The following is a 144,179-nucleotide window of genomic DNA, read 5'->3' as shown; positions in this document are numbered from 1 at the left end:
CATGCATTTCGTGATGTGGCCACATGCATGCATTTTGTGACGTGGCCACAGGCAGCATTTCATGACATGGCCACGGGCATGAATTTCGTGAGATGACCACAGGCATGCAATTTTGTAACATGACCACAGGCAGCATTCAGAATCATGACCACGGGCATGCATTTCGTGACGTGGCCACTGGCATGCATTTCATGAGGTGGCCACGGGCATCCAATTCGAGACATGGCCATGGCCATGCATTTCGTGACGTTGCCACGGGCATGCATTTCATGATGTGGCCACGGGCATGCATTTCGTGACATGGCCGCAGGACATGGACTCGGGCATAAATATCGTGACGTGGCCAAGGGCTTGCATTTCGTGATGTGGCCATGGGCATGCATTTCCTGACATTGCCACGGACATGCATTTCATGACATGGCCACGGGTATGCTTTTTGTAATGTTTCCACTTGCATGCATTTCATGACATGGCAACAGGACATAACCACGGGCATGCATTTCGTGACATGGCAACGGGCCGCATTTCGTGACATGGCCACAGGCATGCATTTCGTGACGTGGCCACTGGCATGCATTTCATGAGGTGGCCACATGCATCCATTTCGAGACATGGCCATGGCCATGCATTTCGTGACATTGCCATGGGCATGCATTTCATGATGTGGCCACGAGCATTCATTTCGTGATGTCGCAACGGGCATGCATTTCATGATGTGGCCACGGGCATGCATTTTGTGAGATGGCCGCAGGACAGGGACTCAGGCATAAATATCGTGACGTGGCCAAGGGCATGCATTTTGTGATGTGGCCACGGGCATGCTTTTTGAACGAGGCCATGGGCATGCATTTTGTATCATTGCCACAGGAATACATTTTATGACGTGGCCACGGGCATACATTTCATATTGTGGACATGAGCATCCATTTCGTGAAGTGGCCACGTGCATCCATTTCATGATGTGGCCACGGGCAGCTTTCGTGACATGGCCACGGGCATGCATTTCTTGATGTGGCCACGGGCATGCATTTCGTGACATGGCCGCAGGACATGGCCACGGGCATGCATTTCATGACGTGGCCACGGGCATGCATTTTGAACGTGGCCACGGGAATGCATTTTGTGACATTGCAAAGGCATGCATTTCGTGATGTGGCCACATGCATGCATTTTGTGACGTGGCCACAGGCAGCATTTCATGACATGGCCACGGGCATGAATTTCGTGAGATGACCACAGGCATGCAATTTTGTAACATGACCACAGGCAGCATTCAGAATCATGACCACGGGCATGCATTTCGTGACGTGGCCACTGGCATGCATTTCATGAGGTGGCCACGGGCATCCAATTCGAGACATGGCCATGGCCATGCATTTCGTGACGTTGCCACGGGCATGCATTTCATGATGTGGCCACGGGCATGCATTTCGTGACATGGCCGCAGGACATGGACTCGGGCATAAATATCGTGACGTGGCCAAGGGCTTGCATTTCGTGATGTGGCCATGGGCATGCATTTCCTGACATTGCCACGGACATGCATTTCATGACATGGCCACGGGTATGCTTTTTGTAATGTTTCCACTTGCATGCATTTCATGACATGGCAACAGGAGATAACCACGGGCATGCATTTCGTGACATGGCAACAGGCCGCATTTCGTGACATGGCCACAGGCATGCATTTCGTGACGTGGCCATGGGCATGCATTTTGTGACATGGCCACGGGGATGCATTTCGTGATGTGGCCACGTGCATGGATTTTGTGACGTGACCATGGGCAGCATTTCATGACATGGCCAAGGGCATGATTTTCATGACATGGCCCCGGTACATGCATTTCGTGACATGGACATGGGACATGGCCACGGGCATGCATTTTGTGACATGGCCACGGGCATGCATTTCGTGACGTGGCCACGGGCATGCATTTTGTGACTTGGCCACGGGAATTCATTTCGTTACGTAGCCACGGTCATGCATTTCGTGACGTGGCCACGGGCATGCATTTTGTGACATGACCACGGTCATGCATTTTGTGATATGGCCACGGGCAGCATTTCGTGACATTGCCACAGGCATGCATTTTGTGACGTGGCCACGGGGATGCATTTCGTGACGTGGCCACTTGCATGCATTTTATGACGTGGCCATGAGCATGCATTTTGTGACATGGCCACCGGCATGCATTTTGTGACATGGCCACGGGCTTGCATTTCGTGATGAGGCTTATGGCATGCATTTTGAACTTGTCCATGGGACATTGCCATGGGCATGCATTTCGTGATGTGGCTACGGGCATGCATTTTGAACATGTCCACGGGCACGCATTTTGTGTCATTGCCACGGGAATCCATTTCGTGATGTGGCCACGGGCATGCATTTTGTGACGTGGCCACGGGACATGGCCACGGGCATGCATTTCATGAGGTTGCCACGGGCATCCATATCGAGATGTGGCCATGGCCATGCATTTCGTGATGTGGCCACGTGCATGCATTTCATGATGTGGCCACGAGCATTCATTTCCTGAAATTGCCATGGGCATGCATTTCGTGATGTGGCCACGGGACATGGCCACGGGCATGCATTTCGTGATGTGGCCACGGTCATGCATTTTGAACTTGGCCACGGGCATGCATTTTGTGACATTGCCAAGGGAATTCATTTCGTGATGTGGTCACAGGGATGCATTTGATGACCTGGCCAAGGGCATGCAAACTGTGACATGACCACGGGCATGCATTTCATAACTTGGCAACTGGCATACATTTCGGGACATGACCACGGGCATGCATTTCATGACGTGGCCACGGGCATGCATTTCATGATATGACCATGAGCATGCATTTTGTGATGTGGCCATGTCCATGCATTTCATGACATGGCCACGGGCATGCATTTCATGATGTGTCCACGAGCATTCATTTCGTGACATTGCCACGGGCATGCTTTTCATGAAGTGGCAACGGGCAGCATTTGTGACATGGCCACAAGCATGCATTTCGTGATTTGGCCACGGGCATGCATTTCGTGACATGGCTGCAGGACATGGCCTCGGGCATTAATTTCATGACGTGGCCAAGGGCATGCATTTTGTGACATGGCCGCAGGACATGGCCACGGGCATGCATTTCATGACGTGGCCACGGGCATGCATTTTGAACGTGGCCACGGGTATGCATTTTGTGACATTGCACGGGTATGCATTTCGTGATGTGGCCACATGCATGCATTTTGTGACGTGGCCACAGGCAGCATTTCATGACATGGCCACGGGCATGAATTTCATGAGATGACCACAGGCATGCAAATTCGTAACATGACCACAGGCAGCATTCAGAATCATGACCACGGGCATGCATTTCGTGACGTGGCCACGAGCATTCATTTCGTGACGTCGCCACGGGCATGCATTTCATGATGTGGCCACGGGCATGCATTTTGTGAGATGGCTGCAGGACAGGGACACGGGCATGCATTTCATGACGTGGCCACGGGCATGCATTTCGTGATGTGGCCACGGGCATTTATTTTGTGACGTGGCCAAGGGACATGGCCACGGGCATGCATTTGGTGACATTGCACAGGCATGCATTTCGTGATGTGGCCACATGCATGCATTTTGTGACGTGGCCACAGGCAGCATTTCATGACATGGCCACGGGCATGAATTTCGTGAGATGACCACAGGCATGCAATTTCGTAATATGACCACAGGCAGCATTCAGAATCATGACCACGGGCATGCATTTCGTGACATGGCCACTGGCATGCATTTCATAAGGTGGCCACGGGCATCCATTTCGAGACATGGCCATGGCCATGCATTTCGTGACGTTGCCACGGGCATGCATTTCATGATGTGGCCACGGGCATGCATTTCGTGACATGGCCGCAGGACATGGCCACGGGCATGCATTTCATGACGTGGCCACGGGCATGCATTTTGAACGTGGCCACGGGTATGCATTTTGTGACATTGCACGGGTATGCATTTCGTGATGTGGCCACATGCATGCATTTTGTGACGTGGCCACAGGCAGCATTTCATGACATGGCCACGGGCATGAATTTCATGAGATGACCACAGGCATGCAAATTCGTAACATGACCACAGGCAGCATTCAGAATCATGACCACGGGCATGCATTTCGTGACGTGGCCACGAGCATTCATTTCGTGACGTCGCCACGGGCATGCATTTCATGATGTGGCCACGGGCATGCATTTTGTGAGATGGCTGCAGGACAGGGACACGGGCATGCATTTCATGACGTGGCCACGGGCATGCATTTCGTGATGTGGCCACGGGCATTTATTTTGTGACGTGGCCAAGGGACATGGCCACGGGCATGCATTTGGTGACATTGCACAGGCATGCATTTCGTGATGTGGCCACATGCATGCATTTTGTGACGTGGCCACAGGCAGCATTTCATGACATGGCCACGGGCATGAATTTCGTGAGATGACCACAGGCATGCAATTTCGTAATATGACCACAGGCAGCATTCAGAATCATGACCACGGGCATGCATTTCGTGACATGGCCACTGGCATGCATTTCATAAGGTGCCCACGGGCATCCATTTCGAGACATGGCCATGGCCATGCATTTCGTGACGTTGCCACGGGCATGCATTTCATGATGTGGCCACGGGCATGCATTTCGTGACATGGCCGCAGGACATGGACTCGGGCATAAATATCGTGACATGGCCACAGGCATGCATTTCGTGACGTGGCCATGGGCATTCATTTTGTGACATGGCCACGGGGATGCATTTCGTGATGTGGCCACGTGCATGGATTTTGTGACGTGACCATGGGCAGCATTTCATGACATGGCCAAGGACATGGTTTTCATGACATGGCCCCGGTACATGCATTTCGTGACATGGCCATGGGACATGGCCACGGGCATGCATTTTGTGACATGGCCACGGGCATGCATTTTGTGACGTGGCCACGGGCATGCATTTTGTGACTTGGCCACGGGAATTCATTTCGTTACGTAGCCACGGTCATGCATTTCGTGACGTGGCCACGGGCATGCATTTTGTGACATGACCACGGGCATGCATTTCGTGATATGGCCACGGGCAGCATTTCGTGATGAGGCTTATGGCATGCATTTGGAACTTGTCCATGGGACATGGCCATGGGCATGCATTTCGTGATGTGGCTACGGGCATGCATTTCGTGATGAGGCTTATGGCATGCATTTTGAACTTGTCCATGGGACATGGCCACGGGCATGCATTTCGTGACATGGCCACAGGCATGCATTTTGTGACGTGGCCACGGGCATGCATTTCGTGACGTGGACACTTGCATGCATTTTATGACGTGGCCATGAGCATGCATTTTGTGACATGGCCACCGGCATGCATTTTGTGACATGGCCACGGGCTTGCATTTCGTGATGAGGCTTATGGCATGCATTTTGAACTTGTCCATGGGACATGGCCATGGGCATGCATTTCGTGATGTGGCTACGGGCATGCATTTTGAACGTGTCCACGGGCATGCATTTTGTGTCATTGCCACGGGAATTCATTTCGTGATGTGACCACGGGCTTGCATTTCATATTATGGACACGAGTAGCCATTTCGTGACGTAGTCACGCGCATCCATTTCGTGATTTGGCCACGGGCATGCATTTCATGAGGTGGCCACGGGCATCCATATCGAGATGTGGCCATGGCCATGCATTTCGTGATGTGGCCACGTGCATGCATTTCATGATGTGGCCACGAGCATTCATTTCCTGACATTGCCATGGGCATGCATTTCATGATGTGGCCACGGGACATGGCCATGGGCATGCATTTCGTGACGTGGCCACGGTCATGCATTTTGAACTTGGCCACGGGCATGCATTTTGTGACATTGCCAAGGGAATTCATTTCGTGATGTGGTCACAGGGATGCATTTGATGACCTGGCCACGGGCATGCAAACTGTGACATGACCACGGGCATGCATTTCATAACTTGGCAACTGGCATACATTTCGGGACATGACCACGGGCATGCATTTCATGATGTGGCCACGGGCATGCATTTCATGATATGACCATGAGCATGCATTTTGTGATGTGGCCATGTCCATGCATTTCATGACATGGCCACGGGCATGCATTTCATGATGTGTCCACGAGCATTCATTTCGTGACATTGCCACGGGCATGCATTTCATGAAGTGGCAACGGGCAGCATTTGTGACATGGCCACAAGCATGCATTTCGTGATTTGGCCACGGGCATGCATTTCGTGACATGGCTGCAGGACATGGCCTCGGGCATTAATTTCATGACGTGGCCAAGGGCATGCATTTTGTGACATGGCCGCAGGAGGTGGCCACGGGCATGTATTTTGAACGTGGCCACCGGCATGCATTTTGTGACATTGCACGGGTATGCATTTCTTGATGTGGCCACATGCATGCATTTTGTGACGTGGCCACAGGCAGCATTTCATGACATGGCCACGGGCATGAATTTCATGAGATGACCACAGGCATGCAAATTCGTAACATGACCACAGGCAGCATTCAGAATCATGACCACGGGCATGCATTTCGTGACGTGGCCATGAGCATTCATTTCGTGACGTCGCCACGGGCATACATTTCATGATGTGGCCACGGGCATGCATTTTGTGAGATGGCTGCAGGACAGAGACTCGGGCATAAATATCGTGACGTGGCCAAGGGCATGCATTTTGTGATGTGGCCACGGGCATGCATTTCATGACATGGCCACGGGCATGCATTTCGTGATGTGGCCACGGGCATTTATTTTGTGACGTGGCCAAGGGACATGGCCACGGGCATGCATTTGGTGACATTGCACAGGCATGCATTTCGTAATGTGGCCACATGCATGCATTTTGTGACGTGGCCACAGGCAGCATTTCATGACATGGCCACGGGCATGAATTTCGTGAGATGACCACAGGCATGCAATTTCGTAATATGACCACAGGCAGCATTCAGAATCATGACCACGGGCATGCATTTCGTGACGTGGCCACTGGCATGCATTTCATAAGGTGGCCACGGGCATCCATTTCGAGACATGGCCATGGCCATGCATTTCGTGACGTTGCCACGGGCATGCATTTCATGATGTGGCCACGGGCATGCATTTCGTGACATGGCCGCAGGACATGGACTCGGGCATAAATATCGTGATGTGGCCAAGGGCATGCATTTCATGATGTGGCCACGGGCATGCATTTTGTGAGATGGCTGCAGGACAGAGACTCGGGCATAAATATCGTGACGTGGCCAAGGGCATGCATTTTGTGATGTGGCGACGGGCATGCATTTCATGACATGGCCACGGGCATGCATTTCGTGATGTGGCCAAGGGCATTTATTTTGTGACGTGGCCAAGGGACATGGCCACGGGCATGCATTTGGTGACATTGCACAGGCATGCATTTCGTAATGTGGCCACATGCATGCATTTTGTGACGTGGCCACAGGCAGCATTTCATGACATGGCCACGGGCATGAATTTCGTGAGATGACCACAGGCATGCAATTTCGTAATATGACCACAGGCAGCATTCAGAATCATGACCACGGGCATGCATTTCGTGACGTGGCCGCAGGACATGGACTCGGGCATAAATATCGTGATGTTGCCAAGGGCATGCATTTCGTGATGTGGCCATGGGCATGCATTTCGTGACATTGCCACGGGCATGCATTTCATGACATGACCACGGGTATGCTTTTTGTAATGTTTCCACTTGCATGCATTTCATGACATGGCAACAGGACATAACCATGGGCATGCATTTCGTGACATGGCAAAGGGCCGCATTTTGTGACATGGCCACGGGGATGCATTTCGTGATGTGGCCACGTGCATGGATTTTGTGACGTGGCCATGGGCAGCATTTCATGACATGGCCAAGGGCATGAATTTCGTGACATGGCCCCGGTACATGCATTTCGTGACATGGCCATGGGACATGGCCACGGGCATGCATTTTGTGACATTTCCACGGGCATGCATTTCGTGACGTGGCCACGGGCATGCATTTTGTGACTTGGCCACGGGAATTCATTTCGTTACGTAGCCACGGTCATGCATTTCGTTACGTGGCCACGGGCATGCATATTGTGACATGACCACGGGCATGCATTTCATGACATGGCCACGGGCAGCATTTCGTGACATGGCCACAGGCATGCATTTTGTGACGTGGCCACGGGCATGCATTTCGTGACGTGGCCACTTGCATGCATTTTATGACGTGGCCATGAGCATGCATTTTGTGACATGGCCACCGGCATGCATTTCGTGACATGGCCACGGGCTTGCATTTCGTGATGAGGCTTATGGCATGCATTTTGAACGTGTCCATGGGACATGGCCACGGGCATGCATTTCGTGATTGTGGCTACGGGCATGCATTTTGAACGTGTCCACGGGCATGCATTTTGTGTCATTGCCACGGGAATTCATTTCGTGATGTGGCCACTGGCTTGCATTTCATATTATGGACACAAGTAGCCATTTCGTGACGTAGTCACGCGCATCCATTTCGTGAAGTGGCAACGGGCATGCATTTTGTGACGTGGCCACGAGACATGGCCACGGGAATGCATTTCATGAGGTGGCCACGGGCTTCCATATCGAGATGTGGCCATGGCCATGCATTTCGTGATGTGGCCACGTGCATGCATTTCATGACATGGCCACGGGCATGCATTTCATGATGTGTCCACGAGCATTCATTTCGTGACATTGCCACGGGCATGCATTTCATGAAGTGGCAACGGGCAGCATTTGTGACATGGCCACAAGCATGCATTTCGTGATTTGGCCACGGGCATGCATTTTGTGACATGGCTGCAGGACATGGCCTCGGGCATTAATTTCATGACGTGGCCAAGGGCATGCATTTTGTGACATGGCCGCAGGACGTGGCCACGGGCATGTATTTTGAACGTGGCCACGGGCATGCATTTTGTGACATTGCACGGGTATGCATTTCGTGATGTGGCCACATGCATGCATTTTGTGACGTGGCCACAGGCAGCATTTCATGACATGGCCACGGGCATGAATTTCATGAGATGACCACAGGCATGCAAATTCGTAACATGACCACAGGCAGCATTCAGAATCATGACCACGGGCATGCATTTCGTGACGTGGCCATGAGCATTCATTTCGTGACGTCGCCACGGGCATACATTTCATGATGTGGCCACGTGCATGCATTTTGTGAGATGGCTGCAGGACAGGGACTCGGGCATAAATATCGTGACGTGGCCAAGGGCATGCATTTTGTGATGTGGCCACGGGCATGCATTTCATGACATGGCCACGGGCATGCATTTCGTGATGTGGCCACAGGCATTTATTTTGTGACGTGGCCAAGGGACATGGCCATGGGCATGCATTTGGTGACATTGCACAGGCATGCATTTCGTAATGTGGCCACATGCATGCATTTTGTGACGTGGCCACAGGCAGCATTTCATGACATGGCCACGGGCATGAATTTCGTGAGATGACCACAGGCATGCAATTTCGTAATATGACCACAGGCAGCATTCAGAATCATGACCACGGGCATGCATTTCGTGACGTGGCCACTGGCATGCATTTCATAAGGTGGCCACGGGCATCCATTTCGAGACATGGCCATGGCCATGCATTTCGTGACGTTGACACGGGCATGCATTTCGTGACATGGCCGCAGGACATGGACTCGGGCATAAATATCGTGATGTGGCCAAGGGCATGCATTTCGTGATGTGGCCATGGGCATGCATTTCGTGACATTGCCACGGGCATGCATTTCATGACATGACCACGGGTATGCATTTTGTAATGTTTCCACTTGCATGCATTTCATGACATGGCAACAGGACATAACCATGGGCATGCATTTCGTGACATGGCAAATGGCCGCATTTCGTGACATGGCCACAGGCATGCATTTCATGACGTGGCCACGGGCATGCATTTTGTGACATGGCCACGGGGATGCATTTCGTGATGTGGCCACGTGCATGGATTTTGTGACGTGGCCATGGGCAGCATTTCATGACATGGCCAAGGGCATGAATTTCGTGACATGGCCCCGGTACATGCATTTCGTGACATGGCCATGGGACATGGCCACGGGCATGCATTTTGTGACATTTCCACGGGCATGCATTTCGTGACGTGGCCACGGGCATGCATTTTGTGACTTGGCCACGGGAATTCATTTCGTTATGTAGCCACGGTCATGCATTTCGTTACGTGGCCACGGGCATGCATATTGTGACATGACCACGGGCATGCATTTCATGACATGGCCACGGGCAGCATTTCGTGACATGGCCACAGGCATGCATTTTGTGACGTGGCCACGGGCATGCATTTCGTGACGTGGCCACTTGCATGCATTTTATGACGTGGCCATGAGCATGCATTTTGTGACATGGCCACCGGCATGCATTTCGTGACATGGCCACGGGCTTGCATTTCATGATGAGGCTTATGGCATGCATTTTGAACGTGTCCATGGGACATGGCCACGGGCATGCATTTCGTGATGTGGCTACGGGCATGCATCTTGAACGTGTCCACGGGCATGCATTTTGTGTCATTGCCACGGGAATTCATTTCGTGATGTGGCCACTGGCTTGCATTTCATATTATGGACACAAGTAGCCATTTCGTGACGTAGTCAGGCGCATCCATTTCGTGAAGTGGCAACGGGCATGCATTTTGTGACGTGGCCACGGGACATGGCCACGGGAATGCATTTCATGAGGTGGCCACGGGATTCCATATCGAGATGTGGCCATGGCCATGCATTTCGTGATGTGGCCACGTGCATGCATTTCATGATGTGGCCACGAGCATTCATTTCCTGACATTGCCATGGGCATGCATTTCGTGATGTGGCCACGGGACATGGCCACGGGCATGCATTTCGTGACCTGGCCACAGTCATGCATTTTGAACTTGGCCACGGGCATGCATTTTGTGACATTGCCAAGGGAATTCATTTTGTGATGTGGCCACTGTGATGCATTTGATGACCTGGCCACGGGCATGCAAACTGTGACATGACCACGGGCATGCATTTCATAACTTGGCAACTGGCATACATTTCGGGACATGACCACGGGCATGCATTAAGTGACATGGCCACGGGCATGCATTTCATGATGTGTCCACGAGCATTCATTTCGTGACATTGCCACGGGCATGCATTTCATGAAGTGGCAACGGGCAGCATTTGTGACATGGCCACAAGCATGCATTTCGTGATTTGGCCACGGGCATGCATTTCGTGACATGGCTGCAGGACATGGCCTCGGGCATTAATTTCATGACGTGGCCAAGGGCATGCATTTTGTGACATGGCCGCAGGACGTGGCCACGGGCATGCATTTTGAACGTGGCCACGGGAATGCATTTTGTGACATTGCACGGGTATGCATTTCGTGATGTGGCCACATGCATGCATTTTGTGACGTGGCCACAGGCAGCATTTCATGACATGGCCACGGGCATGAATTTCATGAGATGACCACAGGCATGCAAATTCGTAACATGACCACAGGCAGCATTTAGAATCATGACCACGGGCATGCATTTCGTGACGTGGCCACGAGCATTCATTTCGTGACGTCGCCACGGGCATGCATTTTATGATGTGGCCACGGGCATGCATTTTGTGAGATGGCTGCAGGACAGGGACTCGGGCATAAATATCGTGTCGTGGCCAAGGGCATGCATTTTGTGATGTGGCCACGGGCATGCATTTCGTGATGTGGCCACGGGCATTTATTTTGTGACATGGCCACGGGCATGCATTTGGTGACATTGCACAGGCATGCATTTCGTAATGTGGCCACATGCATGCATTTTGTGACGTGGCCACAGGCAGCATTTCATGACATGGCCACGGGCATGAATTTCGTGAGATGACCACAGGCATGCAATTTCGTAATATGACCACAGGCAGCATTCAGAATCATGAGCACGGGCATGCATTTCGTGACGTGGCCACTGGCATGCATTTCATAAGGTGGCCACAGGCATCCATTTCAAGACATGGCCATGGCCATGCATTTCGTGATGTGGCCACGGGCATGCATTTCGTGACATGGCCGCAGGACATGGACTCGGGCATAAATATCGTGACGTGGCCAAGGGCATGCATTTCGTGATGTGGCCATGGGCATGCATTTCGTGACATTGCCACGGGCATGCATTTCATGACATGACCACGGGTATTCTTTTTGTAATGTTTCCACTTGCATGCATTTCATGACATGGCAACAGGACATAACCACGGGCATGCATTTCGTGACATGGCAAAGGGCCGCATTTCGTGACATGGCCACAGGCATGCATTTCGTGATGTGGCCACGTGCATGGATTTTGTGACGTGGCCATGGGCAGCATTTCATAACATGGCCAAGGGCATGAATTTCGTGACATGGCCCCGGTACATGCATTTCGTGACATGGCCATGGGACATGGCCACGGGCATGCATTTTGTGACATTTCCACGGGCATGCATTTCGTGACGTGGCCACGGGCATGCATTTTGTGACTTGGCCATGGGAATTCATTTCGTTACGTAGCCACGGTCATGCATTTCGTTACGTGGCCATGGGCATGCATTTTGTGACATGACCACGGGCATGCATTTCATGACATGGCCACGGGTAGCATTTCATGACATGGCCACAGGCATGCATTTTGTGACGTGGCCACGGGCATGCATTTCGTGACGTGGCCACTTGCATGCATTTTATGACGTGGCCATGAGCATGCATTTTGTGACATGGCCACCGGCATGCATTTCGTGACATGGCCACGGGCTTGCATTTCGTGATGAGGCTTATGGCATGCATTTTGAACGTGTCCATGGGACATGGCCATGGGCATGCATTTCGTGATGTGGCTACGGGCATGCATTTTGAACGTGTCCACGGGCATGCATTTTGTGTCATTGCCACGGGAATTAATTTCTTGATGTGGCCACTGGCTTGCATTTCATATTATGGACACAAGTAGCCATTTCGTGACGTAGTCACGCGCATCCATTTCGTGATGTGGCAACGGGCATGCATTTTGTGACGTGGCCACGGGACATGGCCACGGGAATGCATTTCATGAGGTGGCCACGGGCTTCCATATCGAGATGTGGCCATGGCCATGCATTTCGTGATGTGGCCACGTGCATGCATTTCATGATGTGGCCACGAGCATTCATTTCCTGACATTGCCATGGGCATGCATTTCGTGATGTGGCCACGGGACATGGCCACGGGCATGCATTTCGTGACCTGGCCACAGTCATGCATTTTGAACTTGGCCACGGGCATGCATTTTGTGACATTGCCAAGGGAATTCATTTTGTGATGTGGCCACTGTGATGCATTTGATGACCTGGCCACGGGCATGCAAACTGTGACATGACCACGGGCATGCATTTCATAACTTGGCAACTGGCATACATTTCGGGACATGACCACGGGCATGCATTTCGTGACATGGCCACGGGCATGCATTTCATGATGTGTCCACGAGCATTCATTTCGTGACATTGCCACGGGAATGCATTTCATGAAGTGGCAACGGGCAGCATTTGTGACATGGCCACAAGCATGCATTTCGTGATGTGGCCACGGGCATCCATTTCGTGACAAGGCAGCAGGACATGGCCTCGGGCATTAATTTCATGACGTGGCCAAGGGCATGCATTTCGTGACATGGCCGCAGGACATGGCCACGGGCATGCATTTCATGATGTGGCCACATGCATGCATTTTGTGACGTGGCCACAGGCAGCATTTCATGACATGGCCACGGGCATGAATTTCATGAGATGACCACAGGCATGCAAATTCGTAACATGACCACAGGCAGCATTCAGAATCATGACCACGGGCATGCATTTCGTGACGTGGCCACTGGCATGCATTTCATGAGGTGGCCACGGGCATCCATTTCGAGACATGGCCATGGCCATGCATTTCGTGACATTGCCATGGGCATGAATTTCATGATGTGGCCACGAGCATTCATTTCGTGACGTCGCCACGGGCATGCATTTCATGATGTGGCCACGGGCATGCATTTGGTGAGATGGCTGCAGGACAGCGACTTGGGCATAAATATTGTGACGTGGCCAAGGGCATGCATTTTGTGATGTGGCCACGGGCATGCATTTCGTGACGTGGCCACGGGCATGCATTTCGTGATGTGGCCACGGGCATTTATTTTGTGACGTGGCCAAGGGACATGGCCACGGGTATGCATTTTGAACGAGGCGATGGGCATGCATTTTGTGTCATTGCCACAGGAATCCATTTTATGAAGTGGCCACGGTCATGCATTTCATATTGTGGATACGAGCATCCATTTCATGACGTGGCCACGTGCATCCATTTCATGATGTGGCCACGGGCAGCTTTCGTGACATGGCCACGGGCATGCATTTCATGACATGACCACGGGCATGCATTTCGTAACGTGACCACGAGCATGCATTTCTTGATGTGGTCACGGGCATGCATTTCATGAGATGACCACAGGCCTGCAAATTCATAACATGACCACAGGCAGCATTCAGTATCATGACCACGGGCATGCATTTCGTGATGTGGCCACTGGCATGCATTTCATGAGGTGGCCACAGGCATCCAATTCGAGACATGGACATGGCCATGCATTTCGTGACATTGCCATGGGCATGCATTTCAAGATGTGGCCACAAGCATTTATTTCGTGACGTTGCCACGGGCATGCATTTCATGATGTGGCCACGGGCATGCATTTTGTGAGATGGCCGCAGGACAGGGACTCAGGCATAAATATCGTGACGTGGCCAAGGGCATGCATTTTGTGACATGGCCACGGGCATGCTTTTTGAACGAGGCCATGGGCATGCATTTTGTGTCATTGCACGGGCATGCATTTCGTGATGTGGCCACATGCATGCATTTTGTGACGTGGCCACAGGCAGCATTTCATGACATGGCCACAGGCATGAATTTCATGAGATGACCACAGGCATGCAAATTCGTAACATGACCACAGGCAGCATTCAGAATCATGACCACGGGCATGCATTTCGTGACGTGGCCACTGGCATGCATTTCATGAGGTGGCCACGGGCATCCATTTCGAGACATGGCGATGGCCATGCATTTCGTGACATTGCCATGGACATGCATTTCATGATGTGGCCACGAGCATTCATTTCGTAACGTCGCCACGGGCATGCATTTCATGATGTGGCCACGGGCATGTATTTTGTGAGATGGCTGCAGGACAGGGACTCGGGCATAAATATCGTGACGGGGCCAAGGGCATGCATTTTGTGATGTGGCCACGGGCATGCATTTCGTGACGTGGCCACGGGCATGCATTTCGTGATGTGGCCACGGGCATTTATTTTGTGACGTGGCCAAGGGACATGGCCACGGGCATGCATTTTGAACGAGGCCATGGGCATGCATTTTGTGTCATTGCCACAGGAATACATTTTATGACGTGGCCACGGTCATGCATTTCATATTGTGGACACGAGCATCCATTTCATGACGTGGCCACGTGCATCCATTTTATGATGTGGCCACAGGCAGCTTTCGTGACATGGCCACAGGCATGCATTTCATGACATGACCACGGGCATGCATTTCGTAACGTGACCACGAGCATGCATTTCTTTATGTGGTCACAGGCATGCATTTCATGAGATGACCACAGGCATGCAAATTCATAACATTACCACAGGCAGCATTCAGTATCATGACCACGGGCATGCATTTCGTGAAGTGGCCACTGGCATGCATTTCATGAGGTGGCTACGGGCATCCATTTCGAGACATGGCCATGGCCATGCATTTCGTGACATTGCCATGGGCATGCATTTCATGATGTGGCCACGGGCATGCATTTTGTGAGATGGCCGCAGGACAGAGACTCAGGCATAAATATCGTGACGTGGCCAATGGCATGCATTTTGTGACATGGCCAAGGGCATGCTTTTTGAACGAGGCCATGGGCATGCATTTTGTGTCATTGCCACGGGCATGCATTTCATGATATGACCATGAGCATGCATTTTGTGATGTGGCCATGTCCATGCATTTCATGACATGGCCACGGGCATGCATTTCGTGATGTGGCCACGGGCATGCATTTCGTGACATGGCCGCAGGACATGGCCTCGGGCATTAATTTCATGACGTGGCCACGGGCATGCATTTCATGATGTGGCCACGGGCATGCATTTTGTGAGATGGTTGCAGGACAAGGACTTGGGCATAAATATCGTGACGTGGCCAAGGGCATGCATTTTGTGATGTGGCCACGGGCATGCATTTCGTGACGTGGCCACCGGCATGCATTTCGTGATGTGGCCACGGGCATTTATTTTGTGACGTGGCCAAGGGACATGGTCACGGGCATGCATTTGGTGACATTGCACAGGCATGCATTTCGTGATGTGGCCACATGCATGCATTTTGTGACGTGGCCACAGGCAGCATTTCATGACATGGCCACGGGCATGAATTTCGTGAGATGACCACAGGCATGCAATTTCATAATATGACCACAGGCAGCATTCAGAATCATGACCACGGGCATGCATTTCGTGACGTGGCCACTGGCATGCATTTCATGAGGTGGCCACGGGCATCCATTTCGAGACATGGCCATGGCCATGCATTTTGTGACATTGCCACGGGCATGCATTTCATGATGTGGCCACGGGCATGCATTTCGTGACATGGCCGCAGGACATGGACTCGGGCATAAATATCATGATGTGGCCAAGGGCATGCATTTCGTGATGTGGCCACGGGCATGCATTTCGTGACATGGCCACGGGCATGCATTTCATGATGTGTCCACGAGCATTCATTTCGTGACATTGCCACGGGCATGCATTTCATGAAGTGGCAACGGGCAGCATTTGTGACATGGCCACAAGCATGCATTTCGTGATGTGGCCAAGGGCATGCATTTCGTGACATGGCCGCAGGACATGGCCACGGGCATGCATTTCATGACGTGGCCACGGGCATGCATTTTGAACGTGGCCACGGGCATGCATTTTGTGACATTGCACGGGTATGCATTTCATGATGTGGCCACATGCATGCATTTTGTGAAGTGGCCACAGGCAGCATTTCATGACATGGCCACGGGCATGAATTTCATGAGATGACCACAGGCATGCAAATTCGTAACATGACCACAGGCAGCATTCAGAATCATGACCACGGCCATGCATTTCGTGACGTGGCCACTGGCATGCATTTCATGAGGTGGCCACGGGCATCCATTTCGAGACATGATCACGGGCATGCATTTCGTAACGTGACCACGAGCATGCATTTCTTGATGTGGCCACGGGCATGCATTTCGTGACATGGCCGCAGGACATGGCCACGGGCATGCATTTCATGACGTGGCCACGGGCATGCATTTTGAATGTGGCCACGGGCATGCATTTTGTGACATTGCAAAGGCATGCATTTTGTGATGTGGCCACATGCATGCATTTCATGACATGGCCACGGGCATGAATTAAGTGAGATGACCACAGGCATGCAATTTTGTAACATGACCACAGGCAGCATTCAGAATCATGACCCCGGGCATGCATTTCGTGACGTGGCCACTGGCATGCATTTCATGAGGTGGCCACGGGCATCCATTTCGAGACATGGCCATGGCCATGCATTTCGTGACGTTGCCACGGGCATGCATTTCATGATGTGGCCACGGGCATTCATTTCGTGACGTCGCCACGGGCAAGCATTTGGTGAGATGGCTGCAGGACAGGGACTCAGGCATAAATATCGTGTCGTGGCCAAGGGCATGCATTTTGTGATGTGGCCACGGGCATGCATTTCGTGACATGGCCACGGGCATGCATTTCGTGATGTGGCCACGGGCATTTATTTTGTGACGTGGCCACGGGACATGGCCACGGGCATGCATTTCGTGACATGGCCACGGGCATGCATTTTGAACATGGCCACGGGCATGCATTTTGTGACATTGCACAGGCATGCATTTCGTGATGTGGCCACATGCATGCATTTTGTGACATGGCCACAGGCAGCATTTCATGACATGGCCACGGGCATGAATTTCGTGAGATGACCACAGGCATGCAATTTCGTAACATGCCCACAGGCAGCATTCAGAATCATGACCACGGGCATGCATTTCGTGACGTGGCCACTAGCATGCATTTCATGAGGTGGCCACGGGCATCCATTTCGAGACATGGCCATGGCCATGCATTTCGTGACGTTGCCACGGGCATGCATTTCATGATGTGGCAACGGGCAGCATTCGTGACATGGCCACGAGCATGCATTTCATGCTTGTGGCCACGGGCATGCATTTTGTGACATGGCCACAGGACATGGACTCGGGCATAAATATCGTGACGTGGCCAAGGGCATGTATTTCGTGATGTGGCCATGGGCATTCATTTCGTGACATTGCCACGGGCATGCATTTCATGACATGACCACGGGCATGCTTTTTGTAATGTGGCCACTTGCATGCATTTCATGACATGGCAAGAGGACATAACCACGGGCATGCATTTCGTGACATGGCAACGGGCCGCATTTCGTGACATGGCCACAGGCATGCATTTCGTGACGTGGCCACGGGCATGCATTTTGTGACATGGCCACGGGGATGCATTTCGTGATGTGGCCACGTGCATGCATTTTGTGACATGGCCGCAGGACATGGACTCGGGCATAAATATCGTGACGTGGCCATGGGCAGCATTTCATGACATGGCCAAGGGCATGAATTTCGTGACATGGCCACGGTACATGCATTTCGTGACATGGCCATGGGACATGGCCACGGGCATGCATTTTGTGACATGGCCACGGGCATGCATTTCGTGACGTGGCCACGGGCATGCATTTTGTGACTTAGCCACGGGAATTCATTTCGTTACGTAGCCACGGGCATGCATTTCGTGACGTGGCCACGGGCATGCATTTTGTGACATGACCACGGGCATGCATTTCGTGACATGGCCACGGGCAGCATTTCGTGACATGGCCACAGGCATGCATTTCGTGATGTGGCTTATGGCATGCATTTTGAACGTGTCCATGGGACATGGCCACGGGCATGCATTTCGTGATGTGGCTACGGGCATGCATTTTGTGTCATTGCCACGGGAATTCATTTTGTGATGTGGCCACGGGCTTGCATTTCATATTATAGACACGAGTAGCCATTTCGTTACGTAGTCACGCGCATCCATTTCATGATGTGGCCACGGGCATGCATTTTGTGACGTGGCCACGGGACATGGCCACGGGCATGCATTTCATGACGTGGCCAAGAGCATGCATTTTTAACGTGGCCACGGGCATGCATTTTGTGACATTGCCGTGTGAATTCATTTCGTGATGTGACCATGGGCATGCATTTCGTGATGTGGCCACGGGACATGGAAACGGATATGCATTTTGTGACATGGCCACGGGCATGCATTTCATCACGTGGCCACGGGCATGCATTTTGAGACGTGGCCACGGGACATGGCCACGGGCATGCTTTTCATGACGTGGCCAAGGGCATGCATTTTGAACGTGGCCACGGGCATGCATTTTGTGACATTGCAACGTGAATTCATTTCATGATGTGGCCATGGGCATGCATTTCGTGATGTGGCCACGGGACATGGAAACGGATATGCATTTTGTGACATGGCCACGGGCATGCATTTCATCACATGGCCACGGGCATGCATTTTGAACTTGGCCACGGGCGTGCATTTTGTGACGTGGCCACCAGCATGCATTTCGTGACATTGCCACGGGCATGCATTTCTTTACATTGCCACGGGCGTGCATTTTATGACGTGGCCACCAGCATGCATTTCGTGACATGGCCACGGGCATGCATTTCTTTACATTGCCACGGGCATGCATTCCTTTACATTGCCACAGGCATGCATTTCGTAACATGACCAGAGGCAGCATTCAGAATCATGACCACGGGCATGCATTTCATGAGGTGGCCACGGGCATCCATATCGAGATGTGGCCATGGCCATGCATTTTGTGATATGGCCACGTGCATGCATTTCATGATGTGGCCACGAGCATTCATTTCCTGACATTGCCATGGGTATGCATTTCGTGATGTGGCCACGGGACATGGCCACGGGCATGCATTTCATGACGTGGCCACGGTCATGCATTTTGAACTTGGCCACGGGCATGCATTTTGTGACATTGCCAAGGGAATTCATTTCATGATGTGGCCACAGGGATGCATTTGATGACCTGGCCACGGGCATGCAAACTGTGACATGACCAAGGGCATGCATTTCATAACTGGGCAACTGGTATACATTTTGGGACATGACCACGGGCATGCATTTCATGACGTGGCCACGGGCATGCATTTCATGATATGACCATGAGCATGCATTTTGTGATGTGGCCATGGGCATGCATTTCGTGACATGGCCACAGGCATGCATTTCGTGACATGGCCACAGGCATGCATTTCATGATGTGTCCACGAGCATTCATTTCGTGACATGGCCACAAGCATGCATTTCGTGATGTGGCCACGGGCATGCATTTTGTGACATGACCGCAGGACATGGCCTCGGGCATTAATTTCGTGACGTGGCCAAGGGCATGAATTTCGTGACATGGCCGCAGGACATGGCCACGGGCATGCATTTCATGACGTGGCCACGGGCATGCATTTTGAATGTGGCCACGGGCATGCATTTTGTGACATTGCACGGGCATGCATTTTGTGACATTGCACGGGCATGCATTTCCTGATGTGGCCACATGCATGCATTTTGTGACGTGGCCACAGGCAGCATTTCATGACATGGCCACGGGCATGAATTTCATGAGATGACCACAGGCATGCAAATTCGTAACATGACCACAGGCAGCATTCAGAATCATGACCACGGGCATGCATTTCGTGACATGGCCACTGGCATGCATTTCATGAGGTGGCCACGGGGATCCATTTCGAGACATGGCCATGGCCATGCATTTCGTGACATTGCCAGGGGTTATGCATTTCATGATGTGGCCACGAGCATTCATTTCTTGACGTCGCCACGGGCATGCATTTCATGATGTGGCCACGGGCATGCATTTTGTGACATGGCCGCAGGACAGCGACTCGGGCATAAATATTGTGATGTGGCCAATGGCATGCATTTTGTGATGTGGCCACGGGCATGCATTTCGTGACGTGGCCACGGGCAAGCATTTCGTGATGTGGCCACGGGCATTTATTTTGTGACGTGGCCACGGGACATGGCCAAGGGCATGCATTTCGTGACATGGCCACGGGCATGCATTTCATGACATGACCACGGGCATGCATTTCGTAACGTGACCACGAGCATGCATTTCCTGATGTGGCCACAGGCATGCATTTCATGAGATGACCACAGGCATGCAAATTCGTAACATGACCACAGGCAGCATTCAGAATCATGACCACGGGCATGCATTTCGTGACATGGCCACGGGCATGCATTTCATGACATGACCACAGGCATGCATTTCGTAACGTGACCACGTGCATGCATTTCTTGATGTGGCCACGGGCATGCATTTCGTGACATGGCCAATGGGCATGCATTTCATGACGTGGCCACGGGCATGCATTTTGAACGTGGCCACGGGCATGCATTTTGTGACATTGCCCAGGCATGCATTTCGTGATGTGTCCACATGCATGCATTTAGTGATGTGGCCACAGGCAGCATTTCATGACATGGCCACGGGCATGAATTTCGTGAGATGACCACAGGCATGCAATTTCGTAATATGACCACAGGCAGCATTCAGAATCATGACCACGGGCATGCATTTCGTGACGTGGCCACTGGCATGCATTTCATGAGGTGGCCACTGGCATCCATTTGGAGACATGGCCGCAGGACATGGACTCGGGCATAAATATCGTGACGTGGCCAAGGGCATGCATTTCGTGATGTGGCCACGGGCATGCATTTCGTGACGTGGCCACGGGCATGCATTTCATGATGTGACAACGGGCAGCATTTGTGACATGGCCACGAGCATGCATTTCATGATGTGGCCACGGGCATGCATTTCGTGACATGGCCGCAGGACATGGACTCGGGCATAAATATCGTGACGTGGCCAAGGTCATGCATTTCGTGATGTGGCCATGGGCATGCATTTCGTGACATTGCCACGTGCATGCATTTCATGACATGACCACGTTCATGCTTTTTGTAATGTGGCCACTTGCATGCATTTCATGACATGGCAACAGGACATTGCACGGGCATGCATTTCCTGATGTGGCCACATGCATGCATTTTGTGACGTGGCCACAGGCAGCATTTCATGATATGGCCACGGGCATGAATTTCATGAGATGACCACAGGCATGCAAATTCGTAACATGACCACAGGCAGCATTCAGAATCATGACCACGGGCATGCATTTCGTGACATGGCCACTGGCATGCATTTCATGAGGTGGCCACGGGGATCCATTTCGAGACATGGCCATGGCCATGCATTTCGTGACATTGCCAGGGGCATGCATTTCAAGATGTGGCCACGAGCATTCATTTCTTGACGTCGCCACGGGCATGCATTTCATGATGTGGCCACGGGCATGCATTTTGTGACATGGCCGCAGGACAGCGACTCGGGCATAAATATTGTGATGTGGCCAATGGCATGCATTTTGTGATGTGGCCACGGGCATGCATTTTGTGACGTGGCCACGGGCAAGCATTTCGTGATGTGGCCACGGGCATTTATTTTGTGACGTGGCCACGGGACATGGCCAAGGGCATGCATTTCGTGACATGGCCACGGGCATGCATTTCATGACATGACCACGGGCATGCATTTCGTAACGTGACCACGAGCATGCATTTCTTGATGTGGCCACAGGCATGCATTTCATGAGATGACCACAGGCATGCAAATTCGTAACATGACCACAGGCAGCATTCAGAATCATGACCACGGGCATGCATTTCGTGACATGGCCATGGGCATGCATTTCATGACATGACCACGGGCATGCATTTCGTAACGTGACCACAAGCATGCATTTCTTGATGTGGCCACGGGCATGCATTTCGTGACATGGCCGCAGGACATGGCCAATGGGCATGCATTTCATGACGTGGCCACGGGCATGCATTTTGAACGTGGCCACGGGCATGCATTTTGTGACATTGCACAGGCATGCATTTCGTGATGTGTCCACATGCATGCATTTTGTGACGTGGCCACAGGCAGCATTTCATGACATGGCCACGGGCATTAATTTCGTGAGATGACCACAGGCATGCAATTTCGTAATATGACCACAGGCAACATTCAGAATCATGACCACGGGCATGCATTTCGTGACGTGGCCACTGGCATGCATTTCATGAGGTGGCCACTGGCATCCATTTCGAGACATGGCCGCAGGACATGGACTCGGGCATAAATATCGTGACGTGGCCAAGGGAATGCATTTCGTGATGTGGCCACGGGCATGCATTTCGTGACGTGGCCACGGGCATGCATTTCATGATGTGACAACGGGCAGCATTCGTGACATGGCCACGAGTATGCATTTCATGATGTGGCCACGGGCATGCATTTTGTGACGTGGCCACGGGCATGCATTTTGTGACATGGCCACGGGGAGGTTTTTCGTGATGTGGCCACGTGCATGCATTTTGTGATGTGGCCATGGGCAGCATTTCGTGACATGGCCAGAGGCATGCATTTCATGATGTGTCCACGAGCATTCATTTCGTGACATTGCCACGGGCATGCATTTCATGAAGTGGCAACGGGCAGCATTTGTGACATGGCCACGGGCATGCATTTTGTGACATGGCCACGGGCATGCATTTCGTGACATGGCCACAGGCATGCATTTCATGATGTGTCCACGAGCATTCATTTCGTGACATTGCCACGGGCATGCATTTCATGAAGTGGCAACGGGCAGCATTTGTGACATGGCCACAAGCATGCATTTCGTGATGTGGCCACGGGCATGCATTTTGTGACATGGCCGCAGGACATGGCCTCGGGCATTAATTTCGTGACATGGCCAAGGGCATGCATTTCGTGACATGGCCGCAGGACATGGCCACGGGCATGCATTTCATGACGTGGCCACGGGCATGCATTTTGAATGTGGCCACTGGCATGCATTTCATGAGGTGGCCACGGGCATCCATTTCGAGACATGGCCATGGCCATGCATTTCCTGACATTGCCATGGGCATGCATTTCATGATGTGGCCACGAGCATTCATTTCGTGACGTCGCCACGGGCATGCATTTCATGAGATGACCACAGTCATGCAAATTCGTAACATGACCACAGGCAGCATTCAGAATCATGACCACGGGTATGCATTTCATGACGTGGCCACTGGCATGCATTTCATGAGGTGGCCATGGGCATCCATTTCGAGACATGGCCATGGCCATGCATTTCGTGACATTGCCATGGGCATGCATTTCATGATGTGGCTACGAGCATTTATTTCGTGACGTCGCCACGGGCATGCATTTCATGATGTGGCCACGGGCATGCATTTTGTGAGATGGCCGCAGGACATGTACTCGGGCATAAATATTGTGACGTGGCCACGGGCATGCATTTCATGATGTGGCAACGGGCAGCATTCGTGATTTGGCCACAGGGATGCATTTGATGACCTGGCCACGGGCATGCATTTCATGATATGACCATGAGCATGTATTTTGTGATGTGGCCATGGGCATGCATTTTGTGATGTGGCCACAGGCATGCATTTTGTGACGTGGCCACGGGACATGGCCACGGGAATGCATTTCGTGACGTCGTCACGGGCATGCATTTCGTGATGTGGCCACGGGCATGCATTTCGTGACATGGCCGCAGGACATTTCCACGGGCATGCATTTCATAACGTGGCCACGGGCATGCATTTTGAACATGGCCACGGGCATTCATTTCGTAACGTGACCACGAGCATGCATTTCTTGATTTGGCCATGGGCATGCATTTCGTGACATGGCCGCAGGACATTTCCACGGGCATGCATTTCATGACGTGGCCACGGGCATGCATTTTGAACATGGCCACGGGCATGCATTTTGTGACATTGCACGGGCATGCATTTCGTGATGTGGCCACATGCATGCATTTTGTGACGTGGCCACAGGCAGCATTTTATGACATGGCCACGGGCATGAATTTCATGAGATGACCACAGGCATGCAATTACGTAACATGACCACAGGCAGCATTCAGAATCATGACCACAGGCATGCATTTCGTGACGTGGCCACTGGCATGCATTTCATGATGTGGCAACAGGCAGCATTCGTGAACGTGGCCACGAGCATGCATTTCATGATGTGGCCAAGGGCATGCATTTCGTGACATGGCCGAAGGACATGGACTCGGGCATAAATATCGTGACATGGCCAAGGGCATGCATTTCATCACGTGGCCACGGGCATGCATTTTTAACTTGGCCACGGGCGTGCATTTTGTGACATGGCCACTAGCATGCATTTCGTGACATGGCCACGGGCATGCATTTTGAATGAGGCCATGGGCATGCATTTTGTGTCATTGCCACAGGAATACATTTTATGACGTGGCCACGGGCATGCATTTCATATTGTGGACACGAGCATCCGTTTCGGGACGTGGCCACGCGCATCCATTTCATGATGTGGCCACGGGCAGCTTTCGTGACATGGCCACGGGCATGCATTTTGTGACATGACCACGGGCATGCATTTCGTAACGTGACTACGAGCATGCATTTCGTAACGTTACCACGAGCATGCATTTCTTGATGTGGCCACGGGCATGCATTTCGTGACATGGCCGCAGGACATTTCCACGGGCATGCATTTCATGAAGTGGCCACGGGCATGCATTTTGAACGTGGCCACGGGCATGCATTTCGTAACGTGACCACGAGCATGCATTTCTTGATGTGGCCACGGGCATGCATTTCGTGACATGTCTGCAGGACATGGCCACGGGCATGCATTTCATGACGTGGCCACTGGCATGCATTTTGAACGTGGCCGCAGGCAGCATTTCATGACATGGCCATGGGCATGAATTTCATGAGATGACCACAGGCATGCAATTTCGTAACATGACCACAGGCAGCATTCAGAATCATGACCACGGGCATGCATTTCGTGACGTGGCCACTGGCATGCATTTCATGAGGTGGCCACGGGCATCCATTTCGAGACATGGCCATGGCCATGCATTTTGTGACGTTGCCACGGGCATGCATTTTATGATGTGGCCACGAGCATTCATTTCGTGACGTCGCCACGGGCATGCATTTCATGATGTGGCAACAGGCAGCATTCGTGAACGTGGCCACGAGCATGCATTTCATGATGTGGCCAAGGGCATGCATTTCGTGACATGGCCGCAGGACATGGACTCGGGCATGCATTTCGTAACGTGACTACGAGCATGCATTTCGTAACATTACCACGAGCATGCATTTCTTGATGTGGCCACGGGCATGCATTTCGTGACATGGCAGCAGGACATTTCCACGGGCATGCATTTCATGACGTTGCCACGGGCATGCATTTTGAACGTGGCCACGGGCATGCATTTTGTGACATTGCACGGGCATGCATTTCGTGATGTGGCCACATGCATGCATTTTGTGACGTGGCCACAGGCAGCATTTTATGACATGGCCACGGGCATGAATTTCATGAGATGACCACAGGCATGCAATTTCGTAACATGACCACAGGCATGCATTTCATGATGTGGCCACGAGCATTCATTTCGTGACGTCGCCACGGGCATGCATTTCATGATGTGGCAACAGGCAGCATTCGTGAACGTGGCCACGAGCATGCATTTCATGATGTGGCCAAGGGCATGCATTTCGTGACATGGCCGCAGGACATGGACTCGGGCATAAATATCGTGACGTGGCCAAGGGCATGCATTTCATCACGTGGCCACGGGCATGCATTTTGAACTTGGCCACGGGCATGCATTTTGTGACGTGGCCACCAGCATGCATTTCGTGACATGGCCACGGGCATGCATTTCGTGACATTGCCACAGGCATGCATTTCGTAACATGACCAGAGGCAGCATTCAGAATCATGACCATGGTCATGCATTTCGTGATGTGGCCACGGGCATGCATTTCATGAGGTGGCCACGGGCATGCATTTCATGAGGTGGCCACGGGCATCCATATCGAGACGTGGCCATGGCCATGCATTTCGTGACGTGGCCACGTGCATGCATTTCATGATGTGGCCACGGGCATGCATTTCGTGACATTGCCATGGGAATGCATTTCGTGATGTGGCCACGGGCATGCATTTCGTGACGTGGCCACGGTCATGCATTTTGAACTTGGCCACGGGCATGCATTTTGTGACATTGCCAAGGGATTTCATTTCGTGATGTGGCCACAGGGATGCATTTGATGACCTGGCCATGGGCATGTAAACTGTGACATTACCACGGGCATGCATTTCATAACTTGGCAACTGGCATACATTTTGGGACATGACCACGGGCATGCATTTCATGACGTGGCCACGGGCATGCATTTCATAATATGACCATGAGCATGCATTTTGTGATGTGGCCATGGGCATGCATTTCGTGACATGGCCACAGACATGCATTTCGTGACGTTGCCACGGGCATGCATTTCATGATGTGGCCATGAGCATTCATTTCGTGACATTGCCACGGGCATGCATTTCATGATGTGGCAACGGGCAGCATTCGTGACATGGCCACAAGCATGCATTTCGTGATGTGGCCACGGGCATGCATTTCGTGACATGGCCGCAGGACATGACCTCGGGCATTAATTTCGTGACGTGGCCAAGGGCATGCATTTCGTGACGTCGTCACGGGCATGCATTTCGTGATGTGGCCACGGGCATGCATTTTGTGACATGGCCACGGGCATGCATTTTGAACGAGGCCACGGGCATGCATTTCGTGACATTGCCACAGGCATGCATTTCGTAACATGACCAGAGGCAGCATTCAGAATCATGACCATGGTCATGCATTTCGTGACGTGGCCACGGGCATGCATTTCATGAGGTGGCCACGGAAATGCATTTCATGAGGTGGCCACGGGCATCCATATCGAGACGTGGCCATGGCCATGCATTTCGTGACGTGGCCACGTGCATGCATTTCATGATGTGGCCACGGGCATGCATTTCGTGACATTGCCATGGGAATGCATTTCGTGATGTGGCCACGGGCATGCATTTCGTGACGTGGCCACGGTCATGCATTTTGAACTTGGCCACGGGCATGCATTTTGTGACATTGCCAAGGGATTTCATTTCGTGATGTGGCCACAGGGATGCATTTGATGACCTGGCCATGGGCATGTAAACTGTGACATTACCACGGGCATGCATTTCATAACTTGGCAACTGGCATACATTTTGGGACATGACCACGGGCATGCATTTCATGACGTGGCCACGGGCATGCATTTCATAATATGACCATGAGCATGCATTTTGTGATGTGGCCATGGGCATGCATTTCGTGACATGGCCACGGACATGCATTTCGTGACGTTGCCACGGGCATGCATTTCATGATGTGGCCATGAGCATTCATTTCGTGACATTGCCACGGGCATGCATTTCATGATGTGGCAACGGGCAGCATTCGTGACATGGCCACAAGCATGCATTTCGTGATGTGGCCACGGGCATGCATTTCGTGACATGGCCGCAGGACATGACCTCGGGCATTAATTTCGTGACGTGGCCAAGGGCATGCATTTCGTGACGTCGTCACGGGCATGCATTTCGTGATGTGGCCACGGGCATGCATTTTGTGACATGGCCACGGGCATGCATTTTGAACGAGGCCACGGGCATGCATTTTGTGTCATTGCCACGGGAATACATTTTATGACGTGGCCACGGGCATGCATCTCATATTGTGGACACGAGCATCAATTTCGTGACGTGGCCACGCGCATCCATTTCATGATGTGGCCACGGGCAGCTTTCGTGACATGGCCATGGGCATGTATTTCGTGACATGACCACAGGCATGCATTTCGTAACGTGACCACGAGCATGCATTTCTTGATGTCGCCACGGGCATGCATTTCGTGACATGGCCGCAAGACATGGCCACGGGCATGCATTTCATGACGTGGCCACGGGCATGCATTTTGAACGTGGCCATGGGCATGCATTTTGTGACATTGCACTGGAATGCATTTCGTGATGTGGCCACATGCATGCATTTTGTGACGTGGCCACAGTAAGCATTTCATGACATGGCCACGGGCATGAATTTCATGAGATGACCACAGGCATGCAATTTCGTAACATGACCACAGGCAGCATTCAGAATCATGACCACGGGCATGCATTTTGTGAAGTGGCCACTGGCATGCATTTCATGAGGTGGCCACGGGCATCCATTTCGAGACATGGCCATGCATTTGGTGACATTGCCACGGGCATGCATTTCATGATGTGGCCACGAGCATTCATTTCGTGACGTCGCCACGGGCATGCATTTCATAATGTGGCAATGGGCAGCATTCGTGACATGGCCACGAGCATGCATTTCATGATGTGGACACGGGCATGCATTTTGTGAGATGGCCGCAGGACATGGACTCGGGCATTAATATCATGACGTGGCCAAGGGCATGCATTTCATGATGTGGCCACGGGCATGCATTTCGTGACGTGGCCACGGGCATGCATTTCGTGACGTGGCCAAGGGTATGCATTTTGTGATGTGGCCACGGGCATTTATTTTGTGACGTGGCCACGGGACATGGCTACGGGCATGCATTTCGTGACATGGCCACGGGCATGCATTTTGAACGAGGCCATGGGCATGCATTTTGTGTCATTGCCACAGGAATACATTTTATGACGTGGCCACAGGCATGCATTTCATATTGTGAACACGAGCATCAATTTCGTGACGTGGCCACGCGCATCCATTTCATGATGTGGCCACGGGCAGCTTTCGTGACATGGCCACGGGCATGCATTTCGTAACGTGACTACGAGCATGCATTTCGTAACGTTACCACGAGCATGCATTTCTTGATGTGGCCACGGGCATGCATTTCGTGACATGGCCGCAGGACATTTCCACGGGCATGCATTTCATGACGTGGCCACGGGCATGCATTTTGAACGTGTCCACTGGCATGCATTTTGTGACATTGCATGGGCATGCATTTCGTGATGTGGCCACATGCATGCATTTTGTGACGTGGCCACAGGCAGTATTTTATGACATGGCCACGGGCATGAATTTCATGAGATGACCACAGGCATGCAAATTCGTAACATGACCACAGGCAGCATTCAGAATCATGACCACGGGCATGCATTTCGTGACGTGGCCACTGGCATGCATTTCATGAGGTGGCCACGGGCATCCATTTGGAGACATGGCCATGGCCATGCATTTCCTGACATTGCCATGGGCATGCATTTCATGATGTGGCCACGAGCATTCATTTCGTGACGTCGCCACGGGCATGCATTTCATGAGATGACCACAGGCATGCAAATTCGTAACATGACCATAGGCAGCATTCAGAATCATGACCACGGGCATGCATTTCATGACGTGGCCACTGGCATGCATTTCATGAGGTGGCCACGGGCATCCATTTCGAGACATGGCCATGGCCATGCATTTCGTGACATTGCCATGGGCATGCATTTCATGATGTGGCCACGAGCATTCATTTCATGACGTCGCCACGGTCATGCATTTCATGATGTGGCCACGGGCATGCATTTCGTGACATGGCCGCAGGACATGGCCACGGGCATGCATTTCATGACGTGGCCACTGGCAGCTTTCGTGACATGGCCACGGGCATGCATTTCGTAACGTGACTACGAGCATGCATTTCGTAACGTTACCACGAGCATGCATTTCTTGATGTGGCCACGGGCATGCATTTCGTGACATGGCCGCAGGACATTTCCACGGGCATGCATTTCATGACGTGGCCACGGGCATGCATTTTGAACGTGTCCACTGGCATGCATTTTGTGACATTGCATGGGCATGCATTTCGTGATGTGGCCACATGCATGCATTTTGTGACGTGGCCACAGGCAGTATTTTATGACATGGCCACGGGCATGAATTTCATGAGATGACCACAGGCATGCAAATTCGTAACATGACCACAGGCAGCATTCAGAATCATGACCACGGGCATGCATTTCGTGACGTGGCCACTGGCATGCATTTCATGAGGTGGCCACGGGCATCCATTTGGAGACATGGCCATGGCCATGCATTTCCTGACATTGCCATGGGCATGCATTTCATGATGTGGCCACGAGCATTCATTTCGTGACGTCGCCACGGGCATGCATTTCATGAGATGACCACAGGCATGCAAATTCGTAACATGACCATAGGCAGCATTCAGAATCATGACCACGGGCATGCATTTCATGACGTGGCCACTGGCATGCATTTCATGAGGTGGCCACGGGCATCCATTTCGAGACATGGCCATGGCCATGCATTTCGTGACATTGCCATGGGCATGCATTTCATGATGTGGCCACGAGCATTCATTTCATGACGTCGCCACGGTCATGCATTTCATGATGTGGCCACGGGCATGCATTTCGTGACATGGCCGCAGGACATGGCCACGGGCATGCATTTCATGACGTGGCCACTGGCATGCATTTTGAACGTGGCCACAGGCAGCATTTTATGACATGGCCACGGGCATGAATTTCATGAGATGACCACAGGCATGCAATTTCGTAACATGACCACAGGCAGCATTCAGAATCATGACCACGGGCATGCATTTCGTGACGTGGCCACTGGCATGCATTTCATGATATGGCCACGAGCATTCATTTCGTGACGTCGCCACGGGCATGCATTTCATGATGTGGCAACAGGCAACATTCGTGAACGTGGCCACGAGCATGCATTTCATGATGTGGCCAAGGGCATGCATTTCGTGACATGGCCGCAGGACATGGACTCGGGCATAAATATCGTGACGTGGCCAAGGGCATGCATTTCATCACGTGGCCACGGGCATGCATTTCGTGACATGGCCACGGGCATGCATTTCGTGACATTGCCACAGGCATGCATTTCGTAACATGACCAGAGGCAGCATTCAGAATCATGACCATGGTCATGCATTTCGTGACGTGGCCACGGGCATGCATTTCATGAGGTGGCCACGGGCATCCATATCGAGACGTGGCCATGGCCATGCATTTCGTGACGTGGCCACGTGCATGCATTTCATGATGTGGCCACGGGCATGCATTACGTGACATTGCCATGGGAATGCATTTCGTGATGTGGCCACGGGACATGGCCACGGGCATGCATTTCGTGACGTGGCCACGGTCATGCATTTTGAACTTGGCCACGGGCATGCATTTTGTGACATTGCCAAGGGATTTCATTTCGTGATGTGGCCACAGGGATGCATTTGATGACCTGGCCACGGGCATGCAAACTGTGGCATTACCACGGGCATGCATTTCATAACTTGGCAACTGGCATACATTTTGGGACATGACCACGGGCATGCATTTCATGACGTGGCCACGGGCATGCATTTCATGATATGACCATGAGCATGCATTTTGTGACATTGCCACGGGCATGCATTTCATGATGTGGCAACGGGCAGCATTCGTGACATGGCCACAAGCATGCATTTCGTGATGTGGCCAAGGGCATGCATTTCGTGACATGGCCGCAGGACATGGCCTCGGGCATTAATTTCGTGACGTGGCCAAGGGCATGCATTTTGTGACGTCGTCAAGGGCATGCATTTCGTGATGTGGCCACGGGCATGCATTTTGTGACATGGCCACGGGACAAGGCCACGGGCATGCATTTTGTGACATGGCCACGGGCATGCATTTTGAACGAGGCCACGGGCATGCATTTCGTGACATGACCACGGGCATGAATTTCGTAACGTGACCATGAGCATGCATTTCTTGATGTCACCACGGGCATGCATTTCGTGACATGGCCGCAGGACATGGCCACGGGCATGCATTTCATGACGTGGCCACGGGCATGCATTTTGAACGTGGCCACGGGCATGCATTTTGTGACATTGCACGGGCATGCATTTCGTGATGTGGCCACATGCATGCATTTTGTGACGTGGCCACAGGCAGCATTTCATGACATGGCCACGGGCATGAATTTCATGAGATGACCACAGGCATGCAAATTCATAACATGACCACAGGCAGCATTCAGAATCATGACCACGGGCATGCATTTCGTGACGTGGCCACTGGCATGCATTTCATGAGGTGGCCACGGGCATCCATTTCGAGACATGGCCATGGCCATGCATTTCCTGACATTGCCATGGGCATGCATTTCATGATGTGGCCACGAGCATTCATTTCGTGACGTCGCCACGGGCATGCATTTCATGAGATGACCACAGTCATGCAAATTCGTAACATGACCACAGGCAGCATTCAGAATCATGACCACGGGCATGCATTTCATGACGTGGCCACTGGCATGCATTTCATGAGGTGGCCACGGGCATCCATTTCGAGACATGGCCATGGCCATGCATTTCGTGACATTGCCATGGGCATGCATTTCATGATGTGGCTACGAGCATTTATTTCGTGACGTCGAAACGGGCATGCATTTCATGATGTGGCCACGGGCATGCATTTTGTGAGATGGCCGCAGGACATGTACTCGGGCATAAATATTGTGACGTGGCCACGGGCATGCATTTCATGATGTGGCAACGGGCAGCATTCGTGATGTGGCCACAGGGATGCATTTGATGACCTGGCCACGGGCATGCATTTCATGATATGACCATGAGCATGTATTTTGTGATGTGGCCATGGGCATGCATTTTGTGATGTGGCCACAGGCATGCATTTTGTGACGTGGCCACGGGACATGGCCACGGGAATGCATTTCGTGACGTCGTCACGGGCATGCATTTCGTGATGTGGCCACGGGCATGCATTTCGTGACATGGCCGCAGGACATGGCCTCGGGCATTAATTTCATGACGTGGCCAAGGGCATGCATTTCGTGATGTCGTCACGGGCATGCATTTCGTGATGTGGCCACGGGCATGCATTTTGTGACATGGCCACGGGCATGCATTTTGAACGAGGCCACGGGCATGCATTTTGTGTCATTGCCACGGGAATACATTTTATGACGTGGCCACGGGCATGCATCTCATATTGTGGACACGAGCATCAATTTCGTGACGTGGCCACGCGCATCCTTTTCATGATGTGGCCACGGGCAGCTTTCGTGACATGGCCATGGGCATGCATTTCGTGACATGACCACAGGCATGCATTTCGTAACGTGACCACGAGCATGCATTTCTTGATGTTGCCACGGGCATGCATTTCGTGACATGGCCGCAGGACATGGCCTCGGGTATGCATTTCGTGACATGGCCACGGGCATGCATTTTGAACGTGGCCACGGGCATGCATTTTGTGACTTGGCCACGGCAATTCATTTCGTTACGTAGCCACGGGCATGCATTTTGTGACGTGGCCACGGGCATGCATTTTGTGACATGACCACGGGCATGCATTTCGTGACACGGCCACGGGCAGCATTTCGTGACATGGCCACAGGCATGCATTTTGTGACATGGCCACGGGGATGCATTTCGTGACGTGGCCACGTGCATGCATTTTATGACGTGGCCATGGGTATGCATTTTGTGACATGGCCACCGGCATGCATTTCGTGACATGGCCACGGGCTTGCATTTCGTGATGTGGCTTATGGCATGCATTTTGAACGTGTCCATGGGACATGGCCACGGGCATAGATTTCGTGATGTGGCTACGGGCATGCATTTTGAACGTGTCCACGGGCATCATTTTGTGTCATTGCCACGGGAATTCATTTTGTGATGTGGCCACGGGCTTGCATTTCATATTAGGGAGACGAGTAGCCATTTCGTGACGTAGTCACGCGCATCCATTTCGTGATGTGGACACGGGCATGCATTTTGTGACGTGGCCACGGGACATGGCCACGGGCATGCATTTCATGACGTGGCCAAGGGCATGCATTTTGAACGTGGCCACGGGTATGCATTTTGTGACATTGCCACGTGAATTCATTTCGTGATGTGGCCATGGGTATGCATTTCGTGATGTGGCGACGGGACATGGAAACGGATATGCATTTCATGACATGGCCACGGGCATGCAATTCTTTACATTGCCACAGGCATGCATTTCGTAACATGACCAGAGGCAGCATTCAGAATCATGACCACAGGCATGCAATTCGTGACGTGGCCACGGGCATGCATTTCATGAGGTGGCCACAGGCATCCATATCGAGATGTGGCCATGGCCATGCATTTCGTGATGTGGCCACGTGCATGCATTTCATGATGTGGCCACAAGCATTCATTTCGTGACATTGCCATGGGCATGCATTTCGTGATGTGGCCACGGGACATGGCCACGGGCATGCATTTCGTGACGTGGCCACGGTCATGCATTTTGAACTTGGCCACGGGCATGCATTTTGTGACATTGCCACGGGCATGCATTTCGTGATGTGGCCACGGGCATGCATTTTGTGACATGGCCACGGGCATGCATTTTGAACGAGGCCACGGGCATGCATTTTGTGTCATTGCCACGGGAATACATTTTATGACGTGGCCACGGGCATGCATCTCATATTGTGGACACGAGCATCAATTTCGTGACGTGGCCACGCGCATCCTTTTCATGATGTGGCCACGGGCAGCTTTCGTGACATGGCCATGGGCATGCATTTCGTGACATGACCACAGGCATGCATTTCGTAACGTGACCACGAGCATGCATTTCTTGATGTTGCCACGGGCATGCATTTCGTGACATGGCCGCAGGACATGGCCTCGGGCATGCATTTCGTGACATGGCCACGGGCATGCATTTTGAACGTGGCCACGGGCATGCATTTTGTGACTTGGCCACGGCAATTCATTTCGTTACGTAGCCACGGGCATGCATTTTGTGACGTGGCCACGGGCATGCATTTTGTGACATGACCACGGGCATGCATTTCGTGACACGGCCACGGGCAGCATTTCGTGACATGGCCACAGGCATGCATTTTGTGACATGGCCACGGGGATGCATTTCGTGACGTGGCCACGTGCATGCATTTTATGACGTGGCCATGGGTATGCATTTTGTGACATGGCCACCGGCATGCATTTCGTGACATGGCCACGGGCTTGCATTTCGTGATGTGGCTTATGGCATGCATTTTGAACGTGTCCATGGGACATGGCCACGGGCATAGATTTCGTGATGTGGCTACGGGCATGCATTTTGAACGTGTCCACGGGCATCATTTTGTGTCATTGCCACGGGAATTCATTTTGTGATGTGGCCACGGGCTTGCATTTCATATTAGGGAGACGAGTAGCCATTTCGTGACGTAGTCACGCGCATCCATTTCGTGATGTGGACACGGGCATGCATTTTGTGACGTGGCCACGGGACATGGCCACGGGCATGCATTTCATGACGTGGCCAAGGGCATGCATTTTGAACGTGGCCACGGGTATGCATTTTGTGACATTGCCACGTGAATTCATTTCGTGATGTGGCCATGGGTATGCATTTCGTGATGTGGCGACGGGACATGGAAACGGATATGCATTTCATGACATGGCCACGGGCATGCAATTCTTTACATTGCCACAGGCATGCATTTCGTAACATGACCAGAGGCAGCATTCAGAATCATGACCACAGGCATGCAATTCGTGACGTGGCCACGGGCATGCATTTCATGAGGTGGCCACAGGCATCCATATCGAGATGTGGCCATGGCCATGCATTTCGTGATGTGGCCACGTGCATGCATTTCATGATGTGGCCACAAGCATTCATTTCGTGACATTGCCATGGGCATGCATTTCGTGATGTGGCCACGGGACATGGCCACGGGCATGCATTTCGTGACGTGGCCACGGTCATGCATTTTGAACTTGGCCACGGGCATGCATTTTGTGACATTGCCAAGGGAATTCATTTCGTGATGTGGCCACAGGGATGCATTTGATGACCTGGCCACGGGCATGCAAACTGTGACATGACCACGGGCATGCATTTCATAACTTGGCAACTGGCATACATTTTGGGACATGACCACGGGCTTGCATTTCATGACGTGGCCACAGGCATGCATTTCATGATATGACCATGAGCATGCATTTTGTGATGTGGCCATGGGCATGCATTTCGTTACATGGCCACGGGCATGCATTTCGTGACGTTGCCACGGGCATGCATTTCATGATGTGGCCATGAGCATTCATTTCATGACATTGCCACGGGCATGCATTTCATGATGTGGGAACGGGCAACATTCTTGACATGGCCACAAGCATGCATTTCGTGATGTAGCCACAGGCATGCATTTCGTGACATGGCCGCAGGACATGGCCTCGGGCATGCATTTCGTGACATGGCCACGGGCATGCATTTTGAACGTGGCCACGGGCATGCATTTTGTGACTTGGCCACGGCAATTCATTTCGTTACGTAGCCACGGGCAAGCATTTTGTGACGTGGCCACGGGCATGCATTTTGTGACATGACCACGGGCATGCATTTCGTGACACGGCCACGGGCAGCATTTCGTGACATGGCCACAGGCATGCATTTTGTGACATGGCCACGGGGATGCATTTCGTGACGTGGCCACATGCATGCATTTTATGACGTGGCCATGGGTATGCATTTTGTGACATGGCCACCGGCATGCATTTCGTGACATGGCCACGGGCTTGCATTTCGTGATGTGGCTTATGGCATGCATTTTGAACGTGTCCATGGGACATGGCCACGGGCATACATTTCGTGATGTGGCTACGGGCATGCATGTTGAACGTGTCCACGGGCATGCATTTTGTGTCATTGCCATGGGAATTCATTTCGTGATGTGGCCACGGGCTTGCATTTCATATTAGGGAGACGAGTAGCCATTTCGTGACGTAGTCACGCGCATCCATTTCGTGATGTGGCCACGGGCATGCATTTTGTGACGTGGCCACGGGACATGGCCACGGGCATGCATTTCATGACGTGGCCAAGGGCATGCATTTTGAACGTGGCCACGGGTATGCATTTTGTGACATTGCCACGTGAATTCATTTCGTGATGTGGCCATGGGCATGCATTTCGTGATGTGGTGATGGGACATGGAAACGGATATGCATTTTGTGACATGGCCACGGTCATGCATTTCATCACGTGGCCACCAGCATGCATTTCATGACATTGCCACGGGCAAGCAATTCTTTACATTGCCACAGGCATGCATTTCGTAACATGACCAGAGGCAGCATTCAGAATCATGACCACAGGCATGCAATTCGTGACGTGGCCACGGACATGCATTTCATGAGGTGGCCACGGGCATCCATATCAAGATGTGGCCATGGCCATGCATTTCGTGATGTGGCCACGTGCATGCATTTCATGATGTGGCCACAAGCATTCATTTCGTGACATTGCCATGGGCATGCATTTCGTGATGTGGCCACGGGACATGGCCACGGGCATGCATTTCGTGACGTGGCCACGGTCATGCATTTTGAACTTGGCCACGGGCATGCATTTTGTTACATTGCCAAGGGAATTCATTTCGTAATGTGGCCACAGGGATGCATTTGATGACCTGGCCACAGGCATGCAAACTGTAACATGACCACGGGCATGCATTTCATAACTTGGCAACTGGCATACATTTCAGGACATGACCACGGGCAGTCATTTCATGACGTGGCCACGGGAATGCATTTCATGATATGACCATGAGCATGCATTTTGTGATGTGGCCATTGGCATGAATTTCGTGACATGGCCACGGGCATGCATTTCATGATGTGGCCACGAGCATTCATTTCGTGACATTGCTACGGGCATGCATTTCATGAAGTGGCAACGGGCAGCATTTGTGATATGGCCACAAGCATGCATTTCGTGATGTGGCCACGGGCATGCATTTCGTGACATGGCCGCAGGCCATGGCCTCGGGCATTAATTTCGAGACGTGGCCAAGGGCATGCATTTCGTGATGTGGCCACGGGCATGCATTTTGTGACGTGGCAACGGGACATGGCCACGGGCATGCATTTCGTGATGTCGTCACGGGCATGCATTTCGTGATTTGGCCATGGGCATGCATTTCGTGACGTGGCCACGGGACATGGCCACGGGCATGCATTTCGTGACATGGCCACGGGCATGCATTTTGAACGTGGGCACGGGCATGTATTTTGTGACATTGCAATGGAATGCATTTCGTGATGTGGCCACATGCATGCATTTTGTGACGTGGCCACAGGCAGCATTTCATGACATGGCCACGGGCATGAATTTCATGAGATGACCACAGGCATGCAATTTCGTAACATGAACACAGGCAGCATTCAGAATCATGACCACGGGCATGCCTTTCGTGACGTGGCCACTGGCATGCATTTCATGAGGTGGCCATGGGCATCCATTTCGAGACATGGCCATGGCCATGCATTTCGTGACATTGCCACGGGCATGCATTTCATGATGTGGCCACGAGCATTCATTTCGTGACGTCGCCACGGGCATGCATTTCATGATGTGGCAACAGGCAGCATTCGTGAACGTGGCCACGAGCATGCATTTCATGATGTGGCCAAGGGCATGCATTTCGTGACATGGCCGCAGGACATGGACTCGGGCATAAATATCGTGACGTGGCCAAGGGTATGCATTTCGTGACTTGGCCACGGGCATGCATTTTGTGACGTGGCCACGAGACATGGCCACGGGCATGCATTTCGTGACATGGCCACGGGCATTCATTTTGAACGTGGCCATGGGCATACATTTTGTGTCATTGCCACGGGAATTCATTTTGTAACGTGGCCACGGGCATGCATTTTATATTGTGGAGACGAGCATCCATTTCGTGACATGGCCACGCGCATCCATTTCGTGATGTGGCCACAGGCATGCATTTCGTGACATGGCCACGGGAATTAATTTCGTGATGTTGCCACGGGGATGCATTTGATGACATGGCCACATTCATGCAAACTGTGACATGACCACGGGCATGCATTTCATAACTTGGCAACTGGCATACATTTCGGGACATGACCACGGGCATGCATTTAATGACGTGTCCACGGGCATGCATTTCGTGATATGATCAGGGGCATGAATTTTGTGATGTGGCCATGGGCATGCATTTCGTGACATGGCCACGGGCATGCATTTCATGACATGACCACGGGGATGCTTTTCGTAATGTGGCCACTTGCATGCATTTCATGACATGGCAACAGGACATAACCACGGGCATGCATTTCGTGACATGGCAACGGGCAGCATTTCGTGACATGGCCACAGGCATGCATTTCGTGACGTGGCCACAGGCATGCATTTTGTGACTTGGCCACGGGGATGCATTTTATGACATGGCCACGGGCATGCTTTTTGTGATTTGGCCACGGGAATTCATTTCGTGACGTAGCCACAGGCATGCATTTCGTGACGTGGCCACGGGCATGCATTTTGTGACATGACCACGGGCATGCATTTAATGACGTGGCCACGGGCATGAATTTCGTGATATGACCAGGGGCATGCATTTTATGATGTGGACACGAGCATCCATTTTGTGATGTGGCCACACGCATCCATTTCGTGATGTGGCCACGGGCAGCATTCGTGACATGGCCACGGGCATGCAAACTGTGACATGACCACGGGCATGCATTTCATACGTGCATGCATTTTGTGACGTGGCAATGGGCAGCATTTCATGACATGGCCAAGGGCATGAATTTCGTGAAATGACCACAGGCATGCATTTCGTGACATGGCCATGGGACATGGCCACGGGCATGCATTTTGTGACATGGCCACGGGCATGCATTTCGTGATGTGGCCACGGGCATGCATTTTGTGACTTGGCCACGGGAATTCATTTCATTACGTAGCCACGGGCATGCATTTTGTGACGTGGCCACAGGCATGCATTTTGTGACATGGCCACAGGCATGCATTTCGTGATACGGCCACGGGCAGCATTTCTTGACATGGCCACAGGCATGCATTTTGTGATGTGGCCACCGTCATGCATTTTGTGACGTGGCCACGTGCATGCATTTTCTGATGTGGCCACAGGCAGCATTTCATGACATGGCCATGAGCATGAATATCATGAGATGACCACAGGCATGCATTTCGTAACATGACCACGGGCAGCATTCAGAATCATGACCACGGGCATGCATTTCGTGACGTGGCCACGGGCATGCATTTTGTGACTTGGCCACAGGAATTCATTTCGTGACGTAGCCACGGGCATGCATTCCGTGACGTGGCCATGGGCATGCATTTTGTGACATGACCACGGGCATGCATTTCGTGACATGGCCACGGGCAGCATTTGGTGACATGGCCACAGGCATGCATTTCGTGATGTGGCCACAGGCAGCATTTCATGACATGGCCACGGGCATGCATTTTGTGATATGACCACGGGCATGCATTTTGTAACGTGGCCACTTGTAACAAACCCAATCCTTAAGCAACATCCAATAACTAGTATTTTGTGACGGAATTACAAGTAAACTACCCTGAACAATATAAACTCTCCAAAGCAGTAGGATTGCACGACAGAACCAAGAAAAATTGCTGGGTAAGGCAGGATTGTTTACAACACATAGAAAATAGTAAGAAAATTAAACCCGAAGACAGTACCAAAACTCACATAGGAGAGGTTATTGAATATGTGTGGAATATTATAGTTGTAGACAGAGGTATCAAACATTTGGTGTACATGAGTTTTAATCAGACAGCATTTGGACCATTCACAAATGTTCAGCAGAGACCACATTAATACTAATCATATAGGACAGATCAAGCGTTTAGTAAATGTACAGCCTAACATGCCCATGTTGATTAAAGTGTTTATCACAGAGTCCATCAGGCAGTTCTTATAGAAAAAAATGTCCATGAAACAACCACAATCAATACTTTAAAAGTCCCAAGCTGTTATATCAGGTCCATATTGAGAATTCAGGTTGAGTCAGTAAAGTTTAAACACAAAACAAAAAAACAACAAAAACCAAAATTAGACTTCTATGCGAGGTGCTCGTTAAACCCCGATAAATAAACAAAATGAGACTTCTATGTGAGGTGCTCGTTAAACCCCGATAAATAAACAAAATGAGACTTCTATGCGAGGTGCTCATTAAACCCTGATAAATAAACCAAAATGATAATAATCCCAAACAGTCAGAACAAAACAGATAATCCAGCAGCGAAAGATAAGATTCCTCCCCATCAGGGGATCTCACCCAGTTCTTCCTTGGTCCTGTAGAGCTTGGAGTTTCCAACCAGGTAAGGAGACAAAAAGTGATGATTTGGATAATAAATGGATTAGTCACCATTGTTACTTTTAGGATAAAAATAAACAATTTGAATGATGTGGATAGTTTCAATTGGGCAGGAGATTAGATAACTGGTTACTTTCAAACTGGAAAATGGCAGATTAGAAAAAATACACTTTCTAACAACCAACAGATCATTGCTTCCCGATCTCTCTTTTATAGACAGCAACCTTCTTCTTCAAAAAACCCTGCTCTTTCCTACAAACACTCTGCATCCACAAAAACCACACCCGAAAAAGAATCACCCCAGAAAAAGGAACCACCCCCTTCCCAGGAAGTAATAGCCATATTTAAAGAGCTCCCAATTAAGATACTTAGACAATGATAAATCAAGCTCAATAAGCCCTTTGCCAAGGCAATTAGCAACACCTGACTCTAATTAGAACTTCCATGTGGAAATTAAGGAAAAGATCATTCAGTTAAAACAAGAGAGACCAGTGCAGAGATAAACCCCTTACCAAAAACTGACAGTAAATTGATATAGCTTCACCTAAGTTTTACCTTATGAATCTGAAAGGCCCATTTTCGAAATGAGGACAAAATCACTTATTTAGCAATTGAATAGAGAATTAACTTAACCTGGCCAGGTATTCTGATACTCAATTAAGAGCAGCAGGCAGCAAATTACTTATGCTGCATTCATGTAGCTAGTGCTACATATACCCCCCCCCACCGGAGGTACTGAGGTTTTAGAACTGAAATAGGGCTTCAAATTCACTACATGGACTGTATCAGCCTTGTCTGGTTGATGCACCCCCTGCACACGGTAATTGACAGGGCCTAACTTTTTTAATACAACGCAAGGACCTGTCCATTTAGGTGCTAGCTTGGCGGTAAAGTTGATTGAGGCATCAGAGATCGGGTGAGCTCGCACCCAGACCAAATCTCCCACCAGGAACTGTACATTTATCCGATGGGCATTATAATATTTGGCTTGTCTGGTTTGGGCTACCTCTACTCTCTGACGTACCGTATTTAAAAACGTCTGTTGACATTCTAACAAGTTATATTGAGGACTGCTAGCAGGTGGAGCTGTAGTGATCAAACGGTCAAGAGGACCTTTCAGCTTCCTCCCCAAGGCTAGTTCGGCCGGACTAAACCCTGTGGTTTCCTGCTGGGCAGTGTTAATTGCAAATTGAAACTCTGGTAACCACCGATCCCATAGCCGGTGATTCTCCCCTACAAATGAGGCGATCATGGTCTTCAACGTCCTGTTTATTCTCTCTGTTAAATTGGTTTGAGGATGATAACTTGTGGTTAATTTTTGTATTACTCCCCACATCTGACACACATCTTTCATTATTTGGCCTGTGAATTGGGCCCCTCTGTCGGACAACAGAAATCTAGGCGTACCCCAGCGAGTAAAAATCTCCTCGGTCAAGAACTTTGCTATCTTCGTGGTCTTGCTGTCCTGAATAGCCACCATCTCTACCCATTTGGTGAAGTAATCTACCACGACCAATAAAAAGACATTGCCTTTCTTACTGCGGGGAAATGGTCCCATTAAATCAATACCGAACATCTCCCCTGGTTCAGACACTTCAGTTGACTGAAGAAGTCCAGCAGGTTTTTGATTGCTGGATTTATACTGCTGACATGTAAGGCAGGTTTCGACATGTTTCCAGACGTCTTTCCGGATAGTAGGCCACCAAGCATTATTTAATATCCGCAGCAATGTCTTTGAATGGCCGAGATGACCTCCCAACGGATTGTCATGGTAGTGCTCTAGGAAGATGTTTGTCAAACTTTCAGGAACCACCAACTGATAGCTCACACCATCACCTTTGGTTGGAGCTCTTCTGTATATAACTCCTTGATGCTCCTCATAAGAGATATGATCAGGTTTCTTAACAGAAGATGACTGCAGATTTCTTTTAATATCACAGAGCATGGGATCTAATGATTGTGCATGTAGAATTTCTGGTAAAGAGGTTGGTATCTCCAAGCTTGCCGGAGTATTAGACATGGAAGCGCATTGGCTTGCCACAGGATCTGGAGAGAGAGGAGCCCTGGAAAGAGCATCTGGTACAATATTTAGACTGCCTTTTCTATACAGAACCTTAAATTGAAATGGCTGAAGCCGTATAGTCCATCTTGTAAGCCGTGAGCTGGTCTTGGGAGAATTAAACACCCAGGATAGTGCGGCATGATCGGTCACAACTTCAAATTCTGTTCCCTCTAGGTAGTGTCTCCACTTTTCTACAGCCCAAACCACTGCAAGACATTCTTTCTCTGCTGTCGAATAATTACATTTAGCCCCCTGTAGGATTCTTGAGGCAAAAGCTATTACTTTCTCACCTTCTTCTGGACTAACACAGCCCCAAGTCCTACTTCACTGGCATCGGTGTAAACCAGGAATGGTAGAGCTTCACTGTTATGTGGTGTGATGCCAAGGTTGTGGGTTTGAGTCCTGCCAGAGTTGTAAATGTTTACATGTCTGTTTTTGGATTAATTAGTTGAAGTTTGTTTTTGTTTTTTTAGAAGAAGGTGGTATGCATTTAACTTTGGGGGAAGAAATGAAAGAGGCACTGCTGTGATTCACCCCCAGGATCACCTGTTTACAAGACAGGTGCTTTAACCATCTAAGCCGCAATGCCCCACACTTGCCAGCTGCTCGGTGTGCTAAACTGAAGGTCTACAAAACTGTCCCAGGACTTGGTGGACAGTAAGGTTATTTTGTTTTGACAGCTTCCCTCAATTGTTCTGACGTCTCCTCACGGTGCTCCATGTGGTGCACTTGTTTTGTGTGCGGTACTTATACGTCAGGATGCTGCGGTTGTGAGTTGGAGGCTCACCGGGAGCTGCTTTTTCAAAACTTGTAATTGGATACAAATTATCTGGATTTGTAATCCTATATTTTGTGATCGAGATTACTTTTTAAAATGCTGGACTTTTTAATCGCAATTATTCATAATATGGATAATCCAGCAGTGACATTTTCTGAACAAATGGATCAAAACGATCCAATTACAGGTTTTGAAGAAGCGGCTCCTGGAGCATATCTCTTTTGTGTCTCCCTCTGGTCCTGTTATTCTGATTAATTTAGCTTCAATGACAACATTAATCATGTGAAACGTAGAAGTTAAGAAGACTTTTTTTTTGTAATGGCATGGCTAATAGATGGATGGATAGAGAGAAGGAGAAAGTTAAAAATAATAATATTTATTTTTAGATAAAAAGACCTTTTTTGTAATGGTATGGCTAATAGATGGATGGATAGAGAGAAGGAAAGAGGTAAAAAATAATATTTATTTTTAGAAATCAAAATATAGATAGAGAAAATATATATATATATATATATATATATATATATATATATATATATATATGTTTATAATTATAAATCAAAAGTTAGATAGTGATTAATAAAATAAATAATATTGACATTTATAAATCAAAAGATAAATAGATTGATTGAATGAATGAAACCAGAAAGGGCTGGGTGATGGAAGAGAGTTTTTAATAAAAAACAAATTGTGATTTCATGGAAGAACGGGGTAAAGAAATACCACCTGGAGATGCCGGGGATTGAACCCAGGGCCTCATACATGCAAAGCATGCGCTCTACCACTGAGCTACATCCCCTGTTGGTTTTGAGTCCTTGCTTTGTGCAACTGGCCCCTTTGATTTCCAGGGTAAGCTGTGTGCTTTGCTTTCCATCCTGAAATGTGTGTGTTTTCTTACCTCAACTTTGCTGTGCCAGTTACAACAGTGCAGGGCTCTGTGGCGCAATGGATAGTGTGTTGGACTTTTAGACTGGCTGTGTAGTGTGATGCAAAGGTTGCGGGTTTGAGTTCCGCCAGAGTTGTAAATGTTTACGTGTGTTTTTTTGGATTAATTTGATTCAAACCCAGGATCTCCTGTTTACAAGGCAGGTGCTTTAACCATCTAAGCCGCAATGCCCCACACTTGCCAGCTGCTCGGTGTGCTAAACTGAAGGTCTACAAAACTGTCCCAGGACTTGGTGGACAGTAAGGTTATTTTGTTTTGACAGCTTCCCTCAATTTTTCTGAGATCTCCTCACGGTGCTCCATGCGGTGCACTTGTTTTGTGTGTGGTACTTATACGGCAGGATGCTGCGGTTGTGAGTTGGAGGCTCACCGGGAGCTGCTTTTTCAAAATTTGTAATCTGGGTAGAAATTATCTGGATTTGTAATCCTATATTTTGTGATCGAGATTACTTTTTAAAATGCTGGACTTTTTAATCACAATTATTCATAATATGGATAATCCAGCAGTGACATTTTCTGAACAAATGGATCAAAACGATCCAGATTACAAGTTTTGAAGAAGCGGCTCCTGGAGCATATCTCTTTTGTGTCTCCCTCTGGTCCTGTTATTCTGATTAATTTAGCTTCAATGACAACATTAATCATGTGAAACGTAGAAGTTAAGAAGACTTTTTTTTTGTAATGGCATGGCTAATAGATGGATGGATAGAGAGAAGGAGAAAGTTAAAAATAATAATATTTATTTTTAGATAAAAAGACCTTTTTTGTAATGGTATGGCTAATAGATGGATGGATAGAGAGAAGGAAAGAGGTAAAAAATAATATTTATTTTTAGAAATCAAAATATAGATAGAGAGAAAAAAAATATATATATATATATATATATATATATATATATATATATATATATATATATATATGTTTATAATTATAAATCAAAAGTTAGATAGTGATTAATAAAATAAATAATATTGACATTTATAAATCAAAAGATAAATAGATTGATTGAATGAATGAAACCAGAAAGGGCTGGGTGATGGAAGAGAGTTTTTAATAAAAAACAAATTGTGATTTCATGGAAGAACGGGGTAAAGAAATACCACCTGGAGATGCCGGGGATTGAACCCAGGGCCTCATACATGCAAAGCATGCGCTCTACCACTGAGCTACATCCCCTGTTGGTTTTGAGTCCTTGCTTTGTGCAACTGGCCCCTTTGATTTCCAGGGTAAGCTGTGTGCTTTGCTTTCCATCCTGAAATGTGTGTGATTTCTTACCTCAACTTTGCTGTGCCAGTTACAACAGTGCAGGGCTCTGTGGCGCAATGGATAGTGTGTTGGACTTTTAGACTGGCTGTGTAGTGTGATGCAAAGGTTGCGGGTTTGAGTTCCGCCAGAGTTGTAAATGTTTACGTGTGTTTTTTTGGATTAATTTGATTCAAACCCAGGATCTCCTGTTTACAAGGCAGGTGCTTTAACCATCTAAGCCGCAATGCCCCACACTTGCCAGCTGCTCGGTGTGCTAAACTGAAGGTCTACAAAACTGTCCCAGGACTTGGTGGACAGTAAGGTTATTTTGTTTTGACAGCTTCCCTCAATTTTTCTGAGATCTCCTCACGGTGCTCCATGCGGTGCACTTGTTTTGTGTGTGGTACTTATACGGCAGGATGCTGCGGTTGTGAGTTGGAGGCTCACCGGGAGCTGCTTTTTCAAAATTTGTAATCTGGATACAAATTATCTGGATTTGTAATCCTATATTTTGTGATCGAGATTACTTTTTAAAATGCTGGACTTTTTAATCGCAATTATTCATAATATGGATAATCCAGCAGTGACATTTTCTGAACAAATGGATCAAAACGATCCAGATTACAAGTTTTGAAGAAGCGGCTCCTGGAGCATATCTCTTTTGTGTCTCCCTCTGGTCCTGTTATTCTGATTAATTTAGCTTCAATGACAACATTAATCATGTGAAACGGAGAAGATAAGAAGACTTTTTTTTGTAATGGCATGGCTAATAGATGGATGGATAGAGAGAAGGAGAAAGTTAAAAATAATAATATTTATTTTTAGATAAAAAGACCTTTTTTGTAATGGTATGTCTAATAGATGGATGGATAGAGAGAAGGAAAGAGGTAAAAAATAATATTTATTTTTAGAAATCAAAATATATATATAGAAAATATATATATATATATATATATATATATATATATATATTTTCTAATTATAAATCAAAAGTTAGATAGTGATTAATAAAATAAATAATATTGACATTTATAAATCTAAAGATAGATTGATTGAATGAATGAAACCAGAAAGGGCTGGGTGATGGAAGAGAGTTTTTAAAACAACAAATTGTGATTTCATGGAAGAACGGGGTAAAGAAATACCACCTGGAGATGCCGGGGATTGAACCTGTGACCTCATACATGCAAAGCATGCGCTCTACCACTGAGCTACATCCTCTGTTGGCTTTGAGTCCTTGCTTTGTGCAACTGGCCCCTTTGATTTCCAGGGTAAGCTGTGTGCTTTGCTTTCCATCCTGAAATGTGTGTGTTTTCTTACCTCAACTTTGCTGTGCCAGTTACAACAGTGCAGGGCTCTGTGGCGCAATGGATAGTGTGTTGGACTTTTAGACTGGCTGTGTAGTGTGATGCAAAGGTTGCGGGTTTGAGTTCCGCCAGAGTTGTAAATGTTTACGTGTGTTTTTTTGGATTAATTTGATTCAAACCCAGGATCTCCTGTTTACAAGGCAGGTGCTTTAACCATTTAAGCCGCAATGCCCCACACTTGCCAGCTGCTCGTGTGCTAAACTGAAGGTCTACAAAACTGTCCCAGGACTTGGTGGACAGTAAGGTTATTTTGTTTTGACAGCTTCCCTCAATTTTTCTGAGATCTCCTCACGGTGCTCCATGTGGTGCACTTGTTTTGTGTGTGGTACTTATACGGCAGGATGCTGCGGTTGTGAGTTGGATGCTCACCGGGAGCTGATTTTCAAAATTTGTAATCTGGATACAAATTATCTGGATTTGTAATCCTATATTTTGTGATCGAGATTACTTTTTAAAATGCTGGACTTTTTAATCGCAATTATTCATAATATGGATAATCCAGCAGTGACATTTTCTGAACAAATGGATCAAAACGATCCAGATCACAAGTTTTGAAGAACCGGCTCCTGGAGCATATCTCTTTTGTGTCTCCCTCTGGTCCTGTTATTCTGATTAATTTAGCTTCAATGACAACATTAATCATGTGAAACAGAGAAGATAAGAAGACTTTTTTTTTGTAATGGCATGGCTAATAGATGGATGGATAGAGAGAAGGAGAAAGTTAAAAATAATAATATTTATTTTTAGATTAAAATACCTTTTTTGTAATGGTATGGCTAATAGATGGATGGATAGAGAGAAGGAAAAAGGTAAAAAATAATATTTATTTTTAGAAATCAAAATATAGATAGAGAAAAAAAAAAAAATATATATATATATATATATATATATATATATATATATATGTTTATAATTATAAATCAAAAGTTAGATAGTGATTAATAAAATAAATAATATTGACATTTATAAATCAAAAGATAGATAGATTGATTGAATGAATGAAACCAGAAAGGGCTGGGTGATGGAAGAGAGTTTTTAATAAACAACAAATTGTGATTTCATGGAAGAACGGGGTAAAGAAATACCACCAGGAGATGCCGGGGATTGAACCCGGGGCCTCACACATGCAAAGCATGTGCTGTACCACTGAGCTACATCCCCTGTTGGCTTTGAGTCCTTGCTTTGTGCAACTGGCCCCTTTGATTTCCAGGGTAAGCTGTGTGCTTTGCTTTCCATCCTGAAATGTGTGTGTTTTCTTACCTCAACTTTGCTGTGCCAGTTACAACAGTGCAGGGCTCTGTGGAGCAATGGATAGTGTGTTGGACTTTTAGACTGGCTGTGTAGTGTGATGCAAAGGTTGCGGGTTTGAGTTCCGCCAGAGTTGTAAATGTTTACGTGTGTTTTTTTGGATTAATTTGATTCAAACCCAGGATCTCCTGTTTACAAGGCAGGTGCTTTAACCATCTAAGCCGCAATGCCCCTCACTTGCCAGCTGCTCGGTGTGCTAAACTGAAGGTCTACAAAACTGTCCCAGGACTTGGTGGACAGTAAGGTTATTTTGTTTTGACAGCTTCCCTCAATTTTTCTGAGATCTCCTCACGGTGCTCCATGTGGTGCACTTGTTTTGTGTGTGGTACTTATACGGCAGGATGCTGCGGTTGTGAGTTGGAGGCTCACCGGGAGCTGCTTTTTCAAAATTTGTAATCTGGATACAAATTATCTGGATTTGTAATCCTATATTTTGTGATTGAGATTACTTTTTAAAATGCTGGACTTTTTAATCGCAATTATTCATAATATGGATAATCCAGCAGTGACATTTTCTGAACAAATGGATCAAAACGATCCAGATTACAAGTTTTGAGAACCGGCTCCTGGAGCATATCTCTTTTGTGTCTCCCTCTGGTCCTGTTATTCTGATTAATTTAGCTTCAATGACAACATTAATCATGTGAAACGGAGAAGATAAGAAGACTTTTTTTGTAATGGCATGGCTAATAGATGGATGGATAGAGAGAAGGAAAGAGGTTAAAAATAATATTTATTTTTAGAAATCAAAATATAGATAGAGAAAAAAAAATATATATATATATATATATATATATATATATATATATATATATATATATATGTATATGTTTATAATTATAAATCAAAAGTTAGATAGTGATTAATAAAATAAATATTATTGACATTTATAAATCAAAAGATAGATAGAGTGATTGAATGAATGAAACCAGAAAGGGCTGGGTTATGGAAGAGAGTTTTTAATAAACAACAAATTGTGATTTCATGGAAGAACGGGGCAAAGAAATACCACCTGGAGATGCCGCGGATTGAACCCGGGGCCTCATACATGCAAAGCATGCGCTCTACCACTGAGCTACATCCCCTGATGGCATTGATTCCTTGCTTTGTGCAACTGGCCCCTTTGATTTCCAGGGTAAGCTGTGTGCTTTGCTTTCCATCCTGAAATGTGTGTGTTTTCTTACCTCAACTTTGCTGTGCCAGTTACAACAGTGCAGGGCTCTGTGGCGCAATGGATAGTGTGTTGGACTTTTAGACTGGCTGTGTAGTGTGATGCAAAGGTTGCGGGTTTGAGTTCCGCCAGAGTTGTAAATGTTTACGTGTGTTTTTTTGGATTCATTTGATTCAAACCCAGGATCTCCTGTTTACAAGGCAGGTGCTTTAACCATCTAAGCCGCAATGCCCCACACTTGCCAGCTGCTCGGTGTGCTAAACTGAAGGTCTACAAAACTGTCCCAGGACTTGGTGGACAGTAAGGTTATTTTGTTTTGACAGCTTCCCTCAATTTTTCTGAGATCTCCTCACGGTGCTCCATGTGGTGCACTTGTTTTGTGTGTGGTACTTATACGGCAGAATGCTGCGGTTGTGAGTTGGAGGCTCACCGGGAGCTGCTTTTTCAAAACTTGTAATCTGGATACAAATTATCTGGATTTGTAATCCTATATTTTGTGATCGAGATTACTTTTTAAAATGCTGGACTTTTTAATCGCAATTATTCATAATATGGATAATCCAGCAGTGACATTTTCTGAACAAATGGATCAAAAAGATCCAGATTACAAGTTTTGAAGAACCGGCTCCTGGAGCATATCTCTTTTGTGTCTCCCTCTGGTCCTGTTATTCTGATTAATTTAGCTTCAATGACAACATTAATCATGTGAAACGGAGAAGATAAGAAGACTTTTTTTTTGTAATGGCATGGCTAATAGATGGATGGATAGAGAGAAGGAGAAAGTTAAAAATAATAATATTTATTTTTTAGATAAAAATACCTTTTTTATAATGGGATGGCTAATAGATGGATGGTAGAGAGAAGGAAAGAGGTAAAAAATAATATTTATTTTTAGAAATCAAAATATAGATAGAGAAAAATATATATATATATATATATATATATATATATATATATATATATATATGTTTATAATTATAAATCAAAAGTTAGATAGTGATTAATAAAATAAATAATATTGACATTTATAAATCAAAAGATAGATAGATTGATTGAATGAATGAAACCAGAAAGGTCTGTGTGATGGAAGAGAGTTTTTAATAAACAACAAATTGTGATTTCATGGAAGAACGGGTTAAAGAAATACCACCTGGAGATGCCGGGGATTGAACCCGGGGCCTCATACATGCAAAACATGCGCTCTACCACTGAGCTACATCCCCTGTTGACATTGAGTCCTTGCTTTGTGCAACTGGCCCCTTTGATTTCCAGGGTAAGCTGTGTGCTTTGCTTTCCATCCTGAAATGTGTGTGTTTTCTTACCTCAACTTTGCCGTGCCAGTTACAACAGTGCAGGGCTCTGTGGCGCAATGGATAGTGTGTTGGACTTTTAGACTGGCTGTGTAGTGTGATGCAAAGGTTGCGGGTTTGAGTTCCGCCAGAGTTGTAAATGTTTACGTGTGTGTTTTTGGATTAATTTGATTCAAACCCAGGATCTCCTGTTTACAAGGCAGGTGCTTTAACCATCTAAGCCGCAATGCCCCTCACTTGCCAGCTGCTCGGTGTGCTAAACTGAAGGTCTACAAAACTGTCCCAGGACTTGGTGGACAGTAAGGTTATTTTGTTTTGACAGCTTCCCTCAATTTTTCTGAGATCTCCTCACGGTGCTCCATGTGGTGCACTTGTTTTGTGTGTGGTACTTATACGGCAGGATGCTGCGGTTGTGAGTTGGATGCTCACCGGGAGCTGATTTTCAAAATTTGTAATCTGGATAGAAATTATCTGGATTTGTAATCCTATATTTTGTGATCGAGATTACTTTTTAAAATGCTGGACTTTTTAATCGCAATTATTCATAATATGGATAATCCAGCAGTGACATTTTCTGAACAAATGGATCAAAACGATCCAGATTACAAGTTTTGAAGAAGCGGCTCCTGGAGCATATCTCTTTTGTGTCTCCCTCTGGTCCTGTTATTCTGATTAATTTAGCTTCAATGACAACATTAATCATGTAAAACGGAGAAGTTAAGAAGACTTTTTTTGTAATGGCATGGCTAATAGATGGATGGATAGAGAGAAGGAGAAAGTTAAAAATAATAATATTTATTTTTAGATAAAAAGACCTTTTTTGTAATGGTATGGCTAATAGATGGATGGATAGAGAGAAGGAAAGAGGTAAAAAATAATATTTATTTTTAGAAATCAAAATATAGATAGAGAAAAAATATATATATATATATATATATATATATATGTGTTTATAATTATAAATCAAAAGTTAGATAGTGATTAATAAAATAAATAATATTGACATTTATAAATCAAAAGATAGATAGATTGATTGAATGAATGAAACCAGAAAGGGCTGGGTGATGGAAGAGAGTTTTTAATAAACAACAAATTGTGATTTCATGGAAGAACGGGGTAAAGAAATACCACCTGGAGATGCCGGGGATTGAACCCGGGGCCTCATACATGCAAATCATGCGCTCTACCACTGAGCTACATCCCCTGTTGGCTTTGATTCCTTGCTTTGTGCAACTGGCCCCTTTGATTTCCAGGGTAAGCTGTGTGCTTTGCTTTCCATCCTGAAATGTGTGTGTTTTCTTACCTCAACTTTGCCGTGCCAGTTACAACAGTGCAGGGCTCTGTGGCGCAATGGATAGTGTGTTGGACTTTTAGACTGGCTGTGTAGTGTGATGCAAAGGTTGCGGGTTTGAGTTCCGCCAGAGTTGTAAATGTTTACGTGTGTTTTTTTGGATTCATTTGATTCAAACCCAGGATCTCCTGTTTACAAGGCAGGTGCTTTAACCATCTAAGCCGCAATGCCCCACACTTGCCAGCTGCTCGGTGTGCTAAACTGAAGGTCTACAAAACTGTCCCAGGACTTGGTGGACAGTAAGGTTATTTTGTTTTGACAGCTTCCCTCAATTTTTCTGAGATCTCCTCACGGTGCTCCATGTGGTGCACTTGTTTTGTGTGTGGTACTTATACGGCAGGATGCTGCGGTTGTGAGTTGGAGGCTCACCGGGAGCTGCTTTTTCAAAACTTGTAATCTGGATACAAATTATCTGGATTTGTAATCCTATATTTTGTGATCGAGATTACTTTTTAAAATGCTGGACTTTTTAATCGCAATTATTCATAATATGGATAATCCAGCAGTGACATTTTCTGAACAAATGGATCAAAACGATCCAGATTACAAGTTTTGAAGAAGCGGCTCCTGGAGCATATCTCTTTTGTGTCTCCCTCTGGTCCTGTTATTCTGATTAATTTAGCTTCAATGACAACATTAATCATGCAAAACGGAGAAGTTAAGAAGACTTTTTTTTTGTAATGGCATGGCTAATAGATGGATGGATAGAGAGAAGGAGAAAGTTAAAAATAATAATATTTATTTTTAGATAAAAAGACCTTTTTTGTAATGGTATGGCTAATAGATGGATGGATAGAGAGAAGGAAAGAGGTAAAAAATAATATTTATTTTTAGAAATCAAAATATAGATAGAGAAAAAAAATATATATATATATATATATATATATATATATATATATATATATATGTGTTTATAATTATAAATCAAAAGTTAGATAGTGATTAATAAAATAAATCATATTGACATTTATAAATCAAAAGATAGATAGATTGATTGAATGAATGAAACCAGAAAGGTCTGGGTGATGGAAGAGAATTTTTAATAAACAACAAATTGTGATTTCATGGAAGAACGGGTTAAAGAAATACCACCTGGAGATGCCGGGGATTGAACCCGGGGCCTCATACATGCAAATCATGTGCTCTACCACTGAGCTACATCCCCTGTTGGCTTTGAGTCCTTGCTTTGTGCAACTGGCGCCTTTGATTTCCAGGGTAAGCTGTGTGCTTTGCTTTCCATCCTGAAATGTGTGTGTTTTCTTACCTCAACTTTGCCGTGCCAGTTACAACAGTGCAGGGCTCTGTGGCGCAATGGATAGTGTGTTGGACTTTTAGACTGGCTGTGTAGTGTGATGCAAAGGTTGCGGGTTTGAGTTCCGCCAGAGTTGTAAATGTTTACGTGTGTTTTTTTGGATTAATTTGATTCAAACCCAGGATCTCCTGTTTACAAGGCAGGTGCTTTAACCATCTAAGCCGCAATGCCCCACACTTGCCAGCTGCTCGGTGTGCTAAACTGAAGGTCTACAAAACTGTCCCAGGACTTGGTGGACAGTAAGGTTATTTTGTTTTGACAGCTTCCCTCAATTTTTCTGAGATCTCCTCACGGTGCTCCATGTGGTGCACTTGTTTTGTGTGTGGTACTTATACGGCAGGATGCTGCGGTTGTGAGTTGGAGGCTCACCGGGAGCTGCTTTTTCAAAACTTGTAATCTGGATACAAATTATCTGGATTTGTAATCCTATATTTTGTGATCGAGATTACTTTTTAAAATGCTGGACTTTTTAATCGCAATTATTCATAATATGGATAATCCAGCAGTGACATTTTCTGAACAAATGGATCAAAACGATCCAGATTACAAGTTTTGAAGAAGCGGCTCCTGGAGCATATCTCTTTTGTGTCTCCCTCTGGTCCTGTTATTCTGATTAATTTAGCTTCAATGACAACATTAATTATGTAAAACGGAGAAGTTAAGAAGACTTTTTTTTTGTAATGGCATGGCTAATAGATGGATGGATAGAGAGAAGGAGAAAGTTAAAAATAATAATATTTATTTTTAGATAAAAAGACCTTTTTTGTAATGGTATGGCTAATAGATGGATGGATAGAGAGAAGGAAAGAGGTAAAAAATAATATTTATTTTTAGAAATCAAAATATAGATAGAGAAAAAATATATATATATATATATATATATATATATGTGTTTATAATTATAAATCAAAAGTTAGATAGTGATTAATAAAATAAATAATATTGACATTTATAAATCAAAAGATAGATAGATTGATTGAATGAATGAAACCAGAAAGGGCTGGGTGATGGAAGAGAGTTTTTAATAAACAACAAATTGTGATTTCATGGAAGAACGGGGTAAAGAAATACCACCTGGAGATGCCGGGGATTGAACCCGGGGCCTCATACATGCAAATCATGCGCTCTACCACTGAGCTACATCCCCTGTTGGCTTTGATTCCTTGCTTTGTGCAACTGGCCCCTTTGATTTCCAGGGTAAGCTGTGTGCTTTGCTTTCCATCCTGAAATGTGTGTGTTTTCTTACCTCAACTTTGCCGTGCCAGTTACAACAGTGCAGGGCTCTGTGGCGCAATGGATAGTGTGTTGGACTTTTAGACTGGCTGTGTAGTGTGATGCAAAGGTTGCGGGTTTGAGTTCCGCCAGAGTTGTAAATGTTTACGTGTGTTTTTTTGGATTCATTTGATTCAAACCCAGGATCTCCTGTTTACAAGGCAGGTGCTTTAACCATCTAAGCCGCAATGCCCCACACTTGCCAGCTGCTCGGTGTGCTAAACTGAAGGTCTACAAAACTGTCCCAGGACTTGGTGGACAGTAAGGTTATTTTGTTTTGACAGCTTCCCTCAATTTTTCTGAGATCTCCTCACGGTGCTCCATGTGGTGCACTTGTTTTGTGTGTGGTACTTATACGGCAGGATGCTGCGGTTGTGAGTTGGAGGCTCACCGGGAGCTGCTTTTTCAAAACTTGTAATCTGGATACAAATTATCTGGATTTGTAATCCTATATTTTGTGATCGAGATTACTTTTTAAAATGCTGGACTTTTTAATCGCAATTATTCATAATATGGATAATCCAGCAGTGACATTTTCTGAACAAATGGATCAAAACGATCCAGATTACAAGTTTTGAAGAAGCGGCTCCTGGAGCATATCTCTTTTGTGTCTCCCTCTGGTCCTGTTATTCTGATTAATTTAGCTTCAATGACAACATTAATTATGTAAAACGGAGAAGTTAAGAAGACTTTTTTTTTGTAATGGCATGGCTAATAGATGGATGGATAGAGAGAAGGAGAAAGTTAAAAATAATAATATTTATTTTTAGATAAAAAGACCTTTTTTGTAATGGTATGGCTAATAGATGGATGGATAGAGAGATGGAAAGAGGTAAAAAATAATATTTATTTTTAGAAATCAAAATATAGATTGAGAAAAAAAAAAAAAAAAAAAAAAATATATATATATATATATATATATATATATATATATGTGTTTATAATTATAAATCAAAAGTTAGATAGTGATTAATAAAATAAATAATATTGACATTTATAAATCAAAAGATAGATAGATTGATTGAATGAATGAAACCAGAAAGGGCTGGGTGATGGAAGAGAGTTTTTAATAAACAACAAATTGTGATTTCATGGAAGAACGGGTTAAAGAAATACCACCTGGAGATGCCGGGGATTGAACCCGGGGCCTCATACATGCAAATCATGCGCTCTACCACTGAGCTACATCCCCTGTTGACATTGAGTCCTTGCTTTGTGCAACTGGCACCTTTGATTTAAAGGGTAAGCTGTGTGCTTTGCTTTCCATCCTGAAATGTGTGTGTTTTCTTACCTTAAATTTGCCGTGCCAGTTACAACAGTGCAGGGCTCTGTGGCGCAATGGATAATGTGTTGGACTTTTAGACTGGCTGTGTAGTGTGATGCAAAGGTTGCGGGTTTGAGTTCCGCCAGAGTTGTAAATGTTTACGTGTGTTTTTTTGGATTAATTTGATTCAAACCCAGGATCTCCTGTTTACAAGGCAGGTGCTTTAACCATCTAAGCCGCAATGCCCCACACTTGCCAGCTGCTCGGTGTGCTAAACTGAAGGTCTACAAAACTGTCCCAGGACTTGGTGGACAGTAAGGTTATTTTGTTTTGACAGCTTCCCTCAATTTTTCTGAGATCTCCTCACGGTGCTCCATGTGGTGCACTTGTTTTGTGTGTGGTACTTATACGGCAGGATGCTGCGGTTGTGAGTTGGAGGCTCACCGGGAGCTGCTTTTTCAAAACTTGTAATCTGGATACAAATTATCTGGATTTGTAATCCTATATTTTGTGATCGAGATTACTTTTTAAAATGCTGGACTTTGTAATCGCAATTATTCATAATATGGATAATCCAGCAGTGACATTTTCTGAACAAATGGATCAAAACGATCCAGATTACAAGTTTTGAAGAAGCGGCTCCTGGAGCATATCTCTTTTGTGTCTCCCTCTGGTCCTGTTATTCTGATTAATTTAGCTTCAATGACAACATTAATCATGTGAAACGGAGAAGATAAGAAGACTTTTTTTTTGTAATGGCATGGCTAATAGATGGATGGATAGAGAGAAGGAGAAAGTTAAAAATAATAATATTTATTTTTAGATAAAAATACCTTTTTTGTAATGGTATGGCTAATAGATGGATGGATAGAGAGAAGGAAAGAGGTAAAAAATAATATTTATTTTTAGAAATCAAAATATAGATAGAGAAAATATATATATATATATATATATATATATATATATATATATATATATATATATATATATATGTTTATAATTATAAATCAAAAGTTAGATAGTGATTAATAAAATAAATAATATTGACATTTATAAATCAAAAGTTGGATAGATTGATTGAATGAATGAAACCAGAAAGGGCTGGGTGATGGAAGAGAGTTTTTAATAAACAACAAATTGTGATTTCATGGAAGAACGGGGTAAAGAAATACCACCTGGAGATGCCGGGGATTGAACCCGGGGCCTCATACATGCAAAGCATGCGCTCTACCACTGAGCTACATCCCCTGTTGGCTTTGAGTCCTTGCTTTGTGCAACTGGCCCCTTTGATTTCCAGGGTAAGCTGTGTGCTTTGCTTTCCATCCTGAAATGTGTGTTTTCTTACCTCAACTTTGCTGTGCCAGTTACAACAGTGCAGGGCTCTGTGGCGCAATGGATAGTGTGTTGGACTTTTAGACTGGCTGTGTAGTGTGATGCAAAGGTTGCGGGTTTGAGTTCCGCCAGAGTTGTAAATGTTTACGTGTGTTTTTTTGGATTCATTTGATTCAAACCCAGGATCTCCTGTTTACAAGGCAGGTGCTTTAACCATCTAAGCCGCAATGCCCCACACTTGCCAGCTGCTCGGTGTGCTAAACTGAAGGTCTACAAAACTGTCCCAGGACTTGGTGGACAGTAAGGTTATTTTGTTTTGACAGCTTCCCTCAATTTTTCTGAGATCTCCTCACGGTGCTCCATGTGGTGCACTTGTTTTGTGTGTGGTACTTATACGGCAGGATGCTGCGGTTGTGAGTTGGAGGCTCACCGGGAGCTGCTTTTTCAAAACTTGTAATCTGGATACAAATTATCTGGATTTGTAATCCTATATTTTGTGATCGAGATTACTTTTTAAAATGCTGGACTTTTTAATCGCAATTATTCATAATATGGATAATCCAGCAGTGACATTTTCTGAACAAATGGATCAAAACGATCCAGATTACAAGTTTTGAAGAAGCGGCTCCTGGAGCATATCTCTTTTGTGTCTCCCTCTGGTCCTGTTATTCTGATTAATTTAGCTTCAATGACAACATTAATCATGCAAAACGGAGAAGTTAAGAAGACTTTTTTTTTGTAATGGCATGGCTAATAGATGGATGGATAGAGAGAAGGAGAAAGTTAAAAATAATAATATTTATTTTTAGATAAAAAGACCTTTTTTGTAATGGTATGGCTAATAGATGGATGGATAGAGAGAAGGAAAGAGGTAAAAAATAATATTTATTTTTAGAAATCAAAATATAGATAGAGAAAAAAAAAATATATATATATATATATATATATATATATATATATATATATGTGTTTATAATTATAAATCAAAAGTTAGATAGTGATTAATAAAATAAATCATATTGACATTTATAAATCAAAAGATAGATAGATTGATTGAATGAATGAAACCAGAAAGGTCTGGGTGATGGAAGAGAATTTTTAATAAACAACAAATTGTGATTTCATGGAAGAACGGGTTAAAGAAATACCACCTGGAGATGCCGGGGATTGAACCCGGGGCCTCATACATGCAAATCATGTGCTCTACCACTGAGCTACATCCCCTGTTGGCTTTGAGTCCTTGCTTTGTGCAACTGGCGCCTTTGATTTCCAGGGTAAGCTGTGTGCTTTGCTTTCCATCCTGAAATGTGTGTGTTTTCTTACCTCAACTTTGCCGTGCCAGTTACAACAGTGCAGGGCTCTGTGGCGCAATGGATAGTGTGTTGGACTTTTAGACTGGCTGTGTAGTGTGATGCAAAGGTTGCGGGTTTGAGTTCTGCCAGAGTTGTAAATGTTTACGTGTGTTTTTTTGGATTAATTTGATTCAAACCCAGGATCTCCTGTTTACAAGGCAGGTGCTTTAACCATCTAAGCCGCAATGCCCCACACTTGCCAGCTGCTCGGTGTGCTAAACTGAAGGTCTACAAAACTGTCCCAGGACTTGGTGGACAGTAAGGTTATTTTGTTTTGACAGCTTCCCTCAATTTTTCTGAGATCTCCTCACGGTGCTCCATGTGGTGCACTTGTTTTGTGTGTGGTACTTATACGGCAGGATGCTGCGGTTGTGAGTTGGAGGCTCACCGGGAGCTGCTTTTTCAAAACTTGTAATCTGGATACAAATTATCTGGATTTGTAATCCTATATTTTGTGATCGAGATTACTTTTTAAAATGCTGGACTTTTTAATCGCAATTATTCATAATATGGATAATCCAGCAGTGACATTTTCTGAACAAATGGATCAAAACGATCCAGATTACAAGTTTTGAAGAAGCGGCTCCTGGAGCATATCTCTTTTGTGTCTCCCTCTGGTCCTGTTATTCTGATTAATTTAGCTTCAATGACAACTTTAATCATGTAAAACGGAGAAGTTAAGAAGACTTTTTTTTTGTAATGGCATGGCTAATAGATGGATGGATAGAGAGAAGGAGAAAGTTAAAAATAATAATATTTATTTTTAGATAAAAAGACCTTTTTTGTAATGGTATGGCTAATAGATGGATGGATAGAGAGAAGGAAAGAGGTAAAAAATAATATTTATTTTTAGAAATCAAAATATAGATAGAGAAAATATATATATATATATATGTTTATAATTATAAATCAAAAGTTAGATAGTGATTAATAAAATAAATATTATTGACATTTATAAATCAAAAGATAGATAGATTGATTGAATGAATGAAACCAGAAAGGGCTGGGTGATGGAAGAGAGTTTTTAATAAACAACAAATTGTGATTTCATGGAAGAACGGGGCAAAGAAATACCACCTGGAGATGCCGGGGATTGAACCCGGGGCCTCATACATGCAAAGCATGCGCTCTACCACTGAGCTACATCCCCTGTTGGCTTTGCGTCCTTGTTTTGTGCAACTGGCCCCTTTGATTTCCAGGGTAAGCTGTGTGCTTTGCTTTCCATCCTGAAATGTGTGTGTTTTCTTACCTCAACTTTGCTGTGCCAGTTACAACAGTGCAGGGCTCTGTGGCGCAATGGATAGTATGCTGGACATTTAGACTGGCTGTGTAGTGTGATGCAAAGGTTGCGGGTTTGAATTCCGCCAGAGTTGTAAATGTTTACGTGTGTTTTTTTGGATTAATTTGATTCAAACCCAGGATCTCCTGTTTACAAGGCAGGTGTTTTAACCATCTAAGCCGCAATACCCCACACTTGCCAGCTGCTCGGTGTGCTAAACTGAAGGTCTACAAAACTGTCCCAGGACTTGGTGGACAGTAAGGTTATTTTGTTTTGACAGCTTCCCTCAATTTTTCTGAGATCTCCTCACGGTGCTCCATGTGGTGCACTTGATTTGTGTGTGGTTCTTATACGGCAGGATGCTGCGGTTGTGAGTTGGAGGCTCACCGGGAGCTGCTTTTTCAAAATTTGTAATCTGGATACAAATTATCTGGATTTGTAATCCTATATTTTGTGATCGAGATTACTTTTTAAAATGCTGGACTTTTTAATCGCAATTATTCATAATATGGATAATCCAGCAGTGACATTTTCTGAACAAATGGATCAAAACGATCCAGATTACAAGTTTTGAAGAAGCGGCTCCTGGAGCATATCTCTTTTGTGTCTCCCTCTGGTCCTGTTATTCTGATTAATTTAGCTTCAATGACAACATTAATCATGTGAAACGGAGAAGATAAGAAGACTTTTTTTTGTAATGGCATGGCTAATAGATGGATGGACAGAGAGAAGGAGAAAGTTAAAAATAATAATATTTATTTTTAGATAAAAAGACCATTTTTGTAATGGTATGGCTAATAGATGGATGGATAGAGAGAAGGAAAGAGGTAAAAAATAATATTTATTTTTAGAAATCAAAATATAGATAGAGAAAAAAAAAATATATATATATATATGTTTATAATTATTAATCAAAAGTTAGATAGTGATTAATAAAATAAATAATATTGACATTTATAAATCAAAAGTTGGATAGATTGATTGAATGAATGAAACCAGAAAGGGCTGGGTGATGGAAGAGAATTTTTAATAAACAACAAATTGTGATTTCATGGAAGAACGGGGTAAAGAAATACCACCTGGAGATGCCGGGGATTGAACCCGGGGCCTCATACATGCAAAGCATGCGCTCTACCACTGAGCTACATCCCCTGTTGGCATTGAGTCCTTGCTTTGTGCAACTGGCCCCTTTGATTTCCAGGGTAAGCTGTGTGCTTTGCTTTCCATCCTGAAATGTGTGTGTTTTTTTACCTCAACTTTGCCGTGCCAGTTACAACAGTGCAGGGCTCTGTGGTGCAATGGATATTGTGCTGGACTTTTAGACTGGCTGTGTAGTGTGATGCAAAGGTTGCGGGTTTGAGTTCCGCCAGAGTTGTAAATGTTTAAGTGTGTGTTTTTGGATTAATTTGATTGAAACCCAGGATCTCCTGTTTACAAGGCAGGTGCTTTAACCATCTAAGCCGCAATGCCCCACACTTGCCAGCTGCTCGGTGTGCTAAACTGAAGGTCTACAAAACTGTCCCAGGACTTGGTGGACAGTAAGGTTATTTTGTTTTGACAGCTTCCCTCAATTTTTCTGAGATCTCCTCACGGTGCTCCATGTGGTGCACTTGTTTTGTGTGTGGTACTTATACGGCAGGATGCTGCGGTTGTGAGTTGGAGGCTCACCGGGAGCTGCTTTTTCAAAACTTGTAATCGGGATACAAATTATCTGGATTTGTAATCCTATATTTTGTGATCGAGATTACTTTTTAAAATGCTGGACTTTTTAATCGCAGTTATTCATAATATGGATAATCCAGCAGTGACATTTTCTGAACAAATGGATCAAAACGATCCAGCTTACAAGTTTTGAAGAACCGGCTCCTGGAGCATATCTCTTTTGTGTCTCCCTCTGGTCCTGTTATTCTGATTAATTTAGCTTCAATGACAACATTAATCATGTGAAACGGAGAAGATAAGAAGACTTTTTTTTTGTAATGGCATGGCTAATAGATGGATGGATAGAGAGAAGGAGAAAGTTAAAAATAATAATATTTATTTTTAGATAAAAATACCTTTTTTGTAATGGTATGGCTAATAGATGGATGGATAGAGAGAAGGAAAGAGGTAAAAAATAATATTTATTTTTAGAAATCAAAATATAGATAGAGAAAAAAAAAATATATATATATATATATATGTTTATAATTATTAATCAAAAGTTAGATAGTGATTAATAAAATAAATAATATTGACATTTATAAATCAAAAGTTGGATAGATTGATTGAATGAATGAAACCAGAAAGGGCTGGGTGATGGAAGAGAGTTTTTAATAAACAACAAATTGTGATTTCATGGAAGAACGGGGTAAAGAAATACCACCTGGAGATGCCGGGGATTGAACCCGGGGCCTCATACATGCAAATCATGCGCTCTACCACTGAGCTACATCCCCTGTTGGCTTTGCGTCCTTGCTTTGTGCAACTGGCCCCTTTGATTTCCAGGGTAAGCTGTGTGCTTTGCTTTCCATCCTGAAATGTGTGTGTTTTCTTACCTCAACTTTGCTGTGCCAGTTACAACAGTGCAGGGCTCTGTGGCGCAATGGATAGTATGCTGGACATTTAGACTGGCTGTGTAGTGTGATGCAAAGGTTGCGGGTTTTAATTCCGCCAGAGTTGTAAATGTTTACGTGTGTTTTTTTGGATTAATTTGATTCAAACCCAGGATCTCCTGTTTACAAGGTAGGTGTTTTAACCATCTAAGCCGCAATGCCCCACACTTGCCAGCTGCTCGGTGTGCTAAACTGAAGGTCTACAAAACTGTCCCAGGACTTGGTGGACAGTAAGGTTATTTTGTTTTGACAGCTTCCCTCAATTTTTCTGAGATCTCCTCACGGTGCTCCATGTGGTGCACTTGTTTTGTGTGTGGTACTTATACGGCAGGATGCTGCGGTTGTGAGTTGGAGGCTCACCGGGAGCTGCTTTTTCAAAACTTGTAATCTGGATACAAATTATCTGGATTTGTAATCCTATATTTTGTGATCGAGATTACTTTTTAAAATGCTGGACTTTTTAATCGCAGTTATTCATAATATGGATAATCCAGCAGTGACATTTTCTGAACAAATGGATCAAAACGATCCAGCTTACAAGTTTTGAAGAACCGGCTCCTGGAGCATATCTCTTTTGTGTCTCCCTCTGGTCCTGTTATTCTGATTAATTTAGCTTCAATGACAACATTAATCATGTGAAACGGAGAAGATAAGAAGACTTTTTTTTTGTAATGGCATGGCTAATAGATGGATGGATAGAGAGAAGGAGAAAGTTAAAAATAATAATATTTATTTTTAGATAAAAATACCTTTTTTGTAATGGTATGGCTAATAGATGGATGGATAGAGAGAAGGAAAGAGGTAAAAAATAATATTTATTTTTAGAAATCAAAATATAGATAGAGAAAAAAAAAAATATATATATATATATATGTTTATAATTATTAATCAAAAGTTAGATAGTGATTAATAAAATAAATAATATTGACATTTATAAATCAAAAGTTGGATAGATTGATTGAATGAATGAAACCAGAAAGGGCTGGGTGATGGAAGAGAGTTTTTAATAAACAACAAATTGTGATTTCATGGAAGAACGGGGTAAAGAAATACCACCTGGAGATGCCGGGGATTGAACCCGGGGCCTCATACATGCAAATCATGCGCTCTACCACTGAGCTACATCCCCTGTTGGTTTTGAGTCCTTGCTTTGTGCAACTGGCCCCTTTGATTTCCAGGGTAAGCTGTGTGCTTTGCTTTCCATCCTGAAATGTGTGTGTGTTCTTACCTCAACTTTGCCGTGCCAGTTACAACAGTGCAGGGCTCTGTGGCGCAATGGATAGTGTGCTGGACTTTTAGACTGGCTGTGTAGTGTGATGCAAAGGTTGCGGGTTTGAGTTCCGCCAGAGTTGTAAATGTTTATGTGTGTTTTTTTGGATTAATTTGATTGAAACCCAGGATCTCCTGTTTACAAGGCAGGTGCTTTAACCATCTAAGCCGCAATGCCCCACACTTGCCAGCTGCTCGGTGTGCTAAACTGAAGGTCTACAAAACTGTCCCAGGACTTGGTGGACAGTAAGGTTATTTTGTTTTGACAGCTTCCCTCAATTTTTCTGAGATCTCCTCACGGTGCTCCATGTGGTGCACTTGTTTTGTGTGTGGTACTTATACGGCAGGATGCTGCGGTTGTGAGTTGGAGGCTCACCGGGAGCTGCTTTTTCAAAATTTGTAATCTGGATACAAATTATCTGGATTTGTAATCCTATATTTTGTGATCGAGATTACTTTTTAAAATGCTGTACTTTTTAATCGCAATTATTCATAATATGGATAATCCAGCAGTGACATTTTCTGAACAAATGGATCAAAACGATCCAGATTACAAGTTTTGAAGAAGCGGCTCCTGGAGCATATCTCTTTTGTGTCTCCCTCTGGTCATGTTATTCTGATTAATTTAGCTTCAATGACAACATTAATCATGTGAAACGGAGAAGATAAGAAGACTTTTTTTTTGTAATGGCATGGCTAATAGATGGATGGATAGAGAGAAGGAGAATGTTAAAAATAATAATATTTATTTTTAGATAAAAAGACCTTTTTTGTAATGGTATGGCTAATAGATGGATGGATAGAGAGAAGGAAAGAGGTAAAAAATAATATTTATTTTTAGGAATCAAAATATAGATAGAGAAAAAATATATATATATATGTTTATAATTATGAATCAAAAGTTAGATAGTGATTAATAAAATAAATAATATTGACATTTATAAATCAAAAGATAGATAGATTGATTGAATGAATGAAACCAGAAAGGGCTGGGTGATGGAAGAGAGTTTTTAATTAACAACAAATTGTGATTTCATGGAAGAACGGGGTAAAGAAATACCACCTGGAGATGCCGGGGATTGAACCCGGGGCCTCATACATGCAAAGCATGCGCTCTACCACTGAGCTACATCCCCTGTTGGCATTGAGTGCTTGCTTTGTGCAACTGGCCCCTTTGATTTCCAGAGTAAGCTGTGTGCTTTGCTTTCCATCCTGAAATGTGTGTGTTTTCTTACCTCAACTTTGCCGTGCCAGTTACAACAGTGCAGGGCTCTGTGGCGCAATGGATAGTGTGCTGGACTTTTAGACTGGCTGTGTAGTGTGATGCAAAGGTTGCGGGTTTGAGTTCCGCCAGAGTTGTAAATGTTTAAGTGTGTGTTTTTGGATTAATTTGATTCAAACCCAGGATCTCCTGTTTACAAGGCAGGTGCTTTAACCATCTAAGCCGCAATGCTCCACACTTGCCAGCTGCTCGGTGTGCTAAACTGAAGGTCTACAAAACTGTCCCAGGACTTGGTGGACAGTAAGGTTATTTTGTTTTGACAGCTTCCCTCAATTTTTCTGAGATCTCCTCACGGTGCTCCATGTGGTGCACTTGTTTTGTGTGTGGTACTTATACGGCAGGATGCTGCGGTTGTGAGTTGGAGGCTCACCGGGAGCTGCTTTTTCAAAATTTGTAATCTGGATACAAATTATCTGGATTTGTAATCCTATATTTTGTGATCGAGATTACTTTTTAAAATGCTGCACTTTTTAATCGCAATTATTCATAATATGGATAATCCAGCAGTGACATTTTCTGAACAAATGGATCAAAACGATCCAGATTACAAGTTTTGAAGAAGCGGCTCCTGGAGCATATCTCTTTTGTGTCTCCCTCTGGTCCTGTTATTCTGATTAATTTAGCTTCAATGACAACATTAATCATGTGAAACGGAGAAGAAAAGAAGACTTTTTTTTTGTAATGGCATGGCTAATAGATGGATGGATAGAGAGAAGGAGAAAGTTAAAAATAATAATATTTATTTTTAGATAAAAAATACCTTTTTTGTAATGGTATGGCTAATAGATGGATGGATAGAGAGAAGGAAAGAGGTAAAAAATAATATTTATTTTTAGAAATCAAAATATAGATAGAGAAAATATATATATATATATATATATATATATATATATATATATATATATATATATATATATATATATGTTTATAATTATGAATCAAAAGTTAGATAGTGATTAATAAAATAAATAATATTGACATTTATAAATCAAAAGATAGATAGAGTGATTGAATGAATGAAACCAGAAAGGGCTGGGTGATGGAAGAGAGTTTTTAATAAAAAACAAATTGTGATTTCATGGAAGAACGGGGTAAAGAAATACCACCTGGAGATGCCAGGGATTGAACCCGGGGCCTCATACATGCAAAGCATGCGCTCTACCACTGAGCTACATCCCCTGTTGGCATTGAGTCCTTGCTTTGTGCAACTGGCCCCTTTGATTTCCAGGGTAAGCTGTGTGCTTTGCTTTCCATCCTGAAATGTGTGTGTTTTCTTACCTCAACTTTGCCGTGCCAGTTACAACAGTGCAGGACTCTGTGGCGCAATGTATAGTGTGCTGGACTTTTAGACTGGCTGTGTAGTGTGATGCAAAGGTTGCGGGTTTGAGTTCCGCCAGAGTTGTAAATGTTTAAGTGTGTGTTTTTGGATTAATTTGATTCAAACCCAGGATCTCCTGTTTACAAGGCAGGTGCTTTAACCATCTAAGCCGCAATGCCCCACACTTGCCAGCTGCTCGGTGTGCTAAACTGAAGGTCTACAAAACTGTCCCAGACCTTGGTGGACAGTAAGGTTATTTTGTTTTGACAGCTTCCCTCAATTTTTCTGAGATCTCCTCACGGTGCTCCATGTGGTGCACTTGTTTTGTGTGTGGTACTTATACGGCAGGATGCTGCGGTTGTGAGTTGGAGGCTCACCGGGAGCTGCTTTTTCAAAATTTGTAATCTGGATACAAATTATCTGGATTTGTAATCCTATATTTTGTGATCGAGATTACTTTTTAAAATGCTGCACTTTTTAATCGCAATTATTCATAATATGGATAATCCAGCAGTGACATTTTCTGAACAAATGGATCAAAACGATCCAGATTACAAGTTTTGAAGAAGCGGCTCCTGGAGCATATCTCTTTTGTGTCTCCCTCTGGTCCTGTTATTCTGATTAATTTAGCTTCAATGACAACATTAATCATGTGAAACGGAGAAGATAAGAAGACTTTTTTTTTGTAATGGCATGGCTAATAGATGGATGGATAGAGAGAAGGAGAAAGTTAAAAATAATAATATTTATTTTTAGATAAAAAATACCTTTTTTGTAATGGTATGGCTAATAGATGGATGGATAGAGAGAAGGAAAGAGGTAAAAAATAATATTTATTTTTAGAAATCAAAATATAGATAGAGAAAATATATATATATATATATATATATATATATATATATATATATATATATATATATATATGTTTATAATTATGAATCAAAAGTTAGATAGTGATTAATAAAATAAATAATATTGACATTTATAAATCAAAAGATAGATAGAGTGATTGAATGAATGAAACCAGAAAGGGCTGGGTGATGGAAGAGAGTTTTTAATAAAAAACAAATTGTGATTTCATGGAAGAACGGGGTAAAGAAATACCACCTGGAGATGCCAGGGATTGAACCCGGGGCCTCATACATGCAAAGCATGCGCTCTACCACTGAGCTACATCCCCTGTTGGCATTGAGTCCTTGCTTTGTGCAACTGGCCCCTTTGATTTCCAGGGTAAGCTGTGTGCTTTGCTTTCCATCCTGAAATGTGTGTGTTTTCTTACCTCAACTTTGCCGTGCCAGTTACAACAGTGCAGGGCTCTGTGGCGCAATGTATAGTGTGCTGGACTTTTAGACTGGCTGTGTAGTGTGATGCAAAGGTTGCGGGTTTGAGTTCCGCCAGAGTTGTAAATGTTTAAGTGTGTGTTTTTGGATTAATTTGATTCAAACCCAGGATCTCCTGTTTACAAGGCAGGTGCTTTAACCATCTAAGCCGCATTGCCCCACACTTGCCAGCTGCTCGGTGTGCTAAACTGAAGGTCTACAAAACTGTCCCAGACCTTGGTGGACAGTAAGGTTATTTTGTTTTGACAGCTTCCCTCAATTTTTCTGAGATCTCCTCACGGTGCTCCATGTGGTGCACTTGTTTTGTGTGTGGTACTTATACGGCAGGATGCTGCGGTTGTGAGTTGGAGGCTCACCGGGAGCTGCTTTTTCAAAATTTGTAATCTGGATACAAATTATCTGGATTTGTAATCCTATATTTTGTGATTGAGATTACTTTTTAAAATGCTGCACTTTTTAATCGCAATTATTCATAATATGGATAATCCAGCAGTGACATTTTCTGAACAAATGGATCAAAACGATCCAGATTACAAGTTTTGAAGAAGCGGCTCCTGGAGCATATCTCTTTTGTGTCTCCCTCTGGTCCTGTTATTCTGATTAATTTAGCTTCAATGACAACATTAATCATGTGAAACGGAGAAGATAAGAAGACTTTTTTTTTGTAATGGCATGGCTAATAGATGGATGGATAGAGAGAAGGAGAAAGTTAAAAATAATAATATTTATTTTTAGATAAAAAATACCTTTTTTGTAATGGTATGGCTAATAGATGGATGGATAGAGAGAAGGAAAGAGGTAAAAAATAATATTTATTTTTAGAAATCAAAATATAGATAGAGAAAAATATATATATATATATATATATATATATGTTTATAATTATGAATCAAAAGTTAGATAGTGATTAATAAAATAAATAATATTGACATTTATAAATCAAAAGATAGATAGATTGATTGAATGAATGAAACCAGAAAGGGCTGGGTGATGGAAGAGAGTTTTTAATAAACAACAAATTGTGATTTCATGGAAGAACTGGGTAAAGAAATACCACCTGGAGATGCCGGGGATTGAACCCGGGGCCTCATACATGCAAAGCATGCGCTCTACCACTGAGCTACATCCCCTGTTGGCATTGAGTCCTTGCTTTGTGCAACTGGCCCCTTTGATTTCCAGGGTAAGCTGTGTGCTTTGCTTTCCATCCTGAAATGTGTGTGTTTTCTTACCTCAACTTTGCCGTGCCAGTTACAACAGTGCAGGGCTCTGTGGCGCAATGTATAGTGTGCTGGACTTTTAGACTGGCTGTGTAGTGTGATGCAAAGGTTGCGGGTTTGAGTTCCGCCAGAGTTGTAAATGTTTAAGTGTGTGTTTTTGGATTAATTTGATTCAAACCCAGGATCTCCTGTTTACAAGGCAGGTGCTTTAACCATCTAAGCCGCAATGCCCCACACTTGCCAGCTGCTCGGTGTGCTAAACTGAAGGTCTACAAAACTGTCCCAGACCTTGGTGGACAGTAAGGTTATTTTGTTTTGACAGCTTCCCTCAATTTTTCTGAGATCTCCTCACGGTGCTCCATGTGGTGCACTTGTTTTGTGTGTGGTACTTATACGGCAGGATGCTGCGGTTGTGAGTTGGAGGCTCACCGGGAGCTGCTTTTTCAAAACTTGTAATCTGGATACAAATTATCTGGATTTGTAATCCTATATTTTGTGATCGAGATTACTTTTTAAAATGCTGCACATTTTAATCGCAATTATTCATAATATGGATAATCCAGCTGTGACATTTTCTGAACAAATGGATCAAAACGATCCAGATTACAAGTTTTGAAGAAGCGGCTCCTGGAGCATATCTCTTTTGTGTCTCCCTCTGGTCCTGTTATTCTGATTAATTTAGCTTCAATGACAACATTAATCATGTGAAACGGAGAAGATAAGAAGACTTTTTTTTGTAATGGCATGGCTAATAGATGGATGGATAGAGAGAAGGAGAAAGTTAAAAATAATAATATTTATTTTTAGATAAAAAGACCTTTTTTGTAATGGTATGGCTAATAGATGGATGGATAGAGAGAAGGAAAGAGGTAAAAAATAATATTTATTTTTAGAAATCAAAATATAGATAGAGAAAAAATATATATATATATATGTTTATAATTATGAATCAAAAGTTAGATAGTGATTAATAAAATAAATAATATTGACATTTATAAATCAAAAGATGGATAGATAGATAGATTGATTGAATGAATGAAACCAGAAAGGGCTGGGTGATGGAAGAGAGTTTTTAATAAACAACAAATTGTGATTTCATGGAAGAACGGGGTAAAGAAATACCACCTGGAGATGCTGGGGATTGAACCCGGGGCCTCATACATGCAAAGCATGCGCTCTACCACTGAGCTACATCCCCTGTTGGTTTTGAGTCCTTGCTTTGTGCAACTGGCCCCTTTGATTTCCAGGGTAAGCTGTGTGCTTTGCTTTCCATCCTGAAATGTGTGTGTTTTCTTACCTCAACTTTGCCGTGCCAGTTACAACAGTGCAGGGCTCTGTGGCGCAATGGATAGTGTGCTGGACTTTTAGACTGGCTGTGTAGTGTGATGCAAAGGTTGCGGGTTTGAGTTCCGCCAGAGTTGTAAATGTTTAAGTGTGTGTTTTTGGATTAATTTGATTCAAACCCAGGATCTCCTGTTTACAAGGCAGGTGCTTTAACCATCTAAGCCGCAATGCCCCACACTTGCCAGCTGCTCGGTGTGCTAAACTGAAGGTCTACAAAACTGTCCCAGGACTTGGTGGACAGTAAGGTTATTTTGTTTTGACAGCTTCCCTCAATTTTTCTGAGATCTCCTCACGGTGCTCCATGTGGTGCACTTGTTTTGTGTGTGGTACTTATACGGCAGGATGCTGCGGGTTGTGAGTTGGAGGCTCACCGGGAGCTGCTTTTTCAAAACTTGTAATCTGGATACAAATTATCTGGATTTGTAATCCTATATTTTGTGATCGAGATTACTTTTTAAAATGCTGGACATTTTAATCGCAATTATTCATAATATGGATAATCCAGCAGTGACATTTTCTGAACAAATGGATCAAAACGATCCAGATTACAAGTTTTGAAGAACCGGCTCCTGGAGCATATCTCTTTTGTGTCTCCCTCTGGTCCTGTTATTCTGATTAATTTAGCTTCAATGACAACATTAATCATGTGAAACGGAGAAGATAAGAAGACTTTTTTTTTGTAATGGCATGGCTAATAGATGGATGGATAGAGAGAAGGAGAAAGTTAAAAATAATAATATTTATTTTTAGATAAAAAGACCTTTTTTGTAATGGTATGGCTAATAGATGGATGGATAGAGAGAAGGAAAGAGGTAAAAAATAATATTTATTTTTAGAAATCAAAATATAGATAGAGAATATATATATATATATATATATATATATGTTTATAATTATGAATCAAAAGTTAGATAGTGATTAATAAAATAAATAATATTGACATTTATAAATCAAAAGCTGGATAGATTGATTGAATGAATGAAACCAGAAAGGGCTGGGTGATGGAAGAGAGTTTTTAATTAACAACAAATTGTGATTTCATGGAAGAACGGGGTAAAGAAATACCACCTGGAGATGCCGGGGATTGAACCCAGGGCCTCATACATGCAAAACATGCGCTCTACCACTGAGCTACATCCCCTGTTGGCATTGAGTGCTTGCTTTGTGCAACTGGCGCCTTTGATTTCCAGGGTAAGCTGTGTGCTTTGCTTTCCATCCTGAAATGTGTGTGTTTTTTACCTCAACTTTGCCGTGCCAGTTACAACAGTGCAGGGCTCTGTGGCGCAATGGATAGTGTGCTGGACTTTTAGACTGGCTGTGTAGTGTGATGCAAAGGTTGCGGGTTTGAGTTCCACCAGAGTTGTAAATGTTTATGTGTGTGTTTTTGGATTAATTTGATTGAAACCCAGGATCTCCTGTTTACAAGGCTGGTGCTTTAACCATCTTAGCCACAATGCTCCACACTTGCCAGCAGCTCGGTGTGCTAAACTGAAGGTCTACAAAACTGTCCCAGACCTTGGTGGACAGTAAGGTTATTTTGTTTTGACAGCTTCCCTCAATTTTTCTGAGATCTCCTCACGGTGCTCCATGTGGTGCACTTGTTTTGTGTGTGGTACTTATACGGCAGGATGCTGCGGTTGTGAGTTGGAGGCTCACCGGGAGCTGCTTTTTCAAAACTTGTAATCTGGATACAAATTATCTGGATTTGTAATCCTATATTTTGTGATCGAGATTACTTTTTAAAATGCTGCACATTTTAATCGCAATTATTCATAATATGGATAATCCAGCTGTGACATTTTCTGAACAAATGGATCAAAACGATCCAGATTACAAATTTTGAAGAACCGGCTCCTGGAGCATATCTCTTTTGTGTCTCCCTCTGGTCCTGTTATTCTGATTAATTTAGCTTCAATGACAACATTAATCATGTGAAACGGAGAAGATAAGAAGACTTTTTTTTTGTAATGGCATGGCTAATAGATGGATGGATAGAGAGAAGGAGAAAGTTAAAAATAATAATATTTATTTTTAGATAAAAATACCTTTTTTGTAATGGTATGGCTAATAGATGGATGGATAGAGAGAAGGAAAGAGGTAAAAAATAATATTTATTTTTAGAAATCAAAATATAGATAGAGAATATATATATATATATATATATATATATATATATATATATATATATATATATATATGTTTATAATTATGAATCAAAAGTTAGATAGTGATTAATAAAATAAATAATATTGACATTTATAAATCAAAAGCTGGATAGATTGATTGAATGAATGAAACCAGAAAGGGCTGGGTGATGGAAGAGAGTTTTTAATTAACAACAAATTGTGATTTCATGGAAGAACGGGGTAAAGAAATACCACCTGGAGATGCCGGGGATTGAACCCAGGGCCTCATACATGCGAAACATGCGCTCTACCACTGAGCTACATCCCCTGTTGGCATTGAGTGCTTGCTTTGTGCAACTGGCGCCTTTGATTTCCAGGGTAAGCTGTGTGCTTTGCTTTCCATCCTGAAATGTGTGTGTTTTTTTACCTCAACTTTGCCGTGCCAGTTACAACAGTGCAGGGCTCTGTGGCGCAATGGATAGTGTGCTGGACTTTTAGACTGGCTGTGTAGTGTGATGCAAAGGTTGCGGGTTTGAGTTCCACCAGAGTTGTAAATGTTTATGTGTGTGTTTTTGGATTAATTTGATTGAAACCCAGGATCTCCTGTTTACAAGGCAGGTGCTTTAACCATCTTAGCCACAATGCTCCACACTTGCCAGCTGCTCGGTGTGCTAAACTGAAGGTCTACAAAACTGTCCCAGGACTTGGTGGACAGTAAGGTTATTTTGTTTTGACAGCTTCCCTCAATTTTTCTGAGATCTCCTCACGGTGCTCCATGTGGTGCACTTGTTTTGTGTGTGGTACTTATACGGCAGGATGCTGCGGTTGTGAGTTGGAGGCTCACCGGGAGCTGCTTTTTCAAAATTTGTAATCTGGATACAAATTATCTGGATTTGTAATCCTATATTTTGTGATCGAGATTACTTTTTAAAATGCTGCACTTTTTAATCGCAATTATTCATAATATGGATAATCCAGCAGTGACATTTTCTGAACAAATGGATCAAAACGATCCAGATTACAGGTTTTGAAGAAGCGGCTCCTGGAGCATATCTCTTTTGTGTCTCCCTCTGGTCCTGTTATTCTGATTAATTTAGCTTCAATGACAACATTAATCATGTGAAACGGAGAAGAAAAGAAGACTTTTTTTTTGTAATGGCATGGCTAATAGATGGATGGATAGAGAGAAGGAGAAAGTTAAAAATAATGATATTTATTTTTAGATAAAAATACCTTTTTTGTAATGGTATGGCTAATAGATGGATGGATAGAGAGAAGGAAAGAGGTAAAAAATAATATTTATTTTTAGAAATCAAAATATAGATAGAGAAAAAAATATATATATATATATATATGTTTATAATTATAAATCAAAAGTTAGATAGTGATTAATAAAATAAATAATATTGACATTTATAAATCAAAAGATAGATAGATTGATTGAATGAATGAAACCAGAAAGGTCTGGGTGATGGAAGAGAGTTTTTAATAAACAACAAATTGTGATTTCATGGAAGAACGGGTTAAAGAAATACCACCTGGAGATGCCGGGGATTGAACCCAGGGCATCATACATGCAAAACATGCGCTCTACCACTGAGCTACATCCCCTGTTGACATTGAGTCCTTGCTTTGTGCAACTGGCCCCTTTGATTTCCAGGGTAAGCTGTGTGCTTTGCTTTCCATCCTGAAATGTGTGTGTTTTCTTACCTCAACTTTGCCGTGCCAATTACAACAGTGCAGGGCTCTGTGGCGCAATGGATAGTGTGTTGGACTTTTAGACTGGCTGTGTAGTGTGATGCAAAGGTTGCGGGTTTGAGTTCCGCCAGAGTTGTAAATGTTTACGTGTGTTTTTTTGGATTAATTTGATTCAAACCCAGGATCTCCTGTTTACAAGGCAGGTGCTTTAACCATCTAAGCCGCAATGCCCCACACTTGCCAGCTGCTCGGTGTGCTAAACTGAAGGTCTAAAAAACTGTCCCAGGACTTGGTGGACAGTAAGGTTATTTTGTTTTGACAGCTTCCCTCAATTTTTCTGAGATCTCCTCACGGTGCTCCATGTGGTGCACTTGATTTGTGTGTGGTACTTATACGGCAGGATGCTGCGGTTGTGAGTTGGAAGCTCACCGGGAGCTGCTTTTTCAAAATTTGTAATCTGGATACAAATTATCTGGATTTGTAATCCTATATTTTGTGATCGAGATTACTTTTTAAAATGCTGGACTTTTTAATCGCAATTATTCATAATATGGATAATCCAGCAGTGACATTTTCTGAACAAATGGATCAAAACGATCCAGATTACAAGTTTTGAGGAAGCGGCTCCTGGAGCATATCTCTTTTGTGTCTCCCTCTGGTCCTGTTATTCTAATTAATTTAGCTTCAATGACAACATTAATCATGTGAAACGGAGAAGATAAGAAGACTTTTTTTTTGTAATGGCATGGCTAATAGATGGATGGATAGAGAGAAGGAGAAAGTTAAAAATAATAATATTTATTTTTAGATAAAAAGACCTTTTTTGTAATGGTATGGCTAATAGATGGATGGATAGAGAGAAGGAAATAGGTAAAAAATAATATTTATTTTTAGAAATCAAAATATAGATAGAGAATATATATATATATATATATATATATATATATATATATATATATATATGTTTATAATTATAAATCAAAAGTTAGATAGTGATTAATAAAATAAATAATATTGACATTTATAAATCAAAAGATAGATTGATTGAATGAATGAAACCAGAAAGGGCTGGGTGATGGAAGAGAGTTTTTAATAAACAACAAATTGTGATTTCATGGAAGAACTGGGTAAAGAAATACCACCTGGAGATGCCGGGGATTGAACCCAGGGCCTCAAACATGCAAAGCATGCGCTCTACCACTGAGCTACATCCCCTGTTGGCTTTGAGTCCTTGCTTTGTGCAACTGGCCCCTTTGATTTCCAGGGTAAGCTGTGTGCTTTGCTTTCCATCCTGAAATGTGTGTGTTTTCTTACCTCAAATTTGCCGTGCCAGTTACAACAGTGCAGGGCTCTGTGGCGCAATCTATAGTGTGCTGGACTTTTAGACTGGCTGTGTAGTGTGATGCAAAGGTTGCGGGTTTGAGTTCCGCCAGAGTTGTAAATGTTTACGTGTGTTTTTTTGGATTAATTTGATTCAAACCCAGGATCTCCTGTTTACAAGGCAGGTGTTTTAACCATCTAAGCCGCAATGCCCCACACTTGCCAGCTGCTCGGTGTGCTAAACTGAAGGTCTACAAAACTGTCCCAGGACTTGGTGGACAGTAAGGTTATTTTGTTTTGACAACTTCCCTCAATTTTTCTGAGATCTCCTCACGGTGCTCCATGTGGTGCACTTGATTTGTGTGTGGTACTTATATGGCAGGATGCTGCGGTTGTGAGTTGGAGGCTCACCGGGAGCTGCTTTTTCAAAATTTGTAATCTGGATACAAATTATCTGGATTTGTAATCCTATTTTTTGTGATCGAGATTACTTTTTAAAATGCTGGACTTTTTAATCGCAATTATTCATAATATGGATAATCCAGCAGTGACATTTTCTGAACAAATGGATCAAAACGATCCAGATTACAAGTTTTGAAGAACCGGCTCCTGGAGTATATCTCTTTTGTGTCTCCCTCTGGTCCTGTTATTCTGATTAATTTAGCTTCAATGACAACATTAATCATGTGAAACGGAGAAGATAAGAAGACTTTTTATTTGTAATGGCATGGCTAATAGATGGATGGATAGAGAGAAGGAGAAAGTTAAAAATAATAATATTTATTTTTAGATAAAAAGACCTTTTTTGTAATAGTATGGCTAATAGATGGATGGATAGAGAGAAGGAAAGAGGTAAAAAATAATATTTATTTTTAGAAATCAAAATATAGATAGAGAAAAAAAAAATATATATATGTTTATAATTATAAATCAAAAGTTAGATAGTGATTAATAAAATAAATAATATTGACATTTATAAATCAAAAGATAGATAGATAGATAGATTGATTGAATGAATGAAACCAGAAAGGGCTGGGTGATGGAAGAGAGTTTTTAATAAACAACAAATTGTGATTTCATGGAAGAACTGGGTAAAGAAATACCACCTGGAGATGCCGGGGATTGAACCCAGGGCCTCATACATGCAAAGCATGCGCTCTACCACTGAGCTACATCCCCTGTTGGCTTTGAGTCCTTGCTTTGTGCAACTGGCCCCTTTGATTTCCAGGGTAAGCTGTGTGCTTTGCTTTCCATCCTGAAATGTGTGTGTTTTCTTACCTCAAATTTGCCGTGCCAGTTACAACAGTGCAGGGCTCTGTGGCGCAATCTATAGTGTGCTGGACTTTTAGACTGGCTGTGTAGTGTGATGCAAAGGTTGCGGGTTTGAATTCCGCCAGAGTTGTAAATGTTTACGTGTGTTTTTTTGGATTAATTTGATTCAAACCCAGGATCTCCTGTTTACAAGGCAGGTGTTTTAACCATCTAAGCCGCAATGCCCCACACTTGCCAGCTGCTCGGTGTGCTAAACTGAAGGTCTACAAAACTGTCCCAGGACTTGGTGGACAGTAAGGTTATTTTGTTTTGACAACTTCCCTCAATTTTTCTGAGATCTCCTCACGGTGCTCCATGTGGTGCACTTGATTTGTGTGTGGTACTTATATGGCAGGATGCTGCGGTTGTGAGTTGGAGGCTCACCGGGAGCTGCTTTTTCAAAATTTGTAATCTGGATACAAATTATCTGGATTTGTAATCCTATTTTTTGTGATCGAGATTACTTTTTAAAATGCTGGACTTTTTAATCGCAATTATTCATAATATGGATAATCCAGCAGTGACATTTTCTGAACAAATGGATCAAAACGATCCAGATTACAAGTTTTGAAGAAGCGGCTCCTGGAGTATATCTCTTTTGTGTCTCCCTCTGGTCCTGTTATTCTGATTAATTTAGCTTCAATGACAACATTAATCATGTGAAACGGAGAAGATAAGAAGACTTTTTATTTGTAATGGCATGGCTAATAGATGGATGGATAGAGAGAAGGAGAAAGTTAAAAATAATAATATTTATTTTTAGATAAAAAGACCTTTTTTGTAATAGTATGGCTAATAGATGGATGGATAGAGAGAAGGAAAGAGGTAAAAAATAATATTTATTTTTAGAAATCAAAATATAGATAGAGAAAAAAAAAATATATATATGTTTATAATTATAAATCAAAAGTTAGATAGTGATTAATAAAATAAATAATATTGACATTTATAAATCAAAAGATAGATAGATAGATAGATTGATTGAATGAATGAAACCAGAAAGGGCTGGGTGATGGAAGAGAGTTTTTAATAAACAACAAATTGTGATTTCATGGAAGAACGGGGTAAAGAAATACCACCTGGAGATGCCGGGGATTGAACCCGGGGCCTCACACAGGCAAAGCATGCGCTCTACCACTGAGCTACATCCCCTGTTGGCATTGAGTCTTTGCTTTGTGCAACTGGCCCCTTTGATTTCCAGGGTAAGCTGTGTGCTTTGCTTTCCATCCTGAAATGTGTGTGTTTTCTTACCTCAACTTTGCTGTGCCAGTTACAACAGTGCAGGGCTCTGTGGCGCAATGGATAGAGTGCTGGACTTTTAGACTGGCTGTGTAGTGTGATGCAAAGGTTGCGGGTTTGAATTCCGCCAGAGTTGTAAATGTTTACGTGTGTTTTTTTGGATTAATTTGATTCAAACCCAGGATCTCCTGTTTACAAGGCAGGTGTTTTAACCATCTAAGCCACAATGCCCCACACTTGCCAGCTGCTCGGTGTGCTAAACTGAAGGTCTACAAAACTGTCCCAGGACTTGGTGGACAGTAAGGTTATTTTGTTTTGACAGCTTCCCTCAATTTTTCTGAGATCTCCTCACGGTGCTCCATGTGGTGCACTTGTTTTGTGTGTGGTACTTATACGGCAGGATGCTGCGGTTGTGAGTTGGAGGCTCACCGGGAGCTGCTTTTTCAAAACATGTAATCTGGATACAAATTATCTGGATTTGTAATCCTATATTTTGTGATCGAGATTACTTTTTAAAATGCTGGACTTTTTAATCGCAATTATTCATAATATGGATAATCCAGCAGTGACATTTTCTGAACAAATGGATCAAAACGATCCAGATTACAAGTTTTGAAGAACCGGCTCCTGGAGCATATCTCTTTTGTGTCTCCCTCTGGTCCTGTCATTCTGATTAATTTAGCTTCAATGACAACATTAATCATGTGAAACGGAGAAGATAAGAAGACTTTTTTTTTGTAATGGCATGGCTAATAGATGGATGGATAGAGAGAAGGAGAAAGTTAAAAATAATAATATTTATTTTTAGATAAAAAGACCTTTTTTGTAATGGTATGGCTAATAGATGGATGGATAGAGAGAAGGAAAGAGGTAAAAAATAATATTTATTTTTAGAAATCAAAATATAGATAGAGAAAAAAAAAAAAATATATATATATATATATATATATATATATATATATATATGTTTATAATTATAAATCAAAAGTTAGATAGTGATTAATAAAATAAATAATATTGACATTTATAAATCAAAAGATAGATAGATTGATTGAATGAATGAAACCAGAAAGGGCTGGGTGATGGAAGAGAGTTTTTAATAAACAACAAATTGTGATTTCATGGAAGAACGGGTTAAAGAAATACCACCTGGAGATGCCGGGGATTGAACCCTGGGCCTCATACATGCAAAACATGCGCTCTACCACTGAGCTACAACCCCTGTTGACATTGAGTCCTTGCTTTGTGCAACTGGCCCCTTTGATTACCAGGGTAAGCTGTGTGCTTTGCTTTCCATCCTGAAATGTGTGTGTTTTCTTACCTCAACTTTGCTGTGCCAGTTACAACAGTGCAGGGCTCTGTGGCGCAATGGATAGTGTGCTGGACTTTTAGACTGGCTGTGTAGTGTGATGCAAAGGTTGCGGGTTTGAATTCCGCCAGAGTTGTAAATGTTTACGTGTGTTTTTTTGGATTAATTTGATTCAAACCCAGGATCTCCTGTTTACAAGGCAGGTGCTTTAACCATCTAAGCCGCAATGCCCCACACTTGCCAGCTGCTCGGTGTGCTAAACTGAAGGTCTACAAAACTGTCCCAGGACTTGGTGGACAGTAAGGTTATTTTGTTTTGACAGCTTCCCTCAATTTTTCTGAGATCTCCTCACGGTGCTTCATGTGGTGCACTTGTTTTGTGTGTGGTACTTATACGGCAGGATGCTGCAGTTGTGAGTTGGAGGCTCACCGGGAGCTGCTTTTTCAAAATTTGTAATCTGGATACAAATTATCTGGATTTGTAATCCTATATTTTGTGATCGAGATTACTTTTTAAAATGCTGGACTTTTTAATCGCAATTATTCATAATATGGATAATCCAGCAGTGACATTTTCTGAACAAATGGATCAAAACGATCCAGATTACAAGTTTTGAAGAAGCGGCTCCTGGAGCATATCTCTTTTGTGTCTCCCTCTGGTCCTGTTATTCTGATTAATTTAGCTTCAATGCCAACATTAATCATGTGAAACGGAGAAGATAAGAAGACTTTTTTTTGTAATGGCATGGCTAATAGATGGATGGGTAGAGAGAAGGAGAAAGTTAAAAATAATAATATTTATTTTTAGATAAAAAGACCTTTTTTGTAATGGTATGGCTAATAGATGGATGGATAGAGAGAAGGAAAGAGGTAAAAAATAATATTTATTTTTAGAAATCAAAATATAGATAGAGAAAATATATATATGTATATATATATATAGAGAGAGAGCCGGGAGTCTAGCTGTGGGAGTCTACAGGTAACCAGAAATCTGAGGCAAGATAGGTAATTGGTCCTGCTCCTACTAATTTGTAATTAACTATTTAAGTATTATTTTTATTAGTTGGTGTTTCAATTTAGGGAGGAGTGTGTGTATGTGATTTTAAACCAGGTAGTGTGGTTATTTGAATATTTAGGTGATTTGCAATTTGTAACTTCTCAGGGAGGGTGGTTTGCATTTGGATTGGTCTCCACACAGCCTCCTGCAGTGGTGTGATCCCCTTTGAAGTGTGTAAAAGTATTGTCAATAGAGCAGTTAGCAGTTGTGCCAGTCCCCTTGCAAAGTGAGGTGGAACCCATCTAGGGTGTGCATATAATAGTGATCAGTCTACAGGAACCAGGGACTGAGGCAGATAGGCTAGCTCCTGCTTCAAGTAATCTTTAATTAACTACATTTGGTAACTCTGTAAGGTGGTGTTTGAATTAGCTGAGTTGGTGTGTGATTAGTACCAGGTGAGTGGTTTAATTGAATAGAAGTTGTTTTGCTATCTGATTGGTTTCCACGCAGTTGTTTTTTTTTTAAAATATATATTAAGCAGCCTATTTTAGCGCTAGCCAGACGTGCCAGCCAACCGAAGAGCCTCAACAAAAGAGCTGGGAGTCTAGCTGTGGGAGTCCAGCGAGGGGAGGCCTGCGCTGAGACACTGTTCCAATAGATCCAAACCTACCGGGGCTCTAGAAGAAGCTCTCTACTAGTCAGGTCTGTACCCTCCACCCTACTGCTCCCACTGTGCCTTTTGTCCTGCTATGACTGTCTCTCACATCCCTGTTCTGTCCTCCCGTCCTCGTCCTCTGCCCTCCCTCCGCTACTGCTCCTCTAACCCCTCTAACCTCATTTGTCTGCCTCTCCCCCCTCCCGCACACTCTCTGGTGCACTCTGGAACTGTCACTCTTCTGCTAACAAGCTGATTTCATCTCTGCCTTTGCCTCCCACCTCTCGCTCGATTTCCTTGCTCTCACTGAAACCTGGCTGTCCCCTGATAACACTGTTACTCCTGCTGCCCTGTCCTCTCTCTACGTCCTGTCCCATACCCCGCGTCTCACTGGACAGGGAGGTGGGACGGGTCTTCTCCTCTCTCCCTCCTTACTCTTTTCTGTCCCCTCCGATCTCATCTCACTCTCTGTCAGTACCTTTGAATTTCATGCAGTCCAACTAACCTTTCCCTGTCAACTCCTGCTCATTGTTCTGTACCGCCCCCCTGGGCCTCTCACTCACTTTCTGGATGAACTCGACTATCTACTCTCCTCCCTCCCCTCCCTGTCTACCCCGACTGTCCTGTTGGGTGACTTCAACATCCATCTCTCCAACCCCAGCCACTCTGCTGGATTCCTCCCTCTCCTACACTCCTTCGACTTCTGTCTCTCTCCGTCCCCTCCTACCCACAAAGCTGGCCGTCAACTGGACCTCACCTTCTCCAGGGCCTGCTGCCCCTCCACCCTCTCTGTCACCCCCCTGGACCTCTCTGATCACTATTTCATCTCTTTTTCTCTGTCTCTCCCCCCTCTCCCTGCTCCTCCTACCCCCACTGTCACCTCTCGCCATAACCTCCGCTCTCTCTCCCCCTCTGTCCTTGCCTCCACTGCTCTCTCTCACCTCCCTCCTATCGACTCCTTTTCACAACTCTCCGTAGACTCTGCTACCTCCACCCTCTTCTCCTCACTCACCTCCTCCCACGACTCCCTCTGTCCCCTCACCTCCCGTCCTGCTCGCCCCTCCCCTCCCCATCCCTGGCTCTCCTCTGCGCTCCGCTCGGCAAGAATCACACTGCGATCTGCTGAAAAGAAATGGAAGAGAACCAAACTCCCTGCTGCCCTAGACCTTTACCGCACTCTCCTCTCCTCCTTCTCCTCTACTCTCTCCTCTGCTAAATGTGCTTATTTCCAATCTGTAATCCAAGCCTCCACTAACAACCCACGTAAACTATTCTCTACCTTCTCCTCCCTCCTTAACCCTCCCCCCCTCCTCCTCCCTCCTCTATCTCCCCTGATGACTTTGCCTCCTTCTTCTCTTCTAAAATTTCAGATATCCGCAAACTCTTTAACACCTCTCCCTCCCCCGCACCCCCTCCCGCTCCAACTCCTACACCCACTGCAACCCCTACTAACTCACCCTCCTTCTCCACCTTCTTGCCCCTCTCAGACTCTGACCTCTCCTCCCTGCTCCAGGGTCACAAACCCACCACGTGTGCCTTGGACCCCCTCCCCACTCACCTCTTTCAAGCTGCTGCTCCTGCTCTACTCCCCTTCATCTCCTCCCTCCTCAACACCTCTCTACTTTCTGGTATCTTCCCCTCTGCCTTCAAAAAAGCCTCTATCACTCCCCTCCTCAAAAAACCTACCCTCGACCCCACCTCCCTCCAGAGCTACCGTCCTGTCTCCCTCCTGCCCTTCCTCTCCAAAACCCTCGAGCGGACTGTACACCGCCAGCTCTCTGCTTTCCTGTCCAACCACTCTCTGCTTGACCCTCTCCAATCTGGCTTCCGCTCTGCTCACTCTACTGAAACCGCCCTCCTGTCTGTCACCAACTCACTTAAATGTGCCCGAGCTGCCTCTCTCTCCTCTGTCCTAATTCTCCTCGACCTCTCTGCTGCCTTTGACACTGTTGATCACTCTATTCTACTATCATCTCTTGCTGACCTGGGGATCTCTGGCACTGCTCTGGCCTGGTTCTCCTCCTACCTCTCCAACCGCACTTACCAGGTAACCTGGCGTGGAGCAACCTCCACACCTCACCCTCTCTTAACTGGAGTCCCCCAAGGGTCAGTCTTGGGTCCTCTCCTGTTCTCTCTCTACCCGCTCCCTGGGCCCCCTCATTGCATCCTATGGTTTCTCATACCATTTCTATGCTGATGATGCTCAGATTTTCCTCTCCTTCCCCACCTCTGACTCCACCATCTCCTCCCGTATCTCTACCTGTCTGTCTGCTATTTCCTCCTGGATGCACTCGCATCACCTCAAACTCAACCTCTCTAAATCTGACCTCCTTTTCTTTCCCTCCTCCTCCCCCTCCTCTGGTCTCTCCATCTCTGTTCCTCTGGAATCTACCACACTCTCTCCCTCTTCCTCCGCTAAGAACCTTGGAGTCACCCTGGACCCCTGCCTCTCTTATTCCCAGCACATCTCCACTCTGGCACGCACTTGCCGATTCTTCCTGAGCAACATCCGAAGAATCCGACCCTTCCTCACCAACTATGCTACCCAGCTCCTGGTCCAGGCCCTGGTACTCTCCCGCCTAGACTACTGCAACTCCCTCCTGGCTGGCCTCCCTGCGTCCGCCACCCGTCCGCTCCAGCTCATCCAGAACTCTGCTGCCCGCCTAGTGTTCTCTCTGCCTCGCTTCGCCCACGCTACTCCACTACTCCGCTCGCTCCACTGGCTCCCGATCACCGCTCGCATCCAGTTCAAGACTCTTGTACTAGCCTACAGATGCCTTGACCAGTCTGCACCCAGCTACCTCCAGACCCTCATCTCTCCCTACACCCCCACTCGACCTCTCCGCTCCGCCTGCACTAGAAGACTAGCTCTACCACCGCTACGCTCCCCTGCCTCCAAAGCCCGCTACTTCTCCACCCTTGCTCCGCAGTGGTGGAATGACCTTCCTACAGATGTCAGGACTGCCCAGTCCCTGACCACATTCCGGCGCCTCCTTAAGACTCACCTCTTCAAAGAGCACCTGTAGAACTACTCTGTATCCTGGGACACTATCACCCTTCATGTAAATGTGCTTTATTTTAATCTTATCAGCCCCTATTTTACTGCATTTAATCCTGTACTTCAGAATACTGTAATCTGCCAAGTTTTTAACCTGTAGTACTTTGTATTTAATCACATCCTGATGTAACTATCACTATTTAATCATATCCTGATGTAACTATCACTATTACCTGCTGTATTATTGAATTGTGGTTTGTCAAACTTGTACTTTACTTGAACAAAAGTTATTGTATTTCTTGCTCTTATTGTATTACTTGTATTGTAACGCTTGAAATGTTTTTGCTTACGATTGTAAGTCGCCCTGGATAAGGGCGTCTGCTAAGAAATAAATAATAATAATAATATATATATATATATATATATATATATATATATATATATATATATATATATATATATATATATATGTTTATAATTATAAATCAAAAGTTAGATAGTGATTAATAAAATAAATAATATTGACATTTATAAATCAAAAGATAGATAGATTGATTGAATGAATGAAACCAGAAAGGTATGGGTGATGGAAGAGAGTTTTTAATAAACAACAAATTGTGATTTCATGGAAGAACGGGTTAAAGAAATACCACCTGGAGATGCCGGGGATTGAACCCGGGGCCTCATACATGCAAAGCATGCACTCTACCACTGAGCTACAACCCCTGTTGGTATTGAGTCCTTGCTTTGTGCAACTGGCCCCTTTGATTTCCAGGGTAAGCTGTGTGCTTTGCTTTCCATCCTGAAATGTGTGTGTTTTCTTACCTCAACTTTGCTGTGCCAGTTACAACAGTGCAGGGCTCTGTGGCGCAATGGATAGAGTGCTGGACTTTTAGACTGGCTGTGTAGTGTGATGCAAAGGTTGCAGGTTTGAGTTCCGCCAGAGTTGTAAATGTTTACGTGTGCCAGCTGCTCGGTGTGCTAAACTGAAGGTCTACAAAACTGTCCCAGGACTTGGTGGACAGTAAGGTTATTTTGTTTTGACAGCTTCCCTCAATTTTTCTGAGATCTCCTCACGGTGCTCCATGTGGTGCACTTGTTTTGTGTGTGGTACTTATACGGCAGGATGCTGCGGTTGTGAGTTGGAGGCTCACCGGGAGCTGCTTTTTCAAAATTTGTAATCTGGATACAAATTATCTGGATTTGTAATCCTATATTTTGTCATCGAGATTACTTTTTAAAATGCTGGACTTTTAAATCGCAATTATTCATAATATGGATAATCCAGCAGTGACATTTTCTGAACAAATGGATCAAAACGATCCAGATTAGAAGTTTTGAAGAACCGGCTCCTGGAGCATATCTCTTTTGTGTCTCCCTCTGGTCCTGTTATTCTGATTAATTTAGCTTCAATGACAACATTAATCATGTGAAACGGAGAAGATAAGAAGACTTTTTTTGTAATGGCATGGCTAATAGATGGATGGATAGAGAGAAGGAAAGAGGTAAAAAATAATATTTATTTTTAGAAATCAAAATATATATAGAGAAAAAAATATATATATATATGTATGTTTATAATTATAAATCAAAAGTTAGATAGTGATTAATAAAATAAATAATATTGACATTTATAAATCAAAAGATAGATAGATTGATTGAATGAATGAAACCAGAAAGGGCTGGGTGATGGAAAAGAGTTCTTAATAAACAACAAATTGTGATTTCATGGAAGAACGGGGTAATGAAATACCACCTGGAGATGCCGGGGATTGAACCCGGGGCCTCATACATGCAAAACATGCGCTCTACCACTGAGCTACATCCCCTGTTGGCTTTGAATCCTTGCTTTGTGCAACTGGCCCCTTTGATTTCCAGGGTAAGCTGTGTGCTTTGCTTTCCATCCTGAAATGTGTGTGTTTTCTTACCTCAAATTTGCCGTGCCAGTTACAACAGGGCAGGGCTCTGTGGTGCAATGTATAGTGTGCTGGACTTTTAGACTGGCTGTGTAGTGTGATGCAAGGGTTGCGGGTTTGAGTTCCGCCAGAGTTGTAAATGTTTACGTGTGTTTTTTTGGATTAATTTGATTCAAACCCAGGATCTCCTGTTTACAAGGCAGGTGTTTTAACCATCTAAGCCGCAATGCCCCACACTTGCCAGCTGCTCGGTGTCCTAAACTGAAGGTCTACAAAACTGTCCCAGGACTTGGTGGACAGTAAGGTTATTTTGTTTTGACAGCTTCCCTCAATTTTTCTGAGATCTCCTCACGGTGCTCCATGTGGTGCACTAGTTTTGTGTGTGGTACTTATACGGCAGGATGCTGCGGTTGTGAGTTGGAGGCTCACCGGGAGCTGCTTTTTCAAAACTTGTAATCTGGATACAAATTATCTGGATTTGTAATCCTATATTTTGTGATCGAGATTACTTTTTAAAATGCTGGACTTTTTAATCGCAATTATTCATAATATGGATAATCCAGCAGTGACATTTTCTGAACAAATGGATCAAAACGATCCAGATTACAAGTTTTGAAGAAGCGGCTCCTGGAGCATATCTCTTTTGTGTCTCCCTCTGGTCCTGTTATTCTGATTAATTTAGCTTCAATGACAACATTAATCATGTGAAACGGAGAAGATAAGAAGACTTTTTTTTGTAATGGCATGGCTAATAGATGGATGGATAGAGAGAAGGAAAGAGGTAAAAAATAATATTTATTTTTAGAAATCAAAATATAGATAGAGAAAAAAAATATATATATGTTTATAATTATAAATCAAAAGTTAGATAGTGATTAATAAAATAAATAATATTGACATTTACAACTCAAAAGATAGATAGATTGATTGAATGAATGAAACCAGAAAGGGCTGGGTGATGGAAGAGAGTTTTTAATAAACAACAAATTGTGATTTCATGGAAGAACGGGGTAAAGAAATACCACCTGGAGATGCCGGAGATTGAACCCGGGGCCCTCACACATGCAAAGCATACGCTCTACCACTGAGCTACATCCCCTGTTGGCTTTGAGTCTTTGCTTTGTGCAACTGGCCCCTTTGATTTCCAGGGTAAGCTGTGTGCTTTGCTTTCCATCCTGAAATGTGTGTGTTTTCTTACCTCAACTTTGCCGTGCCAGTTACAACAGTGCAGGGCTCTGTGGCGCAATGGATAGTGTGTTGGACTTTTAGACTGGCTGTGTAGTGTGATGCAAAGGTTGCGGGTTTGAGTTCCGCCAGAGTTGTAAATGTTTACGTGTGTTTTTTTGGATTAATTTGATTCAAACCCAGGATCTCCTGTTTACAAGGCAGGTGCTTTAACCATCTAAGCCGCAATGCCCCACACTTGCCAGCTGCTCGGTGTGCTAAACTGAAGGTCTACAAAACTGTCCCAGGACTTGGTGGACAGTAAGGTTATTTTGTTTTGACAGCTTCCCTCAATTTTTCTGAGATCTCCTCACGGTGCTCCATGTGGTGCACTTGTTTTGTGTGTGGTACTTATACGGCAGGATGCTGCGGTTGTGAGTTGGAGGCTCACCGGGAGCTGCTTTTTCAAAACTTGTAATCTGGATACAAATTATCTGGATTTGTAATCCTATATTTTGTGATCGAGATTACTTTTTAAAATGCTGGACTTTTTAATCGCAATTATTCATAATATGGATAATCCAGCAGTGACATTTTCTGAACAAATGGATCAAAACGATCCAGATCACAAGTTTTGAAGAACCGGCTCCTGGAGCATATCTCTTTTGTGTCTCCCTCTGGTCCTGTATTCTGATTAATTTAGCTTCAATGACAACATTAATCATGTGAAACGGAGAAGAAAAGAAGACTTTTTTTTTGTAATGGCATGGCTAATAGATGGATGGATAGAGAGAAGGAGAAAGTTAAAAATAATAATATTTATTTTTAGATAAAAATACCTTTTTTGTAATGGTATGGTTAATAGATGGATGGATAGAGAGAAGGAAAGAGGTAAAAAATAAAATTTATTTTTAGAAATCAAAATATAGATAGAGAAAAAAAATATATATATATATATATGTTTATAATTATAAATCAAAACTTAGATAGTGATTAATAAAAATAAATAATATTGACATTTATAAATCAAAAGTTAGATAGATAGATAGATTGAATGAATGAAACCAGAAAGGGCTGGGTGATGGAAGAGAGTTTTTAATAAACAACAAATTCTGATTTAATGGAAGAATGGGGTAAAGAAATACCACCTGGAGATGCCGGGGATTGAACCCGGGGCCTCATACATGCAAAACATGCGCTCTACCACTGAGCTACATCCCCTGTTGGCTTTTAGTCCTTGCTTTGTGCAACTGGCCCCTTTGATTTCCAGGGTAAGCTGTGTGCTTTGCTTTCCATCCTGAAATGTGTGTGTTTTCTTACCTCAACTTTGCTGTGCCAATTACAACAGTGCAGGGCTCTGTGGCGCAATGGATAGTGTGTTGGACTTTTAGACTGGCTGTGTAGTGTGATGCAAAGGTTGCGGGTTTGAGTTCCGCCAGAGTTGTAAATGTTTACGTGTGTTTTTTTGGATTAATTTGATTCAAACCCAGGATCTCCTGTTTACAAGGCAGGTGCTTTAACCATCTAAGCCGCAATGCCCCACACTTGCCAGCTGCTCGGTGTGCTAAACTGAAGGTCTACAAAACTGTCCCAGGACTTGGTGGACAGTAAGGTTATTTTGTTTTGACAGCTTCCCTCAATTTTTCTGAGATCTCCTCACGGTGCTCCATGTGGTGCACTTGTTTTGTGTGTAGTACTTATACGGCAGGATGCTGCGGTTGTGAGTTGGAGGCTCACCGGGAGCTGCTTTTTCAAAACTTGTAATCTGGATACAAATTATCTGGATTTGTAATCCTATATTTTGTGATCGAGATTACTTTTTAAAATGCTGGGCATTTTAATCGCAATTATTCATAATATGGATAATCCAGCAGTGACATTTTCTGAACAAATGGATCAAAACGATCCAGATTACAAGTTTTGAAGAACCGGCTCCTGGAGCATATCTCTTTTGTGTCTCCCTCTGGTCCTGTTATTCTGATTAATTTAGCTTCAATGACAACATTAATCATGTGAAACGGAGAAGATAAGAAGACTTTTTTTTTGTAATGGCATGGCTAATAGATGGATGGATAGAGAGAAGGAAAGAGGTAAAAAATAATATTTATTTTTAGAAATCAAAATATATATAGAGAAAAAATATATATATATATATATATATATATGTATGTTTATAATTATAAATCAAAAGTTAGATAGTGATTAATAAAATAAATAATATTGACATTTATAAATCAAAAGATAGATAGATAAATAGATTGATTGAATGAATCCAGAAAGGGCTGGGTGATGGAAGAGAGTTTTTAATAAACAACAAATTGTGATTTCATGGAAGAACGGGGTAAAGAAATACCACCTGGAGATGCCGGGGATTGAACCCGGGGCCTCATACATGCAAAACATGCGCTCTACCACTGAGCTACATCCCCTGTTGACATTGAGTCCTTGCTTTGTGCAACTGGCCCCTTTGATTTCCAGGGTAAGCTGTGTGCTTTGCTTTCCATCCTGAAATGTGTGTGTTTTCTTACCTCAACTTTGCCGTGACAGTTACAACAGTGCAGGGCTCTGTGGCGCAATGGATAGTGTGTTGGACTTTTAGACTGGCTGTGTATTGTGATGCAAAGGTTGCGGGTTTGAGTTCCGCCAGAGTTGTAAATGTTTACGTGTGTTTTTTTGGAATAATTTGCTTCAAACCCAGGATCTCCTGTTTACAAGGCAGGTGCTTTAACCATCTAAGCCGCAATGCCCCACACTTGCCAGCTGCTCGGTGTGCTAAACTGAAGGTCTACAAAACTGTCCCAGGACTTGGTGGACAGTAAGGTTATTTTGTTTTGACAGCTTCCCTCAATTTTTCTGAGATCTCCTCACGGTGCTCCATGTGGTGCACTTGTTTTGTGTGTGGTACTTATACGGCAGGATGCTGCGGTTGTGAGTTGGAGGCTCACCGGGAGCTGCTTTTTCAAAATTTGTAATCTGGATACAAATTATCTGGATTTGTAATCCTATATTTTGTGATCGAGATTACTTTTTAAAATGCTGGACTTTTTAATCGCAATTATTCATAATATGGATAATCCAGCAGTGACATTTTCTGAACAAATGGATCAAAACGATCCAGATTACAAGTTTTGAAGAACCGGCTCCTGGAGCATATCTCTTTTGTGTCTCCCTCTGGTCCTGTTATTCTGATTTATTTAGCTTCAATGACAACATTAATCATGTGAAACGGAGAAGATAAGAAGACTTTTTTTTTGTAATGGCATGGCTAATAGATGGATGGATAGAGAGAAGGAGAAAGTTAAAAATAATAATATTTATTTTTAGATAAAAATACCTTTTTTGTAATGGTATGGCTAATAGATGGATGGATAGAGAGAAGGAAAGAGGTAAAAAATAATATTTATTTTTAGAAATCAAAATATAGATAGAGAAAAAAAATATATATATATATATGTTTATAATTATAAATCAAAAGTTAGATAGTGATTAATAAAATAAATAATATTGACATTTATAAATCAAAAGATAGATAGATAGATAGATTGAATGAATGAAACCAGAAAGGGCTGGGTGATGGAAGAGAGTTTTTAATAAACAACAAATTGTGATTTCATGGAAGAATGGGGTAAAGAAATACCACCTGGAGATGCCGGGGATTGAACCCGGGGCCTCATACATGCAAAACATGCGCTCTACCACTGAGCTACATCCCCTGTTGGCTTTGAGTCCTTGCTTTGTGCAACTGGCCCCTTTGATTTCCAGGGTAAGCTGTGTGCTTTGCTTTCCATCCTGAAATGTGTGTGTTTTCTTACCTCAACTTTGCTGTGCCAGTTACAACAGTGCAGGGCTCTGTGGCGCAATGGATAGTGTGTTGGACTTTTAGACTGGCTGTGTATTGTGATGCAAAGGTTGCGGGTTTGAGTTCCGCCAGAGTTGTAAATGTTTACGTGTGTTTTTTTGGAATAATTTGCTTCAAACCCAGGATCTCCTGTTTACAAGGCAGGTGCTTTAACCATCTAAGCCGCAATGCCCCACACTTGCCAGCTGCTCGGTGTGCTAAACTGAAGGTCTACAAAACTGTCCCAGGACTTGGTGGACAGTAAGGTTATTTTGTTTTGACAGCTTCCCTCAATTTTTCTGAGATCTCCTCACGGTGCTCCATGTGGTGCACTTGTTTTGTGTGTGGTACTTATACGGCAGGATGCTGCGGTTGTGAGTTGGAGGCTCACCGGGAGCTGCTTTTTCAAAATTTGTAATCTGGATACAAATTATCTGGATTTGTAATCCTATATTTTGTGATCGAGATTACTTTTTAAAATGCTGGACTTTTTAATCGCAATTATTCATAATATGGATAATCCAGCAGTGACATTTTCTGAACAAATGGATCAAAACGATCCAGATTACAAGTTTTGAAGAACCGGCTCCTGGAGCATATCTCTTTTGTGTCTCCCTCTGGTCCTGTTATTCTGATTAATTTAGCTTCAATGACAACATTAATCATGTGAAACGGAGAAGATAAGAAGACTTTTTTTTTGTAATGGCATGGCTAATAGATGGATGGATAGAGAGAAGGAGAAAGTTAAAAATAATAATATTTATTTTTAGATAAAAATACCTTTTTTGTAATGGTATGGCTAATAGATGGATGGATAGAGAGAAGGAAAGAGGTAAAAAATAATATTTATTTTTAGAAATCAAAATATAGATAGAGAAAAAAAAATATATATATATATGTTTATAATTATAAATCAAAAGTTAGATAGTGATTAATAAAATAAATAATATTGACATTTATAAATCAAAAGATAGATAGATAGATAGATTGAATGAATGAAACCAGAAAGGGCTGGGTGATGGAAGAGAGTTTTTAATAAACAACAAATTGTGATTTCATGGAAGAATGGGGTAAAGAAATACCACCTGGAGATGCCGGGGATTGAACCCGGGGCCTCATACATGCAAAACATGCGCTCTACCACTGAGCTACATCCCCTGTTGGCTTTGAGTCCTTGCTTTGTGCAACTGGCCCCTTTGATTTCCAGGGTAAGCTGTGTGCTTTGCTTTCCATCCTGAAATGTGTGTGTTTTCTTACCTCAACTTTGCTGTGCCAGTTACAACAGTGCAGGGCTCTGTGGCGCAATGGATAGTGTGTTGGACTTTTAGACTGGCTGTGTAGTGTGATGCAAAGGTTGCGGGTTTGAGTTCCGCCAGAGTTGTAAATGTTTACGTGTGTTTTTTTGGATTAATTTGATTCAAACCCAGGATCACCTGTTTACAAGGCAGGTGCTTTAACCATCTAAGCCGCAATGCCCCACACTTGCCAGCTGCTCGGTGTGCTAAACTGAAGGTCTACAAAACTGTCCCAGGACTTGGTGGACAGTAAGGTTATTTTGTTTTGACAGCTTCCCTCAATTTTTCTGAGATCTCCTCACGGTGCTCCATGTGGTGCACTTGTTTTGTGTGTAGTACTTATACGGCAGGATGCTGCGGTTGTGAGTTGGAGGCTCACCGGGAGCTGCTTTTTCAAAACTTGTAATCTGGATACAAATTATCTGGATTTGTAATCCTATATTTTGTGATCGAGATTACTTTTTAAAATGCTGGGCATTTTAATCGCAATTATTCATAATATGGATAATCCAGCAGTGACATTTTCTGAACAAATGGATCAAAACGATCCAGATTACAAGTTTTGAAGAACCGGCTCCTGGAGCATATCTCTTTTGTGTCTCCCTCTGGTCCTGTTATTCTGATTAATTTAGCTTCAATGACAACATTAATCATGTGAAACGGAGAAGATAAGAAGACTTTTTTTTTGTAATGGCATGGCTAATAGATGGATGGATAGAGAGAAGGAGAAAATTAAAAATAATAATATTTATTTTTAGATAAAAAGACCTTTTTTGTAATGGTATGGCTAATAGATGGATGGATAGAGAGAAGGAAAGAGGTAAAAAATAATATTTATTTATAGAAATCAAAATATAGATAGAGAAAATATATATATATATATATATATATATATATATATATATATATATATATATATGTTTATAATTATAAATCAAAAGTTAGATAGTGATTAATAAAATAAATAATATTGACATTTATAAATCAAAAGTTGATAGATAAATAGATTGATTGAATGAATGAAACCAGAAAGGGCTGGGTGATGGAAGAGAGTTTTTAATAAACAACAAATTGTGATTTCATGGAAGAACGGGGTAAAGAAATACCACCTGGAGATGCTGGGGATTGAACCCGGGGCCTCATACATGCAAATCATGCGCGCTACCACTGAGCTACATCCCCTGTTGGCATTGAGTACTTGCTTTGTGCAACTGGCCCCTTTGATTTCCAGAGTAAGCTGTGTGCTTTGCTTTCCATCCTGAAATGTGTGTGTTTTCTTACCTCAACTTTGCCGTGCCAGTTACAACAGTGCAGGGCTCTGTGGCACAATGGATAGTGTGCTGGACTTTTAGACTGGCTGTGTAGTGTGATGCAAAGGTTGCGGGTTTGAATTCCACCAGAGTTGTAAATGTTTATGTGTGTTTTTTTGGATTAATTTGATTGAAACCCAGGATCTCCTGTTTACAAGGCAGGTGCTTTAACCATCTAAGCCGCAATGCCCCACACTTGCCAGCTGCTCGGTGTGCTAAACTGAAGGTCTACAAAACTGTCCCAGGACTTGGTGGACAGTAAGGTTATTTTGTTTTGACAGCTTCCCTCAATTTTTCTGAGATCTCCTCACATTGTTCCATGTGGTGCACTTGTTTTGTGTGTGGTACTTATACGGCAGGATGCTGCGGTTGTGAGTTGGAGGCTCACCGGGAGCTGCTTTTTCAAAACTTGTAATCTGGATACAAATTATCTGGATTTGTAATCCTATATTTTGTGATCGAGATTACTTTTTAAAATGCTGGACTTTTTAATCGCAATTATTCATAATATGGATAATCCAGCAGTGACATTTTCTGAACAAATGGATCAAAACGATCCAGATTACAAGTTTTGAAGAACCGGCTCCTGGAGCATATCTCTTTTGTGTCTCCCTCTGGTCCTGTTATTCTGATTAATTTAGCTTCAATGACAACATTAATCATGTGAAACGGAGAAGATAAGAAGGCTTTTTTTTTGTAATGGCATGGCTAATAGATGGATGGATAGAGAGAAGGAGAAAGTTAAAAATAATAATATTTATTTTTAGATAAAAATACCTTTTTTGTAATGGTATGGCTAATAGATGGATGGATAGAGAGAAGGAAAGAGGTAAAAAATAATATTTATTTTTAGAAATCAAAATATAGATAGAGAAAAAAATATATATATATATGTTTATAATTATAAATCAAAAGTTAGATAGTGATTAATAAAATAAATAATATTGACATTTATAAATCAAAAGCTGGATAGATTGATTGAATGAATGAAACCAGAAAGGGCTGGGTGATGGAAGAGAGTTTTTAATAAACAACAAATTGTGATTTCATGGAAGAACGGGGTAAAGAAATACCACCTGGAGATGCCGGGGATTGATCCCGAGGCCTCATACATGCAAAGCATGCGCTCTACCACTGAGCTACATCCCCTGTTGGCATTGAGTCCTTGCTTTGTGCAACTGGCCCCTTTGATTTCCAGGGTAAGCTGTGTGCTTTGCTTTCCATCCTGAAATGTGTGTGTTTTCTTACCTCAACTTTGCTGTGCCAGTTACAACAGTGCAGGGCTCTGTGGCGCAATGGATAGTGTGCTGGACTTTTAGACTGGCTGTGTAGTGTGATGCAAAGGTTGCGGGTTTGAGTTCTGCCAGAGTTGTAAATGTTTAAGTGTGTGTTATTGGATTAATTTGATTCAAACCCAGGATCTCCTGTCTACAAGGCAGGTGCTTTAACCATCTAAGCCGCAATGCCCCACACTTGCCAGCTGCTCGGTGTGCTAAACTGAAGGTCTACAAAACTGTCCCAGGACTTGGTGGACAGTAAGGTTATTTTGTTTTGACAGCTTCCCTCAATTTTTCTGAGATCTCTTCACGGTGCTCCATGTGGTGCACTTGTTTTGTGTGTGGTACTTATACGGCAGGATGCTGCGGTTGTGAGTTGGAGGCTCACCGGGAGCTGCTTTTTCAAAACTTGTAATCTGGATACAAATTATCTGGATTTGTAATCCTATATTTTGTGATCGAGATTACTTTTTAAAATGCTGGACTTTTTAATCGCAATTATTCATAATATGGATAATCCAGCAGTGACATTTTCTGAACAAATGGATCAAAACGATTCAGATTACAAGTTTTGAAGAACCGGCTCCTGGAGCATATCTCTTTTGTTATTCTGATTAATTTAGCTTCAATGACAACATTAATCATGTGAAACGGAGAAGATAAGAAGACTTTTTTTTTGTAATGGCATGGCTAATAGATGGATGGATAGAGAGAAGGAGAAAGTTAAAAATAATAATATTTATTTTTAGATAAAAATACCTTTTTTGTAATGGTATGGCTAATAGATGGATGGATAGAGAGAAGGAAAGAGGTAAAAAATAATATTTATTTTTAGAAATCAAAATATAGATAGAGAAAAAAAATATATATATATATATGTTTATAATTATAAATCAAAAGTTAGATAGTGATTAATAAAATAAATAATATTGACATTTATAAATCAAAAGATAGATAGATTGATTGAATGAATGAAACCAGAAAGGGCTGGGTGATGGAAGAGAGTTTTTAATAAACAACAAATTGTGATTTCATGGAAGAACGGGGTAAAGAAATACCACCTGGAGATGCCGGGGATTGAACCCGGGGCCTCATACATGCAAAGCATGCGCTCTACCACTGAGCTACATCCCCTGTTGGCAATGAGTCCTTGCTTTGTGCAACTGGCCCCTTTGATTTCCAGGGTAAGCTGTGTGCTTTGCTTTCCATCCTGAAATGTGTGTGTTTTCTTACCTCAACTTTGCCGTGCCAGTTACAACAGTGCAGGGCTCTGTGGCGCAATGTATAGTGTGCTGGACTTTTAGACTGGCTGTGTAGTGTGATGCAAAGGTTGCGGGTTTGAGTTCCGCCAGAGTTGTAAATGTTTACGAGTGTTTTTTTGGATTAATTTGATTCAAACCCAGGATCTCCTGTTTACAAGGCAGGTGTTTTAACCATCTAAGACGCAATGCCCCACACTTGCCAGCTGCTCGGTGTGCTAAACTGAAGGTCTACAAAACTGTCCCAGGACTTGGTGGACAGTAAGGTTATTTTGTTTTGACAGCTTCCCTCAATTTTTCTGAGATCTCCTCACGGTGCTCCATGTGGTGCACTTGTTTTGTGTGTGGTACTTATACGGCAGGATGCTGCGGTTGTGAGTTGGAGGCTCACCGGGAGCTGCTTTTTCAAAACTTGTATTCTGGATACAAATTATCTGGATTTGTAATCCTATATTTTGTGATCGAGATTACTTTTTAAAATGCTGGACTTTTTAATCGCAATTATTCATAATATGGATAATCCAGCAGTGACATTTTCTGAACAAATGGATCAAAACGATCCAGATTACAAGTTTTGAAGAAGCGGCTCCTGGAGCATATCTCTTTTGTGTCTCCCTCTGGTCCTGTTATTCTGATTAATTTAACTTCAATGACAACATTAATCATGTGAAACGGAGAAGATAAGAAGACTATTTTTTTGTAATGGCATGGCTAATAGATGGATGGATAGAGAGAAGGAGAAAGTTAAAAATAATAATATTTATTTTGAGATAAAAAGACCTTTTTTGTAATGGTATGGCTAATAGATGGATGGATAGAGAGAAGGAAAGAGGTAAAAAATAATATTTATTTTTAGAAATCAAAATATAGATAGAGAAAAAAAAATATATATATATGTTTATAATTATGAATCAAAAGTTAGATAGTGATTAATAAAATAAATAATATTGACATTTATAAATCAAAAGATAGATAGATTGATTGAATGAATGAAACCAGAAAGGGCTGGGTGATGGAAGAGAATTTTTAATAAACAACAAATTGTGATTTCATGGAAGAACGGGGTAAAGAAATACCACCTGGAGATGCCGGGGATTGAACCCGGGGCCTCATACATGCAAAGCATGCGCTCTACCACTGAGCTACATCCCCTGTTGGCATTGAGTCCTTGCTTTGTGCAACTGGCCCCTTTGATTTCCAGGGTAAGCTGTGTGCTTTTCTTTCCATCCTGAAATGTGTGTGTTTTTTTACCTCAACTTTGCCGTGCCAGTTACAACAGTGCAGGGCTCTGTGGCGCAATGGATAGTGTGCTGGACTTTTAGACTGGCTGTGTAGTGTGATGCAAAGGTTGCGGGTTTGAGTTCCGCCAGAGTTGTAAATGTTTAAGTGTGTGTTTTTGGATTAATTTGATTCAAACCCAGGATCTCCTGTCTACAAGGCAGGTGCTTTAACCATCTAAGCCGCAATGCCACACTTGCCAGCTGCTCGGTGTGCTAAACTGAAGGTCTACAAAACTGTCCCAGGACTTGGTGGACAGTAAGGTTATTTTGTTTTGACAGCTTCCCTCAATTTTTCTGAGATCTCCTCACGGTGCTCCATGTGGTGCACTTGTTTTGTGTGTGGTACTTATACGGCAGGATGCTGCGGTTGTGAGTTGGAGGCTCACCGGGAGCTGCTTTTTCAAAACTTGTAATCGGGATACAAATTATCTGGATTTGTAATCCTATATTTTGTGATCGAGATTACTTTTTAAAATGCTGGACTTTTTAATCGCAATTATTCATAATATGGATAATCCAGCAGTGACATTTTCTGAACAAATGGATCAAAACGATCCAGATTACAAGTTTTGAAGAAGCGGCTCCTGGAGCATATCTCTTTTGTGTCTCCCTCTGGTCCTGTTATTCTGATTAATTTAGCTTCAATGACAACATTAATCATGTGAAACGGAGAAGATAAGAAGACTTTTTTTTTTGTAATGGCATGGCTAATAGATGGATGGATAGAGAGAAGGAGAAAGTTAAAATAATAATATTTATTTTTAGATAAAAATACCTTTTTTGTAATGGTATGGCAAATAGATGGATGGATAGAGAGAAGGAAAGAGGTAAAAAATAATATTTATTTTTAGAAATCAAAATATAGATAGAGAAAAAATATATATATATATATATGTTTATAATTATAAATCAAAAGTTAGATAGTGATTAATAAAATAAATAATATTGACATTTATAAATCAAAAGACAGATAGATAGATTGAATGAATGAAACCAGAAAGGGCTGGGTGATGGAAGAGAGTTTTTAATAAAAAACAAATTGTGATTTCATGGAAGAACTGGGTAAAGAAATACCACCTGGAGATGCCGGGGATTGAACCCGGGGCCTCATACATGCAAAGCATGCACTCTACCACTGAGCTACATCCCCTGTTGGCATTGAGTCCTTGCTTTGTGCAACTGGCCCCTTTGATTTCCAGGGTAAGATGTGTGCTTTGCTTTCCATCCTGAAATGTGTGTGTTTTCTTACCTCAACTTTGCCGTGCCAGTTACAACAGTGCAGGGCTCTGTGGCGCAATGGATAGTGTGCTGGACTTTTAGACTGGCAGTGTAGTGTGATGCAAAGGTTGCGGGTTTGAGTTCCGCCAGAGTTGTAAATGTTTAAGTGTGTGTTTTTGGATTAATTTGATTCAAACCCAGGATCTCCTGTTTACAAGGCAGGTGCTTTAACCATCTAAGCCGCAATGCCCCACACTTGCCAGCTGCTCGGTGTGCTAAACTGAAGGTCTACAAAACTGTCCCAGGACTTGGTGGACAGTAAGGTTATTTTGTTTTGACAACTTCCCTCAATTTTTCTGAGATCTCCTCACGGTGCTCCATGTGGTGCACTTGTTTTGTGTGTGGTACTTATACGGCAGGATGCTGCGGTTGTGAGTTGGAGGCTCACCGGGAGCTGCTTTTTCAAAATTTGTAATCTGGATACAAATTATCTGGATTTCTAATCCTATATTTTGTGATCGAGATTACTTTTTAAAATGCTGGACTTTTTAATCGCAATTATTCATAATATGGATAATCCAGCAGTGACATTTTCTGAACAAATGGATCAAAACGATCCAGATTACAAGTTTTGAAGAAGCGGCTCCTGGAGCATATCTCTTTTGTGTCTCCCTCTGGTCCTGTTATTCTGATTAATTTAGCTTCAATGACAACATTAATCATGTGAAACGGAGAAGATAAGAAGACTTTTTTTTTTTGTAATGGCATGCTAATAGATGGATGGATAGAGAGAAGGAGAAAGTTAAAAATAATAATATTTATTTTTAGATAAAAAGACCTTTTTTGTAATGGTATGGCTAATAGATGGATGGATAGAGAGAAGGAAAGAGGTAAAAAATAATATTTATTTTTAGAAATCAAAATATAGATAGAGAAAAAAATATATATATATATGTTTATAATTATGAATCAAAAGTTAGATAGTGATTAATAAAATAAATAATATTGACATTTATAAATCTAAAGATAGATTAATTGAATGAATGAAACCAGAAAGGGCTGGGTGATGGAAGAGAGTTTTTAATAAACAACAAATTGTGATTTCATGGAAGAACGGGGTAAAGAAATACCACCTGGAGATGCCAGGGATTGATCCCGGGGCCTCATACATGCAAAGCATGCGCTCTACCACTGAGCTACATCCCCTGTTGGCATTGAGTCCTTGCTTTGTGCAACTGGCCCCTTTGATTTCCAGAGTAAGCTGTGTGCTTTGCTTTCCATCCTGAAATGTGTGTGTTTTCTTACCTCAACTTTGCCGTGCCAGTTACAACAGTGCAGGGCTCTGTGGCGCAATGGATAGTGTGCTGGACTTTTAGACTGGCTGTGTAGTGTGATGCAAAGGTTGCGGGTTTGAGTTCCGCCAGAGTTGTAAATGTTTATGTGTGTTTTTTTGGATTAATTTGATTGAAACCCAGGATCTCCTGTTTACAAGGCAGGTGCTTTAACCATCTAAGCCGCAATGCCCCACACTTGCCAGCTGCTCGGTGTGCTAAACTGAAGGTCTACAAAACTGTCCCAGGACTTGGTGGACAGTAAGGTTATTTTGTTTTGACAGCTTCCCTCAATTTTTCTGAGATCTCCTCACGGTGCTCCATGTGGTGCACTTGTTTTGTGTGTGGTACTTATACGGCAGGATGCTGCGGTTGTGAGTTGGAGGCTCACCGGGAGCTGCTTTTTCAAAACTTGTAATCTGGATACAAATTATCTGGATTTGTAATCCTATATTTTGTGATCGAGATTACTTTTTAAAATGCTGGACTTTTTAATCGCAATTATTCATAATATGGATAATCCAGCAGTGACATTTTCTGAACAAATGGATCAAAACGATCCAGATTACAAGTTTTGAAGAAGCGGCTCCTGGAGCATATCTCTTTTGTTTCTCCCTCTGGTCCTGTTATTTTGATTAATTTAGCTTCAATGACAACATTAATCATGTGAAACGGAGAAGATAAGAAGACTTTTTTTTTGTAATGGCATGGCTAATAGATGGATGGATAGAGAGAAGGAAAGAGGTAAAAAATAATATTTATTTTTAGAAATCAAAATATAGATAGAGAAAAAAAAAATATATATATATGTTTATAATTATGAATCAAAAGTTAGATAGTGATTAATAAAATAAATAATATTGACATTTATAAATCAAAAGATAGATAGATTGATTGAATGAATGAAACCAGAAAGGGCTGGGTGATGGAAGAGAATTTTTAATAAACAACAAATTGTGATTTCATGGAAGAACGGGGTAAAGAAATACCACCTGGAGATGCCGGGGATTGAACCCGGGGCCTCATACATGCAAAGCATGCGCTCTACCACTGAGCTACATCCCCTGTTGGCATTGAGTCCTTGCTTTGTGCAACTGGCCCCTTTGATTTCCAGGGTAAGCTGTGTGCTTTTCTTTCCATCCTGAAATGTGTGTGTTTTTTTACCTCAACTTTGCCGTGCCAGTTACAACAGTGCAGGGCTCTGTGGCGCAATGGATAGTGTGCTGGACTTTTAGACTGGCTGTGTAGTGTGATGCAAAGGTTGCGGGTTTGAGTTCCGCCAGAGTTGTAAATGTTTAAGTGTGTGTTTTTGGATTAATTTGATTCAAACCCAGGATCTCCTGTCTACAAGGCAGGTGCTTTAACCATCTAAGCCGCAATGCCCCACACTTGCCAGCTGCTCGGTGTGCTAAACTGAAGGTCTACAAAACTGTCCCAGGACTTGGTGGACAGTAAGGTTATTTTGTTTTGACAGCTTCCCTCAATTTTTCTGAGATCTCCTCACGGTGCTCCATGTGGTGCACTTGTTTTGTGTGTGGTACTTATACGGCAGGATGCTGCGGTTGTGAGTTGGAGGCTCACCGGGAGCTGCTTTTTCAAAACTTGTAATCGGGATACAAATTATCTGGATTTGTAATCCTATATTTTGTGATCGAGATTACTTTTTAAAATGCTGGACTTTTTAATCGCAATTATTCATAATATGGATAATCCAGCAGTGACATTTTCTGAACAAATGGATCAAAACGATCCAGATTACAAGTTTTGAAGAAGCGGCTCCTGGAGCATATCTCTTTTGTGTCTCCCTCTGGTCCTGTTATTCTGATTAATTTAGCTTCAATGACAACATTAATCATGTGAAACGGAGAAGATAAGAAGACTTTTTTTTTTGTAATGGCATGGCTAATAGATGGATGGATAGAGAGAAGGAGAAAGTTAAAATAATAATATTTATTTTTAGATAAAAATACCTTTTTTGTAATGGTATGGCAAATAGATGGATGGATAGAGAGAAGGAAAGAGGTAAAATATAATATTTATTTTTAGAAATCAAAATATAGATAGAGAAAAAATATATATATATATATATATGTTTATAATTATAAATCAAAAGTTAGATAGTGATTAATAAAATAAATAATATTGACATTTATAAATCAAAAGACAGATAGATAGATTGAATGAATGAAACCAGAAAGGGCTGGGTGATGGAAGAGAGTTTTTAATAAAAAACAAATTGTGATTTCATGGAAGAACTGGGTAAAGAAATACCACCTGGAGATGCCGGGGATTGAACCCGGGGCCTCATACATGCAAAGCATGCACTCTACCACTGAGCTACATCCCCTGTTGGCATTGAGTCCTTGCTTTGTGCAACTGGCCCCTTTGATTTCCAGGGTAAGCTGTGTGCTTTGCTTTCCATCCTGAAATGTGTGTGTTTTCTTACCTCAACTTTGCCGTGCCAGTTACAACAGTGCAGGGCTCTGTGGCGCAATGGATAGTGTGCTGGACTTTTAGACTGGCTGTGTAGTGTGATGCAAAGGTTGCGGGTTTGAGTTCCGCCAGAGTTGTAAATGTTTAAGTGTGTGTTTTTGGATTAATTTGATTCAAACCCAGGATCTCCTGATTACAAGGCAGGTGCTTTAACCATCTAAGCCGCAATGCCCCACACTTGCCAGCTGCTCGGTGTGCTAAACTGAAGGTCTACAAAACTGTCCCAGGACTTGGTGGACAGTAAGGTTATTTTGTTTTGACAACTTCCCTCAATTTTTCTGAGATCTCCTCACGGTGCTCCATGTGGTGCACTTGTTTTGTGTGTGGTACTTATACGGCAGGATGCTGCGGTTGTGAGTTGGAGGCTCACCGGGAGCTGCTTTTTCAAAATTTGTAATCTGGATACAAATTATCTGGATTTCTAATCCTATATTTTGTGATCGAGATTACTTTTTAAAATGCTGGACTTTTTAATCGCAATTATTCATAATATGGATAATCCAGCAGTGACATTTTCTGAACAAATGGATCAAAACGATCCAGATTACAAGTTTTGAAGAAGCGGCTCCTGGAGCATATCTCTTTTGTGTCTCCCTCTGGTCCTGTTATTCTGATTAATTTAGCTTCAATGACAACATTAATCATGTGAAACGGAGAAGATAAGAAGACTTTTTTTTTTGTAATGGCATGGCTAATAGATGGATGGATAGAGAGAAGGAGAAAGTTAAAAATAATAATATTTATTTTTAGATAAAAATACCTTTTTTGTAATGGTATGGCTAATAGATGGATGGATAGAGAGAAGGAAAGAGGTAAAAAATAATATTTATTTTTAGAAATCAAAATATAGATAGAGAAAAAAAAAATATATATATATGTTTATAATTATGAATCAAAAGTTAGATAGTGATTAATAAAATAAATAATATTGACATTTATAAATCTAAAGATAGATTAATTGAATGAATGAAACCAGAAAGGGCTGGGTGATGGAAGAGAGTTTTTAATAAACAACAAATTGTGATTTCATGGAAGAACGGGGTAAAGAAATACCACCTGGAGATGCCGGGGATTGATCCCGGGGCCTCATACATGCAAAGCATGCGCTCTACCACTGAGCTACATCCCCTGTTGGCATTGAGTCCTTGCTTTGTGCAACTGGCCCCTTTGATTTCCAGAGTAAGCTGTGTGCTTTGCTTTCCATCCTGAAATGTGTGTGTTTTCTTACCTCAACTTTGCCGTGCCAGTTACAACAGTGCAGGGCTCTGTGGCGCAATGGATAGTGTGCTGGACTTTTAGACTGGCTGTGTAGTGTGATGCAAAGGTTGCGGGTTTGAGTTCCGCCAGAGTTGTAAATGTTTATGTGTGTTTTTTTGGATTAATTTGATTGAAACCCAGGATCTCCTGTTTACAAGGCAGGTGCTTTAACCATCTAAGCCGCAATGCCCCACACTTGCCAGCTGCTCGGTGTGCTAAACTGAAGGTCTACAAAACTGTCCCAGGACTTGGTGGACAGTAAGGTTATTTTGTTTTGACAGCTTCCCTCAATTTTTCTGAGATCTCCTCACGGTGCTCCATGTGGTGCACTTGTTTTGTGTGTGGTACTTATACGGCAGGATGCTGCGGTTGTGAGTTGGAGGCTCACCGGGAGCTGCTTTTTCAAATCTTGTAATCTGGATACAAATTATCTGGATTTGTAATCCTATATTTTGTGATCGAGATTACTTTTTAAAATGCTGGACTTTTTAATCGCAATTATTCATAATATGGATAATCCAGCAGTGACATTTTCTGAACAAATGGATCAAAACGATCCAGATTACAAGTTTTGAAGAACCGTCTCCTGGAGCATATCTCTTTTGTATCTCCCTCTGGTCCTGTTATTCTGATTAATTTAGCTTCAATGACAACATTAATCATGTGAAACGGAGAAGATAAGAAGACTTTTTTTTTTGTAATGGCATGGCTAATAGATGGATGGATAGAGAGAAGGAGAAAGTTAAAAATAATAATATTTATTTTTAGATAAAAAGACCTTTTTTGTAATGGTATGGCTAATAGATGGATGGATAGAGAGAAGGAAAGAGGTAAAAAATAATATTTATTTTTAGAAATCAAAATATAGATAGAGAAAATAAAAATATATATATATATATATATGTTTATAATTATAAATCAAAAGTTAGATAGTGATTAATAAAATAAATAATATTGACATTTATAAATCAAAAGCTGGATAGATTGATTGAATGAATGAAACCAGAAAGGGCTGGGTGATGGAAGAGAGTTTTTAATAAACAACAAATTGTGATTTCATGGAAGAACGGGGTAAAGAAATACCACCTGGAGATGCCGGGGATTGATCCCGGGGCCTCATACATGCAAAGCATGCGCTCTACCACTGAGCTACATCCCCTGTTGGCATTGAGTCCTTGCTTTGTGCAACTGGCCCCTTTGATTTCCAGGGTAAGCTGTGTGCTTTGCTTTCCATCCTGAAATGTGTGTGTTTTCTTACCTCAACTTTGCTGTGCCAGTTACAACAGTGCAGGGCTCTGTGGCGCAATGTATAGTGTGCTGGACTTTTAGACTGGCTGTGTAGTGTGATGCAAAGGTTGCGGGTTTGAGTTCCGCCAGAGTTGTAAATGTTTAAGTGTGTGTTTTTGGATTAATTTGATTCAAACCCAGGATCTCCTGTTTACAAGGCAGGTGCTTTAACCATCTAAGCCGCAATGCCCCACACTTGCCAGCTGCTCGGTGTGCTAAACTGAAGGTCTACAAAACTGTCCCAGGACTTGGTGGACAGTAAGGTTATTTTGTTTTGACAGCTTCCCTCAATTTTTCTGAGATCTCCTCACGGTGCTCCATGTGGTGCACTTGTTTTGTGTGTGGTACTTATACGGCAGGATGCTGCGGTTGTGAGTTGGAGGCTCACCGGGAGCTGCTTTTTCAAAACTTGTAATCTGGATACAAATTATCTGGATTTGTAATCCTATATTTTGTGATCGAGATTACTTTTTAAAATGCTGGACTTTTTAATCGCAATTATTCATAATATGGATTATCCAGCAGTGACATTTTCTGAACAAATGGATCAAAACGATCCAGATTACAAGTTTTGAAGAAGCGGCTCCTGGAGCATATCTCTTTTGTGTCTCCCTCTGGTCCTGTTATTCTGATTAATTTAGCTTCAATGACAACATTAATCATGTGAAACGGAGAAGATAAGAAGACTTTTTTTTTGTAATGGCATGGCTAATAGATGGATGGATAGAGAGAAGGAGAAAGTTAAAAATAATAATATTTATTTTTAGATAAAAAGACCTTTTTTGTAATGGTATGGCTAATAGATGGATGGATAGAGAGAAGGAAAGAGGTAAAAAATAATATTTATTTTTAGAAATCAAAATATAGATAGAGAAAAATATATATATATATGTTTATAATTATGAATCAAAAGTTAGATAGTGATTAATAAAATAAATAATATTGACATTTATAAATCAAAAGATAGATAGATAGATTGAATGAATGAAACCAGAAAGGGCTGGGTGATGGAAGAGAGTTTTTAATAAACAAAAAATTGTGATTTCATGGAAGAACGGGGTAAAGAAATACCACCTGGAGATGCTGGGGATTGAACCCGGGGCCTCATACATGCAAAGCATGCGCTCTACCACTGAGCTACATCCCCTGTTGGCATTGAGTCCTTGCTTTATGCAACTGGCCCCTTTGATTTCCAGGGTAAGCTGTGTGCTTTGCTTTCCATCCTGAAATGTGTGTGTTTTTTTACCTCAACTTTGCCGTGCCAGTTACAACAGTGCAGGGCTCTGTGGCGCAATGGATAGTGTGTTGGACTTTTAGACTGGCTGTGTAGTGTGATGCAAAGGTTGCGGGTTTGAGTTCCGCCAGAGTTGTAAATGTTTAAGTGTGTGTTTTTGGATTAATTTGATTCAAACCCAGGATCTCCTGTTTACAAGGCAGGTGCTTTAACCATCTAAGCCGCAATGCCCCACACTTGCCAGCTGCTCGGTGTGCTAAACTGAAGGTCTACAAAACTGTCCCAGGACTTGGTGGACAGTAAGGTTATTTTGTTTTGACAGCTTCCCTCAATTTTTCTGAGATCTCCTCACGGTGCTCCATGTGGTGCACTTGTTTTGTGTGTGGTACTTATACGGCAGGATGCTGCGGTTGTGAGTTGGAGGCTCACCGGGAGCTGCTTTTTCAAAATTTGTAATCTGGATACAAATTATCTGGATTTGTAATCCTATATTTTGTGATCGAGATTACTTTTTAAAATGCTGGACTTTTTAATCGCAATTATTCATATATGGATAATCCAGCAGTGACATTTTCTGAACAAATGGATCAAAACGATCCAGATTACAAGTTTTGAAGAACCGGCTCCTGGAGCATATCTCTTTTGTGTCTCCCTCTGGTCCTGTTATTCTGATTAATTTAGCTTCAATGACAACATTAATCATGTGAAACGGAGAAGATAAGAAGACTTTTTTTTTGTAATGGCATGGCTAATAGATGGATGGATAGAGAGAAGGAGAAAGTTAAAAATAATAATATTTATTTTTAGATAAAAAGACCTTTTTTGTAATGGTATGGCTAATAGATGGATGGATAGAGAGGAGGAAAGAGGTAAAAAATAATATTTATTTTTAGAAATCAAAATATAGATAGAGAAATATATATATATATATATGTATATATATATATGTTTATAATTATAAATCAAAAGTTAGATAGTGATTAATAAAATAAATATTATTGACATTTATAAATCAAAAGACAGATAGATAGATTGAATGAATGAAACCAGAAAGGGCTGGGTGATGGAAGAGAGTTTTTAATAAAAAACAAATTGTGATTTCATGGAAGAACTGGGTAAAGAAATACCACCTGGAGATGCCGGGGATTGAACCCGGGGCCTCATACATGCAAAGCACGCACTCTACCACTGAGCTACATCCCCTGTTGGCATTGAGTCCTTGCTTTGTGCAACTGGCCCCTTTGATTTCCAGGGTAAGCTGTGTGCTTTGCTTTCCATCCTGAAATGTGTGTGTTTTTTTACCTCAACTTTGCCGTGCCAGTTACAACAGTGCAGGGCTCTGTGGCGCAATGGATAGTGTGCTGGACTTTTAGACTGGCTGTGTAGTGTGATGCAAAGGTTGCGGGTTTGAGTTCCGCCAGAGTTGTAAATGTTTACGTGTGTTTTTTTGGATTAATTTGATTCAAACCCAGGATCTCCTGTTTACAAGGCAGGTGCTTTAACCATCTAAGCCGCAATGCCCCACACTTGCCAGCTGCTCGGTGTGCTAAACTGAAGGTCTACAAAACTGTCCCACGACTTGGTGGACAGTAAGGTTATTTTGTTTTGACAGCTTCCCTCAATTTTTCTGAGATCTCCTCACGGTGCTCCATGTGGTGCACTTGTTTTGTGTGTGGTACTTATACGGCAGGATGCTGCGGTTGTGAGTTGGAGGCTCACCGGGAGCTGCTTTTTCAAAATTTGTAATCTGGATACAAATTATCTGGATTTGTAATCCTATATTTTGTGATCGAGATTACTTTTTAAAATGCTGGACTTTTTAATCGCAATTATTCATAATATGGATAATCCAGCAGTGACATTTTCTACAAATGGATCAAAACGATCCAGATTACAAGTTTTGAAGAACCGGCTCCTGGAGCATATCTCTTTTGTGTCTCCCTCTGGTCCTGTTATTCTGATTAATTTAGCTTCAATGACAACATTAATCATGTGAAACGGAGAAGATAAGAAGACTTTTTTTTGTAATGGCATGGCTAATAGATGGATGGATAGAGAGAAGGAAAGAGGTAAAAAATAATATTTATTTTTAGATAAAAATACCTTTTTTGTAATGGTATGGCTAATAGATGGATGGATAGAGAGAAGGAAAGAGGTAAAAAATTATTTTTATTTTTAGAAATCAAAATATATATAGAAAGAGAAAAGAAAAATATATATATGTTTATAATTATAAATCAAGTTAGATCGTGATTAATAAAATAAATAATATTGACATTTATAAATCAAAAGATAGATAGATAGATAGATAGATAGATAGATAGATAGATAGAGCGAGCGATAGATACATAGATTGATACATAGATTGATTGAATGAATGAAACCAGAAAGGTGTCTTGGAATTCTATATAAAAGGAAGAGAGACTGCGAGTTCCAAACACACAGGCCTTTATTTCTTAAGTTTGCAAACTGAAAACACTCTCAATGCACAGGGTGCTAGATAATTATCGAGCAGTGTTTCAACATACAGAGTTAGATCAGTTTCTTATATACCTTAAAACTGTCAGCAAGGCAGAGATTTAGCCAATGATGATTCAGGTATTAGCATATAAGAGAAACAACTTATAACTATGCATACGTGGCATAAAACTAAGCAAGCAGATGAAAAGGATTGGTGGTTTGGGTATATACGTACAAAGAAATAAGTCTGGCTCATCCTGTTATCTTCACAGCCGAAGTTGCAGTGTAGTCATCTTGCGGTTCCTTGTAACAAACTTTATCTTAGGCAAAGCATACAAGGTTATGCGAGCAAGGTTATAAGAGTACAAAATGCCAGTACTTTTCACTCCTATTTTCTGCAACTTTTCTATTACATTCCCTCCCTTTTGAGACTAATTCTCAACCTTATTCAGAAAATGGATTCAAACACACACAATAGTACAAGTTAAAGCGAGATTTACAAATTTTAACATATAGTATAATATAAACGAAGTGACGACCCAACGTATCCCGCTTGCAGATTTTCCCCACTATCTTAACCATTTTGTTGAAAGGGTCATCATTTGAATCATTACACTGGTCATCATTAGTAAGCAGGGGCATGTTTAAAACAGTGTCAACAGTTTTAGTACATAACTTTTTCACGCAGGTTATGATAAGCAAAAACAACAACAATATCACTACATCATATATAAACCAGTGTCAGTAATGTTCAAAGAGTTCCGTACAGTATGACTGAGCATTGCCCACCAACCGTTGTCCGCATGTTTTCGATCATGCTCTGCACTCCATGTGTGCAATGTTCTTTTTGTTCTGAGTCCTGTGCGATTTTCAGCGTAGCTGTGGTTTGTAATATCTGGCTCTTTTTTTATTATCTTTAAGTTCAGTTAAGAGCCACATGAGAAACACAGTTAATATGCTGCCAAGAAAAATAACAGTCAGGACTCTGGGGGTCCAAAGCTGACTGTCTCAAGGCCATCCGAGCCGTCTACGTTGTTCCAGGGGGCGATACATCTCCCTTCGGGCTATAGGGCACTTTTCTGCAATGGCTGGCGTGGACCCACGTTGATCGTTCAGCGACTTTCACTGCTGTCTGCGTTGTCAGGAGCACCTGGAACTGACCTGTCCAGCGTTGTTGATGCCAATGCCTCCGGCGGAGGTCTTTGATGATCACCCAGTCCCCTGGCAGGAGCTTGTGGAGCGCCCCTTCCTTCGGTTCGGGTAGGGCGGCTTTTACCCTGGGAAAAATAGACTTCAGAACATTGTTAAGAGCAGCACAATATTTTACCATTTCATCCTCACATCCCATTAGGGTGAGCCTATTTTGAGGAAAAGGTGTGTTGTGGCAATGTGCCCCGCCCCTGTGTGCATTTGTGTGTTATATGTTGTATGTTGCGTGCGTGTGTTAATGTTGGTGTATAGAGATTGGTACACGGGATATAAACGGGTCTGTGTTTCACGTGTATTTAAAAATGTAGATTTATATTTAGGCACGAGGAGGGCACAAATCACTTCACGTGCTGGTAAAATGTAATGTGTGGTCACGGGAGTACACTTAACTAATTCACGTGCTGGGATTCAAGTGAGTAATTAATTAGTAATTGAATCCCAGCACAACAGTATATATAGATGCACATTTCTGTCACTCGGGGTTGGGTGTTCAGGGCGAAAGAACGGGAGAGAGAGAGGAGGTAAAAATAATAACAAGAATAATAAGTAGTGTTTCTCACCGTGTTTGTTCGTCCCTGTTTGTTAGTGTCTGTCCGTTTTGTTTGTCTCTTTATTTTGGCTACCAGTGCCGTGCCCTGTGTTTTTGTGTTCCAACCTTTTATTTTCTGTTCTGTTCTGTTTAATTATTAAATGCTGAGCGCAATCATGTGCCCAGCTTCACCAAACCACATCTCTCTGTTTAGTTATTTCCTGGCTCTGGTCTGACACCACCCACTCCGGCCGTCTTTGTGACATGTGTTCAGCATCCGCATTGGGCGTCCCATTAATACTTCATGGGGTGTGTCACAAAGACGGCTGCAGGGAGGAACTCAGACCAGAGAGAGAAACACACAGACAGACGGTGATGATGATGAGCTGAGTGCAATGGCTGCACTCAGCGTTTATTAACAAATAAATAAAAAGGTTTAACAAACAGAACACAAAACAGGACACGGCACTTGCGCCAAAATAAACAGGTAAACAAAACGGACTAGACAGTAAACAGACAGACAAACGAAACACGGTGAGTGAGACAGTTATTTACGTTCTTACTTTCTTACTATTTACTTTCTCCTTCTCCACACTCGTTCTCCACTCACCGAACACCAACCCCCAGTGAGTGAAAACATGCAGCTTTTATGCAGTTGTACCGAGATTCGATTGCTAGTCAATCATTCAATTGGAATCTCGGTACAACTGCACGTGAATTAATTAAAGTGCAATTCCCCGTGCTCACATATTACTTTTTACTTGCACGTGATGTGATGTGCCATCCCCGTGCCTAAATACAAATATACAATTTACACACACGTGAAACACAGACCGCTTATATCCCGTGTACCAATGCCTATACACCAACATTTACACACAACACGTAACATAACATACACAGGGGGGGGCACTTTGCCACATATACCCCCCCTTGTGCAACGCACACATGGCCTCAATGGCCACCTCCCCCCTCAGTCCCAAAGTCCCGGAAGAGGGGGAAGCAAGTTGTTTCTGGGGGTGGCCATGGTGGAATGTCTGGCACCCCCCAATTCTTCGTGGCTGGCAGCTCCCTCTTCCGGGGCTTCAGCCACACTATCTGCTGCCGCGAAAGTGCAGCTGGGGGAGCTGGTCTCCTGACCTCCCCCTCTTTCTTTATGGCCGGCAGCTCCCCTTCATGGAGCTCCGGGACAGTGTAGCGACCCGAGGCAAAGCAGAGGCCCCGGCGACCCCAGGCGAAGCAGGACCCTCGATGACCTCAGGCGACGGCAGCAGCAGCGGACCCTCGGGAGGTGGAGGCAGAGGCAGCTCCTGCTCCTCTCCCTCGGGTGGTGGAGGCAGAGGCAGCTCCTGCTCCTCTCCCTCGGGTGGTGGTGGAGGCAGAGGCAGCTCCTGCTCCTCTCCCTCGGGTGGTGGTGGAGGCAGAGGCAGCTCCTGCTCCTCTCCCTCGGGTGGTGGAGGCAGAGGCAGCTCCTGCTCCTCTCCCTCGGGTGGTGGTGGAGGCAGAGGCAGCTCCTGCTCCTCTCCCTCGGGTGGTGGTGGAGGCAGAGGCAGCTCCTGCTCCTCTCCCTCGGGTGGTGGAGGCAGAGGCAGCTCCTGCTCCTCTCCCTCGGGTGGTGGAGGCAGAGGCAGCTCCTCTCCCTCGGGTGGTGGTGGAGGCAGAGGCAGCTCCTGCTCCTCTCCCTCGGGTGGTGGAGGCAGAGGCAGCTCCTGCTCCTCTCCCTCGGGTGGTGGAGGCAGAGGCAGCTCCTGCTCCTCTCCCTCGGGTGGTGGTGGAGGCAGAGGCAGCTCCTGCTCCTCTCCCTCGGGTGGTGGTGGAGGCAGAGGCAGCTCCTGCTCCTCTCCCTCGGGTGGTGGTGGAGGCAGAGGCAGCTCCTGCTCCTCTCCCTCGGGTGGTGGAGGCAGAGGCAGCTCCTCCGACAGCGGGGGTAGAGCTGGTGGCAGGCGTCTCCGCTGGGCTCCCTTCAGCAGCAAAAACAGCGGCTGCTGTGGAGCCTGAGCTTCACGCCCTCGTCCCTCCCAAAAAAAAATAGGGGTTTGGGCCTTCAGCTCCTCCCCTCCGGACACAGGACGCACCGACTCCTCCCTCTCGGGCCGTGGACGCACCGACTCCTCCCTCTCGGGCCGTGGACGCACCGACTCCTCCCTCTTGGGCCGTGGACGCACCGACTCCTCCCTCTTGGGCCGTGGACGCACCGACTCCTCCCTCTTGGGCCGTGGACGCACCGACTCCTCCCTCTTGGGCCGTGGACGCACCGACTCCTCCCACTCGGGCCGTGGACGTTCGGGCTCCTCCCACTCAGGCGCAGGACGTTCGGGCTCCTCCCACTCAGGCGCAGGACGTTCGGGCTCCTCCCACTCAGGCGCAGGACGTTCGGGCTCCTCCCACTCAGGCGCAGGACGTTCGGGCTCCTCCCACTCAGGCGCAGGACGTTCGGGCTCCTCCCACTCAGGCGCAGGACGTTCGGGCTCCTCCCACTCAGGCGCAGGACGTTCGGGCTCCTCCTCCCCTGGCTCCTGCTCTGGGCAGTCCTCGTCCTCATGCCCATAAGCAATGCACATGGTGCACCATCTTGGCTCCCTCTGCTTCCTCCTCATTTTTCCCCCTCTCTGCCTCCTTCTGCTCACCTTCCTCCTTTGGGCTGGTTCCTCCTCCTCTTCCTGGAAGGGGCAGACAGCCACCGTGTGCCCATACACCCCGCAGGCAAGGCACCAACCTTGGTCCTCCAACCTGCCGAGGAGATCCTCCAGCTCACTGCAGCCGTCTCTCCAGTTCCAGCCTTCCATTTTTTTTTATTATTTTTTTTTATTTACTTTTCCACAAAAAAACTGCGGTTCCCGCTCTGGCCTGAGCCCTGGAGGCGCTGTTGTCCCGATTCTGACACCACGTGTCACAAAGACGGCTGCAGGGAGGAACTCAGACCAGAGAGAGAAACACACAGACAGACGGTGATGATGATGAGCTGAGTGCAATGGCTGCACTCAGCGTTTATTAACAAATAAATAAAAAGGTTTAACAAACAGAACACAAAACAGGACACGGCACTTGCGCCAAAATAAACAGGTAAACAAAACGGACTAGACAGTAAACAGACAGACAAACGAAACACGGTGAGTGAGACAGTTATTTACGTTCTTACTTTCTTACTATTTACTTTCTCCTTCTCCACACTCATTCTCCACTCACCGAACACCAACCCCCAGTGAGTGAAAACATGCAGCTTTTATGCAGTTGTACCGAGATTCGATTGCTAGTCAATCATTCAATTGGAATCTCGGTACAACTGCACGTGAATTAATTAAAGTGCAATTCCCCGTGCTCACATATTACTTTTTACTTGCACGTGATGTGATGTGCCATCCCCGTGCCTAAATACAAATATACAATTTACACACACGTGAAACACAGACCGCTTATATCCCGTGTACCAATGCCTATACACCAACATTTACACACAACACGTAACATAACATACACAGGGGGGGGCACTTTGCCACAGGGTGCTAGCCCTGTAGTACTGTGCGTACGTCTGCGCATGTACATCAGGGCCAATGGCAATACTGTAACCCAGGAGAGCCCTGTTTCAGCCATGAGCTTAGTTAGTTTAGTTTTTATTGTTTGGTTCGCTCTCTCCACCAAGCCTCCGCTTGCGGGGTGGTAGCTACAGTGTGTGCATAAATCAATTTGTAGGCTTTCAGAAATGTTCTGTACCACACTGTTCACAAAATGAGAACCATTGTCAGATGTCAATTTAGATGGCAGACCCCATCGGGGTATAATCTCTCTCATCAGGCTTTTTGCTACTGCCATAGCTGTGGCATGTCTGCAGGGGAATGCTTCAGTCCATTTAGAAAAAACGTCAATTATCACAAGGCAGTACTTGTGACCTTGGCAAGGTTTTAATTCAATAAAATCCATCATGACATGTTCGAAGGGGCCCTCAGGCCTCGGATGAGCTGATAGGGACATGGGCGTGCTGCGGCCTACATTGTTGGTCATAAAAATCACACATTTAGCACAAAATTGGTTAGCATATGTAGAAAAACCTGGAGCAAACCAAAAATTGTTAACAACATTCATCACCCCTCCCTTTGACACATGGTCTTGGCCGTGTGCCAACTTAGCTACATAATGAGTAGAATCATAAGAGCATTTGTTTTTCCAAGAGCTATCTCGGCAGGTCCCACACTGTGTTATAAGTCAGCTATGTCCTGTAAAGAAAATACAGATTCAGTTAAGGCAGGTAATGACACCATTTGGAGCACAGGGGCCTGAGTTGATGCGGCCGCTGCTTTAGCAGCAGCATCTGCAACAGCATTCCCTTGAGAGACAGGATCAGAAGTGTTAGTGTGTGCCTGGCATTTACATACAGCAGCGTTCAATAGGGGCACATCAGTAAGATCGGGTCGTGGCTTGCAGACCTGTTCCACTAAGGCGGTGCAATCGTGAGGCTCTCCATCGGCTTCTGTAGGAAGAAGTGTAGCAGGGTTAAGCACAGTACAGCGTTTTAGCACAACATGTTCATTAATACATTCTGGTAATGTATAACAAACAGGTTAAAAGGTTTAGAGTGATTGGGTAACCCAAGACAGGGCAGAGAGGACAAGAGTTGTTTAAGTTTTTTTTTCTGAGGGCAGTTAGTCCGTCAGGAGTCCAGTCAATTGTGTCTTTCATAGTCATCTTATGGCCATGTATCAAGTCAGCTAGGGGCTGTGTTACTGCAGCGTAATCTGGAATCCAAGCTCTACAGTAGCCAGCCATACCTAGCAATGTCATCATGTGTTTTTTTGTGGCAGGCTGGGGCAGTGTCAGAATTGTAGTGACACGCTCCAGGCCCAATTTCCTGCCTTCCGGTGTAATATCGTGTCCCAAGTATTTTACAGATGGTGACACGAGCTGCAGCTTTTTTTTATTATTATTATTTTTTTTTTGATACCTGTGACAGAGCGGTTGCAGTACTGACGTCCCGGACCAGGAAGAAGCAATACAAAAACAAAGGCAAAGGTAGGTAGGGGAAACGAGACGTGTTTGCGCTCGGGTTTTAATAATAAATCAAACAATAAACAAAACACTCTATAACAAACAAAAGGGCTCGATGGCCAACCAAAAAGACAAACACAAAACAGGCTTTAAACAAACCAAAAAGAACCACTCACACTCTCTCTCACACACACACACGTCGTCTCACAGTTTCAAACACTCTCCTCCTTACAAACACTCACCTCTAACAAACACTCTCCTCCTAACAAACCCAACCACTCCCTTTTATACAGGTGCCTGGGCTAATTGGGCAATTCGCACCTCATTAGCCCAGGCACATTCCACACATTCCTCACACATAAATTCACTGAACCACACCCCAAACTCACTCACATCCACTCTAAACAATACAAAAAACACAGAACCACCACAAAATAGGCTGCACCCCATCACACACCTCCCCTCCTTGTGTGCAGCACAACATGGCCTAAATGGCCACCTCCCCCCTCAGTCTCAAAGTCCCGGAAGAGGGGGAAGCACAGTGTCCATGGGGGTGGCCATGGTGGGAGGTCAGGCACCCCCCAACTCTTCGTGGCCGGCAGCTCCCTCTTCCGGGGCTCCTGCCACACACTATCCTGCCGCAAACGTGCGGCTGGGGGAGCTGGTCTCCTGACCTCCCCCCCCTTCTTCACGGCCGGCATTTCCCCTCCGTGGGGCTCCGGCCACAGTGTAGCGACCCCAGGCGAAGCAGGACCCTCAACGACCCCAGGCGTAGCAGGATCCCTGGCGACCCCAGGCGAAGCAGGATCCCTGGCGACCCCAGGCGAAGCAGGATCCCTGGCGACCCCAGGCAACGGCAGCAGCAGCGGACCCTCGGGAGGTGACGGCAGCAGCAGCGGACCCTCGGGAGGCGACGGCAGCAGCAGCGGACCCTCGGGAGGCGACGGCAGCAGCAGCGGATCCTCGGGAGGTGGAGGCAGAGGCAGCTCCTGCTCCTCTCCCTCGGGTGGTGGTGGTGGAGGCAGAGGCAGCTCCTGGTCCTCTCCCTCGGGTGGTGGAGGCAGAGGCAGCTCCTGCTCCTCTCCCTCGGGTGGTGGTGGTGGAGGCAGAGGCAGCTCCTGCTCCTCTCCCTCGGGTGGTGGTGGTGGAGGCAGAGTTAGCTCCTGCTCCTCTCCCTCGGGTGGTGGTGGTGGAGGCAGAGGCAGCTCCTGCTCCTCTCCCTCGGGTGGTGGTGGTGGTGGAGGCAGAGGCAGCTCCTGCTCCTCTCCCTCGGGTGGTGGTGGTGGAGGCAGAGGCAGCTCTTGCTCCTCTCCCTCAGGTGGTGGTGGTGGAGGCAGAGGCAGCTCCTGCTCCTCTCCCTCGGGTGGTGGAGGCAGAGGCAGCTCCTGCTCCTCTCCCTCGGGTGGTGGCGGTGGAGGCAGAGGCAGCTCCTGCTCCTCTCCCTCGGGTGGTGGCGGTGGAGGCAGAGGCAGCTCCTGCTCCTCTCCCTCGGGGGTGGCGGTGGAGGCAGAGGCAGCTCCTGCTCCTCTCCCTCGGGTGGTGGAGGGAACAGCAGCTCATCTCCCTCCGGTGGCACTGCTGGCTCCTTCGCCAGCGGGGTTAGAGCTGTTGGCGCTGCCGGCTCCTCCGACAGCGGGGTTAGGGCTGGTGGCGGGCGTCTCCGCTGGGCTCCCTTCAGCAGCAAAAACAGCGGCTGCTGTGGAGCCTGAGCTTCACGCCCTCGTCCCTCCCAAAAAAAAATAGGGGTTTGGGCCTTCAGCTCCTCCCCTCCGGACACAGGACGCACCGGCTCCTCCCTCTCGGACTGTGGACGCACCGACTCCTCCCTCTCGGGCCGTGGACGCACCGACTCCTCCCTCTCGGGCCGTGGACGCACCGACTCCTCCCTCTTGGGCCGTGGACGCACCGACTCCTCCCTCTTGGGCCGTGGACGCACCGACTCCTCCCACTCGGGCTGTGGACGTTCGGACTCCTCCCACTCGGGCTGTGGACGTTCGGGCTCCTCCCACTCGGGCTGTGGACGTTCGGGCTCCTCCCACTCAGGCTGTGGACGTTCGGGCTCCTCCCACTCGGGCTGTGGACGTTCGGGCTCCTCCCACTCGGGCTGTGGACGTTCGGGCTCCTCCCACTCAGGCGCAGGACGTTCGGGCTCCTCCGCCCCTGGCTCCTGCTCTGGGCAGTCCTCGTCCTCATGCCCATAAGCAATGCACATGGTGCACCACCTTGGCTCCCTCTGCTTCCTCCTCACTTTTCCCCCTCTCTGCCTCCTTCTGCTCACCTTCCTCCTTTGGGCTAGTTCCTCCTCCTCTTCCTGGAAGGGGCAGACAGCCACCGTGTGCCCATACACCCCGCAGGCAAGGCACCAACCTTGGTCCTCCAACCTGCCGAGGAGATCCTCCAGCTCACTGCAGCCGTCTCTCCAGTTCCAGCCTTCCATTTTTTTTTTTTTTTATTTACTTTTCCACAAAAAACAATTTTCGAAAAAAATAAAAAAAATGCCCTTTGTATTCCTGGTCCGGCTCCTGGAGGCGTTTATCCCACGCAGGACACCATATGTGACAGAGCGGTTGCAGTACTGACGTCCCGGACCAGGAAGAAGCAATACAAAAACAAAGGCAAAGGTAGGTAGGGGAAACGAGACGCGTTTGCGCTCGGGTTTTAATAATAAATCAAACAATAAACAAAACACTCTATAACAAACAAAAGGGCTCGATGGCCAACCAAAAAGACAAACACAAAACAGGCTTTAAACAAACCAAAAAGAACCACTCACACTCTCTCTCACACACACGTCGTCTCACAGTTTCAAACACTCTCCTCCTTACAAACACTCACCTCTAACAAACACTCTCCTCCTAACAAACCCAACCACTCCCTTTTATACAGGTGCCTGGGCTAATTGGGCAATTCGCACCTCATTAGCCCAGGCACATTCCACACATTCCTCACACATAAATTCACTGAACCACACCCCAAACTCACTCACATCCACTCTAAACAATACAAAAAACACAGAACCACCACAAAATAGGCTGCACCCCATCACATACCTTATGGCCATTACGAGCTAAGTACTCTAAAAGAGCTCTTGTATCAGTTTTGCACGCGTGCTGAGTTTCAGAACATAAAAGCAAATCATCCACATACTGTATGAGCTTGCTTCCACCAGGGGGAACAAAACCTTCCAGATTCTGTGCCAAAGCGGCAGAAAAGACAGCTAGTGACTCGGTGAACCCTTGCGGCCGTTTCCCCATAAAGGTGAAAGCAAACCAAAACTGTGAGTCCCTTGCAACGGGGATGCTAAAAAATGCATTTGCTAAATCAATAACAGTAAACCACTTCGCACTTGGGGGAACAGCAGAGTCTTTCTTTTTCCTGCCATGACGATTCACACGTAAACTGCACGACTTGCTGTTTTCTATAGGGGTCGCTGTGGACCAGGGATGATATACACACAGGGCATTTATAAATGTAAAAACATTTGTCTTTCATAAGCAAGGGTATGGAGACATGCAGTACCAAACACGTCATATTAAGTGACCATGTGACCTACAACAGAGACGCAACATGTTTAGATTACAATTTGTCTTTTTAATTTTCTTCAACTTCAACCGGTACTGTTGTTTTCACTTGTTTTTCGGATCATATTCAATCATTTGGGGATCCTGACAAGTAAAGGCATTTCATATTATATTGATACTGTCACGAATGAATCTAAAGTCTTCCTTTGTACAAGGTGCAATCACAATTTTTTGAGTGAAAGGTGTATGTGGCAGAGATAGATGTCTCTTTGTGAACAGGCTGGCTGTAGGGGTGACGTCAGGCCAGAAAGAAACACAGACAGACAGTAGTGGAAGGTGAAACTGAGACGCTGCGGCACTTAATGCGTTTATTGTAAAATAAAAAGGTTTAAACAGAAAACAGCACACAGCCCTTGAGGCCAAAATAAACAAACTAAACAAATATACACTAACAAACAGGGTGGATGAACGCTAAACACAAAACAAGTATTGCTGCTCTAGAAAGAGTGCAAAGAAGAGCAACCAAAATGATCCCAGGTTTAAAAGGCATGTCGTATGTAGACAGGCTAAAAGAATTGAATCTATTCAGTCTTGAACAAAGAAGACTACGCGGTGATCTGATTCAAGCATTCAAAATTCTAAAAGGTATAGACAATGCTGACCCAGGCGACTTCTTTGACCTGAAATTCGAAACAAGGACCAGGGGTCACAAATGGAAATTAGATAAAGGGGCATTCAGAACAGAAAATAGGAGGCACTTTTTTACACAGAGAATTGTGAGGGTCTGGAACCAACTCCCCAGTAATGTTGTTGAAGCTGACACCCTGGGATCCTTCAAGAAGCTGCTTGATGAGATTCTGGGATCAATAAGCTACTAACAACCAAACGAGCAAGATGGGCTGAATGGTCTCCTCTCGTTTGTAAACTTTCTTTTGTTTAGTTTAAAGCATTGAATGGCTAAAATGGGACTGTTAGAATATTTTTACTATGTTCTTGATAGACTGGATTTAAGTGAGAATAATTGGATATATAATTTGCTATAGATCTTCTACCAGCCCCTATCGAATATGTTTTAGTTAATTGTTAAACCACATCTATACATGTAATAAAGCCAACCTACTAAGAAGGATGTCTTTTGATGTTAAAATATATTTTTTAACCCAAGATTGGAATAATTACACCAAAGTAGGTGTTATGTATTAAACACATCTTTCTATATGTATTCTTCATATACTTGCACTGTATTCACATGCATGCTGTATTCAGGAACTCCCTGGTACCAAGAAAGAATAACATCAGTTCAAAAGTTCACCTTACATATTTCGGAGATGTAGGCAAGGTGGACTAGGGGATGATGGCTAATTAATCTTATGGAAGGAGTTACCGGATGTTTTGAAAATATTATTAACTTGAAGGACAGGAGTTGTTAATGCTGATTAATTTTTAAATTTATTTATGACTTTTGACGTAAAAAGCGAAACAAAAACTCTATGAAAATCAAGGTCAAATCTTAGTCAAGTGTCACTCAACTTGTTAACTACAAGTTGTGTGATCCATGCTCTGAAGATCTCTGATCAGCTGATTGCTGTTGGTGTCGTGTTCAGAAGTATTTGCCTTTGAAGACAGTTCCTGTCCTTACATTATATTCTACACTTCCATATATATTTCGGATGGTAAGAACTATTTTGAATCTATATCTCTTTTATATTGATGCATCGTTATACGGTATTTGACTTAAGTTTTGGTCTAAGAGAGGGATATATTGGATACTCTAGGATTTATCTGTGACGTTTTTAGCTCCATGCATGCATGCATAGCCTTAGGGCAAAACATGTTGTAACCATAAATGAATTGCAGTATTAATGCTATCATACCTGTTAAGGCACTGGACCTCCGAGGTTGCCTGTCAGCTGGGATTCGACGTAGTCTGTAATTACTCAATCCATTTTAAGCATTTAATAAAACAAAGGGGTACTAATACTACTCTGATTCATTAAAACTTCAAATTGAATGAGTCTGTGTGAATTTCTTGATTATTAATAGTCATCTGGATACGTTGCAAGCCCAGTCCCGGAACGAGCCACTTACAGGAGTCCAAAACATCTTTATGTCCTCCTAAACGTGCCCCCTGAGTTTAAGAGTGTGCTTAGAGTATAGAGAGAGAGAGAGAGAGAGAGAGAGAGAGAGAGAGAGAGAATGTGCAAATCTGACAATACCTTCATAGGAACACTTTAAAAACAACATTAACAAAATGTTATGAATTCTGCTTTCAAATACCATTTACCGTTTGCTTCTATCATGTGTACATCCAAAGTTATTCAAGTTGCACGAGGTCTTTATAAACACACCCTGTATACTGTATGAAGTATGTTTTTCAATATTGTAGAATCTTGCATGCACATCTGATATTAGAAAGCTCAAGGACAGTTTTCACAAATGACACGGAACTTTCTTAATCAATAATGTTGATCTTCTATTTTGGTTCCAGTTTCTGGAGAGCCTCCTCCCAGTGCAGATTCCCAAGTACCTCCCAGTCTGTCTGAGGGGCTGAGGATGGTGCTGCTTGGGAATACTGGGGCTGGGAAGAGTGCAGCAGGAATCACCATCCTAGGTAGAGAGGAGTTTAGATCTGAAGCCAGCTCCTCCTCCTCTGCAGGAGTGTGAGAAGAGAAAAGGACAAGTGGCTGCAGGGAGACACTCCAGAGCTCTCCTCTCGGACAAACTCCAGATTAGCAGCTGCAAGTCTCTGTATGCCCCAGGACCCCATGCTTTCCTCCTGGTGATACCGGTGGTGGGCCGATTCACAGAGGAAGAGAGCAGAGCAATGGAGACAATCCAGGAGATAATCAGTGACAGGCAAGACCATTGAAGATCACATTGAGACAGGCAGCAAGGAGCTCCAGCAGCTTGTTGAGAAATGTGGGAACAGGTATCATGTTCTTAAGAATGAGGACCGGAGTGATGGCACTCAGGTCACACAGCTCCTGGACAAGATATACAACATGGTGAAGAGAAACAAAGGCAGCTACTACACCAGTGATATGTACCCGGAGGCGGAAGCAAAGATCAGACAAAGAGCAGATGAGATATTGAAGTAGGAGGAAGATAAACTGAGGAAAATGCACCTACAAGAACTGGAGAACCTAGAATCGAAGATGAGATGGGAAATCCAGAAACAAGAGAAGATCAGGGAGCTGAGGAGAGAACAGGAAGAGAATCACAGGATCAAACTGGAGGGAGAGCTGAGGAGAAGGAGAGAGGAGAGAGAGGGTGGTGCGAGAGAAGAAGGAGTGCAGGAAGGAGGGGGAGAGAGAGGGTAGAGTATGAGGAGAAACACAGGAGAGAGGTGGAGGAAGTCAGGCAGCACTACTGGAAACCATCATCGGAACAGAAGCAGAGAGATCCAATACGTTTCTAAAAACAAAATCTCAAAAGATGAAGCCAGCTGAAGCAACAGGGCAGAACTAGAGGCAGTAACCAGAGCAGTATCATGAGCAATGAGAGGAGGGGCTGAGGTAGGGACAGTATTACACACAGTAACCAGAGCAATCAGAGAAGAGACCAGACTAGGGGCAGTGATCCACGCAGCAAGAAAAGCCATGGCAAGGGAGCAGCACACAGGGCAGTGATTGGTGCAGTGACAGTAGCAATGAGAGGAGGGGCTGCCATTGGGACAGTATTGCACACAGTATCAGAAGCAATAGAGGAGGCAGTGCCAGAGGAAGAAGGGAGGAAACTGAAATATGATGAACAGTGGAGGAGAGAAGAGGGGATGAAGTTGAGGAAGGAGGAGGAGCCAGAGGAATCCAAGCTGCCTATCAGTAGAAGGAACAGCATGGAAGATGGTTTCCGTCCCAACTGTAAGTATCCCTTTGAACCCCCTGATTATCAGTTCAGTAAATCACCTTTCTGAGACACATGATAGTCCCTCCAGGCTTCCACGATCACGGAAAACATCACAAAATTAGCCTCCGCCCGCGGAATTTTCAATTTTATCCCATTTCTTAGAATCAATAAAAAATGTGATGAATTTTTTATTTTTTTTTTATCACAACTTGAGCGTTTGTTTTGTAGTATAAGAAGGTAGCGCTTACCATATAAAATTCATGTGTATATGTAATAGAAACAATAGTCAAACGGGTTTAAATGGCCCTGCATATCAACAAAGCACTCACTAGGCATCTCCAGCTCCGCCTCAACCTTTCGTTCGCTATCGCTTTCACCTATGTAAGAAATAAATAATAATAAAAATAATAGTCGTACATACCGATCAATCATCTCCGGATCACTCGTTTTATCACCAAACTCCTCAATAATGCGATCAAAGTCATTATTTTATTACTATAACATCTGAAAAAAGCTCTGCAAATGTCCATGATAGTCTCTGTGCGCTGACGCACTCAGCCAGCTTTTTTACTATGACCACCCCGTTATCTGATACCAGGACCAGGGTTTTTTGAAAAAAAACTTGTAAGAGGAAACATTTGGAAATTACTATTGATGATGATTCCGACAATGATGATGCTGTGAATGGTGTTCAAAAAAATAAAAAGGTTTCAATTGATCCGAGTCAAACCGTGTCAAATTCTGTTGTTAATTCTGTAGTCATCCCCAAAAGTACCTTAAATACAAATCCCTCAACAAGCTCCCATACACATAGTAAGTCTCCAACCCTAGATGTCAGACCAAGATTTAGGAGGTTTTGAGAATTTCGACTATCTAGACCTGGGGTGGGCAATTCCGGTCCTGGAGGGCCGGTGTCCCTCCTGGCTTTTGTTCCAACTGTGCTCTAAATTACTTAAAATTAGACCAATAATTGGTAATAATTGGTCCAATTAAGTAATTTAGGGCAAAGTTGGAACAAAAGCCAGGAGGGACACCGGCCCTCCAGGACCGGAATTGCCCACCCCTAATCTAGACAAACTATTAAATTATTTAAATTATAACGCGTATAATTTACCGTCAATCAGGGCTCTGATTGATGAAATTTCTACAGATAGTCCCCCGATAAATGACAACACCACTAATATAGACAACAATAACTCCCAGTGCCCAGGGTTTATTAATGATGCTAAATTGACTCAGATCAATTTTGACTCTTTGGATAAGCTTTTGCAAGAAATGTCTAGAGAAAATCATGTTACTACAGAGAGTGTCGATGATATGGAAAGCCAAATAGGGGAAGGCTTAAACATGGGGTTTTGCCAAGATGACTCTTTTAGCATAAAAGTCCCGGGGGCATGTGTAGTACATGATGATCAAGTGGCAGGTCCTTCTGGTTTACAGGCCCCCCTAGAGCTAACGATAGGGATAGAATTGGTGGGGAAGGTGTACAGCTTCGACATAGACCTATGTTTAACAATATCGAATTGAAGCACCCTCTTAACTTTACACATCTGTATGATTTGGATTCCTACGCTGAAGTTTTTACTGTGTTGCATGAAACGTTAGAGAATATGTTGAGTGAGGTTTCTATAACGTTAAGACCCACAGACATTGTGCAACTTGAATTACGAGCAGGATCCTTAGATATACCAGTATATGTAAATATGACTGGAGACAATTTAAGTCTAGACGATTTTCTCAGTCAGATTGAAGCTCTCCTTCAAAGTCATAGTGAAATTTTGGCTGATGACTCTTTAATGTTGATTGTCCAGGTTATAAGGTGTCCTGAAGGAGGGGGGTTTAAGGAGAGGTTTGCAGACCTTAATGAAAAGTGAGCTTATTAGAAAAAAAGCCAAGCATCTGATTATATGTTACAACAGAGACAATCAATTATGTTTTGCTTACAGCGTTCTGAGCTTGTTATTTCCAGAATTCAGGGGGGCCTATGATACGTGTATGGCTGAGGCTTTAAAACTTCAACAGAGTGTGGGGTTAAGTGAACATCAGAGGGTTTTGTTTGCTGACATAGATAAATTTGAACAGGCCCCAGATGTTAAAATTGTGGTGTGGTACAGATGTCCTCAAAATGACGTGTTCCTGAAACACCAAACAGATACTCGACCAAAAAACAAAACTGTATTTCTGTTTCTTCATGAGAATCATTTCTGCGGCATTGTTAACTTGAAAGGTTTTCTGGGTGCAGCCTATCTGTGTAATTACTGTTACACAGCCTACAGTAACCAATCTGGACATCGTTGTGAGGGACACTGAATGTGTGTTTTTCACCAGCCTGTAACAGTAAGTCCTCTGTAAAGGTAAAATGTAACGATTGCAATCGTTATTGTCAATCACAGCTCTGTTATGATGAGCATAAGATTCTCCGAGATAAAGCCAACAGTGAAAAACAGGTTTCTATGTGTGACATTTTAAAACTTTGTACAAGATGCTATTCTCTCTATAAATGCAATCCTGATAAATCGTCGCTTCATAAATGTCTAAGTCCCTACTGTAAGATATGTAAGGCTGTGTTGTTACCTCACACTGATCACAAATGCTTCATTCAAGTGCTTAAACCTTATGAACACACAGACAAATATGTGTTTTATGATTTTGAATGTCAGCAGGAAGATGGCGTGCACATTCCAAATTATTTGTGTTGCATCCACCTGGGTGGTGAGTCATGGTTTTGAGAGGGTGAGGACTGTGTGAAAAAGTTTTTTGAAAGGTATCGCAGACCCTGTTACGCCTGTTTTATTTCTCGACTCACAACGCGAAATCGTATGACAGTTATTTACTGATGAATTATTTAGTGACCAACGGTGTTAACCCTCATATCATAGCTCAGGGTAGCAAGTTAATGTGTTTTACAGACGAGGCTTTTAAGATGCGTTACATTGATTCCTTTACAGACGTGCTCAAATTTGTTGGTACCCCTCCACAAAAAACGAAAAATGCACAATTTTCTCTGAAATAACTTGAAACTGACAAAAGTAATTGGCATCCACCATTGTTCATTCCATATTTAATAGAAATCAGACTTTGCTTTTGATTTTTTATTCAACATAATATTGTAAATAATAAAACAAATGAAAATGGCATGGACAAAAATGATGGGACCGCTAACCTAATATTTTGTTGCACAACCTTTAGAGGCAATCACTGCAATCAAACGTTTTCTGTAGCTCTCAATGAGACTTCTGCACCTGTTAACAGGTAGTTTGGCCCACTCTTCCTGAGCAAATTGCTCCAGCTGTCTCAGGATTGATGGGTGCCTTCTCTAGACTGCAAGTTTCAGCTTTTTCCATAGATTTTCGATAGGATTCAGATCAGGACTCATAGAAGGCCACTTCAGAATAGTCCAATGTTTTGTTCTTATCCATTCTTGGGTGCTTTTAGCTGTGTGTTTTGGGTCATTATCCTGTTGGAGGACCCATGACCTGCAACTGAGTCAGAGCTTTCTGACATTGGGCAGTACGTTTCGCTACAGAATGCCTTGATAGTCTTGAGATTCCATTGTGCCCTGCACAGATTCAAGACACCCTGTGCCAGGCGCAGCAAAGCAGCCCCAAAACATAACCGAGCCTCCTCCATGTTTCACTGTAGGTATGGTGTTCTTTTCTTTGAAAGCTTCATTTTTTCGTCTGTGAACATAGAGCTGATGTGACTTGCCAAAAAGCTCCAGTTTTGACTCATCTGTCCAAAGGACATTCTCCCAGAAGGATTGTGGCTTGTCAATATGCATTTTAGCAAATTCCAGTCTGGCTTTTTTATGTTTTTCTTTCAAAAGTGGAGTCCTCCTGGGTCTTCTTCCATGGAGCCCACTTTCGCTCAAAAAGCGACGGATGGTGCGATCAGAAACTGACGTACCTTCACCTTGGAGTTCAGCTTGTATCTCTTTGGCAGTTATCCTTGGTTCTTTTTCTACCATTTGCACTATCCTTCTGTTCAATCTGGGGTTGATTTTCCTCTTGCGGCCGCGCCCAGGGAGGTTGGCTACAGTTTTATGGACCTTAAACTTCTTAATAATATTTGCAACTGTTGTCACAGGAACATCAAGCTGCTTAGAGATGGTCTTGTAGCCTTTACCTTTACCATGCTTGTCTATTATTTTCTTTCTGATCTCCTCAGACAACTCTCTCCTTTGCTTTCTCTGGTCCATGTTCAGTGTGGTGCACACAATGATACCAAACAGCACAGTGACTACTTTTCTCCATTTAAATAGGCTGAATGACTGATTACAAGATTGGAGACATGTGTGATACTAATTAAAGAAACTAATTAGTTTGAAATATCACTATAATCCAATTATTTATTATCTTTTCTAAGGGGTACCAACAAATGTGTCCAGGCCATTTTAGAATATCTTTGTAGAATAAGCAATAATTCATCTCTTTTTCACAGCTTCTTTGCTTTATTCTATGACATACCAAAAGCATGCAAGTATACATGATAAAATAGCTTTTAATTTCATCACTTTTCAGGAGGAATGAAGCATTATTTCAATGAGCTGTAAGGGTACCAACAAATTTGAGCACGTCTGTAACTTTATGCCCATATAGTTAAGTGCAATGCCTGCCGCTATGGGGTTTGAAGCCAGAAAAGGATATTTTCCTCATTTTTTCAATACTGTTGAAAACCAGAACTACGTAGGCCCCTATCCTGAACCACGTTACTACGGTGTTCAGCAAATTATGTCTAAAGAACGTGATGACTTTTACAAATGGTATGATTCGATTAAGAATGGTGTTTTTAATTTCAGAGAAGAAATGGCGTTCTACTGCAAAAATGATGTTGAAATTTTGAAAGAGGCCTGTATCAAATTCCGTACCAATGTTTATGCTATAGGGCAGTGTGGCAAAGTGGTAAAGACGTGCAGGTGAGTGCAGTGCAGAGTAATCACTCGGACAACGTTGGTACAGGTGCAAGGGTGTTTATTTAATTTAATAAATGTCCAGAGCCTTAAGGCAAACCTGCAAATAATAATAGTGTTGGAAGTGATACAGCGGCATGTATCACTTCTGTTTGTAATCCACGGGTTTGACCCGTAACCCAAAGTCCCGTTCAGTCACCCACACAAAACACAAAAACACAGTGCGTGATTCTAATGCTAGTGGTGAAAACAAAGACAGTTCTGGTAGTGCAAAGAGTGAATGGTGAAGTCCGGGATTGTCGCTGGCCTGCGGCTGCAGCTCCGGATTGTGCTCAGTATTCTTCAGTGACTAAATAACACACAAGACACCAGTGTTAAGACACAGACAAGAAAACACTCACAGTTCTTTACAATACGGGCTCCTTCTCGGTTAGTTAGCTTAACCATATACAAAGGAACAGATCACTCAAGCCATGCCCCCTATTTATACCCTCGCCCATGACCCCGAGGTTAACGAGTGCATCCGCTCCTCCAGTCCTCGGATGCCACGCCGCTTACCGTCCGGGTCAATGAGCTTGGGTGCCGTGGCTCCTCCCCCTTCCTAAATGACCGACTTCCATCTACCCTACGTGGGGGCAGCAGTGTGGAGTAGTGGTTAGGGCTCTGGACTCTGGACCGGAGGGTTGTGGGTTCAATCCCCAGTGGGGGACACTGCTGTTGTACCCTTGAGCAAGGTACTTTACCTAGATTGCTCCAGTAAAAACCCAATTGTATAAATGGGTAATTGTATGTAAAATAATGTGATATCTGTATAATGTGAAATAATGTATAATGTGATATCATGTAACAATTGTAAGTCGCCCTGGATAAGGGCGTCTGCTAAGAAATAAATAATAATAATAATAATAATAATAATAAATTGTCATGCCATTTAATTAAGGGTACTCTGTTCCTCGTGCACCGTGCCCTCACAGGTCGAGAGGGAGATCTAACACCAAGACTCATTCGATCTCTGTCACATATCCCACCGCTCAGAGTGGAGCCAAAGGAACACTCGGCTGAATCTACCTTTCCCATTACTCCCCCCTCCCGGGAAAAATAATCCGCATTTTGGTGGTCTTTCCCTGCACGGTGTACCATATGGTACATGAAGGGCTGTAATGCCAGATACCACCGAGTTATCCGGGCATTGCTGTCCTTCATTGTGCTTAACCACATGAGTGGGGCGTGGTCAGTGACGAGATCAAATGTGTCCCAGCAGGTAGTATCTCAAAGAGTGAGTAGCCCATTTAATGGCCAAACACTCTTTTTCGACGACGGAGTAGTTGCGCTCCCGAGGGAGCATTTTTTTACTTATGTACAGAACAGGATGTTCTACTCCGCCTACCATTTGGGACAGGACTGCACCCAAACCGACATCCGAAGCATCAGTGTGGAGGATGAATCTCTTAGTGAAGTCTGGAGTGATGAGAGCGGGGGCCTGGCAAAGTCTCTGCTTAACAATATCAAACGCCCCCTGACATTCTTCTGACCATTTAATTGAATTTGGTGCGCTCTTTCTGGTGAGGTCAACTAAGGGATTAACCACTGTGGCATACTCGGGGATAAAGCGGCGGTAATAACCAGCTAACCCCAGTAGCGACCTCACTTGAGCCTTGGTTTTGGGGATTGCCGCGTCTACCAAGGCCTGGACCTTGGAGACAACGGGTTTCACCCTGCCATTCCCCATTACAAATCCCAAATATTGTGTTTCTTTCTTGGCAAACGCACATTTTCGTAAGTTAGCTGTCAGCCGGGCTGCCCTTAGAGACTGAAGGACGGCTGCAATCCTAGCCAAATGCTCTCGCCAGGTGGAGCTGTAAATCACCAAATCATCAATATACGCTGCCGCATATTCACGATGTGGGTGTAAAACCTGGTCCATCAGTCTCTGGAAGGCAGCAGGCACACCATGTAACCCAAACAGCATGGTTGTAAAATGAAACAGCCCCTCTGGTGTTGAAAATGCGGTTTTCTCTCTAGAACTACGAGTTAACGGGATCTGCCAATATCCCTTTGTCAGATCCAGAGTGGAAATAAACCTTGCCGTCCCCAGTCTATCTAGAAGTTCGTCGACCCGAGGCATGGGATACGCATCAAACTTGGCAATAGCGTTTACCTTGCAGAAATCAACGCAGAAGCGGTTGGTGCCGTCCTTTTTGGCCACTATCACAATTGGACTGCACCACTCGCTCCTGGAAGGCTCAATCACCCCAAGTTCGAGCATGTCCCATACCTCTTTGCGAACGCCACTCCGTCGACTTTCCGGGATCCGATAAGGTCTCTCTCGCACTGTGACACCTGGGGGAGAGATAATGTCATATTCAGCAAGGTTAGTTCTACCGGGCGTGTCAGAAAAAACATCGCTAAATTCCTCAATTAACCTGCGTAGTTCACGTTGCTGATCAGGAAGTAACTGTTCCCCCATCGAAATGTTCTTTGTGCCAGAGGGTTCTAGCTCGGGCCCTAAATCATCCTCTATATTGCCTGGAGCTATGAATAAAACCTCTCTTGCCTGCCAGGGCTTTAATAAATTTATTTGATAAATTTCTTTTTTATTACGGCGATCGGGCTGTCTAATTTCGTAATTCACCTTTCCTATAGCCCGAATCACCTCATATGGCCCTTGCCATTTAGCACATAGTTTGGATTCTGATGAGGGAAGTAGCAGCATTACCTTGTCTCCAGGCCGAAAAGTTCGGATTAATGCATTTTGATTGTAATGCTGCTGTTGTCGATGCTGAGCCGATCTGAGATTGTCCTGGGCCAAACGACCGACCAAATCTAGGCGATCTCTAAGTAGGAGCACATGCTGCACTACATTTTTGGACGAGCCTTTGTGCTCCTCCCACCCCTCTCTCAACAGATCGAGAATGCCGCGAGGCTGTCGGCCGTACAAGAGCTCGAAGGGGGAGAACCCTGTCGAACTCTGCGGCACCTCTCTCACTGCGAAAAGGAGGTAAGGAAGAAGCGATGCCCAATGTTTTTGCTCTTGATTCACAAATCGTCTCAGGATCGCCTTTAGAGTCTGATTGAAACGTTCCACCAATCCGTCCGTCTGTGGATGATAAACCGACGTTCTGATGGGACGTATTTTTAGTAATTTATATACCTGCTGTAGCGTATTTGACAAGAAATTAGTTCCATGATCAGTCAATATCTCCTTAGGGATCCCTACTCTTGCCATAATCTGCACTAGTTCTTTGGCTATCGCAGCAGCACTAGTGGACCTCAATGGAACTGCCTCCGGGTATCGCGTTGCGTAATCTACCACCACTAAGATATGCGTATACCCGGAGTCAGAAGGTAGCAAAGGGCCGATTATGTCCACTGCGATGCGTTCAAAGGGGGTGGAAATAATCGGCAGTGGGACCAAAGGGGCGGGGCGCACTCGACCCGGCACTACTCGCTGGCAGTCTGGGCATGTGGCTACATATTTCGACACTTCCTTATAAAGACCTAGCCAAAAAAATCGAGCCAATATCCGTTCCCTTGTCTTGTCAACTCCGAGGTGCCCCGCAAAAGGGATATCATGCGCCAGCCTCATGACCTCCAGTCGACAAGACGGGGGAACCAATAATTGTGTTACAGGATGTCCTGTGCCCGTGGCCAGGTTTACCCTATATAGTAATTGCCCTTTGATAATGAAGTGTGGAAATACTAGTGCCCCAGCGCCTTCAACATCCTTACCTTCAATGGACCGGACCTGTCCCCAAATGTGCACCAGTGATGGGTCATTTTTCTGCTCCCACACTAGGTTCACATTTGAGTGCCACATGTCCGGTACCTTGAGCGGGGCGGGAGTAACATCTGCCCTTGATGGCCCAGTAACCTCGCCCTCTCGGTCACACTGCGTTCCAACCCCCTTTGACTGATGTTTTTCACCGTTATAGCAGGCTCCCACCAGCCCCCAGCCTTGTCTCATTAACGCTCCCTCCCATTTCCGTAACCTTCTCTCTTTGTTTGTTTTTTTCGGCCGGAACAGAGGAGAGAACATTTCCGCTTGAAAGGGAAAAACATTACCAATCATTTCCCCTTCTACTTTTTCTGCCACATTTGCGTGTATGGCCGGGACTGCCCTTAATTTCACCAAATCTTTATAGTTGGGCCAGTCCCGACCCAGAATAACGGGATGTGGTAGCCTTTCCGCCACCCCAACTACCAGGTGACGTTCAATCGGACCGACTGATAAATATGCTTTTACTGTGGGGTATGTTGCCGTGTCTCCATGGATACAGGAGATCGCCACCTGGCTGCCACACCATACCGCCTAAGAGAGATGCTCTAATTAAGGTCTGACCACACCCTGTGTCCACTAATGCATGGGTCTTCACATTTCCAAAAATCACCTTAACAATACAAGGCCCCTCCCGACCATTTTTCTCTCGCTCACCCGCTTCAGATGTCAGATTACAGATGGCCACGTCACACTCCATCACAGATGGGCATGACCTAGCCTGATGTCCCGGCTGGCGGCACCTAAAACAGGTAGGGGAAAGGAGGGTATTGTGTTAAATGGTCTGTCCCGCTGCTGGTATGGCAACGGGGCAGGGGTAGCACCTCTACCCCTGCTGGGGCCAACCTTGGTCTCCATGAAGAGGAGGCAAGGTCGCCCATTGGGGTCGGTACTCTCGGAGGTCGTTGAACCGGTCCCGGTGGTGGGGTTGGTGGAGCAGAGAGAGGAGGTGGGGCTCGGCCGCTCCGTTGAAGTGGCGGGGTGAGTAGCCCAGTCTGGGCGGATACCAGGGAGTCCTCAAAGTCCTCAGCGAGCTTGACTGCCTGTTCCAGGGTGTCGGGGTTGTGGCGCCGTATCCATCCTTGGGTCTCGGCGCCGACCACATGACAAAACTGCTCAATAACGATGGCCTCCCCCATCTGGGCAGTTGTTTTTAGTGCCGGGGTGAGCCAGTGTATCATGTGGTCACAGAGCTTCTGCGCGACCACCCTGGGGCGTACGTTCGGGGACCTCCTGTACTCCCTGAACCTCACTCGGTGTGTTTCCTCCATAATATTAAGACGGCGGAGAATAGCCAGTTTTACCAGGTCATATTGAGAGGCGTCGTCATCCCCCATCGCCTGGTATGCTGCCTGCGCTTCCCCAATCAGGCAGGGTCCCAGCTGGCTTGCCCAGAACTGTCGGGGCCATGACGCGGTGGTAGCCAGCCACTCAAATGCCACCAGGTATGCTTCTGGGTCATCTTCCGCCGTCATTTTGTGCGTCCTCGCCTTGGGCGCTACGAAGCTGCGTTCTGCTGATGCTGTGGGAGGTATTGCCAGCCCGACCCTCTCGATCAGCGCGGTGTACCTCTCCTCTCTCTGTCTCTCCTCCACCTCCCGTCTGCTGTCCAGCTGCTCCAGCAGTGCCGACAGTGTTGCGTAATCCATCCCTCACTTCTGACAACCACGTGTGGCAAAGTGGTAAAGACGTGCAGGTGAGTGCAGTGCAGAGTAATCACACGGACAACGTTGGTACAGGTGCAAGGGTGTTTATTTAATTTAATAAATGTCCAGAGCCTTAAGGCAAACCTGCAAATAATAATAGTGTTGGAAGTGATACAACGGCTCTCTTCTGTTTGTAATCCACGGGTTTGACCCATAACCCAAAGTCCCGTTCAGTCACCCACACAAAACACAAAAACACAGACACAGTTTGACAGTGTGTGATTCTAGTGCTAGTGGTGAAAACAAAGACAGTTCTGGTAGTGCAAAGAGTGAATGGTGAAGTCCGGGTTTGTCGCTGGCCTGCGGCTGCAGCTCCGGATTGTGCTCAGTATTCTTCAGTGACTAAATAACACACAAGACACACAGTGTTAAGACACAGACAAGAAAACACTCACAGTTCTTTACAATACGGGCTCCTTCTCGGTTAGTTAGCTTAACCATATACAAAGGAACAGATCACTCAAGCCATGCCCCCTATTTATACCCTCGCCCATGACCCCGAGGTTAACGAGCGCATCCGCTCCTCCAGTCCTCGGATGCCACGCCGCTTATCGTCCGGGTCAATGAGCTTGGGTGCCGTGGCTCCGCCCCCTTCCTAAATGACCGACTTCCATCTACCCTACGGAATAAATTGTCGTGCCATTTAATTAAGGGTACTCTGTTCCTTGTGCACCGTGCCCTCACAGGTCGAGAGGGAGATCTAACACCAAGACTCATTCGATCTCTGTCACAGGCTGATAGACCCCTTCCAGTGTACTACCATTGCTTCACTGTGCATGGCTATGTATAGAAGTAAATTCCTGCCTAAAGACACAATAGCTATCATTCCTCCCGACAATTACAGTGACCAGCAAAAAAGCTTTTCAAATGCCTCGATACAATGGTTAATGTATGTATCTGAAACTGAAAATGTTTTCATTCAACATGCTTTAAACTATGGAGAGCTTAAAATAGGACCCTTTTTCTTGGACGGTTATGCTGTGATTAATGGTAAACGTACGGCTTTTGAATTTGCAGGGTGCTTTTTTCATGGTTGTCCCAGGTGCTATGATTCTGCAGATGTAAACCCCTTATTATTATTATTATTATTTATTTCTTAGCAGACGCCCTTATCCAGGGCAACTTACAATTGTTACAAGATATCACATTATACATTATTTCACATATCACTTTTTTTTTTTTTACATACAATTACCCATTTATACAGTTGGGTTTTTATTGGAGCAATCTAGGTAAAGTACCTTGCTCAAGGGTACAACAGCAGTGTCCCCCACTGGGGATTAAACCCACAACCTTCCAGTCAAGAGTCCAGAGCCCTAACCACTACTCCACACTGCTGCCCCTAAGCAAAGTATCATGCGGTACGATGTATCATCACTTTGATGAAAAGATTGAAACACTGCAAAAGGTTTACGGGTTGGAAGTCAGAGTTATTTGAGAACATGAATGGAACACCCTGAAAAAACAGCCTAAAGTTTAAGATTTTCTGGTTCGCTCTGATTTTCCAGAACGTATCAATCCTTGTGAGGCTGTTTGGGGGTCTGTGGCAATGTGCCCCGCCCCTGTGTGCATGTGTGTGTTAAGTGTTGTATGTTGCGTGTGTTAATGTTGGTGTATAGAGATTGGTACACAGGATATAAACGGGTCTGTGTTTCACGTGTATTTAAAAATGTAGATTTGTATTTAGGCACGAGGAGGGCACAAATCACTTCACGTGCTGGTTAAATGTAATATGTGAGCACAGGGTTGCACGTAATGAATTCACGTGCTGGGATTCAAGTGAATAATTAATTGGTAATTGAATCCCAGCACAACAGTATATTTAGACACATTTTCATTCACTCGGGGTTGGGTGTTCGGTGAGTGGAGAACGGGATTGGAGACGGAGGTAAAGTTAAAGTTAAAAAGAATAGATAAAATATCTGCTCACCGTGTTTGTCTGTCTAGTCCATTTTGTTTATATATTTATTTTGGCGTAAGTGCCGTGTCCTGTTTTGTGTTCTGTTTAAACCTTTTACTTTGTTAATAAACGCTGAGTGCTACCATTTGCACTCAGCTTCTCATCACCACCGTCTGTCTGTGTGTTTCTCTCTCTCTGGTCTGAGTTCCTCCCTGCAGCCAGCCTGTCACACGTGGTGTCAGAACCGGGACGACAGCGCCTCCAGACTCAGGCCAGAGACTACTAGAGTACTACAGGAATAAAAAAAAACACCAACCAAAAAAGAAAAGTGGGGATGCAATGGCAGATGACTACATCAAGCTACAGGACTGGATCCTGGAAAATGCTGGGCTGGAGGCCCAGTCTATGCCAGTAGCCATCCGGATCCTGTGGTTGATGGACAGGGAGCGATGGGAGGCATATGAGAGGGAACATACCCCAAACACCTTGGAGGAAGGTTTGGAGTTGGTCCTCAGCTACCTGGAGGCAGCTGTAACCACAACAGCAGCCCAGGAAGCAGGTCGAGCAGCAGTGGAGTACCTGCTGTCCCCATCACCACCAGCAGAGGAAGAATGCCTGCTGTCCCCGTCTCCACCAGCAGAGGAAGAATGCCTGCTGGTTTTGCCTCCACAGCCCAAGTGGGAGGAGCCTGAGTGTCCACAGCCCAAGCGGGAGGAGCCTGAGTGTCCACAGCCCAAGCGGGAGGAGCCTGAGCATCCACAGCCCAAGCGGGAGGAGCCTGAGCGTCCACAGCCCAAGCGGGAGGAGCCTGAGCGTCCACAGCCCAAGCGGGAGGAGCTCGAAACGTCCTACGCCTGAGTGGGAGGAGCCTGAACGTCCTACGCCTGAGTGGGGGGAGCCCGAACGTCCACAGCCCAAGAGGGGGGAGTCGGTGCGTCCACAGCCCAAAAGGGAGGAGTCGGTGCATCCACAGCCCAAAAGGGAGGAGTCGGTGCGTCCACAGCCCAAAAGGGAGGAGTCGGTGCGTCCACAGCCCAAAAGGGAGGAGTCGGTGCGTCCACAGCCCAAAGAGAGGGAAGTCTGGGCTTCCACAGCCCTAGGACCCAAGCTGCCAGCAGAGGGAGAATGCCTGCTGGTCCCACCTCCACCAGCAGAGGGAGAATGCCTGCTGTCCCCATCTCCACCAGCAGAGGGAAAATGCCTGCTGTCCCCATCTCCACCAGCAGAGGAAGAATGCCTGCTGGTTTCCCCTTCCGAGGCAGAGCTGCACCAGTCCCCTGCAAGAAAGGCAGAGCCGTACCAGTCCCCTGCAAGAGAGGCAGAGCAGCACCAGTCCCCTGCAAAAGGACTGGTGCAAAAGGACGTGAAGCTGGCGGTCCTCAGCAGCCCTTGCATAGGCTGCTGAGGGAAGCATGGGGAAGAACCGCCCAGCCGCAGAGGCCAAGAAGAGGGCCAACACCCGCACCCCAGCTTGTCCTGACTCCCTGCCTCGCTTCGCCCAAGGATGCCGGCCTCGCTTCGCCCAAGGATGCTTGCCACGCTTCGCCCAAGGATGCCTGTCTGGCATCGCCTGGGGCTGCCTGTTGCTCCGCATTGCCTGGGGCTGCCTGTCGCTCCGCTTTGCCTGGGGCTGCCTGTCGCTCCGCATCGCCTGGGGTTGCCAGCCGCTCTGCATCGCCTGGGGTTGCCAGCCGCTCTGCATCGCCTGGGGTTGCCAGCCGCTCTGCATCGCCTGGGGTTGCCAGCCGCTCTGCATCGCCTGGGGTTGCCAGCCGCTCTGCATCGCCTGGGGTTGCCAGTCGCTCCGCATCGCCTGGAGACCTGCTCCCACCGCAGCAGTTTCACTGCCGGAGATCGTGGGGGAGGTCAGGAGACCTGCTCCCACTGCAGCAGTTTCGCTGCCGGAGATCGTGGGGGAGGTCCGGAGACCTGCTCCCACTGCAGCAGTTTCGCTGCCGGAGATCGTGGGAGAGGTCTGGAGCTTGGTTAAGGATCCTGATCAGTTTTTCCATTATCTCTTTTAAAAAAGATATCAGGTTTCGCATTTTTGTTTTGTAAGTGATACGGTGGCCCAGGTTCAGTGGCGTTACGCTTCTGATACCTATACTCCCCCAGGTAATGTAAACGTATTCATAGCGGCGTTTACAACCGCTTACGCCCAGCTAGAGCTCTATAACATCATGGATCGTCTGCAGGATCGATGTCTGTATCATGATACAGTAGGTCTGTATCATGATACTGATCTTTGTCAGTAGGCCCCAGGCTTGGCGTCCAGAACTAGGCGATTATCTTGGTGATTTAACTAGCGAGTTGAAGCCGGGGGAATACATTACAGAGTTTGTGTCAGGGGGCCCTAAAACGTATGGATACATCACAAACAGTGGAAAAACATGTCTCAAAGTAAAGGGTATTACCCTAAACTATGAGAATTCCTAATTAATTAACCTCGCTTCATTAAAAGACCTTGTACAAAACTTTGTGAATCGTGATAGAAACACCCCCGCGGAGCATATCATGATTCGAGGCTCCCAGATTCACCGTAATAAAAAAGAATTTCAATTGGAAAACAAACCACTCCAGAAAACTTTTCAAATAGTCTACAATAAGCGAGTCTTGCTGTCTGATTACACATCTCTTCCTTAGATGGTTTTGATATTAGACTAACCGTACCTTTTGCCGCTATAATATCTGGGCCCTCCAATTCAGGCAAAAGTTATTTTGTGAAGCAGCTTTTAGAAAACTCTCAACAGATCTTTTCCCAAACCCCTGAGAATATCATATGGTGTTATAGCTGTTGGCAGCCATTATACAACGAATTGGCACTTAAATTTAAAAATGTCAAATTTATTGAAGGCATACCAGCTTCATTAACCGATGATAATTTAATGCCTCCTAACAAAATCAATTTAATCATTATAGATGACTTGATGGAGGCGGCTAGCGAAAATGATGAAATACAGAAAGCTTTTACAAAATATGTTCATCATAGGAATTTATGCGTACTGTATTTGGTTCAAAATTTGTTTTTTCAAGGAAAAATGAGCCGTACCATAAACTTGAATGCCAATTACATTATTCTGTTTAAAAACCCTCGAGATAAACGTCAAATCAACATGCTAGCCCGACAGATGTATCCCGGTAACTCCAAGTTTTTCTTAGAAGCGTTTGAAGATGCGACAAAAAAACACTATGGTTATCTTTTAATAGACTTAAAGGCACAAACCCCTGAAACATATCGTCTAAGAACTGGTTTATTTACTCCTGATTGGCCAGTTGCTTATATCATGAGAAATACCAGGACAAAACACTTATAATCGGCCTGCTATAGCGCTAAAACTTTTATTTATCTAGACTCTTCAACAACGCAGCATGTCGGCTAGAATAAAACGTAACCCCCATCTCTTAAAGAGCATAGTTCATAGCTCTGCTCATCAGAGAAGAGCAGTTTTACGAGACGCTTCAGACGATTTTATCAAATCTATTGTGGAAACGCCTTAAAGGGCCACATCCCCTTAACTTTGAGTCAGTTAAACACTCTCAAAAAGCAGCGGCGTGTTATAAAGAGCCTATGTAATAAGAACCATTCAATTAAAAAGAAGAAAAAAACTGTGAATCAGAGTGGTGGTTTCATTGGTGCTTCAACGCCTCAAAGTTAATTTGTAAAAATGACTCACTCCTAGAAAATGTTTCTGATACCCCAACATCAACTCGATAGACTTCGGCAGCCTGAGCCACAGCACCCCGAGCCTATTAAAAAAACCGTTGAAAGCCGACTTGACTCTGAAATGAAAAGCATTCTACTTAGAACTGACATCAGTGACCATGAGAAAGTTAACCCTTTGTTAAGGTAAGTAATAACACTGCTGTGTAGATTAGAATTAATATAGGTGATCAAACAGTGAGCAATGAGTGTTCTCTAACTCTCGCCTCTCTTTTGTTGCAGGATCCACTGTTCTCTGGATATAAAATAAAATGGTGTTTCGTTTAAATAACCCTTGTTGCGTCCCTGCGTATTATTACACCATTCAACACTTCCAGCTGGACACAGTTCTCCTGGGTTAATAACTTGCCCTGTTCGTGGGCTTTTGATACAGTCTTTAAGCACTCTGTTTGTACACACAAGTCCCGTACTTTAGTAGCTCCCAGCATATCAAAGGTAAAACACAGCGAACTCACTCTAGCAATCCGTGTTCTCTGCGTTGCTCCGATGCAGGGAAGCTTGTAGTCCGCCGTGTTATTTCAAGGTCGAACCACCGTGCACTGTCCCGCTGTAGAAACAAAGGTTGTCTCCGACTGGTGATAATGGTAGTCCGCAAGGTTGCTTCAATGCAGCGCCCAATACGCTGTTCCGTTTTGTTTAGAAACAAGTGTTAAATTTGTAATCCTCTGGTTTACCACTGGTTAACATCCCATTCTCGCTCCCAATGCAGCTGCCCACTTTCGTTTAGGTTCGGTACTCTCCCGTCCCACGGCTCGTGTGTGCACCTGTTCTCACGCTCCTCTCTATCTGATTCCAGTAGCTTTTTAAAGCTGCCGCTGTTACCCGTCAGGCACTGTGTTTTTTCCCCGTTGTTGGGAAATGTAGTTCCTGGTTGTTCTGTGTCTCTTCCCGGGTTACTCCCGGTACCTGCTGTTTCTAACCCCTTCGAAACTCTTATAATCTCACAATATATATATATATATAATATATATATATTAACTCAAAGAGCCTGATGTAAACGTTTTGATATGTTGTGTGTGTGTGTGTGTGTGTGTATATATATATATATATATATATATATATATATATATATTTATATGGGCACGTGAGGGGTGTGTGTGTGTGTATAAGGGCCTTTAAATAAAACAGATGTGGATATAGGGTAAAAACTAATAAAACCAGAATGCATAAACGTTCACAACACGAGTGAGAATATTTTTTATTTGATTTTACACGTAATGAACAGAGTGGGGCAATTGGGTGTTAAAAGCATGTCTGCTGATGTTGAAAATCTTTGATCCTGGAGTCGTGATGATGTTACGTTTTCTTGACCCGGCCCCCCAGGTGGTCACGACCGCTTTGACCATGGAATTATACACGAAGTTACCTTTGAAAATCATCGATCCTGGAGTCGTGAAGATGTTACGTTTTCCTGACCCGGCCCCCCCGGTGGTCACGACCGCTTTGACCATGGAATTATACACGAAGTTACCTTTGAAAATCATCGATCCTGGAGTCATGAAGATGTTACGTTTTCCTGACCCGGCCCCCCAGGTGGTCACGACCGCTTTGACCATGGAATTATACACGAAGTTACCTTTGAAAATCTTTGATCCTGGAGTCGTGAAGATGTTACGTTTTCCTGACCCGGCCCCCCAGGTGGTCACGACCGCTTTGACCATGGAATTATACACGAAGTTACCTTTGAAAATCTTTGATCCTGGAGTCGTGAAGATGTTACATTTTCCTGACCCGGCCCCCCAGGTGGTCACGACCGCTTTGACCATGGAATTATACACGAAGTTACCTTTGAAAATCTTTGATCCTGGAGTCGTGATGATGTTACGTTTTCTTGACCCAGCCCCCACGGTGGTCACGGCTTTATAGATGATATAAACACGATTCTCAGAACATGTAAGCAAGTCAGAAGTCATCAAGACCGAATCAAGCAAACACCCTTTCACTATAAATGGACTGTGAAATAAACAATAACAATGATCTTTTACAAGGTACGTACCTATGTTTAATGCTTAAATACTGTCTTAACTCTGTGCGAAAAAAGATGTTAATTAAAAATGTATATATTATAAAATGTCGCGTTTTGAATATTGTCTGTATAATGTTAATAGATAGTACGTAAAAATGTTTGTAATGTGTTTTAACTCAGAGCGTAAGCGTTTGTATGGGTCTGTATGTCGTTAAGCCTATTGAAAAATGATGTTTTTAGTTTGTGAATGAATACCCTAGCGTTTTTATCTGTGACGGGTCTATAACTCAGAGATATAAATGCGAATATAAATACATACCTTAACCCTTTGCAGTCCATTTATTAAGTGTGCGTCAGGCACGTCAGGTCTAATTAATTTTCACACGTGCAGTTAATTTTAGACGCGCTGCTTAAAAGTATTTTTTCCACAGTCAAACGGGTTTAAATGGCCCTGCATATCAACAAAGCACTCATTAGGCATGTCCAGCCCCGCCTCAACCTTTCGTTCGCTATCGCTTTCACCTATGTAAGAAATAAATAATAATAAAAATAATAGTCGTACATACCGATCAATCATCTCCGGATCACTCGTTTTATCACCAAACTCCTCAATAATGCGATCAAAGTCATTATTTTATTACTATAACATCTGAAAAAAGCTCTGCAAATGTCCATGATAGTCTCTGTGCGCTGACGCACTCAGCCAGCTTTTTTACTATGACTGCCCCGTTATCTGATACCAGGACCAGGGTTTTTTGAAAAAAAACTTGTAAGAGGAAACATTTGGAAATTACTGTTGATGATGATTCCGACAATGATGATGCTGTGAATGGTGTTCAAAAAAATAAAAAGGTTTCAATTGATCCGAGTCAAACCGTGTCAAATTCTGTTGTTAATTCTGTAGTCATCCCCAAAAGTACCTTAAATACAAATCCCTCAACAAGCTCCCATACACATAGTAAGTCTCCAACCCTAGATGTCAGACCAAGATTTAGGAGGTTTTGAGAATTTCGACTATCTAGACCAGGGGTGGGCAATTCCGGTCCTGGAGGGCCGGTGTCCCTCCTGGCTTTTGTTCCAACTGTGCTCTAAATTACTTAATTAGACCAATAATTGGTAATAATTGGTCCAATTAAGTAATTTAGGGCAAAGTTGGAACAAAAGCCAGGAGGGACACCGGCCCTCCAGGACCGGAATTGCCCACCCCTGATCTAGACAAACTATTAAATTATTTAAATTATAACGCGTATAATTTACCGTCAATCAGGGCTCTGATTGATGAAATTTCTACAGATAGTCCCCCGATAAATGACAACACCACTAATATAGACAACAATAACTCCCAGTGCCCAGGGTTTATTAATGATGCTAAATTGACTCAGATCAATTTTGACTCTTTGGATAAGCTTTTGCAAGAAATGTCTAGAGAAAATCATGTTACTACAGAGAGTGTCGATGATATGGAAAGCCAAATAGGGGAAGGCTTAAACATGGGGTCTTGCCAAGATGACTCTTTTAGCATAAAAGTCCCGGGGGCATGTGTAGTACATGATGATCAAGTGGCAGGTCCTTCTGGTTTACA

At 44.3% G+C, this 144,179-nt stretch overlaps 45 non-coding genes across 45 annotated transcripts; all 45 read right to left on the bottom strand.

Moving 5' to 3' along the window:
* Positions 1-46,119: 46,119 nt before the first annotated feature.
* Positions 46,120-46,191, bottom strand: trnaa-ugc (transfer RNA alanine (anticodon UGC)). Its single transcript has one exon. It is a non-coding gene; the product is annotated as a tRNA-Ala (tRNA).
* Positions 46,192-47,441: 1,250 nt separating this feature from the next.
* Positions 47,442-47,513, bottom strand: trnaa-ugc (transfer RNA alanine (anticodon UGC)). Its single transcript has one exon. It is a non-coding gene; the product is annotated as a tRNA-Ala (tRNA).
* Positions 47,514-50,038: 2,525 nt separating this feature from the next.
* Positions 50,039-50,110, bottom strand: trnaa-ugc (transfer RNA alanine (anticodon UGC)). The gene has a single exon. It is a non-coding gene; the product is annotated as a tRNA-Ala (tRNA).
* A 1,160-nt stretch (positions 50,111-51,270) lies between these two features.
* trnaa-ugc (transfer RNA alanine (anticodon UGC)) lies at positions 51,271-51,342 on the bottom strand. Its single transcript has one exon. It is a non-coding gene; the product is annotated as a tRNA-Ala (tRNA).
* Positions 51,343-52,579: 1,237 nt separating this feature from the next.
* trnaa-ugc (transfer RNA alanine (anticodon UGC)) lies at positions 52,580-52,651 on the bottom strand. The gene has a single exon. It is a non-coding gene; the product is annotated as a tRNA-Ala (tRNA).
* A 1,219-nt stretch (positions 52,652-53,870) lies between these two features.
* Positions 53,871-53,942, bottom strand: trnaa-ugc (transfer RNA alanine (anticodon UGC)). The gene has a single exon. It is a non-coding gene; the product is annotated as a tRNA-Ala (tRNA).
* A 1,240-nt stretch (positions 53,943-55,182) lies between these two features.
* trnaa-ugc (transfer RNA alanine (anticodon UGC)) lies at positions 55,183-55,254 on the bottom strand. The gene has a single exon. It is a non-coding gene; the product is annotated as a tRNA-Ala (tRNA).
* Positions 55,255-56,476: 1,222 nt separating this feature from the next.
* trnaa-ugc (transfer RNA alanine (anticodon UGC)) lies at positions 56,477-56,548 on the bottom strand. The gene has a single exon. It is a non-coding gene; the product is annotated as a tRNA-Ala (tRNA).
* A 1,245-nt stretch (positions 56,549-57,793) lies between these two features.
* On the bottom strand, positions 57,794-57,865 carry trnaa-ugc (transfer RNA alanine (anticodon UGC)). Its single transcript has one exon. It is a non-coding gene; the product is annotated as a tRNA-Ala (tRNA).
* A 1,248-nt stretch (positions 57,866-59,113) lies between these two features.
* Positions 59,114-59,185, bottom strand: trnaa-ugc (transfer RNA alanine (anticodon UGC)). Its single transcript has one exon. It is a non-coding gene; the product is annotated as a tRNA-Ala (tRNA).
* A 1,236-nt stretch (positions 59,186-60,421) lies between these two features.
* On the bottom strand, positions 60,422-60,493 carry trnaa-ugc (transfer RNA alanine (anticodon UGC)). The gene has a single exon. It is a non-coding gene; the product is annotated as a tRNA-Ala (tRNA).
* A 1,206-nt stretch (positions 60,494-61,699) lies between these two features.
* trnaa-ugc (transfer RNA alanine (anticodon UGC)) lies at positions 61,700-61,771 on the bottom strand. Its single transcript has one exon. It is a non-coding gene; the product is annotated as a tRNA-Ala (tRNA).
* Positions 61,772-62,980: 1,209 nt separating this feature from the next.
* On the bottom strand, positions 62,981-63,052 carry trnaa-ugc (transfer RNA alanine (anticodon UGC)). Its single transcript has one exon. It is a non-coding gene; the product is annotated as a tRNA-Ala (tRNA).
* Positions 63,053-64,266: 1,214 nt separating this feature from the next.
* Positions 64,267-64,338, bottom strand: trnaa-ugc (transfer RNA alanine (anticodon UGC)). Its single transcript has one exon. It is a non-coding gene; the product is annotated as a tRNA-Ala (tRNA).
* A 1,213-nt stretch (positions 64,339-65,551) lies between these two features.
* trnaa-ugc (transfer RNA alanine (anticodon UGC)) lies at positions 65,552-65,623 on the bottom strand. Its single transcript has one exon. It is a non-coding gene; the product is annotated as a tRNA-Ala (tRNA).
* Positions 65,624-66,827: 1,204 nt separating this feature from the next.
* Positions 66,828-66,899, bottom strand: trnaa-ugc (transfer RNA alanine (anticodon UGC)). Its single transcript has one exon. It is a non-coding gene; the product is annotated as a tRNA-Ala (tRNA).
* Positions 66,900-68,152: 1,253 nt separating this feature from the next.
* On the bottom strand, positions 68,153-68,224 carry trnaa-ugc (transfer RNA alanine (anticodon UGC)). Its single transcript has one exon. It is a non-coding gene; the product is annotated as a tRNA-Ala (tRNA).
* Positions 68,225-69,471: 1,247 nt separating this feature from the next.
* Positions 69,472-69,543, bottom strand: trnaa-ugc (transfer RNA alanine (anticodon UGC)). Its single transcript has one exon. It is a non-coding gene; the product is annotated as a tRNA-Ala (tRNA).
* A 1,218-nt stretch (positions 69,544-70,761) lies between these two features.
* Positions 70,762-70,833, bottom strand: trnaa-ugc (transfer RNA alanine (anticodon UGC)). The gene has a single exon. It is a non-coding gene; the product is annotated as a tRNA-Ala (tRNA).
* Positions 70,834-72,046: 1,213 nt separating this feature from the next.
* trnaa-ugc (transfer RNA alanine (anticodon UGC)) lies at positions 72,047-72,118 on the bottom strand. The gene has a single exon. It is a non-coding gene; the product is annotated as a tRNA-Ala (tRNA).
* A 1,215-nt stretch (positions 72,119-73,333) lies between these two features.
* On the bottom strand, positions 73,334-73,405 carry trnaa-ugc (transfer RNA alanine (anticodon UGC)). The gene has a single exon. It is a non-coding gene; the product is annotated as a tRNA-Ala (tRNA).
* Positions 73,406-74,646: 1,241 nt separating this feature from the next.
* Positions 74,647-74,718, bottom strand: trnaa-cgc (transfer RNA alanine (anticodon CGC)). Its single transcript has one exon. It is a non-coding gene; the product is annotated as a tRNA-Ala (tRNA).
* A 1,211-nt stretch (positions 74,719-75,929) lies between these two features.
* trnaa-ugc (transfer RNA alanine (anticodon UGC)) lies at positions 75,930-76,001 on the bottom strand. The gene has a single exon. It is a non-coding gene; the product is annotated as a tRNA-Ala (tRNA).
* A 1,230-nt stretch (positions 76,002-77,231) lies between these two features.
* trnaa-ugc (transfer RNA alanine (anticodon UGC)) lies at positions 77,232-77,303 on the bottom strand. Its single transcript has one exon. It is a non-coding gene; the product is annotated as a tRNA-Ala (tRNA).
* A 1,212-nt stretch (positions 77,304-78,515) lies between these two features.
* On the bottom strand, positions 78,516-78,587 carry trnaa-ugc (transfer RNA alanine (anticodon UGC)). The gene has a single exon. It is a non-coding gene; the product is annotated as a tRNA-Ala (tRNA).
* A 1,212-nt stretch (positions 78,588-79,799) lies between these two features.
* On the bottom strand, positions 79,800-79,871 carry trnaa-ugc (transfer RNA alanine (anticodon UGC)). The gene has a single exon. It is a non-coding gene; the product is annotated as a tRNA-Ala (tRNA).
* A 1,237-nt stretch (positions 79,872-81,108) lies between these two features.
* trnaa-ugc (transfer RNA alanine (anticodon UGC)) lies at positions 81,109-81,180 on the bottom strand. The gene has a single exon. It is a non-coding gene; the product is annotated as a tRNA-Ala (tRNA).
* Positions 81,181-86,570: 5,390 nt separating this feature from the next.
* trnaa-ugc (transfer RNA alanine (anticodon UGC)) lies at positions 86,571-86,642 on the bottom strand. Its single transcript has one exon. It is a non-coding gene; the product is annotated as a tRNA-Ala (tRNA).
* A 1,031-nt stretch (positions 86,643-87,673) lies between these two features.
* trnaa-ugc (transfer RNA alanine (anticodon UGC)) lies at positions 87,674-87,745 on the bottom strand. The gene has a single exon. It is a non-coding gene; the product is annotated as a tRNA-Ala (tRNA).
* A 1,113-nt stretch (positions 87,746-88,858) lies between these two features.
* Positions 88,859-88,931, bottom strand: trnaa-ugc (transfer RNA alanine (anticodon UGC)). The gene has a single exon. It is a non-coding gene; the product is annotated as a tRNA-Ala (tRNA).
* Positions 88,932-90,145: 1,214 nt separating this feature from the next.
* On the bottom strand, positions 90,146-90,217 carry trnaa-ugc (transfer RNA alanine (anticodon UGC)). The gene has a single exon. It is a non-coding gene; the product is annotated as a tRNA-Ala (tRNA).
* A 1,136-nt stretch (positions 90,218-91,353) lies between these two features.
* On the bottom strand, positions 91,354-91,425 carry trnaa-ugc (transfer RNA alanine (anticodon UGC)). Its single transcript has one exon. It is a non-coding gene; the product is annotated as a tRNA-Ala (tRNA).
* Positions 91,426-92,637: 1,212 nt separating this feature from the next.
* trnaa-ugc (transfer RNA alanine (anticodon UGC)) lies at positions 92,638-92,709 on the bottom strand. The gene has a single exon. It is a non-coding gene; the product is annotated as a tRNA-Ala (tRNA).
* Positions 92,710-93,920: 1,211 nt separating this feature from the next.
* Positions 93,921-93,992, bottom strand: trnaa-ugc (transfer RNA alanine (anticodon UGC)). Its single transcript has one exon. It is a non-coding gene; the product is annotated as a tRNA-Ala (tRNA).
* Positions 93,993-96,516: 2,524 nt separating this feature from the next.
* Positions 96,517-96,588, bottom strand: trnaa-ugc (transfer RNA alanine (anticodon UGC)). The gene has a single exon. It is a non-coding gene; the product is annotated as a tRNA-Ala (tRNA).
* Positions 96,589-97,778: 1,190 nt separating this feature from the next.
* trnaa-ugc (transfer RNA alanine (anticodon UGC)) lies at positions 97,779-97,850 on the bottom strand. Its single transcript has one exon. It is a non-coding gene; the product is annotated as a tRNA-Ala (tRNA).
* A 1,205-nt stretch (positions 97,851-99,055) lies between these two features.
* trnaa-ugc (transfer RNA alanine (anticodon UGC)) lies at positions 99,056-99,127 on the bottom strand. The gene has a single exon. It is a non-coding gene; the product is annotated as a tRNA-Ala (tRNA).
* A 1,206-nt stretch (positions 99,128-100,333) lies between these two features.
* Positions 100,334-100,405, bottom strand: trnaa-ugc (transfer RNA alanine (anticodon UGC)). The gene has a single exon. It is a non-coding gene; the product is annotated as a tRNA-Ala (tRNA).
* Positions 100,406-101,607: 1,202 nt separating this feature from the next.
* trnaa-ugc (transfer RNA alanine (anticodon UGC)) lies at positions 101,608-101,679 on the bottom strand. The gene has a single exon. It is a non-coding gene; the product is annotated as a tRNA-Ala (tRNA).
* Positions 101,680-102,797: 1,118 nt separating this feature from the next.
* trnaa-ugc (transfer RNA alanine (anticodon UGC)) lies at positions 102,798-102,869 on the bottom strand. The gene has a single exon. It is a non-coding gene; the product is annotated as a tRNA-Ala (tRNA).
* A 1,210-nt stretch (positions 102,870-104,079) lies between these two features.
* On the bottom strand, positions 104,080-104,151 carry trnaa-ugc (transfer RNA alanine (anticodon UGC)). The gene has a single exon. It is a non-coding gene; the product is annotated as a tRNA-Ala (tRNA).
* Positions 104,152-105,354: 1,203 nt separating this feature from the next.
* Positions 105,355-105,426, bottom strand: trnaa-ugc (transfer RNA alanine (anticodon UGC)). Its single transcript has one exon. It is a non-coding gene; the product is annotated as a tRNA-Ala (tRNA).
* A 1,215-nt stretch (positions 105,427-106,641) lies between these two features.
* Positions 106,642-106,713, bottom strand: trnaa-ugc (transfer RNA alanine (anticodon UGC)). The gene has a single exon. It is a non-coding gene; the product is annotated as a tRNA-Ala (tRNA).
* Positions 106,714-107,916: 1,203 nt separating this feature from the next.
* Positions 107,917-107,988, bottom strand: trnaa-ugc (transfer RNA alanine (anticodon UGC)). Its single transcript has one exon. It is a non-coding gene; the product is annotated as a tRNA-Ala (tRNA).
* Positions 107,989-109,206: 1,218 nt separating this feature from the next.
* trnaa-ugc (transfer RNA alanine (anticodon UGC)) lies at positions 109,207-109,278 on the bottom strand. Its single transcript has one exon. It is a non-coding gene; the product is annotated as a tRNA-Ala (tRNA).
* Positions 109,279-144,179: the final 34,901 nt, after the last annotated feature.

This window comes from Acipenser ruthenus, chromosome 39 (genome assembly GCF_902713425.1).
Source record: "Acipenser ruthenus chromosome 39, fAciRut3.2 maternal haplotype, whole genome shotgun sequence".
Classification (NCBI taxonomy): Eukaryota; Metazoa; Chordata; class Actinopteri; order Acipenseriformes; family Acipenseridae; genus Acipenser; species Acipenser ruthenus.
Note: the sequence above shows the minus strand (reverse complement) of the source record. Positions and strands in the feature narration are given on the sequence as shown.